The following is a 143,001-nucleotide window of genomic DNA, read 5'->3' as shown; positions in this document are numbered from 1 at the left end:
GCTATGTCAGTGGGACAGCTTCTCCCTCTGACACAGCTTCTGCCACTCGTGGGGGTGGGTTTTTTATGCCGACGGGAGAGCTCTGTCCCATCAGCATAGAGTGTCTTCATCACTCGCGCTGCAATGGCACAGCTGTACTGTAAGTGTAGACATGCCCTAAGTATCTACAGTAAAACAGGGGTTCTCAACCTTCTTCTTTCTGAGGCCCCCCCAACATGCTATAAAAACTCCACGGCCCACCTGTGCCACAGCAATTGGTTTTCTGCATATAAAAGCCAGGACTGGCGTTAGGGGGTAGCAAGCAGGGCAGTTGCCTGGGACCCATGCCACAGGAGCCCCCGTGAAGCTAACTTGTTCAGGCTTCAGCTTCAGCCCCAGGTGGCGGGGCCCAGGGTCCCAGGCTTCAGCCCCATGCAGTGGGACTTCAGCTTTCTGCCCTGGGGCCCAGCGAGTCTAATGCTGGCCCTGATTGGTGGACCCCCTGAAACCTGCTTGCGGCCCCTCAGGGAGCCCTGGACCACTGGTTGAGAACCACTGAACTAAAATGTAGCTCCCACCGATGTGACTCGCCTACTACATTGACTCAATAACTCCACCTCTGAGATGTAGTTAGTTCAACGCAGTATCAGTGTAGACGGTGTTGCTTACATCAATTGTTACTGTGAGTGAGGCAAATAGAAAGGAGCATAAACGCTGCCAAATTAAGTGCAAGAATGTAATAAGAAAAGCCAAAGAGGAGTTTGAAGAATAGCTAGCCAAAAACTCCAAAGGTAATAACAAAATGTTTTTTAAGTACATCAGAAGCAGGAAGCCTGCTAAACAACCAGTGGGGCCCCTTGATGATCGAGATACAAAAGGAGCGCTTAAAGACGATAAAGTCATTGCGGAGAAACTAAATGGATTCTTTGCTTCAGTCTTCACGGCTAAGGATGTTAGGGAGATTCCCAAACCTGAGCTGGCTTTTGTAGGTGACAAATCTGAGGAACTGTCACGGATTGAAGTGTCACGAGAGGAGGTTTTGGAATTAATTGATAAACTTAACATTAACAAGTCACCGGGACCAGATGGCATTCACCCAAGAGTTCTGAAAGAACTCAAATGTGAAGTTGCGGAACTGTTAACTAAGGTTTGTAACCTGTCCTTTAAATCGGCTTCTGTACCCAATGACTGGAAGTTAGCTAATGTAACATCAATATTTAAAAAGGGCTCTAGAGGTGATCCCGGCAATTACAGACCGGTAAGTCTAATGTCTGTACCGGGCAAATTAGTCGAAACAATAGTTAAGAATAAAATTGTCCGACACATAGAAAAACATAAACGGTTGAGCAATAGTCAACATGGTTTCTGTAAAGGGAAATCGTGTCTTACTAATCTATTAGAATTCTTTGAAGGGGTCAACAAACATGTGGACAAGGGGGATCCAGTGGACATAGTGTACTTAGATTTCCAGAAAGCCTTTGACAAGGTCCCTCACCAAAGGCTCTTATGTAAATTAAGCTGCCATGGGATAAAAGGGAAGGTCCTTTCATGGATTGAGAACTGGTTAAAAGAGAGGGAACAAAGGGTAGGAATAAATGGTAAATTCTCAGAATGGAGAGGGGTAACTAGTGGTGTTCCCCAAGGGTCAGTCCTCGGACTGATCCTATTCAACTTATTCATAAATGATCTGGAGAAAGGGGTAAACAGTGAGGTGGCAAAGTTTGCAGATGATACTAAACTGCTCAAGATAGTTAAGACCAAAGCAGTCTGTGAAGAACTTCAAAAAGATCTCACAAAACTAAGTGATTGGGCAACAAAATGGCAAATGAAATTTAATGTGGATAAATGTAAAGTAATGCACATTGGAAAAAATAACCCCAACTATACATACAATATGATGGGGGCTAATTTAGCTACAACAAGTCAGGAAAAAGATCTTGGAGTCATCGTGGATAGTTCTCTGAAAATGTCCACACAGTGTGCAGAGGCGGTCAAAAAAGCAAACAGGATGTTAGGAATCATTAAAAAGGGGATAGAGAATAAGACTGAGAATATATTATTGCCCTTATATAAATCGATGGTACGCTCTCATCTCGAATACTGCGTACAGATGTGGTCTCCTCATCTCAAAAAAGATATACTGGCACTAGAAAAGGTTCAGAAAAGGGCAACTAAAATGATTAAGGGTTTGGAACGGGTCCCATATGAGGAGAGATTAAAGAGGCTAGGACTCTTCAGCTTGGAAAAGAGGAGACTAAGGGGGGATATGATAGAGGTATATAAAATCATGAGTGATGTGCAGAAAGTGGATAAGGAAAAGTTATTTACTTGTTCCCATAATACAAGAACTAGGGGTCACCAAATGAAATTAATAGGCAGCAGGTTTAAAACAAATAAAAGGAAGTTCTTCTTCACGCAGCGGACAGTCAACTTGTGGAACTCCTTACCTGAGAAGGTTGTGAAGGCTAGGACTATAACAGAGTTTAAAAGAGAACTGGATAAATTCATGGTGGTTAAGTCCATTAATGGCTATTAGCCAGGACGGGTAAGGAATGGTGTCCCTAGCCTCTGTCTGTCAGAGGATGGAGATGGATGGCAGGAGAGAGATCACTTGATTATTGCCTGTTAGGTTCACTCTCTCTGGGGCACCTGGCATTGGCCACTGTTGGTAGACAGAATACTGGGCTAGATGGACCTTTGGTCTGACCCGGTACGGCCTTTCTTATGTTATGTTATGTTCTTACTGCCTTTCAGAAACCATCCCACAATGCCCCACACTGGCAGTTAAATCAGTACAAGTGATCCTGGTGAAGATGCACACTGCTGGCACTGGGAGCATAGTGTGGACATGTAAAACAAATTTAATTACTGCAGTGGCTGTATATCAACATAATTTAGATCAACTTAATTTTGTAGTGTAGGCTTGTCTAAAGATAGGGTTAGTGGGTTACAGATTCTTGTAATAAGCCATAAATCCAGTGTCTCTGTTCAGTCCATGATTTTTAGTGTCTAGCAGAGTTATGAATTTAAGCTCCCTGGCTTGTCTTTTGAAAGTGTTGTGCAGGACTCCTTTGAGGATGAGGACTGAGGTCAGATATAGAATGATCACTTTGTGAAAAGTGTTCACCCACAGGTAATAGGGTGTTTTTGTCTTATCATTTTTCTGTGTGAGTTCATTCAAGAGCTGAGTGATTGTCTGGTTTCACCCTCTAAATTCTTATTGGGGTATTTAGTGCACTGTATGAGGTACACCAAAGGTTGTGACAGGTCTGTGTAGGATTTATGGATCTTGACAGGTGTGTTGTGAGGGGTGTTGATCATTGTAGCAGTGGAGATATGCCTGCAGTTTTTGCATGTGTTATTCTGGCAGCGTCTGGTGCCTCTTTTGAGTTGGTGTGTCATGGCCTGTGGGGAGCTTGTTCGGTATGGTTCGAAAGCTTGTCTCTCTCACCAACAGCAGTTGGTCCAATAAAATATATTACCTCACCCACCTGGTCTCTCTAACAACCTGGAACCCCCACAGCTACAACTACACTATAAAAACAACAAGGAGTATGGTGGCACCTTAAAGACTAACAGATTTATTTGGGCATAAGCTTTCGTGGGTAAAAAATGCATCTGAAGAAGTGAGGTTTTTTACCCACGAAAGCTTATGCCCAAATAAATCTGTTAGTCTTTAAGGTGCCACCGGACTCCTTGTTGTTTTTGTGGATACACACTAACACGACTACCTCCTGATACTTAACTACACTGTATACATTGTCATTTCACAGAGTTCAGATAACCTGCTGTTGAAATAGGATATGGGTAGGATTTTGAAACTGCCTGGTAAATCCAGGGCCGGCTCTAACTTTTTTGCTGCCCCAAGCAGCAAAAAAAACCGCTGCCCTGCCGAGCCCCCCCCGCCGAGCGCCGCCGGAACCCCCCCCCCCGAGAACCGCGCCCCGCCCCCCCCACCGAGCGCCGCCGGAACCCCCCCCGAGCACCGCGCCCCACGCCGCCCCCCCCGCCAAGCGACGCGCCGCCGGAGCCCGTCCCACCCCCGCCAAGTGCCGCCGGAACCCCTCCGTGAGCGCCGCGCCCCGCGCCGCCCCCCGCCGAACGCCACGCCGCCGGAACCCCCCCCAAGCACCGCGCCCCACGCTGCCCCCCCCCCGCCGAGTGCCGCCGGAACCCCTCCCTGAGCGCCGCGCCCCGCACCGCCCCCCCGCCAAGCGCCGCACCGCTGGAGCGCCCCCCGCCACAGAATGCGACGCCGCGCCGCCCCCCGCCACCCCAAGATTGGCTGCCCCTTACCAGGTGCCGCCCCAAGCATGTGCTTGGTTGCCTGGTGCCTGGAGCCGGCCCTGGGTAAATCAATGGTCCAAGTGCTCCCAACAAATCTCAGCCCTTTAGCAAATCACACTACACAATCCCTTGATAACTGACTCCAAAGTTTAATTACTCTCACTATTAAAAAACTGCTTTGTTTTCACTTTGAAGTTGTCTGTTTTAAACTTTCCAGCCATTGGACCTAGTTATGCCTTTGTCTACTCGACACATAGATTTTTAAGGCCAGAAGGGACCATTCTGATCTAGTCTGACCTTCTGCATAGCACAGGGCAGAGAGTTTCACCCTGAGATTCGTGCATCTATCCCATAAGTGCTACCTGAGCTAGAGCGTGAGTTTTACAAAGACTACTTGTGACTAGGATCCCTGGGGGGCCACGCTGAGATTATGGCAAACTGCAAAGAATGGGGCAGACAGTCCCCAAAACTGGTGGTTATTCTAATACTTAGATTCACCAAGCCAGCAACAAAACAGCTTCTACACCTTCCTGGTTACCCAGAAGCCAAAACCACAGTTCCCTTAAAGCAATCCAGCCTTGGGCTCCCACCCAGACAGCACAGTCAAATATGATGAGGATTACTGAAAATCTTGTTCATCGTACAAAAAGTTCTACCAATCCCAAAGGATCAGACACATTACCCGCCAAGTTAATGAATATCTCAGATCTTACCCAAATATAGGCTTACAGCCAATTCTTATTAACTAAACTAAAATGTATTAAAAAAGAAAAGAGACAGAGTACTGGTGCCCTGGCTGGGATGATTTAGTTGGGGTTGGTCCTGCTTTGGGCAGGACTGGATGACCTCCTGAGGTCTCTTCCAACCCTAATCTTCTATGATTCTATGATCATATGTTAGCAACAAGAAGAAGGTCAGGGAAAGTGTGGGATCCTTACTGAATGCGGGAGGCAACCTAGTGACAGACAACATGGAAAAAGCTGAAGTACTCAATGCTTTTTTTGCCTTGGTCTTCACAGACAAGGTCAGCTCCCAGACTGCTGCACTGGGCAGCACAGTATGGGGAGGAGGTGAGCAGCCTTCAGTGGTGAAAGAACAGGTTAAGGACTATTTAAAACAGTGGTTCTCAAAGCCAGTCCGCCGCTTGTTCAGGGAAAGCCCCTGGCGGACCAGGCCAGTTTGTTTACCCTCCGTGTCCACAGGTTCAGCCAATCGCGGCTCCCACTGGCCGCTGTTCGCTGCTCCAGGCCAATGGGGACTGCGGGAAGTGGAGCGGGGCGAGGGGTGTGCTGGCAGTGGCTTCCCACAGCCCCCATTGGCCTGGAGCGGCGAACTGTGGCCAGTAAGAGCTGCGATCGGTCGAACCTGCGGACATGGCAGGTAAACAAACCAGCCCAGCCCGCCAGGGGCTTTCCCGGAACAAGCGGCGGACCAGCTTTGAGAACCACTGATTTAGAAAAGCTGGACATACACAAGTCCCTGGGGCCAGAAGCAATGCATCTGAGGGTGCTGAGGTAGTTCGCTGATCTGATTGCAGAGCCATTATCTTTGAAAACTCGTGGTGATCCGGGGAGGTCCTGGACGATTGGAAAAAGACAAATATAGTGCCCACCTTTTAAAAAGGGAAGAAGGAGAATCCGGGGAACTACAGACCAGTCAGCCTCACCTCAGTCCCTGGAAAAATCATGAAGCAGGTCCTCAAGCAATCCATTCTGAAGGACTTGGAGGAGAGAAAGGTGATCAGGAACAGTCAACATGGATTCACCAAGGGCAAGTCATGCCTGACCAACCTGATTGCCTTCTATGATGAGATAACTGGCTCTTTGGATATGGGGTGTGACGGGTTGGATCACAGAAACCCCCTTGGGAGCTGCCATCCGATGTGCAAAGACTACCCCTGCTTCTGTTTTCCCTGCCAGCTCAGGACTCCAGCACCCTGTCTTGCTGAGCCAGACACTCCCGTCTGGCTCCAGACACAGATCCAGGGTCTGAATCACTTGTCCCAAAGCTGCAAGTTTACCTGAAAACAGCTCGCAGTAGAGTGCTTGTCTTTAACACTCAGATGCCCATCTCCCAGTGGGGTCTAAACCCAGATAAATCCGTTTTACCCTGCATAAAGCTTATGCAGGGCAAACTCATAAATTGTTCGCCCTCTATAACACTGATAGAGAGATATGCACAGTTGTTTGCTCCCCCACGTATCAATACATACTCTGAGTAAAATACTAAATAAAAAGTGATTTTATTAAATACAGACAGTAGGATTTAAGTGGTTCAAAGTAGTAACAGACAGAACAAAGTAAGTCACCAAGCAAAATAAAACAAAATGCGCAGATCTATGCCTAATCAAACTGAATACAGATAATTTCCTCACCAGTTCCAGAATGCTCCCTTTTACAGGCTAATCTCCTTTTAGCCTGGGTCCAGCAATCACTCACACCCCCTGTAGTTACTGTCCTTTGTTTCAGTCTCCTTCAAGTATCCTGGGGGGGGGGTGGAGAGGCTCCTTCTTTAGCCAGCTGAAGACAAAATGGAGGGGTCTCCCCTGGGTTTAAATAGACTCTCTCTTGTGGGTGGAGACCCCCCTCCTCCCTCCTCTGCAAAGTCCAGCTCCAAGATGGAGTTTTGGAGTCACCTGGGCAAGTCACATGCCCCTGCATGACTCAGTCTTTGCAGGCCGACGCCATTGTCCACATGGCATCTTGCATGTCTCCAGGAAGACTTCTCATGTGGATTGGAGCATTCCAAGATGCATTGTTCCCCAAGTGTCTCTTGATCAGGTACTTAACCTGGCGCATTCCTTCCTAAAGAAGCTGACCAAATGCCTCACAAAGCTTACTTAGAAATCAGGCAAGCATACAGCCCATATTCTTAACCTCGAGTAGAAAATGATATAGATATGTACAAATTGGATGAATAGATATAGTAGACCATAACCTTTACGGGGATATGTTACATGGCACAGGCAGCACAAAACATATTCCAGCTATGTCATCCATACATTTATAAGCACCCCCTCCCCATAAAGCCTTATGGGGTACACTGTCACAATGGGGAAAGCAGTGGATGTGATATAACTTGACTTTAGCAAAGCTTTTGATATGGTCTCCCACAGTATTCTTGCCAGCAAGTTAAAGAAGTATGGATTGGATGAATGGACTTTAAGGTGGATAGAAATCTGGCTAGATCATTGGACGCAATGGGTAGTGGTCAACGGCTCGATGTCTAGTTGGCAGCCAGTATCAAGAGGAATGCCCCAGGGATCGGTCCTAAGAAGAACATAAGAATGGCCCTACTGGGTCAGACCAAAGGTCAATTTAGTCCAGTATCCTGGCTTCTGACAGTGGCCAGTGCCAGGTGCCCCAGAGGAAATAAACAGAACAGGTAATCATCAAGTGATTCATACCCTGTCGCTCAGTCCCAGCTTCTGGCAAAGGGAGGCTAGAAACACCATCCCTGCCCATCCTAGCTAATAGCCATTAATGGACCTATCCTCCATGAATTTATCTAGTTCTTTTTTGAACCCTGTTATGGTCTTGGCCTTCACAACATCCTCTGACAAGGAGTTCCACAGGTTGACTGTGCATTGTGTGAAGAAATACTTACCTTTGTTTTAAACCTGCTGCCTATTAATTTCATTTGGTGACCCCTAGTTCTTGTGTTATGAGAAGTAGTAAACAACACTTCCTTATCCACTTTCTCTACACCAGCCATGATTTTATAGACCTCAATCATATCTCCCCTTAGCCGTCTCTTTTCCAAGCTGAAAAGTCCCAGTCTTATTGATCTCTCCTCATACGGAAGCCGTTCCATACCCCTAATCACTTTTCTGAACCTTTTCCAATTACAATATATCTCTTTTGAGGCGGGCCGACCACATCTGCACACAATATTCAAGATGTGGGCGTACCATGGATTTATATAGAGGCAACATGATATTTTCTGTCCTATTATCTATCCCTTTTTTAATTATTCCCAACATTCTGTTCGCTTTTTTGACTGCCATTGCACATTGAGTGGATGTTTTCAGAGAACTATCCACAATGACTCCAAGATCTCTTTCTTGAGTGGTAACAGCTAATTTAGACCCCATCATTTTATATGTATAGTTGGGATTATACTTTCCAATGTGCATTACTTTGCATTTATCAACATTAAACTTCATCTGCCATTTTGTTGCCCAGCCACCAAGTTTTGAGAGATCCTTTTGTAGCTCTTCGCTGTCTGCCTGGGTTTTAATTATCTTTAGTCATTTTGTATCATCTTCAGATTTTGCCACCTCACTGTTTACCCCTTTTTCCAGATCATTTATGAACATGTTGAATAGAACTGACCCCAGAACAGACCCCTGGGGGACACCACTATTTACCTCTCTCCATTCTGAAAACTGACCATTTATACCTACCCTTTGTTTCCTATCTTTTAACCCATTAACAATCCATGAAAGCACCTTCCCTCTTATCCCATGGTAGTTTACGTTGCATAAGAGCCTTTGGTGAGGGACCTTGTGAAAGGCTTTCTGAAAATCTAAGTAGACTATATCCACTGGATCCCCTTGGTCCACATGCTTGTTGACCACTCAAATAATTCTAGTAGATTATCATAGAATCCTAGAATATCAGGGTTGGAAAGGACCTCAGGAGGTCATCTAGTCCAACCCCTTGCTCAAAGCAGGACCAATCCCCAACTAAATTATCCCAGCCAGGGATTACTCAAGCCTAATCTTAAACACCTCTAAGGAAGAAGATCCCACCACCTCCCTAAGTAACCCATTCCAGTGCTTAACCACCCTCCTAGTGAAAAGGTTTTGCCTAATATCCAAATTAAACCTCCCCCACTGCAATTTAAGACCATTCCTCCTTGTTCTGTCATCTAGTACCACTGAGAACAGTCTAGATCCATCCTCTTTGGAATCCCCTTTCAGGTAGTTTAAAGTAGCTATCAAATCCCCCCAATTCTTCTCTTCTGCAGACTAAACAATCCCAGTTCCCTCAGCCTCTCATCATAAGTCATGTGCTCCAGCACCCAGATAATTTTTGTTGCCCTCCACTGGACACTTTCCAATTTTTCAACATCCTTCTTGTACTGCGGGGCCCAAAACTGGACACAGTACTCTAGATGAGGCCTCACCAATGTCGAATAGAGGGGAATGTTCACATCCCTCAATCAGCTGGCAATGCCCCTAATTATACAGCCCAAAATGCCGTTAGCCTTCTCAGTAACAAGGGCACACTGTTGACTCATATCCAGCTTCTCATCCACTACGTCCTTTTCTGCAGAACTGCTGCCTAGCCATTCGGTCCCTAGTCTGTAGCCGTGCATGGGATTCTTCCGTCCTAAGTGCAGGACTCTGCACTTGTCCTTGTTGAACCTCATCAGATTTCTTTTGGACCAATCCTCTAATTTGTCTAGGTCCCTCTGTATCCTATCTCTATTCTCCAGCGTATCTACCACTCCTCCCAGTTTAGTGTCATCTGCAAACTTGCTGAGGGTGCAGTCCACGCCATCTTCCAGATCATTAATGAAGATATTGAACAAAACCAGCCCCAGGACCGACCCTTGGGGCACTCCACTTGATACCGGCTGTCAACTAGACATGGAGCCATTGACCACTACTCATTGAGCCCAACGATTTAGCCAGCTTTCTATCCACCTTATAGTGCATTACTCCAGCCCATACTTCTTTAACTTGCTGGCAATAATACTACGGACACTGTAGGAAAAGCTTTGCTAAAGTCAAGGAATAATATGTCCACGGCTTTCCCCTCATCCACAGAGCCAGTTATCCCATCATAGAAGGCAATTAGGTTAGTCAGGCATCACTTGCCATTGGTGAATCCATGCTGACAGTTCCTGATCACTTTCCTCTCCTCTAAGTGCTTCAGAATTGATTCCTTGAGGACCTTTTCCATGATTTTTTCCAGAGACTGAGGGACCTTCTTCCCTTTTTTAAAGATGGGCACTACATTAGCCTTTTTCTAGTCATCAACGACCTCCCTCGATGGCCATGGGTTTTCAAAGATAATGGCCAATGGCTCTGCAATCACATCTGCCAACTCCTTTAGCACGCTCGGATGCAGCGCATCTGGCCCCATGGACTTGTGCTCGTCCAGCTTTTCTAAATAGTCCTGAACCAATTCTTTCTCCAGAGAGGGTTGGGCACCTCCCCCACATGCTGCGCTGCCCAATGCAGCAGTCTGGGAGCTGACCTTGTTCGTGAAGACTGAGGCAAAAAAAGCATTGAGTACATTCGCTTTTTCCACATCCTCTGTCACTAGGTTGCCTCCCTCATTCAGTAAGGGGATCACACTTTCCTTGACTTTCTTCTTGTTGCTAACATACCTGAAAAAACCCTTCTTGTTATTCTTAACATCTCTTTCTAGCTGCAACTCCAAGTGTGATTTGGCCTTCCTGATTTCACTCCTGAATGCCTGAGCAATATTTTTATACTCCTCCCTAGTCATTTGTCCAAGCTTCCACTTCTTGTAAGCTTTTTTTTTGTGTTTAATATCAGCAAGGATGTTAACCAAGTTGGTCGCCTGCCATATTTATGATTCTTTCTATACATCGGGATGGTTTGTTCCTGCAACCTCAATAAGGATTCTTTAAAATACAGCCAGCTCTCCTAGACTCCTTTCCCCTTCATGTTATTCTCCCAGGGGATCCTGCCCATCAGTTCCCTGAGGGAGTAAAAGTCTACTTTTCTGAAGTCCAGTGTCCGTACTCTGCTGCTCTCCTTTCTTCCTTGTGTCAGGATCCTGAACTCGACCATCTCATGGTCACTGCCTCCCAGGTTCCCATCCACTTTTGCTTCCCCTACTAATTCTTCCCTGTTTGTGAGCAGCATGTCAAGAAGAGCTCTGCCCCTAGTTGGTTCCTCCAGCACTTGCACCAGGAAATTGTCCCCTACCCTTTCCAAAAATTTCCTGGATTCTCTGTGCACCGCTGTATTGCTCTCCCAGCAGATATTGGGGTGATTGAAGTCCCCCATGAGAACCAGGGCATGTGATCTAGTAACTTCTGTTAGTTGCCAGAAGAAAGACTCGTCCACCTCATCCCCCTGGTCTATAGCAGATTCCCGCTACGACATCACTCTTGTTGCTCACACTTCTAAACGTAATCCAGAGACTCTCAGGTTTTTCTGCAGTTTCATACTGGAGCTCTGAGCGGTCATACTGCTCTCTTACATACAGTGCAACTCCACCACCTTTTCTGCCCTGCCTGTCCTTCCTGAACAGTTTATATCCATCCATGACAGTACTCCAGTCATGTGAATTATCCCACCAAGTCTCTGTTATTCCAATCACATCATAATTCCTTGACTGTGCCAGGACTTCCAGTTCTCCCTGCTTGTTTCTCAGGCTTCTTGCATTTGTGTATAGACACTTAAGCTAACTCACTGATTGTCCTGCTTTCTCAGTATGAGGCAGGACTCCTCCCCTCTTGCACTCTCCTGCTCGTGCTTCCTCCCGGTATCCCACTTCTCCACTTACCTCAGGGCTTTGGTCTCCTGCCCCCGGTGAACCTAGTTTAAAGCCCTCCTCACTAGGTTAGCCAGCCTGCTTGTGAAGATGCTCTTCCCTCTCTTCGTTAGGTGGAGCCCGTCTCTGCCTAGCACTCCTTCCTATTGGAACACCATCCCATGGTCAAAGAATCCAAAGCCTTCTCTCCGACACCACCTGCGTAGCTATTCATTGACTTCCACGAGTCAATGGTCTCTACCCGGGCCTTTTCCTTCCACAGAGAGGATGGACGAGAACACCACTTGTATCTCAGTTTCCTTTATCCTTCTACCCAGATTCACGTAGTCTGCAGTGATCTGCTCAAGAATGCAGTATCATTGGTACCTACGTGGAGAAGCAGGAAGGGGTAGCGATCCGAAGACTTGATGAGTCTCGGCAGTCTCTCCGTCACATCGTGAATCCTAGCTCCTAGCAAGCAGCACACTTCTCGGTTTTCCCAGTTGGGACGGCAGATAGATGACTTAGCCCCCTGAGGAGGGCGTCCCCAACCACCTCCTTATCTTGGGAGCGGTGGTCATGGAACCCCCATCCCTAGGAAAGTGCATCTCATGCCTTCCAATCAGTGGAGTCTCCTTCTGCTCCCTTCCCTCAGATGTATCATCTAGTCCACTGTCCCCGTTAGTACCTGTGGAGAGAACATGAAAATGGTTGCGTTCCTATAGCTGCATTGCTGGTACATGGATGCTCCTCCTTCTTCTTCTGGAGGTGACATGCTGCCAAATTTCTTCACTGTCCTTCTGTCCCCACTGCGCAGCCTGCTCTGATTCTTCAGAATGTTGTGCCCGTAGAAGCATATCTGACGTCTGTCCAGGAAATCTTCATTTTCTCTTATGCAATGCAGGGTTGATACTTGTTTCTCCAGACCTTGAACCTTCTCTTTCAATATGGAGACCAGCTTGCACTTTGTACAGACAAAGTCGCTTCTGTCCTGTGGAAGAAAGACAAACATGGCACATCCTGTGCAGGTCACAACAGCTGATCGCTCACCATTCATGGCACCTTCCTTCTAAGAGCTTCCTCAGTTGTTGCAGTAACTACTCAGAGAAGCCTGCAAGATGAAAGCCTCAGTGAGCTCTCCCCAGGCGAATTCCCAGTCAAACTCCCTCTGTTAGCCTCTCCACTGTTCGCAGATGATTGCCTTTTTATAGCAGTCAAGCCCACTCAAGGCCCACATGAAACAAAGCACTCCCAATTCACACTTTTCAAACAATCAAGCACAGGGGATCAAACTGACAAACAGTCCCCGAAACAGACACTCAGATACCAACACAGCCCCCCAATGCAGCATTTAGCATACCTCCTCTCGGACAGATCCCAGTGAGGTTGGTGAGGCATGATTTCCCTTTACAAAAACCATGTTGACTATTCCTCAACAAATTATGTTCATCTATGTGTCTGACAATATTGTTCTTTATTATAGTTTCAACCAGTTTGCCTGTAATTGCCGGGATCACCTCTGGAGCCCTTTTTAAAAATTGGTGTCACATTAGCTATCCTCCAGTCATCTGGTACAGAAGCTGATTTAAATGATAGGTTACAGACTACAGTTAGTAGTTCTGCAATTTCACATTTGAGTTCCTTCAGAACTCTTGGGTGAATACCATCTGGTCCTGGTGACTTATTGCCGTTTAATTTATCAATTTGTTCCAAAACCTCCTCTAATAATACCTCAGTCTGGGTCAGTTCCTCAGATCTGTCACCTAAAAAGAATGGCTCAGGTTTGGGAATCTCCCTCACATCCTCAGCCGTGAAGACCGATGCAAAGAATTTATTTTCTCCGCAATGGCCTTATCGTCCTTGAGTGCTCCTTTAGCACCTCGATCATCCAAGTGGCCCTACTGGTTGTTTAGCAGGCTTCCTGCTTCTGATGTACTTGAAAAAAAATTTGCTGTTACTTTTAGAGTCTTTGGATAACTGTTCCTCAAATTCTTTTTTGGCCTTCCTAATTGTATTTTTACACTTCATTTGCCAGTGTTTATGCTCCTCTCTATTTTTCTCACTAGGATTTAACTTCCCCTTTTTAAAGGATGCCTTTTTGCCTCTCACTGCTTCTTTTACTTTGTTGTTTAGCCACGATGGCATTTTTTGGTTCTCTTACTATGTTTTTTAATTTGGGGTATACATTTCAGTTGAGCCTCTATTATGGTGTCTTTAAAAAGTTTCCACGCAGCTTGCAGAGATTTCACTTTTGGCACTGTACCCTTTAATTTCTGTTTAACTAACCTCATTTTTCGGTAGTTCCCCTTTCTGAAATTAAATGCTACAGTGTTGGGCCACTGTGATGTTTTTCCTGCCACAGGGATATTAAATTTAATTATATTATGGTCCCTTATTACCAAGCGGTCCAGCTATATTCACCTCTTGTACCAGATCCTGTGCTCCACTTAGGACTAAATCAAGAATTGCCTCTCCTCTGGTGGATTCTAGGACCAGCTGCTCCAAGAAGCAGTCATTTAAGGTGTCAAGAAACTTTATCTCTGCATCCCATCCTGAGGTGACATATACCTAGTCAATATGGGGATAATTGAAATATCCCATTATTATTATTGAGTTTTTTATTTTAATAGCCTCTCTAATCTCCCTGAGCATTTCACAGTCACCATAGAATCATAGAATATCAGGGTTGGAAGGGACCTCAAGAGCTCATCTAGTCCAACCCCCTGCTCAAAGCAGGACCAATTCCCAACTAAATCATCCCAGCCGGGCTTTGTCAAGCCGGGCCTTAAAAACCTCCAAGGAAGGATACTCCACCACCTCCCTAGGTACCCCATTCCAGTGCTTCACCACCCTCCTAGTGAAATATTTTTTCCTAATATCCAACCTAGACCTCCCCCACGGCAACTTGAACCATTGCTCCATGTTCTGTCATCTGTCACCACTGAGAACAGCCTAGCTCCATCCTCTTTGGAACCTTCAGGTAGTTGAAGGCTACTATAAAATCCGCCCCACCCCACTCTTCTCTTCTGCAGACTAAATAAGCCCAGTTCCCTTTGCCTTTCCTCATAAATCATGTGCCCCAGCCCCCTAATAATTTTTGTTGCCCTCTGCTGGACTCTCTCCAATTTGTCCACATCCTTTCTGAAGTGGAGGCCCCAAAACTGGACGTAATACTCCAGATGTGGCCTCACCAGTGCCGAATAGAGGGGAATAATCACTTCCCTCGATCTGCTGGCAATGCTCCTACAAATGCAGCCAAATATGCCGTTATCCTTCTTGGCAATGAGGGCACACGGCTGACTCATATCCAGCTTCTCATCCACTGTAATCCCTAGGTCTTTTTCTGTACCATCACCATCCTGGTCAGGTGGTCAGTAATATATCCCTACCACTATATTCTTATTATTAGAGCATGGAATTTCTATCCATAGAGATTCTATGGTACAGGTTGATTCATTTACGATTTTTACTTCATTTGATTCTACGCTTTCTTTCACATATAATGCCACTCCCCCACCAGCACGACCTGTTCTGTCCTTCCGATATATTTTGTACCCTGGTATTACTGTATCCCATTGATTATCCTCATACCTGGGGACAGTTTTGTTCAATATCTTCATTAATGATTTGGATGATGGGATAGATTGCACCCTCAGCAAGTTTGTGGATGACACTAAGCTGGGAGGAGTGGTAGATATACTGGAGGGTAGGGATAGGGTCCAGAGTGACCTAGACAAATTGGAGGATTGGGCCAAAAGAAATCTGATGAGGTTCAACAAGGACAAGTGCAGTATCCTGCACTTAGGACGGAAGAATTCCATGCACTGGGGACCAACTGGCTAAGTGGCAGTTCTGCAGAAAAGGACTTGGGGATTACAGTGGATGAGAAGCTGGATATGAGTCAGCCGTGTGCCCTCATTGCCAAGAATGATAACGGCATATTTGGCTGCATTTGTAGGAGCATTGCCAGCAGATCGAGGGAAGTGATTATTCCCCTCTATTCGGCACTGGTGAGGCCACATCTGGAGTATTACGTCCAGTTTTGGGGCCTCCACTTCAGAAAGGATGTGGACAAATTTATTAGGGGGCTGGGGCACATGATTTATGAGGAAAGGCAAAGGGAACTGGGCTTATTTAGTCTGCAGAAGAGAAGAGTGGGGTGGGGTGGATTTTATAGTAGCCTTCAACTACCTGAAGGGGGGTTCCAAAGAGGATGGAGCTAGGCTGTTCTCAGTGGTGACAGATGACAGAACATGGAGCAATGGTTCAAGTTGCCGTGGGGGAGGTCTAGGTTGGATATTAGGAAAAAATATTTCACTAGGAGGGTGGTGAAGCACTGGAATGGGGTACCTAGGGAGGTGGTGGAATCTCCTTCCTTAGAGGTTTTGAAGGTCCGTCTTGACAAAGCACTGGCTGGCATGATTTAGTTGGGGTTGGTCCTGCTTTGAGGAGGGGGTTGGACTAGATGACCTCCGGAGATCTCTTCCAACCCTGATCTTCTATGATCATATACAGGGTTTGTAGTTTGGTTCAGTGGCTCTAGGCACCTCTACTATACAAATTGTCCTAGCACCCCTGCTCTCTGGGTATGTCTACATGGCATTTTGGGGCAAGCAGTATCAAGCCTCCCAGCCCAGTTGACTTTTGTGAACAGGGGCTGCTAACAGGGAGTTTCGCAAGGGAGTTCTCCAGGTGAAGGAGGAGCAATACAGCACCCTTTTGGGGTAAGTGACTGTCTGTAGTGTGTGTTTGTTTGTGTTTGAGGGTTACTTGCTGTGTGCTGAGCTTGTGTTTGTCAGTCTGTTTGTTTGTTTTGGTTGTTTGAAGGACCTTGTGCTGTGGCTGGCAGTTGGAAGCTGTGAGCTTCAAAGGAAGGTTTGAAAGCTAGAAGCCTCTGGTAAGTGGCTGAGCCTTAATCAGTGGGCGGGGCATTCATACAGGCCAGGGCTTTATAAAGCAGCGCACAAGCGACCAGGGGCTGCTAACAGGGAGTTTCGCAAGGGAGTTCTCCAGGTGAAGGAGGAGCAATACAGCACCCTTTTGGGGTAAGTGACTGTCTGTAGTGTGTAGGGGCTGCTAACAGGGAGTTTCGCAAGAGAGTTTGGAAGGGAGCGAGGGTCCCTTGCCAGTTCTATCTGTTTTCTCTTTATTCCCCTTTGAACCTATAACCAACTACATTCAAAACTTCTTGCTTAAACAACCCTTTCAGCAGACAGGCGGCTGCAGACGGGAGTTTGACAGAGGGAGGCTTACGATGGTTAGGAAGACCCGCAACACCTGTGCCAGCACTGCTTCTGTCTCCTCCACCTGTGCCTGTAGCCAGACAGAGTGCCTGAGCATGGATGCTTCTACCCAGATCCTGGTGTGGTTTTGCAGAGACTGTAACTTGCAATTTCCACTTACTGATATCCAGGCTGGGGGGACCATCCAATGTGAGAGGTGCCTGCTGGTGGAATCTCTCAGGCAGCAGGTGGGAGAGCTACAGGAGGAGGTGGCTAGGTTGAGGAGCATCCGAATCCACGAGCAATTCCTCGACAGTGTCCATGTGGAGACAGCTGAGGTAGCTGTCCCAGTACACAGGACTGCTGATACACCACTGGTGGAGGAGGAGATGGCTCAGGGTGGACACTGGCAGCTGGTTACTTCTGGCAGCAGGCAGTGCTCCACCCCTGCTCCAAACCCTCCTGCCGTGGTAATAGGTAACCGTTATGCTCTTCTTGATACAGGAAAGAAGGAATCACTCCCTACAGTAAAGGAGGAGAAGCCTCGTACCCCTAAGGCTGGGAGGTCTGCTGCCACCACTGCGAATAGGAAACGTAGGGTAGTGGTGGTCGGAGACTCTCTGCTGAGGGGGACGGAGGCGCCCATCTGTCGCCCTCACATTTCATCTCGGGAGGTATGCTGCCTGCCGGGAGCCCGTATCCGAGACGTTACGGAGGCATTGTCGAGGATTATCCACCCCTCTGACTACTACCCCATGCTACTCATCCATGTGGGCACAAATGATACTGCGTGGTGTGACACTGAGCGAATCAAGAGTGACTACAGGGCTCTGGGAGTACGGGTGAAGGAGTTTGGAGCACAGGTGGTATTCTCTTCAATTCTTCCTGTCAAAGGTAGGGGCCCGGGCAGAGACAGATGCATCATGGAGGTGAATGCCTGGCTGCGAAGATGGTGTCGCCAGGAGGGCTTTGGCTTCCTAGACCACGGGATGCTATTCGAGGAAGGACTGCTAGGCAGAGATGGCGTTCACCTTTCGAGGAGAGGAAAGACCCTATTTGGACACAGACTGGCTAACCTAGTGAGGAGGGCTTTAAACTAGGTTCGACGGGGACAGGTGAGCAAAGCCCACAGGTAAGCGGGGAACATGGAGACCGGGGAGATGGGTCGGAAACGAAAGGGAGTGTGGGCTATATTGTCAGAGAGAAAGGAGGGTCAGGACAAAACTGGGAGGAAAGATCAAACCAGTATCTTAGATGCCTATATACAAATGCGAGAAGTATGGGGAATAAGCAGGAAGAACTGGAAGTGCTAATAAATAAATACAACTATGACATTGTTGGCATCACTGAAACTTGGTGGGATAATACACATGATTGGAATGTTGGTGTGGATGGGTACAGCTTGCTCAGGAAGGATAGACAGGGGAAAAAGGGAGGAGGTGTTGCCTTATATATTAAAAATGTATACACTTGGACTGAGGTAGAGATGGACATAGGAGACGGAAGTGTTGAGAGTCTCTGGGTTAGGCTAAAAGGGGTAAAAAACAAGGGAGATGTCATGCTAGGAGTCTACTACAGGCCACCTAACCAGGTGGAAGAGGTGGATGAGGCTTTTTTTAAGCAACTAACAAAATCATCCAAAGCCCAAGATTTGGTGGTGATGGGGGACTTCAACTATCCGGATATATGTTGGGAAAATAACACAGCGGGGCACAGACTATCCAACAAATTCTTGGACTGCATTGGAGACAACTTTTTATTTCAGAAGGTTGAAAAAGCTACTAGGGGGGAAGCTGTTCTAGACTTGATTTTAACAAATAGGGAGGAACTCGTTGAGAATTTGAAAGTAGAAAGCAGCCTGGGTGAAAGTGATCATGAAATCATAGAATTTGCAATTCTAAGGAAGGGTAGAAGGGAGAACAGCAAAATAGAGAAAATGGATTTCAGGAAGGCAGATTTTGGTAAGCTCAGAGAGCTGATAGGTAAGGTCCCATGGGAATCAAGACTGAGGGGAAAAACAACTGAGGAGAGTTGGCAGTTTTTCAAAGGGACACTATTAAGGGCCCAAAAGCAAGCTATTCCGCTGGTTAGGAAAGATAGAAAATGTGGCAAAAGACCACCTTGGCTTAACCACGAGATCTTGCATGATCTAAAAAATAAAAAGGAGTCATATAAAAAATGGAAACTAGGACAGATTACAAAGGATGAATATAGGCAAACAACACAGGAATGCAGGGGCAAGATTAGAAAGGCAAAGGCACAAAATGAGCTCAAACTAGCTACGGGAATAAAGGGAAACAAGAAGACTTTTTATCAATACATTAGAAGCAAGAGGAAGACCAAAGACAGGGTAGGCCCACTGCTTAGTGAAGAAGGAGAAACAGTAACAGGAAACTTGGAAATGGCAGAGATGCTTAATGACTTCTTTGTTTCGGTCTTCACCGAGAAGTCTGAAGGAATGCCTAACATAGTGAATGCTAATGGGAAGGGAGTAGGTTTAGCAGATAAAATAAAAAAAGAACAAGTTAAAAATCACTTAGAAAAGTTAGATGCCTGCAAGTCACCAGGGCCTGATGAAATGCATCCTAGAATACTCAAGGAGATAATAGAGGAGGTATCTGAGCCTCTAGCTATTATCTTTGGAAAATCATGGGAGACGGGAGAGATTCCAGAAGACTGGAAAAGGGCAAATATAGTGCCCATCTATAAAAAGGGAAATAAAAACAACCCAGGAAACTACAGACCAGTTAGTTTAACTTCTGTGCCAGGGAAGATAATGGAGCAAGTAATTAAGGAAATCATCTGCAAACACTTGGAAGGTGGTAAGGTGATAGGGAACAGCCAGCATGGATTTGTGAAGAACAAATCAGGTCAAACCAATCTGATAGCTTTCTTTGATAGGATAACGAGCCTTGTGGATAAGGGTGAAGCTGTGGATGTGGTATACCTAGACTTTAGTAAGGCATTTGATACAGTCTCGCATGATACTCTTATCGATAAACTAGGCAAATACAATTTAGATGGGGCTACTATAAGGTGGGTGCATAACTGGCTGGATAACCGTACTCAGAGAGTTGTTATTAATGGTTCCCAATCCTGCTGGAAAGGCATAACGAGTGGGGTACCGCAGGGGTCTGTTTTGGGACCGGCGCTGTTCAATATCTTCATCAACGACTTAGATATTGGCATAGAAAGTACGCTTATTAAGTTTGCGGATGATACCAAACTGGGAGGGATTGCAACTGCTTTGGAGGACAGGGTCATAATTCAAAATGATCTGGACAAATTGGAGAAATGGGCTGAGGTAAACAGGGATGAAGTTTAACAAAGACAAATGCAAAGTGCTCCACCTAGGAAGGAACAATCAATTTCACACATACAGAATGGGAAGAGACTGTCTAGGAAGGAGTACGGCAGAAAGGGATCTAGGGGTTATAGTGGACCACAAGCTAAATATGAGTCAACAGTGTGATGCTGTTGCAAAAAAGGCAAACATGATTCTGGGGATGTATTAACAGGTGTGTTGTGAGCAAGACACGAGAAGTCATTCTTCCGCTCTACTCAGCTCTAGTTAGGCCTCAGCTGGAGTATTGTGTCCAGTTCTGGGCACCGCATTTTAAAAAAGATGGAGAAATTGGAGCGGGTCCAGAGAAGAGCAACAAGAATGATTAAAGGTCTTGAGAACATGACCTATGAAGGAAGGCTGAAAGAATTGGGTTTGTTTAGTTTGGGAAAGAGAAGACTGAGAGGGGACATGATAGCAGTTTTCAGGTATTTAAAAGGGTGTCATAAGGAGGAGGGAGAAAACTTGTTCACCTTAGCCTCTAAGGATAGAACCAGAAGCAATGGGTTTAAACTGCAGCAAGGGAGGTCTAGTTTGGACATTAGGAAAAAGTTCCTAACTGTCAGGGTGGTTAAACATTGGAATAAATTGCCTAGGGAGGTTGTGGAATCTCCATCTCTGGAGATATTTAAGAGTAGGTTAGATAAATGTCTATCAGGGATGGTCTAGACAGTATTTGGTCCTGCCATGCGGGCAGGGGACTGGACTCGATGACCTCTCGAGGTCCCTTCCAGTCCTAGAATCTATGAATCTATGACAGACTTGAGCTAGTGGTGCTTGCGGTAGTGCTTTAAAAATAGCTGTGTAGACTGTGTTTTGAATTTGTGGCTTAGTCTCTGAAGCCTAGGGAGAGCGGTGGGCTTTCTAGTCCACTCTGTCCCCACCCATGACTCCAAACATGTTGGGAAATGGTGTCAGAGGTCTCTAGTAGCCATTAGCCATAGGGTAGGACCCTTAAAGGCTTAGTCCAGAGTTCCAGGAGCTGGCAAACTCCAAGTGGGGTTACAATAAGTTTCCACAGAGATGCAGTGGCAAAGACAGCATAAGCAATCCTTGGATGTATAAGCAAAGGCATATCAAGTAGACATAAGTAGGTATTATTACCACTATATAAATATATGACATCAGGGAGACAATTACTGGATTCTGTGCGCATTTCTGGTGTCCACAGTTCAAAAAGGATGTTGGAAAATTGAAAAGTGATCAGAAGAGAGATTCAGAAATGATTCACAGTCTGGAAAACCTGCCTGACATGAGATACTAAAGAAGTTCAATCTTTTTAGTTTAACAAAGGGAAAGTTCAGAGGTAACTTGATCACAGTCTACAAGTAGCTACGTGGGAAAAATATTTGATAATAGAAGGTTCTTTAATCTAACAGAAAAAGACATAACAAGATCCAGTGCCTGGAGGTTGAAGGTAGATGAATACAGACTGTAAATATGGTGTAAATTAACCAGTGGAACACCTTGCCTAGAGATGTGAATTCTCACTCAAAGTCTCTAAATGAAGATTGATGTCTTTTACTCCTGGAGGAGCTCTGCACAAAAAAATTAAAAATTATGTGCACAATATTTTAAAATTCTGCATATTTTATTTGTCAAAATAGCACAATATAATCAACCCTGTTTCGAGTATTTTGGTAATTTATTTCAAAATACCGATCAGCAAGTATTTCTATAACAATACAGACAAAAAAAATTAAGAAAATGTTTTTTCACAAATAGATTCCTTAGTAGGCATATTAATACAGAACTTTGAGTAATAATTAATTTAAAATACAATACAGAACTGTATTTCCTGCACCCTCAGAAGCAGTGCAAAGGCTTGGGGGAATCAGGGGTAATAGAGGAGCTGAGGGAGAGGGAAGTAAATTGCTGAGAAGAAACCTGGGAGTGAACCTGTTGTTGGGTGTGGGTGGGAGAAGTATGGAATGGGGTGCATGGAGGTTTGAGGGGGAGGGATTGTTAGGGAGTTGGGGAGCCTCCCCCACCCAGACCCTGGCTGGCCCCTAGCCTCTCCCTTTCAGTCAGGCACATGTGTCCCTGCACCCCCCACCCCTCATTCTGCAAGGCATATTTGCGCATGTCCCTATGTGGCTCTGGGAATGAACCAGGGAGAGACTAAGGGTTGGGGAGAGTTCGGAGTGTTGGCAGGTGGGGAATGGGTTCATTTGTTGATGTTCTAGTGCTTATTTGCTAAGTTGAACCCTTTCCTTCCCCAGATCCCATTTTTCTGTTCCAATGAACTCCCGCTTTGTTCTATTGTTATTTTGGGGTGTGGCATTTCTTTGCTGGGGTTTGTGTTGATGCACTTTATTGTTTCCTGTGTACTAGGTCTTATGCTCCTTGCCAGCAGTGGTAGCATTACTCATTTTCCCAAGGGACAATGCCCCTTGTGTCTCAGGCACAGTGAGGTGTCACTTTAGGTGGAGGCACCAGGCATCACAAGAAAGAACCTGGGACCCAGCCCACGTGACATGAGGGGAGAAGCCACTGTAAGTAGCAAGCACCAGGGAGGAGGCTTGTGCACACCCTGGGGGAGGGACTACATTATGTTCCACTAGTTACCCATCACGATCCCTAACTAGTTTTCAGTTGCCGCTTTCCAAAATACAATCCCCTATTCTATAAGAGTGATCTACATTCTTTGTTCCTAGATGTATGTGTCACAGATCTAGTTGGGTGTCCCCATGCTGGCCTCTCACTGGACTCCTGTAAGGGGAATCCAAGCCTCTGGATTCCTGGATGGATTTTTCAAGCCTCCAGAACCTGAATAGAGTCCAGTACCTGCCCCTGTCTTACGGTCTCTAGAATTCTGTTGGGGTGCAGACCTACACAGTTCCTTCTGAGAACTGGAACCAACTGGCCAGCTACCTAACCCCCTCTGGGCACAGCACTGACCCTTCCAACTCTCCCATACTTAAACCCACCCTCTTTCAGAATTCCTCCGCCCAGGTGTGAAGTTTCTGGTTTATGAGTTTAACTCTCTGAGGGGACATTGTAACAATTGTGAAGCATGCAGCCTACAGAGACACTTTGCCCAGAATATAACACAATTGCTCTTTTACTTAATTGTATAAAGTACAAGAGAGTATAGAGCTCAGACAAAACAAAACACTATACTCTACAGGCATTTCCCTGCCTTAGTTTCCGCAACACTCCAAGGCGTTCTGTGGGCTGGGGTGAAAGTACTTCAGAGACCTTCTGTTTCAGTGCATGGCTTGTGGGCTGGAGCAAGGGGCCTTCTTCCCCCTAGATCAGCTTGCTTGCCTCCTTTGCCTTGCCCAGTCTGACCCTTTCCTTCTTTCTGCCCCCTCTGTCCCTGTGTTACTTGCTATTTGTCTTTTGCCCTCCTCTTCCCCCCTCCCCTTCACAGGGATAAGATAAAATTGGTATTCCAAGGCTACAGTTACTCTTTATCATTCTGTTGTGACCAAAGTACCCTCATTAAAAGATAAGTACCTTCCTACTAGTTTAAAGCCCTACTGAGGAGAGCTTTAAACTAGGTTCACCGGGGGAAGGAGACCAAAGCCCTGAGGTAAGTGGGGAAGTGGGATACCGGGAGGAAGCAGGAGCAGGAGAGCGCAAGAGAGGAAGACTCCTACCTCATACTGAGAAAGCAGGACAATCAGCGAGTTATCTAAGTGTCTATACACAAATGCAAGAAGCCTGGGAAACAAGCAGGAAGAACTAGAAGTCCTGCCACAGTCAAGGAACTATTTTGTGATTGGAATAACAGAGACTTGGTAGAATAACTCACATGACTGGAGTACTGTCATGGATGGATATAAATTATTCAGGAAGGACAGGCAGGACAGAAAGGGTGGTGGAATTGCATTGTATGTAAGAGAGCAGTATGACAGCTCAGAGCTCTAGTATGAAACTGAGAAAAACCTGAGAGTCTCTGGATTAAGTTTAGAAGTGTGAGCAACAAGGGTGATGTCGTAGTGGGAGTCTGCTATAGACCACCAGACCAGGGGGATGAGGTGTACAAGGCTTTCTTCAGACAACTAACAGAAATTACTAGATCACAGGCCCAGGTTCTCATGGGAGACTTCAATCACCCCGATATCTGCTGGGAGAGCAATACAGCGGCGCACAGAGAATCCAGGAAATTTTTGGAAAGTGTAGGGGACAATTTCCTGGTGCAAGTGCTGGAGGAACCAACTAGGGGCAGAGCTCTTCTTGACATGCTGCTCACAAACAGGGAAGAATTAGTAGGGGAAGCAAAAGTGGATGGGAACCTGGGAGGCAGTGACCATGAGATGGTCGAGTTCAGGATCCTGACACAAGGAAGAAAGGAAAGCAGCAGAGTACGGACCCTGAACTTCAGAAAAGTAGACTTTTACTCCCTCAGGGAACTGATGGGCAGGATCCCCTGGGAGAATAACATGAAGGGGAAAGGAGTCTAGGAGAGCTGGCTGTATTTTAAAGAATCCTTATTGAGGTTGCAGGAACAAACCATCCCGATGTGTAGAAAGCATAGTAAATATGGCAGGCAACCAGCTTGGCTTAACAGTGAAATCCTTGTTGATCTTAAACACAAAAAAGAAGCTTACAAGAAGTGGAAGATTGGACAAATGACCAGGGCGGAGTATAAAAATATTGCTCAGGCATGCAGGAGTGAAATCAGGAAGGCAAAATCACACTTGGAGTTGCAGCTAGAAAGAGATGTTCAGAGTAACAAGAAGGGTTTTTTCAGGTATGTTAGCAACAAGAAGAAAGTCAAGGAAAGTGTGGGCCCCTTACTGAATGAGGGAGGAAACCTAGTGTCCGAGGATGTGGAAAAAGCTAATGTACTCAATGCTTTTTTTTTGCCTCTGTCTTCACGAACAAAGTCAGCTCCCAGACTACTGCACTGGGCAGCACAGTATGGGGAGGAGGTGACCAACCGTCTCTGGAGAACGAGGTGGTTCAGGACTATTTAGAAAAGTTGGACGAGCAAAAGTCCATGGGGCCGGATGCACCGCATCCGAGGGTGCTAAACGAGTTAGCAGATGTAATTGCAGAGCCATTGGCCTTTATCTTTGAAAACTCATGGCGATCGGGGGAGGTCCCAGATGACTGGAAAAAGGCTAATGTAGTGCCAATCTTTAAAAAAGGGAAGAAGGAGGATTTGGGGAACTACAGGCCAGTCAGCCTCACCTCAGTCTCTGGAAAAATCATGGAGCAGGTCCTCAAGGAATCAATTCTGAACCACTTAGAGGAGAGGAACAGTCAGCATGGATTCACCAAGGGCAAATCATGCCTGACTAACCTTAATTGCCTTCTATGATGAGATAACTGGCTGTGTGCATGAGGGGAAAGCAGTGGATGTCTTATTCCTTGACTTTAGCAAAGCTTTTGATATGGTCTCCCACAGTATTCTTGCCAGCAAGTTAAAAAAAGTATGGGAAAGCTGGCTAGATCATCGGGCTCAATGGGTAGTGATCAATGGCTCCATGTCTACTTGGCTGCCAGTATCAAGCGGAGTGCTCCAAGGGTTGGTCCTGGGGCTGGTTTTGTTCAATATCTTCATTAATGATTTGGAGGATGGCGTGGATTGCACCCTCAGCAAGTTTGCAGATGACACTAAACTGGGAGGAGTGGTAGATACACCGGAGGGTAGAGATAGGATACAGAGGGACCTAGACAAATTAGAGGATTGGTCCAAAAGAAATCTGATGAGGTTCAACAGGGACAAGTGCAGAGTCCTGCACTTAGGACGGAAGAATCCCATGCACTGCTACAGACTAGGGACCGAATGGCTAGGCAGCAGTTCTGCAGAAAAGGACCTAGTGGACAAGAAGCTGGATATGAGTCAACAGTGTGCCCTTGTTGCCAAAAAGACTAACAGCATTTTGGGCTGTATAAGTAGAAGCATTACCATCAGATTGAGGGACGTGATCATTCCCCTCTATTCGGCATTGGTGAGGCCTCATCTGGAGTACTGTGTCCAGTTTTGGGCCCCGCAGTACAAGAAGGATGTGGAAAAATTGGAAAGAGTACAGAAGAGGGCAACAAAAATTATTAGGGGGCTGGAGCACATGACTTATGAGGAAAGGCTGAGGGAACTGGGATTGTTTAGTCTGCAGAAGAGAAGAATGAGGGGGGTATTGGATAGCGGCCTTCAACTATCTGAAAAGGCGTTCCAAAGAGGATGGATCTAGACTGTTCTCAGTGGTACTAGATGACCGAACAAGGAGTAATGGTCTCAAGTTGCAGTGCGGGAGGTTTAGGTTGGATATTAGGAAAACCTTTTTCACTATGAGGATGATGAAGCACTGGAATGGGTTACCTAGGGAGGTGATGGGATCTCCTTCCTCAGAGGTTTTTAAGGCTCAGCCCTGGCTGGGATGATTTAGTTGGGGATTGGTCCTGCTGTGAGCAGGGGGTTGGACTAGATGACCTCCTGAGGTCCCTTCCAACCCTGATATTCTATGATTCTATCATCCTCAGTATGAGAAAGACCAAGCCAAGCTTTTCTGGCTGGTAAGGCATGGTGGATACACAGAGACCTGAAGAAGAACTCTGTGTAAGTTTGAAAACTTGTCTCTCTCACCATACAGAGATGCATTAAAAGATATTTCCTCACCCACCTTGTCTCTCTGCACATACAGAGATGCATTCATGATACAGCAATTTTAATTTATCAGGGTGTGATGCAAAGATCAAATTTCTAGACATCATAAATGACTGCTTCTTGGAGCAGTTAGTTTTGGAACCCACAAGGGGAGAGGCAATTCTTGATTTAGTCCTAAGAGAAGCACAGGATCTGGTGCAAAAGGTTAATATAGCTGAACCACTACATAATAGCAACCATATTATAATTAAATTTAGCATCCTTGTAGGGGGAAAAATACTTCAAAAAAAACAACAACACCACAGTAATATTTATCTTTTAAAAGGGGAACTATACAAGAATGAGGGTGCTAATTAGATGGAAATTAAAAAGAACAGTAACAAGGGTAAACTGCCTGCAAGCAGCATGGAGACTACTTTAAAACACCATAATAGAGACTCAGACTAAACGTTTACTCCAAATCAAAAAAGACAGTAGGAGGATCAAAAGAATGCCACCATGGCTAAACAGCAGAGTAATGGAGGCCATTAGAGGTCAAAAGGCATCCTTTAAAATTTGGCCATCAGATCCTAAGGAGGAAAATAGGAAAGAGCACAAATTCTGGCAAGTAAAATATAAAAGTACAATAAGGTAAGCCAAGAAATAATTTGAGAAGCAACTTGGTAAAGATGCAAAAACTAACAGTAAATAATAATAATAAGTACATCAGAAGGGAGAAGCCTGCCAAGCGGATGAATCTAGATGAGAAAGGTGTTAAAGGATCTAAATTAATTCTTTTCATTGGTCTTCAATGCAGAGGATGTGGGGGAGATACCCTCATCAGAGCAGTTCTTTTTGGGTGACAAATCTGAAGTACTGTCCCAAACTGAGATGTCAGTAGAGGAGGTTTTGGAACAAAATGATAAACTAAATAGTACTAAGTCACCAAGATCAGATGGTATTAACCCAAGAGTTCTGAAGGAACTCACATGAAATGGCAGCACTACTAACTAGTATATAACCTATCACTGAAATCAGCTTCTGTACCAGATGACTCTAGGGTAGCTATCGTAAAGCCATTTTTTTTAAAAGGGCTGCAGAGGACAGGGCTTGTGGGAGGATTCCCCTCAAGTTGATGGTTCCAGTATGGGTCCAATGGAAGGACGTACTGGGACTTGTAGGCTTGGGGTTAGCCAAACAGTGATGCAATCTGCCCTAGTGGGCAAGATGATGAACCCAGAGGGAATGATTTGCTTGGAGTGTGTACAGGGAGGTGTGAAGCCGTACCCCAGTAGATGACTAGAACTGACAGTGCAGACCTAGACTGATTCAATTATCATAGCGCTACTTGATAAATTAGCATACCCCGTGATAACTGACTGAGACTGGTCTTCCTTTTGGCAAATTAGTAACAACAAGACCAATGCTGCAGCTGAGCCCCGTGACAAGCCCTGGCCCATGGACACCATAGACCTTGCAGGCCTAGGGGACTGTGAAGATCCAAAGGAGATGTCGTCCCAGGAATCACCTTGAGGACCTACTGCAAGGGGGAAACTTCACCCAAGAACAGCGAGAGGAAGCAATGCTTAGTCACACCTATGAACAAGTGGCATCTGTGAATGCAGAGGCAATGGACTCCTAGCACCTGAGACATCCCAAAAATTCTTTAAGGTAGCCACAACAGTATCATATTTCTCATCCGGAACAGGAAAAGTGTTGAATATATGCTGCTGTTCTGCTACAAGGCAGTGAATAAGCACAGCATGGTGTGGAAAATTCTCTATCATTAATTGTAAGGCCATAGCTCTCAAACACTGTAATCCAAGCATTAAAACAATTGGAGGCTGACCTGGGCTTTGAAGAAAGGGTGCAGGTGGATTCAAGGCAAAGAGGGCCATTTCTGCTGTCAGTTTGTGGGGCAGTGGACACCAGGAGTGAAAGAATGAAATCCAACAAGGTTTTTATTAAGACAACAATTGTGTAACTCCAGAAGCATTTGTAGTACCAGCACCCATGATGTGCACCCACTTACACTTCCTACTTCTAAACTTAAAGCATGCTAGCATGCAATCCTGGATCTAGCGACATCACGATGATGTGAGCAGGTCAGGCTGGAGAGATGGAGTTAGCTGGGCTGAGGGGATCTCACAAAGGGATAAGTAGCACCCATGTGTGCAGACCTTCGACTGTGGTTATGCTTTGCTCTAAATGCTTTGTATCTTTGAGGAATGAATAAATTATTTGTTTTGAAGAAGCTATTTTGGAGTCAATTTAGTCAACTGCTGTCACAGGCACCCAATAGGGGCCCTGGCAGAGTCTAAACCCAGTGGGACCTGCTGAATTAGTCACTGTTGGCAGCCAGGGGCTGGAACCCAGATCTTGGTCTGATAAGTGGTGCATTGTGGAGAAGTGAAGTCCAGAGGCCTGACACCTGAGGGGCTGTACCCCCAAGAGATGAGACAGCGGTGCAGCTCCCCGTGACTGTGAAACATACACTAAGAACTGGCCAGCTGATAGATCTCAAAAGATGTTTATAAATGGGGAAATGTTTCCAGTGGGAACCTACAGGAATTTGGTCTTGGCCTAAAGCTATCAGAAGGTTTTTAGCAATGAGCTGGAAGAAAACAAAACAAACAATTTTTGTAAACATTGCAGAGACCCCAAAAGTTTGTGAAGTGGGAAATAATAATGACAGGTAAGTTATATAGAACAATCGGGTAAGCTGAACTTATTTGAACAAACAGTGTTTCAATACAGCCAAATGAAAGGCCATATATCTCTGATCAAAGAATATCTGTTACACATCCAGGATGGCGGACTGTATCATAGAAGGCAGTGAACCAAATGCAGGTGAAGCTCCCAGTGCGGTGCTATGACTAAGAAACTCAAGGCTAATTCTGAGATGGATAAGCAGGGAAATATCAAGTAGAAGCAGAGAGGTGGTATTACCTCTGAATACAGCATTAGTGAGACCATTACTGGATGCTGCATGCCAGTCGGCAGTGCATACTTCAAAAAAGATGTTAAAAAATGGGAAAGGGTTCAGAAAAAAAGCTACATGGCTGATTTGAGGCCTGGAAAACCTGCCTTACAAAGTTCAGTGCATTTAATTTACCAAAGACATTTAGAGGTGACTTAATCATGGTCTGCAAATACCTACATAGGGAAGAGCTTTCTGATAGTAATCAGGCTCTTAGGGAAGCTGAAGCTAGATAAATTCAGCCTGGAAGTAAGGCAGATGTGTAACAGTGAGGGTAATTACCCATCGGAACAACTTTAATAGGGATGTGGTGGATTCTCCATCACTTGGAGTCTTTACATCGAGAATGGACTTTTCTTTCTAAAAGACAAACTCTAGCCCAGGCAGAAATAATGGGCTTGGTACAAGAATTGATGAGTGATCAGAAAGGTTCAGAAAAGGGCAACAAAAATGATCAGGGGTATGGAACAGCTGCCATATGAGGAGAGCTGAACTTTTCAGCTTGGAAAACAGACGACTGGTGGGGGATATGATAGAGATCTATAAAATCATGACTGGTGTGGAGGAAGTAAATAAGAAAGTGTTCTTTACTCCTTTTCATAACACAAGAACTAGGGGTCACCAGATGAAATTAATAGGCAGCATGTTTAAAACAAACAAAGGTAAGTATTTCTTCACACAACGCACATTCAACCTGTGGAACTCCTTGCCAGAGGATGTTGTGAAGGCCAAGACTATAACAGGGTTCAAAAAAGAACTAGATAAATTCATGGAGGATAGGTCCATCAATGGCTATTAGCCAGGATGGGTAGGGATGGTGTCCCTAGCTTTGGATTGCCAGAGGCTGGGAATGGGCGATGGGATGGATCACTTGATTATTACCTGTTCTGTTCATTCCTTCTAGGGCACCTGCCATTGGCCACTGTCAGAAGACAGGATACTGGGCTAGATGGACCTTTGGTCTTACCCAATATGGCCACTCTTATGCTATGTACTGCTATACCAGAACTCAGCCTGGATGATCGGAATGGTTCCTTCGTGCCTTAAAATTTATGTCTCTATATGCAAAAAAGTTACTCTTGTGACTTTAGTGCTCTAGCATTCCTGCCCTCACACCCACCTCTCCTCTGGATACATTTCACATCCTCTGCTAAGGCTAATTGTATACATGAGTGCTCAAGACCCTGGAAGCAATTTTAGAAGTAAACACCATATGACAAAGTTCCTCCTCTATCTTGGTGGGTCCTGCGCTTATTGGCGGATTTTCTTGCCTCAGAGATTCACCATGTGGGTTGGGGAACAGCCCAGAGACCTTCCCCTCTGGAAGAACCCACAGTCCAGGTCAATTGGGAAGTTTGGGGGGAACCTGGGCCCGCCCTCTACTCCGGGTTCCAGCCCAGGGCCCTGTGGACTGCAGCTGTCTATAGTGCCTCCTGTAACAGCTGCATGACAGCTACAACTCCCTGGGCTACTTCCCCATGGCCTCCTCCAAACACCTTCCTTATTCTTCCTTCCTTCCTTATTCTCACCACAGGACCTTCCTCCTGGTGTCTGATAACACTTGTACTCAGTCCTCCAGCAGCTCACCCTCAGCTCCTTGCATGTCTTGCTCCCAGCTCCTCACACTCCCACCACAAACTGAAGTGAGCTCCTTCTAAAACCCAGGTGCCCTGATTAGCCTGCCTTAATTGATTCTAGCAGCTGCTTCTTAATTGGCTCCAGGTGTTCTAATTAGCCTGCCTGTCTTAACTGGTTCTAGCAGGTTCCTGATTACTCTAGTGCAGCCCCTGCCCTGGTCACTCAGGGAATAGAAAACTACTCATCCAGTGACCAGTATATTTGCCCTCTGCCAGACTCCTGTAGCCTGAAGTGTTTGCACACTCAGATCCACGTCTTCCGCCTCCAGGCCCTGCAGAGGCTCCTTTATGGTGCAGGTAGTCCAGCGCGGAGCGTAATGGCGCACACCTTCCTGCGCCGCTTCCGAGGGCTCCGATATGACCGGCAGCTCTTTTGTCTCCATCCAAGAGGTCTTCCGCGAGACCTCTCCAGGCTGCCAGTCTTCTACCAGGACCTCCTCCAGACCTGGAAACTGTTCTCAGTGACCAGGTCTGTGGCGGCCACCGTGGGGGCAGATCTCCTCGCGGAGCCCCTGCTACACAACCCCCAGCTCCATGTGCAGGTGGCGGAGTCCCCCATGGTGCGCCAGAGGTTGATCCTGGCAGAAGTCACCAAAGTCGGAGACCTCCTGGACTACGACCAGGGAGACTGGCTGGATCCCCTGACGCTCGCTCAGCGCATGGGGCTCTCCAGACCTCGTATTCCCCGGCGCGTGCTTCAGGAGGTGAGGGCCGCTTTGCCGCCCGCTGCTCGGGACTATCTCGACCGGGTCCTGCGAGAGGGCACGCCCCGCCCACCCTCCACTCCGAGCCCTCCAGACCTTTTCATCGGGCCCCTGCCCCGTAGACCCAATCAGGCCCCCCTCCCCCGTCCCTTCGCCATGAGCCGGCTGCACGATTTGCAGCCGGTTCTGTTCCGGACCGCGCCAAGGAAACATCTATACACGCTCGTGCTCCATGTTCTTCATGTCCTCACCCTCGCGTCCCGCCCCGATACGAAGTGGCGGGACCTCCTGCCACCTCTGGAGGGTGAGGAGCCCCGGTGGGCCAGCCTTTATTCTACTCTGATCCCGAAGCCCACCGGGGACATCAGTTGGAGGCTCCTTCACGGAGCCGTGAGCACAGGCGTGTACTTGGCGCGGTTTACCCCTATCCCAGACACCTGCCCCTTTTGCGGCGTGAGGGAAACCCTGGCACATGTTTACCTAGAGTGCGCCAGGCTGCAGCCCCTATTCCGGCTCCTCAAGGATATTTTGTTATGATTTTGGTTGCACTTTTCCCCTCACCTTTTTATTTATGCACTCCCTATCCGTCGCCCCACAAAGTCACGGGACCTCCTGGTCAACCTCCTCCTGGCCCTAGCAAAACTGGCCATCTATAAAACCAGGGAGAGGAGGTTGGCTGATGGAGTCTCCTGTGACGGTGGGGCCTATTTCCGGTCCTCCGTTCGTTCACGTATCCGGGCAGAGTTCCTCTGGGCGGCGTCCACTGGCCCCCTTGACACCTTCGAGGAGCAGTGGGCGCTGTCCAGGGTTCTCTGCTCGGTGTCCCTGTCAGGTTCCCTTCTTTTGACCCTTTGACCTCACTCCTGTCCCTGTTCTTTTATTAGTTGTCCCCTGTAATTTTTTGGTCTCCAGGCCCTGTGGATCCCCCCTTAGGCTGGGGGGGATCCTTTAGCAGTGGGCGGGCTTCGCCCAATAGGACCAGACTCCTGTACCCCACTGGTCTGGGTCTGTCACAACCAGGAAATGAGGAGAAACCAAGATCAGCTGGAAATAACCCTGTGGCAAAATTCCCACTGCTCAGTCACTTAGAGTGAAAAGAGAATGTCCAATATTTCACCACAACTAAAGAGTTCGTAACAAATGTTATTTCAATGATGAAGCATCCCTTTGCAGGCCCAATTCCCTTTGCTGACATGGCCACCATTGTTTTATCTCTGCAAATGTGTTTTGATCTCACATTGTACCAGTTCCCTGTCTGAATGCTGGTAGAAAAACCCCACTGTCCGTGTGTGTGTGCTGCCCTTTAATTAAAATGTCAGTAGCTCTAATACAATGGAACGAGGTAACATGCATTGCCTTATGCTTTTGCTAATAGATCATTATTGCTAATAGATAACCGGGCAGCACCCACATAAACACATCAATGGTGAAAAACGCAGATGGCCTAAAACTAATGCTAACTGCACTCCCTTGCTCCAATTAGTTCCCACCACAACAGAACTGAAGCAGAGATGAACCACAGAACTCAGTATGTACAAATATGTGGGTGGAGAGCTGGAACACAGCATAAATTCAATGTTGTGTGCAGTGTAATTGTAGCCATGTTGGTCCCAGGATATCAGAGAGACAAGGTGGGTGAGGCAATAACTTTTATTTTGGACCAACTTCAGCTGGTGAGAGAGACAAGCTTTTGAGCTGCACAGAGCACTGTAGAAGAGCTGAAGAAGAGCTCTGTGTAAGCTCAAAAGCTTGTCTCACTCACCAACAGAAGTTGGTCCAATAAAAGCTATTACCTAACCCACGTTGTCTCTCAAAAATCCCATGTCCTTACACCTCTTCAGACTCAGAGCCAGACTCTTCGGGCTCAGGTCACAGATGGAATGAGTTTGTGGGTCTCTGAACCTACTGCTTTTAAATCTTATAAAACTGCCCCAGACTGTGGGCTGATACAGCACTACCAATGGACTGAAGGGTTAAATAGTGGAGGGAGAAGCTTGTTCTTACTAAGCTGCCTTGGGAGAACTGTGTGCAGGCCCAAGAGATGCAGCACTTGCCTGCAGTGCATGTTATTCTAGTCCCTGATGGGAACCAGAAAAAAACATCCAATTCACAGTCAATTACTCATAATTCTATTAAATAAAACAGTGTAATCCATCCTACAAATCCAGGGACATGGACTCATAGAGAATGATGCCAGAGCTGGGTTTTGAACACATAGTAGCTTTCTGTCTATAGTTATTCCCAGGCAAAGAGGTAAAGGTTGTAAATAGCTATGCTCTAATTGAGGCAGTGTTGTTTATTTACATCTTTTTCTATTCTTAACTTCACTTCTAAGCACACTGAAAAATTTTGCAACTGAGCCCTGCTCTGAGGGGCATCACTCATTTTAGTCCCAAAGTTACCTACACGCCAGACAAACTTGGTGTCCCCTCACTTCTGTTGTTAAAAATTTACATAAAGAATCATGAAACTGAGGCTATAGAAAGAGTCATTTAAACTAATGAATGAACTCCACAGCATGCTACAGTCTCTGCATTAATCACTGGATGCCTTTTGTTTCAAGCCTTTGTCCCATATTTGGGCACTGGCAGGCTGAGTGTATGGATGAAACTCCCTGCAGTAAGGTCCATTGCAAACAACACAGCCACAGCGGCAGACTGATCATCCCCCACCAGGCTGTGTTAATAAAGTGCCTGCGGCATTGTCACCCAGACAGGGCTCTAATAGACATGCAAAATAAATGGTTGGGTCTTTACTGAATTATGAACTGGAATTACTGAGCTTGTGTTTAACAACATGCATAAAAGAGGAAGGTCACCATCAGTCAACTTCCCAAAGGCTGCCTGGTATCTCAAATGCCTACAGTCTGTCTCCAACTCATCACCAGACCACCAAGGAAATGTTGTCACCACTCTTGGACACTTGAAATGGCCACAGCTGGGTGCCCAAATATCGAACACCAGAGTCAGGCCAGCCTGCAACATAACATCCACTCCTGTTAATGCAACTCCTTCCCGCATACACACACCTCCTTCATAGAATATCAGGTTTGGAAGGGACCTCAGGAGGTCATCTAGTCCAACCCCCTGCTCAAAGCAGGTCCAATCCCCAACTAAATCATTTTGGGCTGTATAAGTAGGGGCATTGCCAGCAGATCGAGGGATGTGATCATTCTCGTCTATTTGACATTGGTGAGGCCTCATTTGGAGTTCTGTGTCCAGTTTTGGGCCCCACACTACAAGGAGGATGTGGAAAAATTGGAAAGAGTCCTGCGGAGGGCAACAAAAATGATTAGGGGGCTGGAGCACATGACTTATGAGGAGAGGCTGAGGGAACTGGAATTGTTTAGTCTACAGAAGAGAAGAATGAGGGGGGATTTGATAGCTGCTTTCAACTACCTGAAAGGGGGTTCCAAACAGGGCCGGCTCTAGGTTTTTTGCCGCCCCAAGCAAAAAACATTTTGGCTGCCCCCCACCCCAGCCCTGGGCTCCCCCCCCGCTCCTTGCTGCCGCAGCCCTGGGCTCTGCCCCCTAACCTGCACCCTCCTGCTGTCCCAGCCCTGGGTCACTGGTAACTCGTGCCCAGGGCGGGTGATTCAGCAGAAATTTTGGATGTGCACAGAACACAGACAGGATTGGTTCCCATATGGTTACAGAACTGCAGTAAAGTGGAACAATTTTCAGCTTGTGTGATTGGAGGATGTCTGGATGCATATTATGAGACTGTCCTACAGAAATGAGGAAAAGTTGAGGCGCCTTTATTATTCTTTTGTTCCACTCTTTGTTTCTATAGGGAATTTGCCAATGCAATATCACTGTCTTCCTTTTAAACAAATAAAACTAAAAAAAAAAAAAAAAAGCAATGGCTGTTGAAAATTCCAGTCCTAAAAATCACTGGGAAGCATTTCTTCCTCAATGTTATCCTACTTTTTCTTCAGCAAGTTACAGTGGATCAGTATATTTGATTTGGCAGAAATGAAGTAACAGCTGCCCAAATGGAGCTTGAGCACTCCTGAATTTTGAGGGTGTTCACATCTGGAAGGCAGGTGCTAGATTCCCTTTCTGAATATTAGCTATATCTGGAAAGGAAAAGTCAATTTCTGCTTCCATGGCTCAGAAATAGACATCCTCCTACGTGCCTGGTACTGTATCTAAAGCTGCCCAGGTTGTCTAGCAGAGCCTCCCCTCCCTTACTTTTCATTTTAAAGTCTAGTGGGATCCACGTACCTCCCTTGCTAGGCTTCAGATAGAGAGGTGCACTGTCCCTTTAGTCCACCCAATTCCTTCTTTGGGGGCTGCAAGGTGAGGTCACACCAGTATCCCTAATCCAGTCTGGGGAAGTCTTCTGAAGGGGGTATCTGGGGCAAAGCCTTCTACTCCTTGGGCTGGGCAGACTTGTCCCCCACTGACAGTGCCACCCCGTTCTAGCAGCCAGCTCTCCATTCACAGCAAGCTGCAGCATGGCTCAGCTACCTCCCTCCCTCCCCCTCCCTTTCCTGTTGATAGCTGCCAAGGGATTGCTGGGAAATGTAGTTCTTTCCCTGCTCCAGGGCTGGCTCTATAGGCAGGGAGCTAGGCAAGGAACTACAGCTCCCAGGGTCCCATGGGTTCTCCGCTTCTGCAGCGTTGCTAGAGGGGAGGAAGTGAGTTTAAAAAAAAAAAAGGATGGCCAAAATGCTGCCCCCTGCAAATATGCTGCCCCAAGCACCTGCTTGTTTTGCTGGTGCCTAGAGCCAGCCCTGGTTCCAAAGAGGATGGATCTAGACTGTTCTCAGTGGTAGCAGATGACAAAACAAGGAGGAATGGTCTCAAGTTGCAGTGGGGGAGGTTTAGTTTGGATATTAGGAAAAACTTTTTCACTAGGAGGGTGGTGAAGCACTGGAATGGGTTACCTAGGGAGGTCGTGGAATCTTCTTCCTTAGAGGTTTTTAAGGTCAGGCTTGAGAAAGCCCTGGCTGCGATGATTTAGTTGGGGATTGGTCCTGCTTTGAGCAGGGGGTTGGACTAGATGACCTCCTGAGGTCCCTTACAAACCCTGATATTCTATGATTCTATGACTCATATCCAGCTTCTTGTCCACTGTAACCCCTAGGTCCTTTTCTGCAGAACTGTTGCCTAGCCATTCGGTCCCTAGTCTGTAGCAGTGCATGGGATCCTTCCATCCTAAGTGCAGGACTCTGCACTTGTCCATGTTGAACCTCATCAGATTTCTTTTGGCCCAATCCTCTAATTTGTTTAGGTCCCTCTGTATCCTATCCCTACCCTCCAGCGTATCTACCACTCCTCCCAGTTTAGTGTCATCTGCAAACTTGCTGAGGGTGAACATCCTCCAGATCAATGAAGATATTGAACAAAACTGGCCCCAGGGCCGACCTTTGGGGCACTCCGCTTGATACCGGCTGCCAACTAGACATGGAGCCATTGATCACTACCCGTTGAGCCCTATGATCTAGCCAGCTTTCTATCCACCTTATAGACCATTCATCCAGCCCATACTTCTTTAACTTGCTGGCAAGAATACTGTGGGAGACTGTATCAAAAGCTTTGCTAAAGTCAAGGAATAACACGTCCACTGCTTTCTCCTCATCCACAGAACCAGTTATCTCATCATAGAAGGCAATTAGGTTAGTCAGGCATGACTTGTCCTTGGTGAATCCATGCTGACTGTTCCTGATTACTTTCCTCTCCTCTATGCACTTCAGAATTGATTCCTTGAGGACCTGCTCCATGATTTTTCCAGAGACAGAGGTGAGGCTGACTGGCCTGTAGTTCCCTGGATCCTCCTTCTTCCCTTTTTTAAAGATGGGCACTACATTAGCCTTTTTCCGGTCATCCAGGACCTCCCCTGATCGCCGTGAGTTTTCAAAGATAATGGCCAATGGCTCTGCAATCACATCCGCCAACTCCTTTAGCACCCTCGGATGCAGCACATCCGGCCCCATGGGCTTGTGCTCGTCCAGCTTTTCTAAATAGTCCTGAACCACTTCTTTCTCCAGAGAGGGCTGGTCACCTCCTCCCCATGCTGTGCTGCCCAGTGCAGTAGTCTGGGAGCTGACCTTGTTTGTGAAGACAGAGGCAAAAAAAGCATTGAATACATTAGCTTTTTCCACATCCTCTGTCACTAGGTTTCCTCCCTCATTCAGTAAGGGGCCCACACTTTCCTCTTGTTGCTAACATACCTGAAGAAACCCTTCTTGTTACTCTTACCATGTCTTGTTAGCTGCAACTCTAAGTGTCATTTGGCCTTCCTGATTTCACTCCTGCATGCCGGAGCAATATTTTTATACTCCTCCCTGGTCATTTGTCCAATCTTCCACTTCTTGTAAGCTTCTTTTTTGTGTTTAAGATCAACAAGGATTTCACTGTTAAGCCAAGCTGGTTGCCTGCCATATTTACTATTCTTTCTACACATCGGGATGGTTTGTTCCTGCAACCTCAATAAGGATTCTTTAAAATACAGCCAGCCCTCCTGGACTCCTTTCCCCCTCATGTTATTCTTCTTGCAAGGATCTCACCTCTCTAAGGGTATGTCTACACTACGGGATTAATCCAAATTTAGATAATTCGGATTTGAGAAACAGGTTGTATAAAGTCGAAATGAGTGCGGCCACACTAGCACATTAATTCGGTGGTGTGCGTCCAAGTACCGGGGCTAGCGTCGATTTCTGCACCGTTGCACTGTGGGTAGCAATTCCATAGCTATCCCATAGTTCCCGCAGTCTCCCGCGCCCATTGGGATTGTGGGTTAAGATCCCAGTGCCTGATGGGACAAAAAACATCGTCGCAGGTGGTTCTGGGTACAGCCTCACTTCCTCCCTCCCTCCCTCCCTGCATGAAAGCAACGGACGGCAGACAACCATTTTCACGCCTTTTTTCCTGGGTGGGTGAACACTGCAGACTCCATACCACGGCAAGCATGGAGCCCGCTGAGGTCAAGACAGCACTCATGAATATTGTAAACACCTCGCGCGTTCTCGTGGAGTTTATGCTCAGCCAGGACCAGAAAAACGAGGAGAGGAGGCAGCGGCGGCGGCAGCGCAGCGACAAGCATGATGAGGACATGGACACGGACACGGACACAGAATTCTGTGAAACCACGGGCCCCGGTGCTTTGGAGATCATGTTGTTAATGGGGCAGATTCTATCCATGGAACGCCGATTCTGGGCAAGGGAAACAAGCACAGACTGGTGGGACCGCATAGTGTTGCAGGTCTGGGACGATTCCCAGTGGCTGCGGAACTTTCGCATGCGTAAGGGCACTTTCATGGAACTTTGTGACTTGCTGTCCCCTGCCCTGAAACGCCAGAATACCAAGATGAGAGCAGCCCTCACAGTTGAGAAGCGCGTGGCGATAGCCCTGTGGAAGCTTGCAACGCCAGACAGCTACCGGTCAGTCGGGAATCAATTTGGAGTGGGCAAATCTACTGTGGGGGCTGCTGTGATGCAAGTAGCCAAAGCAATCACTCAGGTGCTGCTACGAAAGTTTGTGACTCTGGGAAATGTGCAGGCTATAGTGGATGGTTTTGCTGCAATGGGATTCCCTAACTGTGGTGGGGCAATAGACGGAACCCATATCCCTATCTTGGCACCGGAGCACCAAGCCACCGAGTACATAAACCGCAAGGGGTACTTTTCCATGGTGCTGCAAGCACTTGTGGATCACAAGGGACGTTTCACCAACATCAACGCGGGCTGGGCGGGAAGGGTTCATGACGCTCGCGTCTTCAGGAACACTACTCTGTTTAAAGGGCTGCAGCAAGGGACTTACTTTCCGGACCAGAAAATAACCGTTGGGGATGTTGAAATGCCCATAGTTATTCTTGGGGACCCAGCCTACCCCTTAATGCCATGGCTCATGAAGCCATACACAGGCAGCCTGGACAGGAGTCAGGAGCTGTTTAACTACAGGCTAAGCAAGTGCAGAATGGTGGTAGAATGTGCATTTGGCCGTTTAAAAGGCCGCTGGAGATCATTATTGACTCGCTCTGACCTCAGCCAAAGAAATCTCCCCATTGTTATTTCTGCTTGCTGTGTGCTCCACAATCTCTGTGAAAGTAAGGGGGAGACCTTTATGGCGGGGTGGGAGGCTGAGGCAAATCGCCTGGCTGCTGATTACGCGCAGCCAGACACCAGGGCGATTAGAAGATCACACCAGGAAGCGGTGTGCATCAGAGAAGCTTTAAAAACCAGTTTCATGACTGGCCAGGCTACAGTGTGAAATATCTGTTTGTTTCTCCTTCATGAAAACCCGCCCCCTTTATTGACTGATTTTCTGTAAGGAACCCACCCTGCCCCTTCCCCCAGCTTTCTTTCAAACCAAATAAAGTCACTATCATTTAAAAATCATTTATTCTTTATTAATAGATTAGAAAAAGAGGGAGGGAACCCGGGTGGTATTTGGGAGGAGGATTGCTGGGAAGGAAAAAGCCACAAAGAAAAGGTTAAAAAAATGACAGCCTTTTGCTTGGGCTGTCTACTGGGGTGGAATGGGAAGGTGTACGGAGCCTCCCCCCCCGCGTTCTTACACGTCTAGGTTAGGAGGATACGGAACATGGGGAGGGGGGAGGGTGGAACAGGGGCTGAAGCGGCAGTCTGTTTTCCAGCAGCCGTTCCTGAACCTCCACCAGACGCCGGAGCAGCCCCAGCGTTGCATCCTTCATCCTCTGGTCTTCCTGCCGCCATCTCTCATCTCGATCGTCTCTCCTCTCCTCACGTTGGTCCCTCCTGTCCTCACGTTCACTGACTTCTTTCCTATACTTTGAAACTGTTTCCTTCCACTCATTCAGATGAGCTCTGTCACTCCTGCTGGATTGCATAATTTCCGAAAACATCTCGTCTCGCGTCTTCTTCTTACGACGCCTTATCTGTGATAACCTTCGGGATGGAGGAGGGAGGCTTGAGGAATTTGCAGCTGCTGTAGGGAGGGGAAAAAAGAGAGAATTGTTTTAAAAGCTACATTTTGCAGAACAATGCTTATACTCTTTCATGGTGACCAACACTGTTCACATTACATAGCACATGTGATTTCTGTGCAAGGTCGCATTTTGCCTCTTAATGCTGAGTGCCTGTGGCTTTGCTGCTAGAGATCACAGGTCTGGGCAACAGAATTCGGCTTGCATGCGGCCATGGTAAGCTTCTGCGCCGTGCTTTCCCACATACCAAGCATAGCTTGTAGAGTGCTGCAGAAGCCTGGCCAATCTCAGCCAGTTGGGGGGGGGGCAGTGTGGTGGGGCTTGTCTGGGCCCCTTCAGGCACGTAGAGTGCTGCGGTTTTTCTGTTAACATTCAGCAGCACCAGAAAACAAACTAACCCCCCCCCCTCGCCATGAATTCTCTGGGATGATCACGGTACCCCTCCCCCCACCGCGTGGCTGGTATCAGGGAATATCCCTGCAGGCACCAAACTACCCCCCCCCCCGCCGCCGCCCCCCCCCCTCACCATGAATTCTCTGGGATGATCACGGTACCCTCCCCCCACCGCGTGGCTGGTATCAGGGAAGATCCCTGCAGGCACCAAACTACCCCCCCCGCCGCCGCCCCCCCCCCCCCCGCCATGAATTCTCTGGGATGATCACGGTACCCTCCCCCCACCGCGTGGCTGGTAACAGGGAAGATCCCTGCTAGCCAAACGCGAAAAACTCAGGGCCAATTTCCCATCTGCGCTTGGCTAACTGCAGGGAAGGATTTATTTTCCGCCACAGGCAAACAGCCCAGTAGGAACGGCCACCTCTGTCCCCTTAATTAAGTTCCCATATTTCAACCAGGTTACCAGGAGTGATATCACTCTCCTGAGGATTACACAACAAGATAAAGAACGGATGTTGCTTGAATGCCAGCAAACACCGGGACCATACGCTGCCAGGCTTTGTCAGGCAATGATACCAGATTACTTGCTGCAAGCATGGCGTGGTCAAGTGTCCTACCATGGAGGAGGGAATAAAGATGCACTGCCCAGAAACCTTCTGGCAAGGCTTTCGGAGTACCTCCAGGAGAGCTTCATTGAGATGTCCCTGGAGGATTTCCGCTCCATCCCCAGACACGTTAACAGACTTTTCCAGTAGCTACAGACTTTTCCAGTAGCTGAACTGACCGCGAATGCAAAGTCAGGCAAAGTAATCATTAAAAACCGTTTGCTTTTAAAACAAGTTTTATATTTTAAAAGGTAAACTCACCTGAGGTCCCTTCCATGGGGTCAGAGTCTTGGGTACTGGCTTGGGAGGCTTGGGAGGGTACTTCAGTCGGGGTGATAAAAAGATCCTGGCTGTTGGGGAGAAGGGAGTGCTGTGTGCTCTCTGCAAGCTCATCCTCCTCCTCCTCCTCCTCCTCTACCCCATCGGCAGAATCCTCAGGCGTCGAGACTATCCCCGACCCAGAATCCACGAACAAAGGTGGGGTAGTGGTGGCAGCCCCCCCTAGAATTGCATGCAGCTCGGCGTAGTAGCGGCATGTCCGCGGCTCTGACCCGGAGCGACCGTTTGCCTCCTTTGTTTTTTGATAGGCTTGTCTGAGCTCCTTGACCTTCACGCGGCACTGCTCAGAGTCCCTATTGTGGCCTCTCTCCATCATGCCCTTGGAAATTTTTTCAAAAGTTTTTGCATTTCGTCTTTTAGAACGAAGTTCTGCAAGCACTGAATCCTCTCCCCATACAGCGATCAGATCCAGTACCTCCCTCACAGTCCATGCTGGTGCTCTTTTTCGATTATCAGCCTGCATGGTTACCTGTGCTGATGAGGTATCTGTGGTCACCTGTGCTCTCCACGCTGGGCAAACAGGAAATGAAGTTCAAATGTTCGCGGGGCTTTTCCTGTCTACCTGGCCAGTGCATCCGAGTTCAGATTGCTGTCCAGAGCGGTCACAATGATGCACTGTGGGATAGCTCCCGGAGGCCAATACCATCGAATTGCGGCCACACTAACCCTAATTCGAATTGCTAAAATCGATTTTGGCGCTACTCCGCTCGTTGGGGTGGAGTACAGAAATCGATTTAAAGGGCCCTTTACATCGAATTAAATAGCGTCGTTGTGTGGACGGTTACAGGGTTAATTCGAATTAAAGCTGATAAATCCGAATTAAAGTCGTAGTGTAGACCAGGCCTAAGAGGACCCCAGCCTAACCCTGCTATGTCAGCTCACTAAAATACTAGTACACTGAGCTCCCGGGCTCGGTGGGAGGCAGGGGAGAGGATTAGTTGTTTGGTGGGATTAGAGGGCAAGTACTGGGTGTGGAGAGGTACAGTGGGTCTGTGAGAGCTCAGCTGGATGGATGTTGGCCCTAAATTGCTGTTTTGTGTTATGTGACTCTACCTGAGTGGGGCCCGTTTTTTAAAAATGGCATGAAATAAACAAGAATAAAAAAAAGAGGTTACAACTGTCCTGGGGCAAAGAATGAGTCAGACCCCCCCCCCCAACACCACCCATTTGGGTCGGGCACTAAGTGCAGGATTCATTTGAGCTGCCTGCAGAACCATGCTCAGACGCTGCCCCCCAACTTCCTGGCAGACTGTGCCTGTCAGAAGCAGGTGTCATCTGAGTGGTGTGTGCACAGAGGGTCAGTTATTGTATTGACTGTACATGGAACGATAATGAAATGTGCCTAATTCCTGTACTCTGCTGCCACCATGTGGCTATTATATAGAATACAGAGGCCTCATGTCATTTCTTATCCTCTGAGGCCATCGTGTGGCAATTTCATTTTAATCTTTTAAAGCAGGTGCATTCTTCTCTTTCCTCCTGTTCTGTTATAGCAATAAGCCACTCCAGGTGATACACGAGTCAGCTATTGGTGGAGGGCACCAGTGCATTGGATTTAATGGGAAATCCAGAGACATCCACAGGCTCCACACACTCCCACCCTAGCCTGTCCCCCTACAGGGCATGGAGTCTGATCCTTGTGGGCCATCCTTAGAGGGGCTTCCACAGTGGCCCCAGGAAATGTACCAATTCTGTGGAACAACCGCCCTCATTGTCCCCAAGGAGAATTTCCAGTGTCTTTAATCCCATACACTCCTGTAAGTGTTTGGGATCTGCTCATCAATAATTTTTTAATATCTTTACTACTTGGACAGTTGTTCATATTTGCATTTTGAACATGCTGAAGGAATGATTTAAAACGTTCACAAGCCATTCATTTTACTCACACATGGCATTTATGAATCCATATAAACTTTTCAAACTAGGAAGGCATTTTCAAAAGGATGAGAAGAGATAAATAACCCTTTTCATTCACTTTCTCTGCACCATTCATGATTTTATGGATCTCTATCATATCCCCCCTTAATCATCTCTTTTCCAAGCTGAAAAGTCCCAGTCTTTTTAATCTCTCCTCCTGTGGAAGTTTTTCCACCCCGCCAATCATTTTTTGTCCTTCTCTGTACTTTTTCTAAATCCAATATAACTTTTTGAGATAGGGCGACCAGAACTGCACACAGTATTCAAGGTGTGGGCATACCGTGGATATATATAGTGGCATTATGATATTTTCTGTCTTATCTATCCTTTCCTAATGGTTCTTAACATTCTGTTTGCTTTTTTTACTTACACTCCACATTGAGCAGATGTTTTCAGAGAACTATCCACGATGACTCCAAGATCGTCTTCTTGAGTGATAACAGCTAATTTAGACCCCATCATTTTGTAGGTACAATTGAGATTATGTTTTCCAATGTGCATTACTTTGCACTTATCAACATTGAATTTCATCTGGCCAACATCATTTGTTGGCCAGTCATCCAATTTAGTGAGATAGATACCTTTGTAACTCTGCACATTTGGCTTTGGACTTCACTATCTTAAGTAATTTTGTATCGTTTTCAAATTTTGCCACCTTACTGTTCCAAATCATCCAAATCATGCATGATGAATATGTTGAACATCACAGGTCCCAGTATAGATCCTTGGGGGACCCTCTCTCCATTCTGAAAACTGACCATTTATTCCTACCCTTTGCTTCCTATTTTTAACCAGCTACTTATCCATGAGAGGACCTTCCCTCTTACCCCATAACTACTTAGTCTGCTGAAGAGCCATTGATGAGGCACCTTGACAAAGATGTCAAACTCTCCTGCAGTGGTTCAAGTGCGTGGGTACCAACCGTAGGGCAGACTGTTGGGAAACAGGGCACAAACCAATAATTGGTTGTGAGTTCTATACTGAGATTTCACCAATTATCAATTGTAAACTTCTCAGGCACTATATTGGCCCAAATGTGGAGTCACAGATTGTCCCCTTGGGTACTCCGATCTATCTTGCCCCACTGATCAGCTCCTCCCCCTCCCTCCCAGTGCCTCCTGCCCACCGAGGATCAGCTGTTCAGTGGCATGCTGGGGGAGAGGGGGTGGAGCAGGAGGACAGGAAGAGGTGGGGTCGGGATGAGGCGGGGGGGGGTTGGTGACGCCTCAAGAGGACATCCCCAGATGCCAGGGAGTGAAAGGGGTGGAACCAGCCCCTTCCACCTGCTGGGATGCTGCTCTGTAGCGTGGCGGGCTCGTGGCTGCCTGAGAGAGCCCGGCTGGGGAGATAGCGTCTGCTCTCCGACTGGGCTCGTGTTCTGGGGACAGGGGCGCGTGAGCAGGAGCCCCCCTCCCACCGGCACATTTCCAGCTCACTCAGTCATGGCCCCTGGCAGCTGAGCCTGGGCAAGGAGTGGAAGCTGCCTCCCCAGCCAGGCTCTCTCAGGCTGCCAGACTGCAGAGCAGTGACCGGGAGGGGCCAACATTAGAAGTGGCTCCCTCCCACTCCCCACCCAGGCTCCCTCCTGCCAGGGAGAGTGGCAAAATGTGCTGGGGGGGGCAGTTTCAGTGGGAGGACAGAGCGCCCCCTCCCTGCAGGAAAAGTACAGCAGGGAGAGGCAGGGGCCCTGGGCTGGACACGGAGATGGGTGAGGGGGGAGACACACATGATCAGTCACGTGACCTCCCCTTTAGATCATGCCCCTGCAGTATGGGGAGGAACCAATGGTCTATGATGGGGCACACTCGGGGGAGGGGGCAGAATGGGGTGGGAAGAGGCGGAGTGGAGCGGGGGTGGGAAGAGGTGGGGTGGGGGTAGGGCCTTGGGGAAAGGTGTGGAGTGAGGGTGGGGCCTGGGATGGAGCAGGGGGTGGAGCACCCCAGGGAAAATCAGAAAGTTGGCACCTGAGCTTCTATAATAAGTAAGCTCTATATGTCCTTTAGAGCTAACCCAGGTTAAGCACTAGGGATCTTTTGGTTATGTTTAGTAATCCTTGCCCCTCAGAGTACAAGCAGCATGAAGATAGTTTGGGCTTGCTAGGGCTTTTTATTCCTTACCCCCTTCTGCTTCCAGTTGCAAACTCAGCGGATGGGAGGAATTCACTTGACTGTCTTCTCTTAATGGGGAGAGAACAATCAGCAAAGTCTTTTGTACTCTTTGATGTTCCACAACGGTTCCTCTGGTGTTGACAGGCCTTCCTTGTGGGGCAGGACATAACATCTTCTGTTGGAGGCCAGCATTTCACACTAATTAATGTCTCTTTCCTGTCTGGAGATTACAGAGATTTACAATGCAATTACTCAAATATTAATTTACAATGTGGGTTACAGATGTTGCAAGTGAGATTAATGCATGTAGCAATTTAAACACATTTTTATAACTCTAATACTTATTTTAACAATGCTAACACACAAGTGAACCAGAAGGATTTCAGATATGTGTTTGTCAGTATTCAAACAAGGCATGGGGACTAAGTGTGCCAGTGTCACAAAAGGCTTTCGGAAGATCAAAGTACACTATATTGACTGGATCACTCTTTTCCACATGCTTGTCAACAAGAATTCTAATAAATTGGTGAGGCATGATTTCCCTATACAAAAATCATGTTGACTCTTTCCCAATAAATTGTGTTCATATATGTGTGTAATAATTCTTTGTTTGTGTGTCATAATTATTGTTCTCTACCACAGTTTCAACCAATTTGCCTGGTACTGAAGTTAGGTTTACCAGCCTGTAATTGCCAGTCTTTTATAAAAATCAGCTTTACATTAGCTATGCTCCAGTTATGTGGAACGGAGGCTGATTTAAGTGACAGGTTACATACCACAGTTAGTAGTTCTGCAATTTCATATTTGAGTTCCTTCAGAACTCTTGGGTGAATACCATCTTGTCCTGGTGACTGATTACTGTTTCATTTATCAATTTGCTCCATTGACACTTCCATCTGGGACAGTTCCCTAGACTTGTCACCTAAAAAGAATACCTCAGGTGTGGGAATCTCCCTCACATACTTTGCCATAAAGATCGATGTAAACAATAAATTTAGCTTCTCTTTAACAACCTAGTCTTCCTTGAGTTCTCCTCTAGCAACTTGATTGTCCAGTGGCCCCACTGGCTGTTTGAGAGGCTTCCTGCTTCTGACACATTTAAAAAAATTGTTGGCTGTTAGTTTTTGTGTCTTTTGCTAGTCACTCTTCAAAGTCTTTTTGGACTGCCTAATTATACTTTTACACTGGACTTAGAACCATAGGGTTAGAAGGGAGCACAAGGATCATCTATTTTAACCTCCTGCCAAGATGCAGGACTTGCCAGAATGTATGCTCCTTTGGATTTTCCTCAGTAAGATTTGACTTCCAATTTTTAAAGGATGCCCTTTTACCTCTCACCTCCTCTTTTACTCTGTTATTTAGCCATGGTGGCAATTTTTGGTCCTCTTGCTGTTTTGTTTTGTTTTTAATTTGGAGTATACATTTAGTTTGAGCCTCTATTATGGTGGTGTTAAATAGTTTCCATGCAGCTTGCAGGCATTTCACTCATGTGACTGTTCCTTTTAATTTCAATTTAACTAGCTTCCTCATTTTTGTGTAGTTGCCCTTTTTGAAGTTAAATGTTCTGTGGTAATTTTCTTTGGTATTTCCCCTACCCCTAAAAATATGTTAAATTTAATTATGTTATGGTGGAATTACTGACCAGTTCAGATATATTCACCACTTGGACCGGATCCTGTGCTTCACTTAGTACTAAATCAAGAATTGCCTCTCCCCTTGTGAGTTCCAGGACTAGCTGCTTCAAGAAACAGTCACTAATGGTGTCTATAAATTCTCTCTCTGCCTCCTGTCCTGAGGTGACATGTACCCAGTCAGTATGACAGGTTTCAGAGTAGCAGGCGTGTTAGTCTGTATCCGCAAAAAGAACAGGAGTACTTGTGGCACCTTAGAGACTAACACATTTATTAGAGCATAAGCTTTCATGGGCTACTGCCCACTTCTTCGGATGCATATAGAGTGGAACATATATTGAGGAGATATATATACACACATAGAGAGAGCATGAACAGGTGGGAGTTATCTTACCAACTTTGAGAGGCCAATTAAGTTAGAGAAAAAAAAATTTTGAAATGATAATCAAGCTAGCCCAGTACAGACAGTTTGATAAGAAGTGTGAGAATACTTACAAGGGGAGATAGATTCAATGTTTGTAATGGCTCAGCCACTCCCAGTCCTTATTCAATCCTGAATTGATTGTATCTAGTTTGCATATCAATTCCAGCTCAGCAGTCTCTCCTCGGAGTCTGTTTTTGAAGTTTTTCTGTTATAAGATAGCCACCCACAGGTCTGTCATTGAATGGCCAGACAGGTTAAAGTGTTCTCCCACTGGTGTTTGAGTATTATGATTCCTGATGTCAGATTTGTGTCCATTAATTCTTTTGCGTAGAGACTGTCCGGTTTGGCCAATGTACATGGCAGAGGGGCATTGCTGGCACATGATGGCATATATCACATTGGTAGATGTGCAGGTGAATGAGCCCCTGATGGTATGGCTGATGTGATTAGGTCCTATGATGATGTCACTTGAATAGACATGCGGACAGAGTTGGCATCGGGCTTTGTTACAAGGATAGGTTCCTGGGTCAGTGTTTTTGTTCAGTGATGTGTGGTTGCTGGTAAGTATTTGCTTTAGTTTGGGGGGTTGTCTGTAAGCGAGGACAGGTCTGTCTCCCAAGATCTGTGAGAGTAAAGGATCATCTTTCAGGATAGGTTGTAGATCTCTGATGGTGCGCTGGAGAGGTTTTAGTTGGGGGCTGAAGGTGACAGCTAGTGGTGTTCTGTTATTTTCTTTGTTGGGCCTGTCTTGTAGGAGGTGACTTCTGGGTACTCGTCTGGCTCTGTCAATCTGTTTTTTCACTTCAGCAGGTGGGTATTGTAGTTTTAAGAATGCTTGATAGAGATCTTGTAGGTGCTTGTCTCTATCTGAGGGATTGGAGCAAATGCGGTTATATCTTAGAGCTTGGCTGTAGACAATGGATCGTGTGGTGTGTCCTGGATGGAAGCTGGAGGCATGTAGGTAAGTGTAGCGGTCAGTAGGTTTCCGGTATAGGGTGGTATTTATGTGACCATCGCTTATTAGCACAGTAGTGTCCAGGAAATGGACCGCTTGTGTGGATTGATCGAGGCTGAGGTTGATGGTGGGATGGAAATTATTGAAATCATGGTGGAATTCCTCAAGGGCTTCTTTTCCATGGGTCCAGATGATGAAGATGTCATCAATGTAGCGCAAGTAGAGTAGGAATGTTAGGGGACGAGAGCTAAGGAAGCGTTGTTCTAAGTCAGCCATTAAAATGTTGGCATACTGTGGGGCCATGCGGGTACCCATAGCAGTGCCGCTGACTTGAAAGTATATATGGTGCCCAAATGTGAAATAGTTGTGGGTGAGGACAAAGTCACAAAGTTCAGCCACCAGGTTAGCTGTGACATTATCGGGGATACTGTTCCTGATAGCTTGTAGTCCATCTTTGTGTGGAATATTGGTGTAGAGGGCTTCTACGTCCATAGTGGCCAGGATGGTGTTTTCTGGAAGATCACAGATGGATTGTAGTTTCCTCAGGAAGTCAGTGGTGTCTCGAAGATAGCTGGGAGTGCTGGTAGCGTAGGGTCTGAGGAGAGAGTCCACATAACCAGACAAGCCTGATGTTAGGGTGCCAATCATCAGAGATCTACAACCTATCCTGAAAGATGATCCTTTACTCTCACAGATCTTGGGAGACAGACCTGTCCTCGCTTACAGACAACCCCACAACCTAAAGCAAATACTCACCAGCAACCACACATCACTGAACAAAAACACTGACCCAGGAACCTATCCTTGTAACAAAGCCTGATGCCAACTCTGTCCACATATCTATTTGTTGTGGTCAAAGACACCCACGCAATGATTTTAGTTCAAAGACTCAAGCCTGAGGCCAGTTTATTGACATACATACCAGTGTACTGGGGTGCAGTCCGAAGACTGACACCCCGAGGGCCGCTCGCAGTCGGGTTTTTATTTCATTAAACCGCAAGCAAAGTACAAACAATACATCATGAGTTAAGAAACTGGGGTTGGGGTCAGCCCCCCCCCCCCCAAACCACAAGTTAAGAAATTAGGGTTGGGGTCAGTCCCCCCTTCCACTCCCCCCCCCGGTACCTTCCTCATTAATTTCCGAGAAGTGGGTGTTTATTTGGGTAGAGGGGCGCTTGGTGGTTTTCCCCAGGGGTGGTACTTGGCACCAGTTTGGGTACATTTCTCAAGACATGTTATTTTCCGGGGTCTTTCGGTTAAAGATTGGGCGGGGGGTGTTTCTAGGGGACGCCTACAGAGCGTCTATGATTGGTCATTTTGCAGATAGCTGGAATCACGGAGTGGGTCACAGATCACCCAAAGGAGAAGCTGCATGAGTCAAGAAATTGCATTTAGCTAAAGTTACCTATTGCTTCACACAAGTGGTTATTATATTTCATTAGTCATGAACATATTTCATTAGTGCTGCTGCAGGGGCTTTTTTTCTATTCTTTCCCTCCTTCCCCCCCCCCCCCTCCTTTGGTCATGATCCTTGACCGAGTTTGGCAGGGAATTATGCAGTCTAGTCTAGTTCAGGCCCTGGCCTGGGCCCTGGCCTGTACTGCTTTGTGTAAGGGTAGTTAGCATAACAGATCTCTGTTGGAGGGTTTATTTTGGGGCCTTTAGATTCACAGCTCTGGCTATTAAAAAGAAGGCCCCCCTGCTCTATTTTCCCACAATTTCCCTCCTCTGATGCCCTATAGGCATCACTACTATCATTAAACAAAGGGGCCATAGGACAGTATTTGGATTTAGAAATGACACTAAGGTGGTCGATTTCCGGATCTGAGGGACAATATAGTGTGGGGTGGGGAACATCTGTGAAAATAAAAAGGGCTTCCGGTGGTGGTCGGGGCTGAACCAGGAGCCGGGGCAAATGGCAAAATTTACATAGACAACAAGCAACAGGCAACATTAATCCGCAACAAATTGCTAGAACAATCCAAAATAGAATGTGAAGGTCAGAAGAGGTTAGCCAACTGGGTGCAACTTGGGCGATTTCCTTAGAGGCAAAGCACGCAATGTCGTGGAAGGAGCATAAGGTATGTACTTGATAAGCAGTTTGGAAGACTTTGGCCTTTTTGTTGTATTCTATTTCTATTACATGCATTTGGTCTTGCAGGTGAGATAAGTTGGAGAGCAGAGGGAGTAGAGAAGTGAGGTTTAGGAAGCGGTTAGGGATAGGGGAAGTCCAATCAAATGTAAAAGGAACACTTGGATGGAGGGTTACATAAACCTGAGGATTAGCAGGCCATACAATAAAGCGGCTTCCTTGTGCAGTGGTTAAGTTAAGGTGAGAGGGGATAGGGATGTGGGGGTCTGATGGCAGGGCACATCCATGGTTCCTACTAAATAGTAATTTTCCCTCTGGATCTTTACCTATCGCTTCTCCTTCCCAACATGCCAAATTAAAAACGTTAATCACTTTTCCAGGATACAATTTGCGGAGGCAAAATAGCTGTGGGGGTTCCAAGGGCCATAATGACCACAAGGTTCCGATACCCACCCAGATATGTTGAGCAGCAAAATCATAGGGAGTGGTGATGAAACGGCTAGGTTCATGGGGTGGTTTAACTTCCCATACCTGCCGGTGTATAACCCAGTCCCATAGACAATTCACCCAGGGTTCTGGCACAAGTAAGTGCACTGGAGCCTAGGTGCCATTTACCAGTCCCGAAGCATGGAAGGTACATGCGACAGAGTCACAGCTCCATTTTGACAATGTTCACGTATTTCTCCACTTCCATAGCTTGGATGGCACTCCTACCGTGGTGGTAAGGGTTTCAGGCCACCGCTGATTTAAAACATCGGTTTGCATTTTTGCCAAAAGGTTGTTAAAGAAATCTTGCATTTGGCTGCACGCTAAATCCCACCTAGTGTCCTTTCCCTGTTAAAACGAGGGTGTTTATTAACCTTGTTAAGAGGATTTGGGTTGTTGTTCCCAACCCTGATAAGATATGGAGAGTTTTTATATCTGATTGGGTGTTAGTGAGTCCTGCCTCAGTAATAAGGCCTGATGCCCTTTCTAAATTTCCCAGGCGTTCTTTATGGTCTTGGGCTTTGTCTATGTTCCAAATAGCAGCTGCTCCAGTAAGACCATGTAAGACTCCTTTCACCAAGCCCCTTTTTCCCCGATGGAAACTTTCCCACTGCACAAGCTGGGCCAGCCGAATGGCTGCTCCCTGGGAGCAATTAGGGTACGGAGTAGTTATTTGGAAAGCGGAAAGGGGAAAGGAGAAAATAATAGTTTCTACAGTAGCATTTAGCACAATCCACCATTGGAAGCGATAATCCCGTCGGTAGGGTGTGCTATACCACATTTGCTGGTCTGAAACTTGAATTTCTCTGACGCTACGGCCAGACAGATTTGTATGGGAATTGGAGAAGATATGAGGGGGAGTAGCTGGGGAGTGGGGACTATAATGATGGGCAACCATGTTGAGCCAGGATACACCGCAATACGACACAGGCCAAACCGGAGGTCACTGATTGGCTAAAGTTTAGACTTTTTCCCTTCCCACCCCAAGTTCGTCAAGGAGGAGAGGCTGAGGAATATTAAAAGTCTTATCCCCAGGCAGCTCTGGCTCCATTTTCTTTTGTCAAACTACCTGAAGATAAAACTTCCAACACTCTGTCGCAGGTAGTTTTGGCTAGCCTCCACAAGCTATTCTTCAAGTTTTCGTAGTCTTAGTTCACTTTTAGCTGTCCAGCAATGAGGCTGCAAGGGAGGGGTTACTAGCACAATCACCTTGCTTGGTTGGAGGCTTTATTATGGCCTCAGGTGGAGAAGTTGTTTTCTTAGCAAGGTCCGAAGGCTTAATGGATTTGTCAGAGGACAAGAGTCCCTTAGCATGGGGCCAGGGCAGTTCTTTGCTGATGGACCCTAATGTAGATCCAGCCCTCTGGCCCCAGCGAGTGACAGGACTACTGTATATAAAAAAAAAAACTAACACATTTTGTTAGTGCCTGACTATGGTGTAATTTATTAAATGACTGAACATTTGAGCTAGGGCCAGCAGGGCACTGTCGGTAGCTGCATTGGGTGCTCTGGTAAAAATTTTTATGAGGGCTGAATTTGGTCTTTTGTTTGGCAGTGGCCTTCAAAGGGCATTTGGCCATACTGGATCTGTGAAGCTGCACACATACTGGATCTGTGAAGCTGCACATAGCTCTTTTATAATTAGTTCAGATATGCCAGATTGTGATACAAAATTCTTAAGCAAAAGCTTTACAACAGCCCCCGCATGACACATTCTACCAATGCAAAGCTGTTGCAAAACCTCTGCCCAAGATCCTGCATTTGCCCTTTTTACAAGAAAGTACATTCTAAAACTAATACATACTTACAATTATAACATTTAAACATTTGAATAGAGTTAATCCAAATATTTAGAAAGAGTTCCCAAAGAGGGAAAAGTGCTGCCTGCTCAATTATTACGTCGCTGGCAGTAGTGCTGGGCCACAGAGGAAAAGTTTTACTTAACTGTAGCAATTAACAGTGCATAGTCATCCGGTGATGCACGCGAGCAAATAGGGTCAGAGCACCTGAGGCGCAACCGTCCAGGGAGCGCCAAAGGTGATCAGGGTATAAGGTGTACCCAGCAACACTTCAAGAACAATTTGTGGCTTTTAGTTGATATTAGCTTTCACTTGCTATTTGTTACCAAAACAGATTTAAAATTTTCCATTCTCCTGGCTTTGACTACCCTGCTGCAGCCACAACTTTATCATAGAATCATAGAATATCAGAGTTGGAAGGGACCTCAAGAGGTCATCTAGTCCAACCCCCTGCTCAAAGCAGGACCAATTCCCAGCTAAATCATCCCAGCCAGGGCTTTGTCAAGCCGGGCCTTAAAAACCTCCAAGGAAGGAGACTCCATCACCTCCCTAGGTAACGCATTCCAGTGTTTCACCACCCTCCTAGTGAAATAGTTTTTCCTGATATCCAACCTGGACCTCCCCCACTGCAACTTGAGACCATTGCTCCTTGTTCTGTCGTCTGCCACCACTGAGAACAGCCGAGCTCCATCCTCTTTGGAACCCCCCTTCAGGTAGTTGAAGGCTGCTATCAAATCCCCCCTCATTCTTCTCTTCTGGAGACTAAACAATCCCAGTTCCCTCAGCCTCTCCTCATAAGTCATGTGCTCCAGACCCCTAATCATTTTTGTTGCCCTCCGCTGGACTCTTTCCAATTTTTCCACATCCTTCTTGTAGTGTGGGGCCCAAAACTGGACACAGTATTCCAGATGAGGCCTCACCAATGTCGAATAAAGGGGAACGATCACGTCCCTCGATCTGCTGGCAATGCCCCTACTTATACAGCCCAAAATGCCGTTAGCCTTCTTGGCAACAAGAGCACACTGTTGACTCATATCCAGCTTCTCGTCCACTGTGACCCCTAGGTCCTTTTCTGCAGAACTGCTACCTAGCCATTCGGTCCCTAGTCTGTAGCAGTGCATGGGATTCTTCCGTCCTAAGTGCAGGACTCTGCACTTGTCCTTTTTGAACCTCATCAGGTTTAGTCTTTATTTAAAACAATTTATATCTTATAAAGCATTAAGTTACCTTAAAGATTAAATGCTAAATACCAAAACTAAACAACACTAGTTTACTTTGTTTGGCAAAAGTATTTTTCTTGGTTCTATAACCCAAAAACAACATTGATTTATCTTAAACTTATAAAACAAAAAATTATACACACCAGGAGTGTTTCTTAACAAATTTAACTAACCTTTTCATAGTCAAATTATTTCACCTATAAAACCTTTTGCCTGGATTATTTACAGACACTGCCAAAGGAATGGCTGCAAAGAAACCAAGAATTTCTTTTTAAACATTTATTCATAGTTTTACTGCTTATGCCATTATTCAAGCAATTACTATTATAAAAGAAAGAAAGTAAGAAGCCAACTCTGCAACTACTTAATTTCCACCAGCAATTACAGAGTTAACCCCTCACCCTCCCTCTCCTAACTTCCTTAAACTGTGGTTGCCTGCCCGTTTGGGCCCAATCCTTCTTTTCATGGGCACAGGCATTGTTTTACTATCAATTCAGCAAGGAGGGTGGGCTTTTTGCTAACCCTCCTTGTAGGAGAGGATTAATTATTTAACAAAGCAATTACTATTATACATAAAGAGTAGTTAAACAAAACAACAACACTAAAACACTTGCTATCAAGTGTCTGTAAGGTTGTCTGTAAGCGAGGACAGGTCTGTCTCCCAAGATCTGTGAGAGTAAAGGATCATCTTTCAGGATAGGTTGTAGATCTCTGATGATGCGCTGGAGAGGTTTTAGTGGGGGCTGAAGGTGACAGCTAGTGGTGTTCTGTTATTTTCTTTGTTGGGCCTGTCTTGTAGGAGGTGACTTCTGGGTACTCGTCTGGCTCTGTCAATCTGTTTTTTCACTTCAGCAGGTGGGTATTGTAGTTTTAAGAATGCTTGATAGAGATCTTGTAGGTGCTTGTCTCTATCTGAGGGATTGGAGCAAATGCGGTTATATCTTAGAGCTTGGCTGTAGACAATGGATCGTGTGGTGTGTCCTGGATGGAAGCTGGAGGCATGTAGGTAAGTGTAGCGGTCAGTAGGTTTCCGGTATAGGGTGGTATTTATGTGACCATCGCTTATTAGCACAGTAGTGTCCAGGAAATGGACCGCTTGTGTGGATTGATCGAGGCTGAGGTTGATGGTGGGATGGAAACTATTGAAATCATGGTGGAATTCCTCAAGGGCTTCTTTTCCATGAGTCCAGATGATGAAGATGTCATCAATGTAGCGCAAGTAGAGTAGGGGCGTTAGGGGATGAGAGCTAAGGAAGCGTTGTTCTAAGTCAGACATAAAAATGTTGGCATACTGTGGGGCCATGCGGGTACCCATAGCAGTGCCGCTGACTTGAAGGTATATATTGTCCCCAAATGTGAAATAGTTGTGGGTGAGGACAAAGTCACAAAGTTCAGCCACCAGGTTAGCTGTGACATTATCGGGGATACTGTTCCTGATAGCTTGTAGTCCATCTTTGTTTGGAATATTGGTGTAGAGGGCTTCTACGTCCATAGTGGCCAGGATGGTGTTTTCTGGAAGATCACAGATGGATTGTAGTTTCCTCAGGAAGTCAGTGGTGTCTCGAAGATAGCTGGGAGTGCTGGTAGCGTAGGGTCTGAGGAGAGAGTCCACATAACCAGACAAGCCTGATGTTAGGGTGCCAATCATCAGAGATCTACAACCTATCCTGAAAGATGATCCTTTACTCTCACAGATCTTGGGAGACAGACCTGTCCTCGCTTACAGACAACCCCCCAACCTAAAGCAAATACTCACCAGCAACCACACATCACTGAACAAAACCACTGACCCAGGAACCTATCCTTGTAACAAAGCCCGATGCCAACTCTGTCCACATATCTATTCAAGTGACATCATCATAGGACCTAATCACATCAGCCATACCATCAGGGGCTCATTCACCTGCACATCTACCAATGTGATATATGCCATCATGTGCCAGCAATGCCCCTCTGCCATGTACATTGGCCAAACCGGACAGTCTCTACGCAAAAGAATTAATGGACACAAATCTGACATCAGGAATCATAATACTCAAAAACCAGTGGGAGAACACTTTAACCTGTCTGGCCATTCAATGACAGACCTGCGGGTGGCTATCTTACAACAGAAAAACTTCAAAAACAGACTCCGAGGAGAGACTGCTGAGCTGGAATTGATATGCAAACTAGATACAATCAACTCAGGATTGAATATGGACTGGGAATGGCTGAGCCATTACAAACATTGAATCTATCTCCCCTTGTAAGTTTTCTCACACTTCTTATCAAACTGTCTGTACTGGGCTAGCTTGATTATCACTTCAAAAAAAAATTTTCTCTTACTTAATTGGCCTCTCAGAGTTGGTAAGACAACTCCCACCTGTTCATGCTCTCTGTATAAATAAATATAAATTAAATAAATTAATGGAAATATCCTATCTCCTAGAACTGGAAGGGACCTTGAAAGATCAAGTCCAGCCCCCTGCCTTCACTAGCAGGACCAAGTACTGATTTTGCCCCAGATCCCTAAGTGGCCCCCTCAAGGATTGAACTCACAACCCTGGGTTTAGCAGGCCAATGCTCAAACCACTGAGCTATCCCTCCCCCAAAGATATATATACACACATACACATGTATGTGTGTATATATATCTCCTCAATATATGTTCCACTCTATATGCATCCGAAGAAGTGGGCAGTAGCCCACGAAAGCTTATGCTCTAATAAATTTGTTAGTCTCTAAGGTGCCACAAGTACTTCTGTTCTTTTTCCAGTCAGTAAGGAGATAGTTGAAATCCCCCATTATTATTGGGTTTTCTGTTTTTGTAGCCTCTCTAATCCCCCTGAGCATTTCTCAGTCACAGTCACAATCCTGATCATGTGATCAGTAGTATATTCCTACTGCTGTACTCTTATTCAAGCATGGATTTTCTATCCATAGGGATTCTATGGTAGTGCTTCATTCATTTAAGATTTTTACTATACAACTCTATGCTTTCTTTCAGTGTCACTCCCCCAGCAGCGTGACCTATTCTATCATTTGTACCCTGGTATTACCATGTCCCATTGATTATCATCATTCCACCAAGTTGGTGTGATGCCTGTTATAGCAATATCCTCATTTAATACCAGGCACTCAAGTTCACCCATCTTATTATTTAGTCTTCTTGCATTTATACTCAAATACTTATAAAATTTGTCAATATTTAATTGTCTGGTGTAATTGAATGCAACTCTTTTTCGTTTGACTGTTTCTCTTCAGTTCCTTTATTAACTTCTATCCTCTCCTCTTTACTAGCATATACAGAATCCTCTTTAATAAATCCTCCCTTAAAGGATGTGTCTATCCGAACCATGTGCTCCCTCACACCTGTCAGCTTTCCCTCAGCCCTTAGTTTAAAAGTCCTCTACGACCTCTGTAATTTTATATGTTAGGGGGCTTATTACTTCACCCTCTCACTTCCCTGGTCCTTCTCGCGTGAACAGAGAGCAACAATACCCATAGTCCGAAGGCACAAACAATTCGATGTTTATTGGGGTGAACTTCCAGCAAGCATGATTCCAGTTTCCTTCCTCAGTTTCCCCCTTCCCAGCTCTGACACCACAGAGCCATCCCTGTTCCCATTAGCAAAACATGATTCCAATTTTCCCACCCCCATTCCCTGTTCCCATTCCCCCCCTTACTTCCTGATTGACTGCAGACTATATAGTAAAACTTGAGTTCTGCTGAGCTATACCTTAACCAATCATTTTACTGAAATTTAACTAACCAATCCTAACATACTGTAACATGGTTATTTAACCAATTATATTCCACCACCTTAATTAGTTTACACCCAACAAAATTAATTATACAGCAGACAGAAACAATTACAGAACCAGACAGAGACCATGCAAATAAACATACAAAACAATACAGAAGCGAGGATTTCACATCCCAGCTATTGATAAGTGAGTTCTTGCCAGACAGAATGCTATCAAACTAAGTTTCCTTTTACATCTTCTAGGCTCTTTCCTTTCTCTGGAGTTAATAGGAATACCAGGACAGAATTGTATTCCTAACAGCCCAATAGCACCTTGTTTCCATGAGACTAGTTTGGAATGTGAGGATGTGACCGTTCACTTCTCAGCTTATGGCTGCCTTTGCTGCTTAGCCAAAGGCCTTACTTAGCCTAAGAACAGAGCCTCAGACTGTCCCTTACACATACAGAGAGTGATTTTGATTCTTTCTTTTATACCTCTATAACTAGCTAAGTGATAAGAATACACCTAAATTCTTAAAGTATAGGCCTTTGCAGACAGGCCTGAATATCTATATCCTAACATTATATGCCAGCAATCTGCTTCTATTTTGGTTTAGGTGGAGCCCATCCTTCCACTATGGACCCCTCCTTTCCCAAAAGATTCCCCAGTTCCTAATAAAGGTAAATCCCTCCTCTCCATATCATCATCTTATCCATCCTTTGAGATCCCAGCAGTTCTGCCTGTCTAACTGGCCCTGCATGTGGAACTGGAAGCATTTCAGATAATGCTACCATGGAGATCCTGGACTTTAATTTCTTATCTAGCAGCACCAATTTGGCTTCCAGGACCTCTCTCCTACCTCTCCCTATGTTATTGGGCCTACATGTATCACAACAACCAGCTGTTCCCAAGAACTGCACATACATCTGTCTAGATGTCTCGACAGGTCTGCAACCTTTGCGCCTGGCAGGCAATTCACCATGCTGTTCTCCTGGTCATCACAAATCCAGCAATCTATATTTCTAATAATAGAATCCCTCATTACTATTGCCTTTCTCTGCCTAATATGTGGGGTCCTCTTCCCTGGAAGAGTATCCTCAGTGAAAGAGGCTACCATGACCTCTTCTGGAAGGAGGATTCCAACTAAGGGACCTACTCCAGCTTGATGTTCTCCTTCCCCAAGACTTTCATCCCATTAACACCACAGGTACTGTCAGACTGGTGGGGAGGGAACCACTCTACTGTGTCCCTGAAAGTCTTCTCCATGTACCTCTCTATGTCCCTTAGCTCCCCCAGTTCAGCTACTCTGGTCTCAAGAGCCTGTACTTGGTCTGTGAGAGCCATGAGTTTCTTGCCACAAACACACACATACACCCTTGCCCACAAGGCAGGTAATCATACATGCTGCATTCAGTACAATAAATTGGACAGCCCTCACTCTGCTGCTGGACTTCTACCAGCATTCTTTTTACACCTGTGGGGGATTTCGTTTGTTTGTTTGTTTGTTTGTTTGTGAGGGCTAAGTTTAGAGTATATTTGTCAGGTGTATCTGCCTCTTACACTCCCTCCCAAATCTCCCCTGTTTGCTAGCCCCTCTGGTTGCTTAGGAGCTGGCTTTTAACCCTGTTCTCCCTGAATTAGCTCTGCTTCCTTGTCAAGGAACCTAAAGGGATGAGGAATTAAAGGACAGCAGACTAGACCCTCATTAACAAGCTCTCAACCTAGCCTGGCTCAGCCCCGAGCCCCCCAAAAAGACCACACTATAATCAGCAATCAAGGAGGCACATGGACCTGGGGATTACAGTGGATGAGAAGCTGGATATGAGTCAGCAGTGGGCCCTTGTTGCCAAGAAGGCCAATGGCATATTGGGCTATATTAGTAGGAGCATTGCCAGCAGATCGAGGGAAGTGATTATTCCCCTCTATTCGGCACTGGTGAGGCCACACCTCAAGTATTCTGTTTTGGTCCCCCCACTACAGAAGAGATGTGGACAAATTGGAGACAGTCGGAGGGCAACGAATTGGATTAGGGGGATGGGGCACATGACTTACGAGAAGAGGCTGAGGGAACTGGGGTTATTTAGTCTGCAGAAGAGGAGACTGAGGCAGGATTTGATAGCAGCCTTCAACTACCTGAAGGGGGAGTTCCAAAGAGGATGGAGCTCGGCTGTTCTCAGTGGTGGCAAATGACAGAACAAGGAGCAGTGATCTCAAGTTGCAGTGGGGGAGGTCTAGGTTGGATATTAGGAAACACTATTTCACTAGGAGGGTGGTGAAGCACTGGAATGGGCTACCTAGGGAGGTAGTGAAATCTCCATCTTTAGAGGTTTTTAAGGTCCGGCTTGACAAAGGCCTGGCTGGGATGATTTAGTTGGTGTTGGTCCTGCTTTGAGCAGGAGGTTGGACTAGATGACCTCCTGAGGTCTCTTCCAACCCTAATATTCTATGATTCTATGGCAAGCAAGCACTCACCCAACAATAACAAACTAACAGACAACAAACACACCCCAACGGTCATGTAGTTGCTCCTCCTTCACCTGGAGAACTCCCTCACGAAACTCCCCTGTTTGCTGGTCCAATCTGCTAGCTCCTCCTCTGGCCTGTGCCAGCTCTAACTTCACTTTGCAGGTGAACAATAGGTGCACTCCAATCCCCAAGTCCCTTTGGATCATTCTCCTGTGATATCCAGCCCCTGACACTGGGTACCCACTGAAATTCCAGATCCTCTGCAGTCAGAGGTGCAGTGTACCACAGTTTACCAATTTTACCTTAAATCACTACTCCTGTAAACCACACAGTATTTGTGAGCATGTATAATAAAACAAAAGAGGTTTATTTAAGAAAGAATAAAGATTTAACTAGAAGCAAGAGAGAGTGGTGGAAACAAATTATTACAATACAAATCAAAATAATAAAACACAGATCTGGGTATACACTAATCAATAGTTCCCTTTCCTATTTAGTAAAGTAGATTTTTCTCTCCAATCTGTTGCGGAACTGCCTGGTTTCTCAAGAACCAGGGTACAAACATTCATGAAAGGCCCCCCGCTCTACAAGAGGTTTCCTCAGTGACTGGATACACAATGCATCTCCCTACTTTGTGTTATACTAAAAATAGCCATTTGTTTCTTTCACCGACACGGTGAAACCCTGTCTTGTTGTAAAGTTTCTTTTTTACCTTTAAGTGTTCTTGGCTGTGCTCTGTTGCCTCTGATAGTTTCACATGCAAAGTCTTAGTATTGTTCAAGGCTAAACAATTGAGCCTTACATTGCATCACCAGTGGGGGCAACTCCCCTTGCTCAAATGGGCCAACACAGACACACATTATCTCCTGGTGACTAATTTCTACTCCAAGTCCATAAAACATGCTTTCAATATCAGTACATAGATATTAGACATTACCCATAGATACATTTCACAATGATTGTGAAGGTTGACAAGTTACAAGCTTTTGTAGATACCTTACGCGTTGCTGGAAAGAGCATCTCTGACTCTCCAACTCCCAGATCTTCTTCTGAGGTGTCTGGCCCCGCATGTACCAAATGTTGCTTGCCACGTAGGTCAGTTCCAAAAGCCCCATAGCTACAGCGTTCCATGGGCAGCCTTCTCCCACTCGTCAGCTAGAACAGATGCCCAACCAACCCAGGGCAAGTAATAACAAAGGCATGTTTATTAAGGCACTCACTCACAGTGTGGGGGGGAGACAGCCAGACTGGCTCAGGGCTACCCAGAAGGAGCTCCATGTATCTCAGAGCCAGAGAGAGGGATGCAGGAAGGTCACATAGAGGTCAGGAACCCCAAACAAGATACACAAATAGATTGTCACTAGTCCTACTCTCTGACCCAGGCTATCATGCCTCCAAATCCCTCCTGTAAGCGTGCTTCTGCCAGGAGGCCTATGAGTCTTAATCCTTCCCTTAGAGACATGTTCATAAAATAAAATCTAAAAAACAGAACATGTAGAGTTCTAAGCTACAGAACTTGCCACTGACCTGCTCCCTGGCTTCTAGTTACATCCCAGACTCTCTCTTTAGTCTGTATGTTGTATGGCCGGATTGCAATCACTTTTGGGCAAGGACCTTGTTCATTTATTTGTCTGGAAAGAGCCTAGCACACTTTTGGCACTTGATACAGAACATAATAATATTCACAAAAACAACTGTCTAGTCTCACTGATTCCTTCAATTGTGCTCATGATATAGGGCCCATCTGTGTATTTATCTTTCTTAGTTCCCAGGAAAACCCAAAAGAGTGAGAATAGAACCTGGAACGATAGTTGGTGATGTTGAAAGCACAATATAATTGCCATACTAATCTGACTAATGATCTATCTCAGGGGTCGGCAACCTTTCAGAAGTGGTGTGCCGAGTCTTCATTTATTCACTCTATGGGCCAGTAATACATTTTAACATTTTAGAAGGTCTCTTTCTATAAGTCTATAATGTATAACTAAACTATTGTTGTATGTAAAGTAAATAAGGTTTTTAAAATGTTTAAGAAGCTTCTTTTAAAATTAAATTAAAATGCAGACCCCCCCCCCCCGGACCGGTGGCCAGGACAGGGGCAGTGTGAGTGCCACTGAAAATCAGCTCGCGTGCCGCCTTTGGCACACGTGCCATAGGTTGCCTACCCCTGATCTATCTAGTGATGTGGTTCATGTCATTTCTTCCAAAGTCCAGACAGTTAGTGACTGGCTTCTGTTCTGAAGCATGAAAGGTGTTGTTGTTGGAGTTGTTGTTATCATCCTATCTTGTGTAACTTGGGATATTTTATTATCCATGTCAATGACTGTTTCTTGGACCCTGGATGTCTTTGGCATGATGACAGCATGTGGCAGCGGCGAGTTCCAATTATTCATGGGGTAAAACAGTTTTAATTGTGTTGCCTTTCATTTTCCCTGTATGTTGGAAAGGCTGAACAGAAATGCCTAGTCAGTGTTCTGGGTGCTGCTTGCAGAGTGGCAGCGGTGAGGACGGTGGAGGGCAGCTACACCATGTTATCTGGGAGAGCCATTGGGCTCCTTTGTGCAGCAGGCTCACGCTGCCCCTTTAAGGCTCCGCTTTGTTTGTGTTTTGCGGTGTGGCGATTAAAGAACCCCCAGCCACTTCCCCATCCCCATCCCCATGGTAACCCGATGCCATGGGGACAGACTGCCCTGCTGCTGGGCCTCCCAGCAACGCCGCACGCAGCCTCCAGCGGAAAAAGTACAGGAAGGAGGAAGGGACAAAGGAAACCGCAGACACGAGGAGTCAAAAAAGTGTCCCCGAGGGAGAGGCGCCCAGGCCAGGGATGAAAAGAGCCAGCCCAGCCCAGAGGAAGCAGCAGGTAGGAAGCCAGGCTCAGAGACAGGAGCTAGGGCCGAGGGGGGAATTGCACAGACTTGGGTGGAAGTTGAATGAAAGTGCTGCAGAGGAGCAGGATGGTGCTGGGGAAAGGGCAGGAGAGAGAAATGCCTGTGTACAAAGTGCCTATGCAGGGCTGGGAGGGAAGGGCTGGAGCTTGGAAGGGCAGAGGGAAATGCCCTGGGAAACTGAGAAAGAACAAACTTTTTGCACTGGCCAGAGCCCTAGTACAGGGGACTCTGAACCTGTCCCATCTCAGGAGCTCAGCAGAGCAAGGCCTGCTCAGAGCCAGGAAAAGCCTGGGCGCAGCACCTGGTAGTGTTGGGGACTCAGTGAGTGCCCCTGTTGTGTCTGACCCAGCAATGAGTCCAGGGTCCAGAGCGGAGTGATGGTGGCGCTTGTGTTGCTGAGCAGGCTGTCTTCAGAGTGTGACATAAAACTGACACAGTTGTGAAAATACCAGGGCACTTTTCACCAGTTTATGTTAGAACATGTCATACCAGGACAGCTGCGCTGAACTCCTTGGAAACCCAGGGAAAGCCTCACTTCTCAGATCAGGCCTGGCTTTGCTAACATCGAAGGGATTGCCGCTTTTTTGCACACACGGACTCCGGCTCTTAAATCCTCTGGTGTAGCATAACTGTTATTATGTGCTGTGTGCTGAATACTGAGCACTGTACAGAACCAGTAGGCATTGGCTTTGCCCTCCAAAGGCTTACAATCAAAGTTATTGCTGTTGTAGAATGTCAATTACAGTCTACTCTAGTGGCAGAGGTCAGTCAGTGAAGCTTATATATCCAAGGTATAGATGATTATTATGATTTAGTTATGGATAATGCTGAGACTGTCGAATCTGATTTATCTGCCAGTCTAATCAGTCTGGCTCTTGGTCTGGGCATTTGTAATGAGCACATCACCATGTGGGCTGAATGCTGTCAGTTCAGCTACCACAGTGATGAGTGCAGGATAAATGCCAGTAAGGTAGAGAGGCTGACCTGTATGGTATGTCTACATGAGCTGGGAAATATCATTTCCAGCTTGATTAGACATATACATGCTAGTTCTGAGTGAGCCAGTACTAAAAATAGAAGTGTATCCTTGGTGGTGCGAGTGATAGGAAAAGCTAGTTACCTGAGTACCTACCTAGGGTTTCATATGGGATCAGACTCAGACAGCTACACTTCTACTGTTAGCATGCTAGTTCTATTAGAGCTAGTGTGGGTCCGTCTTCTTGAGCTGGAAATTATACCTCCAGCTCCAATGTAGACATACCCATAGAAACAGCCTTTGAACCAACTGTATTCACCTACCCTTACAATGCAAGAGTGTGTCCTACCTGTGCTGTGTATTATGATTATTATTATCCATTTGTGGAAGCGATTGTGGGAAAGCTAATGGCAAGAGATGGCTCTTATTTTATGATCTGAAGATCCATGTACTTCCCAGTATCCTGTGATTTACATAACTATGGCCTTGATGCCTGAATGGCCCAATACCCTCCCTGCACTTAATGGTTTTCACCCTTGGTACCATCCACTCTACAGTCCTGAGTACTCTAGAAGCTGTACAGTAACAGAGAGAGGCAAACTCTAATATAGTGGAGTCCAGACCAATTTAAGGCCTTGAAGAGCCAGGTGAATGGTAGGGGCAGTTATAGACTAGTGGACTGTTATATTAATTTTGATGGGAAACTTGGGCCCAGGGAGTCCAATGTGTTAACATCACTTTGTCATTGTACAACACCAAGCAGTTTAACAAGGGGTTTTGAGTGCCCGCTTAATCCCATGGCAAACATGCCATTCTTTGGTTTTAAGCCTTTTATTAACAATACAAAGAAGAAGAAAACAGTTAAAGCCTTTGAAAAGTAAAGTATTAAGTAAGAGTTTCATTTTAACAATATCCTTTGTTCCCTTTCCCTTTAGCTGTTTTAAAGCAGTTTTTAAAGCAGAAAGTGCCTGTGTGAAAGTCTCTTGGATGGCATTAAAGATATAAGAACTGTTCGGGGCGGGGGAGAGGAGAAGAAATTAGTTGAGATTTTGTTGCTAAAGCCTAATCCTGCTTCCTCGAATACAAAAAGAGATGAGAAGGCCAGCAAAGAGAGAAAGTGCAGCTTCTGTCTCTGGTGCTGACTCTTACTTGAAACCTCCCTGCTGGAGAAACACAGGCCCAGCATATAGTCTGATCAGCCACTCTGAGACCTGGAAAACTTAACGGCCTGTTCAAGGCATCGCTTTTAGTTTCCTCCCTGGTCAGAAATTCACAGCAGTGCTGCAAAATTGAGATGTTTATTAAACAGAAGGCAAAGAGAGACATGTAGGAAAGAGAAGAAATAAGGTGGGGGAGGGAAAAAGTCACATGAGAGGGTGGGTGGGGTGACAGCTGGAGCCAAATCTCACATTCCAGGTGGCGTTTGGGAGTTAGCTAGAGCTGCTGCAGCTGGCAGCGTCAGCTGTGTCCCTTTCTCTGGCTCAGTTTGCTCAGGACATCTTTCAGGAGCAGATGATGAAGGCCCAGTGAAGTCATGGTGGATCCCAGGGTCGCAGGGAATGATGGAGATGACAACCACAGAGTTAAAGCTTGCTCCTTCCAGTTCACCGTCTCCCAGGCAGCCAGCCAATTTCCCCCCAAAGGCTTTATTTTTAAGGATGCCAAAAGGCAGACAGGCAGGACAGCCCATCTCCTCATTTTACTCACCAGTTAGACCTAATTTCCAACACTCCAGTTTTGGTCCATTGATTTCCAGTCCCACACTTCCTTTGTTTACCAGAAAACTGAACACAGCTCCTAGTTATATTACTAGACCTTTTAGTTTGGATTAATTCCTTCTGTTTCCTCTTTGCACCTTTTCCCATCAACATTTATTGTTATAGGTGTGTTGAACATTTTATAAACTTGTATCCACTTTCTCACAGTTGAGCTCACATTGGGGTAGGCCTGCATCACGGATTCACAGGATCGGTGCTACACCCCCAACTTGGAACAGTCTCTTAGAGGAAACCCACTGATGTTCCAGACCCCCAAGGGGTCTCACTCTTCCTTCAGGGTAGGCCACACAGCCTCACCACCTCCTGAGAGTGAAACTGGAGGGTTTCTACCTCACACTGTGAGCTCTGCTCAGTGAGTCCAGCTGAGCCGGACTCTAGGGAGAGACTTGTCCACTCTTTGAGGATTGATGCACCTCACCAAGTACTTCCAGTGACACTCAAGCAGCGTTTTCAAAACAGTTAGGTTTATTAGTCAACTGGAACACAGCATCGAAAGTCATTAGGTTAGCACAGAGAAATGAAGGTCCCTTGTGATCATTCCAGAGAGATCCACCAGCCAGACTGTGGTGAACTCCATTTTCAGGCTCTCTTTTTTGCTATCTGACTTCCTTCCTTATTCAGTCCCTAGGTGAGAGAGCCCCAAGTTTCTTACTCAGTTCCTGTGGAGAGAGTTTGCTAGCCTCCTCCAGAAGCCAATTCTTATTCCTGGTCCAGTCCTTTGTTCTCCAGGCAGGGCCATGCTGAGTTCACAACTCCCTTGTCAGAACATCCTGCTGTGGAGTATCAAATCATGAGTCACTGAAGCTTGCCTTGTCTCTTTGGCCCCCTTATTGATCAAGGTCAGTTTCAACCAGTTTCTTAACAACTGGTTCATTCCACCTAGACAGCAATGTGACACACGCGTCTATGTCTCTTAGTCTGCCATGAGAGCAAACTTAATCCTTTTATCCCCGACTGGGTAGCAATACAACACATAGGGGAACCTGAGGTAAACATGGATTCATAAAAAATATTACAAAAATTCCCATTTTTGCTAAGCCGGTCAGGCCCCAGTTATCACCACAGGGCTGAGCACCTGTTAGTATTGTGGGGGAGGTGGATGCTGAGGTTAGGTATTGTTGGAAACAGTTTTTCACTAACATATCTGGTCACTTTGCTAAAGTATCAGTAAGTTGTGGCTATGGGTAACAAAGTTGGTATGAAATAATGGCTTTTTGAACACTAAAATGGTTATTGCTTGCTTAGGGTGGCTGGGGGTTGCATTCCGTGATTACAGTCTTACATCACTGTGAGAAAGTGGGAATGTTCTTAATGTTATCTCTGCATACTGTGTGCACCTCAGTTTCCCCTACGTATTACTCAAGTATCTAGGTAGTGGGATAAGGGTGTGTTCTCATTGCACAGACCCCTAGAGGGCAGGTGTGACTGCTGACTGGCTGCCTGGACACAGAGAATGGCCGACACTCTATCCCGGCAATTGATGGCCAGTCTTTTGCAAGGAGCCAGCCAAAGGTGTTGGAGAACAAAGAGACCAGTGTAGAGGAGTGGACTCACCCCTGCAGCGCCTCCTGCTAGTTACTTCCGGGAATTAGCTCTTCCAGCATCCGGAGCACTCCTTGCAGGCTGGTGATCCGCCTTACCTGTGGCCCCGTGGCCCTCCCAGGACCCCGGTGCCCTTGTACCTGGGGTGCTGCCCCCTGGCAGTAACCCCTCAGTCTTAGGGTCTCCCCTCCCTGGGGAACCCCCACCCACTACCCCCACTTTGCCTCAGTCTTGGCTACTGCCCAGTCTCCATCTAGCCCCCGTTCACTGGGGCAGACTGCAGTATCAGCCACTCATCACAGGCAAAGGGGTTGGACCTGCTGCCTCTGCCTACCCGTGGGCTGCCCCCTGCAACCCAGTACCTAATAGGCCTTACCAGGCCTGTAGTCTGGGGCTTTCCTAGGCCAGAGCTCCCAGCTCCTCTGGCCCTTCCCCAGCCCTGCTCCCAATCTAGGTGTCTGGTAAAGCTCCCTGCAGCCAGGCCCTTCTCTCTCTGAACACAGAGAGAGACTGTCTGCTTGAGCTCCTGGCTCAAGCCTTTATAGGGCTAGCTGGGCCCTGATTGGAGGGTGGCCCCAGCTGAGCCTGCTTCCTCCCAATCAGCCCAGGAATCTTGCCCTTCCACAGCCCTCCTCCAGGGCTGTTTTAAGCCCTTCAGGGCAGGAGCGGGGTAACCAGCCCGCTACAACCAGGTGACCTGTTTGCCTGTGAAAGAGACAAAGCACAGAGGTGGGGCTGCTGGAAGCTCATAAGTCTCCTGGTTTGGGACTTGGGGGGAGAGCCCAGGGCTCTGGGCTCTGGATCCCCCCAAGGTGCGAACTAGCTGAGCCGTGAACAGCGGAGAGGCTAACAGAGAGTATTTGACTGGGAGTTTGCCTGGGGAGAGCCCTCTGAGGCTTTCATCTTGCAGGCTTCTCTGAGTAGTTACTGCAAAAGCTGAGGAAGCTCTTAGAAGGAAGGTGCTATGGATGGTGAGCGATCAGCTGTTGTGACCTGCACAGGATGTGCCGTGTTTGTCTTTCTTCCACAGGACAGAAGCGACTTTGTCTGTACAAAGTGCAAGCTGGTCTCCATATTGGAAGAGAAGGTTCATAGTCTGGAGAAACAAGTATCAACCCTGCATTGCATAAGAGAAAATTATTTCCTTGACAGACGTCTGGATATGCTTCTACGGGCACAACATTCTGAAGAATCAGAGCAGGCTGCACAGCGGGGACAGAAGGATGGTGAAGAAACTTGGCAGCATGTCACCTCCAGAAGAAGAAAGAGAAGCGTCCATGTACCAGCAATGCAGATACAGGTGAGCAACTGTTTTCATCTTCTCTCCACAGGTATTAATGCGGAGAGTGGACTAGATGACCCATCTGAGGGAAGGGAGTAGAAGCAGTGGCGTAGCCAGGTGGAGGGAGCAGGGGGAGCAATAAAAAAAATAGGCGCCATCTGCTGAGGCGCTTTTACTCACCTGGCGGCGCTCCAGGTTTTCGGCTGCGGGCCCTTCACTTGCTCCGGGTGTCTTCGGCAGCATTGAAGGTCCCGCCACTGAAGACCCGGAGCGAGTGACGGTCCCGCCGCTGAAGTGCCGCCAAAGACCAGGAGCGAGTGAAAGACCCGCTGCCGAAGACCCGGAGCGCCACAGCGGGTAGTGCCTTTTTTTTTTATCGCTCCCCCAGGTAAGTAAAAAGGCACCAAGAAATTGACAAGGTGCCACTTGTGTTCAGTGGGGAAGAAGCTACTGAGTAGAAGGAGACTCCACCGATTGGAAGGCATGAGATGCACTGTCCTAGGGATAGGGGTTCCACGACCACCACTCCCAAGAGAAGGAGGCGGGTGGTGGTGGTCAGGGACTCCCTCCTCAGGGGGACTGAGTCATCTATCTGCCGTCCCGACCGGGAAAACCGAGAGGTGTGCTGCTTGCCAGGAGCTAGGATTCACAATGTGACGGAGAGACTGCCAAGACTCATTAAGCCCTCGGATTGCTACCCCTTCCTGCTTCTCCACGTGGGCACCAATGATACTGCCAAAAGAATGACCTTGAGCGGATCACTGCAGACTACATGGCTCTGGGAAGAAGGATAAAGGAGTCTGAGGCGCAAGTGGTGTTCTCGTCCATCCTCCCTGTGGAAGGAAAAGGCCTGGGTAGAGGCTGTCGAATCGTGGAAGTCAACAAATGGCTACACAGGTGGTGTCGGAGAGAAGGCTTTGGATTCTTTGACCATGGGATGGTGTTCCAAAAAGAAGGAGTGCTAGGCAGAGATGGGCTTCACCTAACGAAGCGAGGGAAGAGCATCTTTGCAAGCAGGCTCCATGTCTAGTTGGCAGCTGGTATCAAGCAGAGTGCCCCAAGGGTCGGTCCTGGGGCCAGTTTTGTTCAATATCTTCATTAATGATCTGGAGGATGGCATGGATTGCATCCTCAGCAAGTTTGTTGATGACACTAAACTGAGAGGAGTGGTAGATACGCTGGAGGGTAGGGATAGGATACAGAGGGACCTAGACAAATTAGAGGATTGGGCCAAAAGAAATCTGATGAGGTTCAACGAGGAAAAGTGCAGAGTCCTGCACTTAGAACAGAAGAATCCCATGCACTGCTACAGATTAGGGACCGAATGGCTAGGCAACAGTTCTGCAGAAAAGGACCTAGGGGTTATGGTGGACGAGAAGCTGGATATGAGTCAACAGTGTGCCCTTGTTACTGAGAAGGCTAACGGCATTTTGGGCTGTATAAGTAGGGGCATTGCCAGCAGTGGGGGAGGTTTAGGTTGGATATTAGGGAAAACTTTTTCACTAGAAGGTGAAAAATGCACTGGAACGGGTTACCTAAGAAGGTGGTGGAATCTCCTTCCTTAGAGGTTTTTAAGGTCAGGCTTGACAAATCCCTGGCTGGGATGATTTAGTTGGGGATTGATCCTGCTTTGAGCAGGAGGTTGGTCTAGATGACCTCCTGAGGTCCCTTCCAACCCTGATATTCTATGATTCTAAGGTGGACTTTGCTGTAACTTCCTGCTTTCTGTGTTAACAAGATCTGTACTATGCTGTGTTTCCGTCAACTAATAAACCCTTCCGTTTTACAATGCTGGCTGAGAGTCACTCTGGACTGCAGAGTGGGGGTGGAGGGCCCTTTGGGTGTTAAGGCTTCCCCAGGTGTCCCATCTAGGTGGACTCCCTTCAGGGAATTCACAGTGTGGAACGGGGTGCTGAATGCTCCAAGGTCAGACTCAGGAAGTGCTGAAGCCGAGGAGGCTTTGCCCCGGTAAGAGTGTGCCCTGATGGGAGACACACTGCACTAGAGTCCTGACTGACTTCATTCAGAGATGTTCCAGAGTCCCAAGACTGACTTCATGACAGTGGGGCTTATGCAAATGAAGTAATGAGCAGGGCTTCCTTGCCATGGAACTCCCTTCTCACCACAAAATACAGAGGTTTCTAGCCCTCCTAATTAACAAAGGAAACTTTTGAAATGTGACCTAAATGTAACCAATGCGGTGCAGTCTGCCTGGGTCTGGGTCTGAAGGAATATCCATGAGGAGTGCAAATAGTCCCACTCATCTCAATGGGATTTTAACTCTAAAACCTAACGATGCTAATTTAAATGTCAGCATTATTAGCTGTGTCACTGCTGGTCCTGTTGTCAGGAACTTTCAACTAATGTGTTATTCCCACTGTCTCAAACTCCTCCAATGCCTCCCCAGTGCTGAAAACTCCAGCTGTTCCCATTCAGCTGCCAAATCTCTAACTACCACCCTTCCCCTCCCCCCGCCGGCAACATCCATGATGCAGTTATGCACTGAGTGCACAAAATTGAACAGCATATGCAAAACTGAAAATGGGGATGAGCAATGTAAAATATATGGAATTGAGTCTGACAGGAGCTACTGTGCTTAGTGTATTTTTCACTGTCATGTTGAATGAACCAGCTCTTTTTGAGAGCACAGGCAATGAAAGCTGGTAGAAGGAAGTCAGATGCCTGAGGACCACTGAAGTCAGTGGGAGCTGGGCACCAAACTCCCTTCACCCCCTTTAAAAGCTCCAGCCTAAAAATAATGTTTTGCATTACAAACATTTTGTACTGATTTTTTTGAACAGCTCTAGTACCACAGTTGGAAGAGGCCCCTCTACTTTGACATCCGTATTGCAGAGATGCATTCTCAGCAGTGTACTGGTATTGTAATGCTTCCTTGCTAAGTTTCCTCCGTAGATCTCAAAGCTCCTCACAAGGGAAGGTATGTCATTATCCCCAGTGTAAAGGATGTGACTTGCCTGTGATCACACAGCAGATCGGTGGCTGAGCCAGGAGTAGAAACCCATTCGCCCAGACCAGCATCCTAGACCAGGCTTCCTCCCAACTACCTCTGCAGGTAGGTTCTCGAGTGGTGGGTCACTGATCATTCCGAACAGTCATTGTAAACTGTTCACCTTATGTTTGATCTGCATGGCTCTGGGCTCTGTCTTTGCTTTAACTGTTTGTAAAATGTAGAAATGGGAAAGATGCACCACAACTAGTGACTTCTGCCTTCCCCACTCTAGCCGGCTAGTGCAGGGTTGTTTCTTTTGGTATGTTTTCTAGTTTTTTATCCAGTCTAGTTTATGCTGTGTTAAGTTTATGCTGTCCACTTTCCTTCGAGACTATTCCACAGTCTAATAAATCTCAGCATTAGGAATTTTTTCCAGATAGCCAGCCTAAATTTTCCTCAGTAATCCCAGTTTGCTCCCTCGTCTCACCCTATACAGTTCCTCCACTTCCCCAGTTTTTAAACTCATCAAATACATAGAGATCACAGATCAGGTCAACACGTCAGGAAATTAGGGCCAGATTTACAAAGGTGCAGATAGGCGCCTAGGGCATTACAAACTCCCCTAGTGAGTTATGCACATCGCTCCCTCTGACCCTACTGGCTTTTGTGAATCACACTAGGCACCTAATTGCCTTTTTAGGCATCTAAATCCAGCATTTAGGCACCACTGGCATTGTCAAAACCACCGTTCAGGTGCCACCAAAATTTGTAGGCACCTAAGTGCCCTGTGGGCATGTGCAAAGCTGCCTAAGCACTGATGCTGCCTTCCAGCTAATGAGCAGCTCAGAGCCCTAGCATGGACCTAAGCCCCAGCAGCCACAAAGCAGGATTTTCAAATGAAGGGAAAATGCCTGTCTCACCAAGGAGACCCATCCTTTAGGTTTACTCTGAGCATGCCTAACACCTGATATCTGCCAGACCCCACAGCAGGAGGGCATTCCTGTTGGTGCCACTGCCTATAGAACAGTCCAGGGAGGCTGCCATAACATAATCCCCCTCCAGCCCCAGTGCAGCTCAGCATCTAGGACACAAAGGTGGCTAAAGACTACTCATCTCGCCCCCAGGATGTGAGTTCTGTTGTGCTGGGCTGCTAAGAGATACAGCACAGACCCTCACCCTAAGTTCTTCTAATGGTTCATCATAAACTCCAGCATCATAAAATCATGCTCCAGCTCTGAATTCTGTCTGCTCTGCCAAGGCCCTTCTGGTATGAAGTTCCCTGACCTGCACATGGCATTCCAGGTTTGGTCTCCCTAAAGTTTATGAAAATAGACTTCTTATCTCCCTATCCCATGGTGCAGTGCACTTTATGCAGCCAACAATTAACATAAGAATACAGGAATGGATCAACCAATTGTGTTGACAGTCTTTGACACTATGTCACATTGCAAGCTCATACCAACTTTATTGTCCACAAGCCTCCACTCCACCCAGCCTCTCTCACTACTGCGTCTTGGCAAGTGTCTCCCTCCTTTTACATATGTGTGTGCTGCATTTTTGCCCAAGATTTATTACATGCGGTTTTCTAGGGTCAGTCTCACTTTGTTATTTTCTTCTCATAGCTCTAGCCTTTCTAGATCCATTTGTATTATTTCTCAGTCCTAGACAACATGTGAACATTTCACAGTTCACTATAATCAGTTTAGCAAAGACTTCAGCACAAAGAGTTTCCAAGTGTGTTGGTTTGCGGCAGTCTATTCTCACCCTGCTCTCTTACCTACACACAAAACCCCTTACCATCTGCTATGCTCCATGGATGTGCAATTGCTTTCCAGTTAAGACACACACCTGCAATGGGGTGGAGGTAACAGAACTCTTATGCTGGTCAGAATTCCATCACTACGGGTAGAGACCTGCAGCTCAAGTTGCTGTCATGCCATCTTATAGAGCCTCCAAAAGTACTTCCAAAGGCTCCCAGCAAAAAGAGGCAAGCTAAGATCTGATAAACAGAGGCAAGGTGGGAAATTTCTAATGATAAAATTAGCAGAAAAGATTAAACAATAAAGAAATTTAAAACAATGCTGCATAAAAGCTCTAAAAACAGATAGAAACCAAAACTGGGCAAAGGAGGAAAATAGGACAGATGAAATGGAAAAAGATTCTTGTTTCCATACTTCCCCCACCCCTTTGTGCTGCTCTCCAGGGCAACAGCCTATCTGCTTACATGGCTGTAAAGCCACAAGCAAACTCTTTTTAATTTAAAAACAGCATCAGGGACATCTTTAAACTTTAATCTTTCAGACTTGAAATAAGGCGTAAATTACCCTCTATCAAAAATTGCCCATTAGAACAATTTACCAAGGGTTGTGGTGGATTCTCCATCCCTGGCAATTTTTAAAATTAAGATTGGATGTTTTTGAAAAAACCTGCTCTAAGAATTACTTTGGGGAAGTTCTGTGGCCTGTGCTATACAGGGGCTCAGACTATGGTCCTATGATCACTATGGTCCCTTCTGGCATTGGAATCTATGAATCTATTAACATAAAGCCGCAGTAAAGGGGAAAGCCAATCATTTTATTTAGTCACTTCCCTTTATCTTGTGTTCTGTGAATTCTATAGGACTGAAGTTAATTTGTTAGGACTGGAGAAGCTAAGGACCGTCCAGTCTCTTCCCCCTGCTCCCCCCAGGATGCATACCAATGGAGCATCTACGCACCTGTCTGGAATGGTAGAATTGCGGGATGGAGTCTAGTTCCCTATTGCTTAGGTGTCATGTTTGTCACATTCATGACTTTTAGTGTTGTTGACAAAAAGTCATGGCCTTTGTCTACCAAACCAGCCAGCTACAGAACAAGTCCCTTCCCAGAATTTGTGAAACTGGACTCGCTAAGTTGAGTGGGGTGGACAATGGGACAGTGACCTAGGTTTTTTTAATAATTTTTAACTAAAGTTAAATGATTCAGACTTGTACAGGGCCCGTATAATAGTGGCCTGAACTGAATTTTAGATTCCCATGTATTACATGAATGTATCTTCCTGTACCAGTTCAGAGGGTGTCTGCAGTGTTGAATAAAGATGTTTCTAGATAACTGCAGCCCTATAAAAACCAAGTAATTTAGGAATGTGTAACAGGCTTTATTGGAAGCCACTGGATTATTACATTTCTATGTCTCTTCTATATGAATGTAGGTGTTTAATGATCCTCTTATGCTTTTTAAATGATTACTGACCATTCTGTAACACTTTTCTAATGGGAAATACACTTAATAACAATTATTAAAATCCTGAGTGCCAAGACACCTTTAAAATAAAAATAAAAAGTTGACTCTCTTATTTGTTTACTGTAACAAAGCCACAGCTTTCCCCATAACAGCCACAAAGCCACAATTTTCCGCATAACAGCCAACCAGCCTTTCACCAGTTAGTGATGGGGATATGGAGAGAAACAGGGAGTGGGAGGGAAAGCTCAATCATTTAGCTCTTTGCCTGATCTTGTTCAGAGGATGCTGAGATGAGCCTGTCAGGGATGCAGTGGTTAATCCTATTCCAGGATTTAGTTCTGTCTTTGTTAGTGTTGGAGATGCTGAGATGACCCTGTCAGGGATGCAGAGGACAATCCTAGATCCGGGTTTTTGTAGTATCTCTCTTAGAGCTGGGGATGAGATATGGATCATATCCAGAATTACTCTCTTCCCCCACTCCCCATGGAAGGAGGGGGATGCTGAGAATAGCCTATTTTCCTGAGCAGTGAGATGGATCGTAGCTCCAGGTTTTCCCTCTGCCCCTGTAGCTGCACAGAAATAGCAGGATGCTGAGATTAACCCTGCAGTGATGCAGAAGGTATGTGCTTTTTCAGCTCTGGTACTGATGCTGTGCCTGTAGTGAGGTCTCTGTGGCGCAATGGACGAGCGCGCTGGACTTCTAATCCAGAGGTTCCGGGTTCGAGTCCCGGCAGAGATGATCTCCAGGCAGGTTCCTTTTATTTTGCACTCATTCAGGTAAGGATGTAAGTTAATAATATTTATTTCACCCTAGAGAGTTTTAGAAGGAAAAGAATGACTTTGCCTGATAACCTCTATACTGCTCTCCCTCTCAGCCCTCTCCTCTCTCATGTCTGTGCACAGGCCTCTTTGATTCATATTTTTTTCCTCACAGTATTTCCCATTGTTAGTTTTTTCCCTTTTGTTATCTCTCGCATGCTTTGATATTTTAGCCCCACCTGTTCTTTAAATACTGTAGCAATGTCTCGATGCACAGATTGCTGCCTTTTGTTATCAGAAGATATTTTCACAAGAATACTGTGCTTTTTAGGAAGAAGTTTTTTAGATCCCTTTGTTTTAATTGTTATTTCCCTAGATAAATCTGGTCTCTGCTCATTTCATGTGCATGGCTGTATTTTAAAAGATAGCTCTCTCTGCCTGATAATGAATTATAGCTCCTGACTACTGGCTTCCTACCCCGTTCTCACATTCTGTGTATCTTGATTTTTTTCTGCATGTGAGGTTTCTGTGCTTGTTGGATTCCCTTTCCATGTTCTCATCATGCTTAACAATTTATAGAACAGAAAACTGCAATTACTATGACAGATTTCAGAGCTGCCAAGTTTTGTGATGCTCCATGTGTGACATTTTATGCAACTTAATTAATCAACTGAATTGCATATTAGTGACTTCCCTTATGACCATGTTCAGTTACTGGCCCACTCAGCCTGGGGGCAGGATGTGGAACTGCACAAAACTGCATCTGGGGTAGGTGTGTGGGGCTGGGTGCTGGAAGCTGTTGACTGTTTGTGGCATGAGTGCTGGCATGCTGGAAGCGGTGAGTGTTGGACCTGCTAGAGAAAGGGGTATTTGTTGGTTGCCTGTGGCTGCTGGAAGGCCTGGTGGTTGTTTGCTGGTTGCTGAGGGGCTGCTGGGGTGACTGGTGCCGAAGTGTGAGTGGTTCAAGCTGGCTGGAAGTGGTGGGGTGCTGCTTGGACAGTTGGGTGTCTACAGTTAGGGCAGATGGGAGAGTGGAGTTGTCTGGCTGGGTGCTGAGGGGTGTCTGACTGGTCTCTGGGGTGGTGATGGGAGCAGTGTGGGCGTGGCCGGGTGGGTACTAGGATGGTGCTGGTGAGGAGGGGGCGGAGAGGTGTGGCTGACTGGGGTATGACACTTGCATGCTGTATTACAGCAGTGCTTTCGGGTTCCAACCAAGATTTGGGATTGTAAGCTGGCAGGCCATCCCTCTGAGTCGGGGGGGCACACCTCCTCACAATTTGGGTCTTCTACAGTGGGGGAATTAGTGATTCACAAGGGAGCCATCCTTCAAGCGAGGCGGGCTGTACACAGTCGGGGCTCTGGCTGGTGACCTGGGCAGGATGCAAAGGTCCATTCACCCAGCCCTTAGACAGGGCAGGGCAGCCAACAGCTAGGGCTCTGGCCAGCAATCAGGCAGAGCTGTCGTAACAGCCCAGTACAGAGGCTCAGGCGCCACACTCTCTGGGGCTTAGGTTTGGGGTGAGTGCCACACGCAGCTATGGAGCTCAGGTAAGGGTTTGAGCGTCACACCCAGTCTCTGGTGCTCAGGTTTGGTGTGAGCGCCAACCGTAGTCTATGGGGCTCAGGTAACGGTTGAGCGCCACACGCAGTCTATAGGGCACAGGTAAGGGTTTGAGCGCCACACGCAGTCTATAGGGCACAGGTAAGGGTTTGAGCGCCACACACAGGCTATGGGGCTTTGGTAAGGGTTGAGCGGCACACACAGTCTATGGGGCTCAGGTAAGGGTTTGAGTGCCACACGCAGTCCCTGGGGCTCAGGTAAGGGTTTGAGGGCCAAACACAGTCTATGGGGCTCAGGTAACGGTTGAGCGCCACACGCAGTCTATGGGGCTCAGGTAAGAGTTTGAGCGCCACACGCAGTCTATGGGGCTCAGTTTTGGGGTGAGCGCCACACGCAGTCTCTAGAGCTCAGGTAAGGGTTGGAGCACGACTCGCAGTCTCTGGGACTCAGCTTTTGGGTGAGCCCCACACGCAGCTATGGGGCTCAGGTTTGGGGTGAGCGCCACACGAAGTCTATGGGGCACAGGTAAGGGTATGAGCGCCACACGCAAGCTATGGGGCTCAGCTAAGGGTATGAGTGCCACACGCAGTCTATGGGGCTCAGGGAAGGGTTTGAGCGTCACACGCAGTCTCTGGTGCTCAGGTTTGGTGTGAGCGCCATACGCAGTCTATGGGGTTCTGGTAAGGGTTGAGCACCACAAGCAGGCTATCAGGCTTTGATAAGGGTTGAGCGCCACACACAGTCAATGGGGCACAGGTAAGGGTTTGAACGTCACACGCAGTCTCTGCAGCTCAGGTTTGGGGTGAGCGCCACAAGCAGTCTATGGGGCACAGGTAAGGGTTTGAGTGCCACACGCACTATATGGGGCTCAGGTAAGGGTTGAATGCCACACGCAGTCTCTGGCGCTCAGGTAAGGCTTTGAGCATCACACGTAGTGTCTGGGGCTCAGTTTTGGGGTGAGTGCCAGACGCAGTCTATGGGGCTCACATAAGAGTTTGAGTGCCACACGCAGTCTCTGGGACTCAGCTTTCGGGTGAGCCCCACACCCAGCTATGGGGCTCAGGTTTGGGGTGAGCACCACACGAAGTCTACGGGGCACAGGTAAGGGTATGAGCGCCACACGCAAGCTATGGAGCTCAGCTAAGGGTTTGAGTGCCACACACAGTCTATAGGGCTCAGGTAAGGGTTTGAGCGTCACACGCAGTCTCTGGGGCTCAGGTTTGGGGTGAGCGCCACACGCAGTCTATGGGGCTCAAGTAAGAGTTTGAGCCCCACATGCAGTCTCTGGGGCTGACGTAAGGGTTTGAGTGCCACACTCTGTCTCTGGGGCTCAGGTAAGGGACGGAGCGCCACACGCAGTCTCTGGGGCTCAGCTTTGGGGTGAGCGCCACACGCAGATATTGGCCTCAGGTAAGGGTTTGAGCATCACACGCAGTCTCTGGTGCTCAGGTTTGGTGTCAGCGCCACACGCAGTCTATGGGGCTCTGGTAAGGGTTGAGCGCCACAAGCAGGCTATCGGGCTTTGGTAAGGGTTGAGCGCCACACACAGTCTATGGGGCACAGGTAAGGGTTTGAGCGTCACACGCAGTCTATGGGGCTCAGGTTTGGGGTGAACGCCACATGCAGTCTCTGGGGCACAGGTTTGGGGTGAGCGCCACACGCAGTCTATGGGGCACAGGTAAGGGTACGAGCGCTACACACAGGCTATGGGGCTCAGCTATGGGTTTGAGTGCCACACGCAGTTTATGGGGTTCAGGTAAGGGTTTGAGCGCCACACGCAGTCTATGGGGCACAGGTAAGGGTTTGAGCGCCACATGCAGGCTATGGGGCTCTGGTAAGGGTTCAGCGGCACACACAGTCTATGGGGATCAGGTAAGGGTTTGAGTGCCAAACACAGTCTATGGGGCTCAGAGTGCCACACGCACTATATTGGGCTCAGGTAAGGGTTGACTGCCACACGCAGTCTATGGGGCTCAGGTAAGGGTTTGAGCGCCACACGCAGTCTATGGGGCTCAGGGAAGGCTTGGAGCGCCACATGCAGTCTATGGGGCTCAGGTTTTGGGTGAACACCACATGCAGCATATGGGGATCTGGTAAGTGTTGAGTGTCACACATAGTCTATGGGGCTCAGGTAAGGGTTTGAGTGCCACAAGCAGACTCTGGGGCTCTAGTAAGGGTTTGAGCGCAACATGCAGTCTCTGGGGCTCAGGTAAGGGTTTGAGCGTCACACGCAGTCTCTGGGGCTCAGGTAAGGGTTTGAGCGCCTAACGCAGGCTATGGGGCTCTGGTAAAGGTTGAGCGCCACATGCAATCTACGGCGCTCTGGTAAGGGTTTGAGCGTCATACGCAGTCTCTGGGGCTTAGGTTTGGGGTGAGCGCCACACACAGGCTATGGGGCTCAGGTAATGGTTTGAGTGCCACATGCAGTCTCTGGGGCTCATATTAGGGTTTAAATGCCACACGCAGTCTCTGGGGCCCAGGTAAGGGTTGGAGCGCCACACGCAGTTTCTGCGGCTCAGCTTTCAGGTGAGCGCCCCACGCAGCTTTAGGGCTCAGATAAGGGTTTGAGCGTCACACGCAGTCTATGGGGCTCTTGTAAGGGTTGAGCGCCACAAGCAGGCTATGGGATTTAGTAAGGGTTGAGCGCCACAAAAAGTCTCTGGGGCACAGGTAAGGGTTTGAGCGCCTAACGCAGGCTATGGGGCTCTGGTAAAGGTTGAGCGCCACATGCAGTCTATGGCGCTCTGGTAAGGGTTGAGCGCCAAAGCAGGCTATCGGGCTTTGGTAAGGGTTGAGCGCCACACACAGTCTATGGGGCACAGGTAAGGGTTTGAGCGTCACACGCAGTCTATTGAGCTCAAGTTTGGGGTGAGTGCCACACGCAGTCTATGGGGCACAGGTAAGCGTTTGAGCGCCACAAGCAGTCTCTGGGGCACAGGTTTGGGGTGAGCGCCACACGCAGTCTATGGGGCACAGGTAAGGGTTTGAGCGCCACACACAGGCTCTGGGGCTCTGGTAAGGGTTGAGCGGCACACACAGTCTATGGGGCTCACGTAAGGGTTTGAGCGCCAAACACAGTCTATAGGTCTCTGGAAAGGGTTGAGTGCCACACGCAGTCTATGGGGCTCAGGTAAGGGTTTGAGCGCCACACGCAGTCTATGGGCCTCAGCTAAGGGTTGAGCGCCACACGCAGTCTCTGCGGCACAGGTAAGGGTTTCAGTGCCACACACAGAGTCTGGGCCTCAGGTAAGGGTTTGTGCGCCACACAGTCTATGGGGCTCAGGTAAGGGTTTGAGTGCCACACACAGTCTATGGGCCTCAGGTAAGGGTTTGTGTGCCACACGCACTGTATGGGGCTCAGGTAAGGGTTGAGTGCCACACGCAGTCTATTGGGCTCAGGTAAAGGTTTGAGCTTCACACGCAGTCTATGGGGCACAGGTAAGGGTTTGAGCCCCTAACGCAGGCTATGGGGCTCTGGTAAAGGTTGAGCGCCACATGCAGTCTATGGCGCTCTGGTAAGGGTTGAGCGCCAAAGCAGGCTATCGGGCTTTGGTAAGGGTTAAGTACCACACACAGTCTATGGGGCACAGGTAAGGGTTTGAGCGTCACACGCAGTCTATTGGGCTCAGGTTTGGGGTGAACGCCACACACAGTCTGTGGGGCACAGGTAAGGGTTTGAGCGTCACACGCAGTCTATTGGGCTCAGGTTTGGGGTGAGCGCCACACACAGGCTCTGGGGCTCTGGTAAGGGTTGAGTGGCACACACAGTCTATGGGGCTCACGTAAGGGTTTGAGCGCCAAACACAGTCTATAGGTCTCTGGAAAGGGTTGAGTGCTACACGCAGTCTATGGGCCTCAGCCAAGGGTTGAGCGCCACACGTACTCTCTGCGGCACAGGTAAGGGTTTGAGTGCCACACACAGAGTCTGGGCCTCAGGTAAGGGTTTGTGCGCCACACACAGTCTATGGGGCTCAGGTAAGGGTTTGAGTGCCACACACAGTCTATGGGCCTCAGGTAAGGGTTTGTGTGCCACATGCACTATATGGGGCTCAGGTAAGGGTTGAGTGCCACACGCAGTCTATCAGGCTCAGGTAAAGGTTTGAGCTTCACACGCAGTCTATGGGGCACAGGTAAGGGTTTGAGCACCTAACGCAGGCTATGGGACTCTGGTAAAGGTTGAGCGCCAAAGCAGGCTATCGGGCTTTGGTAAGGGTTGAGCGCCACACACAGTCTATGGGGCACAGGTAAGGGTTTGAGCATCACACGCAGTCTCTTGGGCTCAGGTTTGGGGTGAGCGCCACACGCAGTCTATGGGGCACAGGTAAGGGTTTGAGCGCCACACACAGGCTCTGGGGCTCTGGTAAGGGTTGAGCGGCAGACACAGTCTATGGGGCTCACGTAATGGTTTGAGCGCCAAACACAGTCTATCGGTCTCTGGAAAGGGTTGAGTGCCACACCCAGTCTATGGGGCTCAGGTATGGGTTTGAGCGCCACACGCAGTCTATGGGCCTCAGCTAAGGGTTGAGCGCCACACGCAGTCTCTGCGGCACAGGTAAGGGTTTGAGTGCCACACACAGAGTCTGGGCCTCAGGTAAGGGTTTGTGCGCCACACACAGTCTATGGGGCTCAGGTAAGGGTTTGAGTGCCACACACAGTCTACGGGGCTAAGGTTAGGGTTGGAGCGCAAAAAGCTGTCTATGTGGCTCAACTTTGGGGTGAGCACCACATGCAGTCTATGGGGCTCTGGTAAGAGTTTCAGTGCCACACACAATCTCTGGGGCTCATGTAAGTGTTCGAGAGTCACACTCAGTCTATGGGGCTCAGGTTAGTGTTGAGTGCCACCCACAGTCTATGCGGCTCAGGTAAGGGTTGGAGCGCCACATGCAGTCTCTGGGGCTCAGGTAAAGGTTTGAGCGTCACACGCAGTCTATACAGATCAGGTAAGGGTTTGAGTGTGAAATGCAGTCTATGGGGCTCTGGAAAGGGTTGAGCGCCACCCGCAGGCTATGGGTCACTGGTAAGGGTTTGAGCGCCACACGCAGGCTACGCGGCTCAGGTAAGGGTTGGAGCGCCACACACAGTCTATGGGGCTCAGGTAAGGGTTTGAGTGCCACATGCAGTCTATGGGGCTCAGGTTTGGGGTGAGCACCACACACAGTCTATGGGACTGAGGTAAGGATTTGAGTGCCACATGATGTTTCTGGGGCTCACGTAAGGGTTGGAGCACCACACGCAGTCACCGGGGCTCTGGTAAAGGTTGAGCGCCACATGCAGTCTATGGCGCTCTGGTAAGGGTTGAGCGCCAAAGCAGGCTATCGGGCTTTGGGAAGGGTTGAGCCCCACAAACAGTCTATGGGGCACAGGTAAGGGTTTGAGCGTCACACGCAGTCTCTGGGGCTCAGGTTTGGGATGAGCGCCACACAGTCTGAGGGGCTCAGGTTTGCGGTGAGCGCCACATACAATCTATGGGACACAGGTAAGGTTTGAGCGCAACACACAGTCTACGTAGCTCAGGTAAGGCTTTGAGCCCCACATGCAGTCTACGGGGCGCAGGTAAGTGTTTGAGCGTCACACGCAGTCTCTGGGGCACCAGTAAGGGTTGGAGCACCACACGCAGTCTATTGGGCTCAGCTTTGGGGTGATCGCCACACGCAGTCTATGGGGCTCAGTTATGGAGTAAGCGCCACATGCAGTCTATGGAGCTCTGATAAGACACACAGTCTATGCGGCTCAGGAAGTGTTTGAGTGCCACACGCAGTCTCTGGGGCTCAGGTAAGGGTTGAGTGCCACACACACTCTACGGGGCTCAGGTAACGGTTTGAGCACCACACGCAGTCTCTGGGGCTCAGGTAAGGGTTGAGTGCCACACACACTCTATGGGGCTCAGGTAACGGTTTGAGCACCACACGCAGTCTATGGGGCTCTGGTAAGAGTTTGAGTGCAACACACAATCTCTGAGGCTCAGGTAAGGTTCTGAGAAGCACACGCAGCCTCTAGGGCTCAGTTAAAGGTTTGAGTGCCACATGCAGTCTCTGGGACTCAGGTAAGGGTTTGAGCGCCACACACAGTCTATGGGGCTCTTGTAAGGGTTTGAGCACCACACGCAATCTATGGGGCTCAGTTAAGGGTTTGAGAAGCACACGCAGGCTATGGGGCTGAGGTAAGGGTTTGAGTGTCACACACAGGCTATGGGGCTCAGGTAAGGGTTTGAGCACCACACGCAATCTATGGGGCTCACGGAAGGGTTAGAGCACCACATGCAGTCTATGGGCCTCAGGTTTGGGGTGAGCGCCACACGCAATCTATGGGGCTCTGGTAAGAGTTTCAGTGCCACACACAATCTCTGGGGCTCAGGTAAGTGTTTGAGAGTCACACTCGGTCTATGGGGCTCAGGTTATTGTTGAGTGCCACCCACAGTCTATGCAGCTCAGGTAAGGGTTGGAGCACCACATGCAGTCTCTGGGGCTCAGGTAAGGGTTGGAGCGCCACACACAGTCTATGCGGCTCAGGTAAGGGGGTAAGGGTTGGAGCGCCACATGCAGTCACTGGGGCTCAGGTAAGGGTTTGAGTGCGAAACGCAGTCTATGGGGCTCAGGTTTGGGGTGAGTGCCACACGCAGTCTATTGGGCACAGGTAAGGGTTTGAGCGCCTAACGCAGGCTATGGGGCTCTGGTAAAGGTTGAGCGCCACATGCAGTCTACGGCGCTCTGGTAAGGGTTTGAGCGTCATAGGCAGTCTCTCGGACTTAGGTTTGGGGTGAGCGCCACACACAGGCTATGGGGCTCAGGTAATGGTTTGAGTGCCATATGCAGTCTCTGGGGCTCATGTTAGGGTTTAAATGCCATACGCAGTCTCTGGGGCCCAGGTAAGGGTTGGAGCGCCACACGCAGTCTCTGCAGCTCAGCTTTCGGGTGAGCGCCCCACGCAGCTTTAGGGCTCAGATAAGGGTTTGAGCGTCACACGCAGTCTCTGGGGCTCAAGTTTGGGGTGAGCGCCACACGCAGTCTATGGGGCACAGGTAAGGGTTTGAGTGCCACACGCAGTCTATGGGGCTCAGGTTTGGGATGAGCGCCACACGCAGTCTATGGGGCACAGGTAAGGGTTTGAGCGCCACATGCAGTCTCTGGGGCTCAAGTTTGGGGTGAGCGCCACATGCAGTCTATGGGGCACAGGTAAGGGTTTGAGTGCCACACGCAGTCTATGGGGCACAGGTAAGGGTTTGAGTGCCACACACAGGCTATGGGGCTCAGGTTTGGGGTGAGCGCCACACGCAGTCTATGGGGCACAGGTAAGGGTTTGAGCACCACACACAGGCTCTGGGGCTCTGGTAAGGGTTGAGCGGCACACATAGTCTATGGGGTTCACGTAAGGGTTTGAGCGCCAAACACAGTCTATAGGTCTCTGGAAAGGGTTGAGTGCCACACGCAGTCTATGGGGCTCAGGTAAGGGTTTGAGTGCCACACACAGTCTGGGCCTGAGGTAAGGGTTTGTGCGCCACACCCAGTCTATGGGGCTCAGGTAAGGGTTTGAGTGCCACACACAGTCTATGGGCCTCAGGTAAGGGTTTCAGCGCCACACACAGTCTACGGGGCTAAGGTTAGGGTTGGAGCGCAAAAAGCTGTCTATGTGGCTCAGGTTAGGGGTGAGCACCACATGCAATCTATGGGGCTCTGGTCAGGGTTGAGTGCCACACACACTCTAGGGGGCTCAGGTAACGGTTTGAGCACCACACGCAGTCTATGGGGCTCTGGTAAGAGTTTGAGTGTGACACACAATCTCTGAGGCTCAGGTAAGGGTCTGAGAAGCACACGCAGTCTCTAGGGCTCAGTTAAAGGTTTGAGTGCCACATGCAGTCTCTGGGACTCAGGTAAGGGTTTGAGCGCCACACACAGTCTATGGGGCTCTTATAAAGGGTTTGAGCACCACACGCAATCTATGGGGCTCACGGAAGGGTTGGAGTGCCACATGCAGTCTATGGGTCTCAGGTTTGGGGTGAGCGCCACACGCAGTCTATGGGGCTCTGGTAAGAGTTTCAGTGCCACACACAATCTCTGGGGCTCAGGTAAGTGTTCGAAAGTCACACTCAGTCTATGGGGCTCAGGTTAGTATTGAGTGCCACCCACAGTCTATGCGGCTCAGGTAAGGGTTGGAGCGCCACATGCAGTCTCTGGGGCTCAGGTAAGGGTTTGAGTGCCACACGCAGGCTACGCGGCTCAGGTAAGGGTTGGAGCGCCACATGCAGTCTCTGGGGCTCAGGTAAGTGTTTGAGCATCACATGCAGTCTATACGGATCAGGTAAGGGTTTGAGTGCCACACACAGTCTATGGGGCTCAGGTAAGGGTTTGAGTGCCACATGCAGTCTATGGGGCTCAGGTTTGGGGTGAGCACCACACGCAGTCTATGGGACTGAGGTAAGGGTTTGAGTGCCACATGAGGTTTCTGGGGCTCACGTAAGGGTTGGAGCACCACACGCAGTAACTGGGGCTCTGGTAAGGGTGGAGCACCACAAGCAGGCTATCGGGCTTTGGGAAGGGTTGAGCCCCACACACAGTCTATGGGGCACAAGTAAGGGTTTGAGCGTCACACGCAGTCCCTTGGGCTCAGGTTTGGGATGAGCGCCACACAGTCTGAGGGGCTCAGGTTTGCGGTGAGCGCCACATACAGTCTATGGGACACAGGTAAGGTTTGAGCGCCACACACAGTCTACGGAGCTCAGGTAAGGCTTTGAGCCCCACACGCAGTCTATGGGGCTCAGGTAACGGTTTGAGCGCCACACGCAGTCTATGGGACTCAGGTAAGGGTTTGGGTGCCACACACACTCTATGGGGCTCAGGTAAGTGTTTGAGCGTCACACGCAGTCTATTGGGCTCAGCTTTGGGGTGATCGCCACATGCAGTCTATGGGGCTCAGGTATGGAGTAAGCGCCACACGCAGTCTATGGAGCTCTGATAAGAGTTGAGCGCCACACACAGGCCATGGGGCTCTGGTAAGGGTTGAGCGCCACACACAGTGTATGGGGCAAAGGTATGGAGTAAGCGCCACACACAGGCCATGGGGCTCTGGTAAGGGTTGAGCGCCACACGCAGTCTATGGGGCACAGGTAAGGGTTTGGCTGCCACACACACTCTATGGGGCTCAGGTAAGGGTTTGAGCGTCACATGCAGTCTCTGGGGCTCAGGTAAGGGTTGGAGCGCCAGACGCAGTCTATTCGGGTCAGCTTTGGGGTGAGCGCCACGCGCAGTCTATGGGGCTCAGTTATGGGGTAAGCGCCACACGTAGTCTAAGCGGCTTTGATAAAAGTTGAGCCCCACACGCAGGCCGTTGGGCTCTGGTAAGGGTTGAGCGCCACACACAGTCTACGGAGCTCAGGTAAGGCTTTGAGCCCCACACGCAGTCTATGGGGCTCAGGTAACGGTTTGAGCGCCACACGCAGTCTACGGGACTCAGGTAAGGGTTTGAGTGCCACACACAGTCTATGGGGCTCTGGTAAGGGTTGAGCGCCACACACAGTGTATGGGGCAAAGGTAAGTGTTTGAGCATCACACGCAGTCTCTGGGGCTCAAGCTTGGGTTGACCGCCATACGCAGTCTATGGGGCACAGGTAAGGGTATGAGCGCCACACGCAGGCAATTGGGCTCAGATAAGGGTTTGAGTGCCACACGCAGTCTATGGGGCTCAGGTAAGGGTTTGAGCGGCACATGCAGTCTCTGGAGCTCAGGTTTGGGGTGAGCGCCACACGCAGTCTATGGGGCTCAGGTAAGGGTTTGAGCGCCAAACACAGTCTACGGGGCTCAGATAAGGGTTGGAGTGCCAAACACAGTCTATGGGGCTCAGGTTTGGGGTGAGCGCCACTCGCAGTCTATGGGGCTCAGGTAAGGGTTTGATCGTCACACGCAGTTTATGGGGCTCAGGTAAGAGTTTGAGCGTCATATGCAGTCTCTGGGGCTCTGGTTTTGTGGTAAGTGCCACACGCAGTCTCTGGGCCTCAGGTTTGGGGTAAGCGCCACACGCAGTCTATGGGACACAGGTAAGGGTTTGGCTGCCACACACACTCTATGGGGCTCAGGTAAGGGTTTGAGCGTCACACGTAGTCTACGGGGCACAGGTAAGTGTTCGAGCGTCACACGCAGTCTCTGGGGCTCAGGTTTGGGTTGACTGCCACACGCAGTCTATGAGGCTCAGGTAAGGATTTGAGTGCCACACACAGTCTATGGGCCTCAGCTAAGGGTTGAGCGCCACACGCAGTCTATGCGGCACAGGTAAGGGTTTCAGCGCCACACACAGTCTATGGGCCTCAGGTAAGGGTTTCAGGGCCACATACAGTCTACGGGGCTAAGGTTAGGGTTGGAGCGCAAAAAGCTGTCTATGTGGCTCAGGTTTGGGGTGAGCGCCACACACAGGCCATGGGGCTCTGGTAAGGGTTGAGCGCCACACACAGTGTATGGGGCAAAGGTAAGTGTTTGGGCATCACACGCAGTCTCTGGGGCTCAGGCTTGGGGTGACTGCCACACGCAGTCTATGGGGCTCTGGTAAGAGTTTGAGTCTGACACACAATCTCTGGGGCTCAGGTAAGGGTCTGAGAAGCACACGCAGTCTCTAGGGCTCAGGTAAGGGTTTGAGTGCCACATGCAGTCTCTGGGACTAAGGTAAGGGTTTGAGGGCCACACACAGTCTATGGGGCTCAGGTAAGGGTTTGAGCGCCACACGCAATCTATGGGGCTCACGGAAGGGTTGGAGCGCAACACGCAGTCTATGGGGCTCAGGTTTGGGGTGAGCGCCACACGCAGTCTGTGGGGCTCTGGTAAGAGTTTCAGTGCCACATGCAGTCTATGCGGATCAGGTAAGGGTTTGAGTGCGAAATGCAGTCTATGGGGCTCTGAAAAGGGTTGAGCACCACACGCAGGCTATGGGGCTCAGGTAAGGGTTTGAGTGCCACACACAGTCTATGGGCCTCAGGTAAGGGTTTGAGTGCCACACACAGTCTATGAGGCTCAGGTAAGGGTTTGAGCGCCACACACAGTCTACTGGGCTAAGGTTAGGGTTGGAGCGCAAAAAGCTGTCTATGTGGCTCAGGTTTGGGGTGAGCGCCACATGCAATCTATGGGACTCTGGTAAGAGTTTGAGTGCGACACACAATCTCTGGGGCTCAGGTAAGGGTCTGAGAAGCACACGCAGTCTCTAGGGCTCAGGTAAGGGTTTGAGTGCCACACACAGTCTATGGGGCTCTGGTAAGGGTTGAGCGCCACACACAGTGTATGGGGCAAAGGTAAGTGTTTGAGCATCACACGCAGTCTCTGGGACTCAAGCTTGGGTTGACCGCCACACGCAGTCTATGGGGCACAGGTAAGTGTATGAGCGCCACACGCAGGCAATTGGGCTCAGGTAAGGGTTTGAGTGCCACACGCAGTCTATGGGGCTCAGGTAAGGGTTTAAGCGGCACACGCAGTCTCTGGAGCTCAGGTTTGGGGTGAGCGCCACACGCAGTCTATAGGGCTCAGGTAAGCGATTGAGCGCCAAACACAGTCTACGGGGCTCAGATAAGGGTTGGAGTGCCAAACACAGTCTATGGGGCTCAGGTTTGGGGTGAGCGCCACACGCAGTCTATGGGGCTCTGGTAAGTGTTGAGTGCCACACGCAGTCTTTGGGGCTCAGGTAAGGGTTTGATCGTCACACGCAGTTTATGGGGCTCAGGTAAGAGTTTGAGCGTCACACGTAGTCTACGGGGCACAGGTAAGGGTTTGAGAGTCACAAGCAGTCTCTGGGGCTCAGGTAAGGGTTGGAGCTCCACACGCAGTCTATTCGGGTCAGCTTTGGGGTGAGCGCCACGCGCATTCTATGTGGCTCAGGTATGGGGTAAGCGCCACACGCAGTCTATGCGGCTTTGATAAGAGTTGAGCCCCACACGCAGGCCGTGGGGCTCTGGTAAGGGTTGAGTGCCACACACAGTGTATGGAGCACAGGTAAGTGTTCGAGCGTCACAAGCAGTCTCTGGGGCTCAGGTTTGTGTTGACCGCCACACGCAGTCTATGAGGCTCAGGTAAGGATTTGAGTGCCACACACAGTCTATGGGCCTCAGCTAAGGGTTGAGCGCCACACGCAGTCTATGCGGCACAGGTAAGGGTTTGAGTGCCACACACAGTCTCTCGGCCTCAGGTAAGGGTTTGAGTGCCACACACAGTCTATGGGGCTCTGGTAAGGGTTGAGCGCCACACATAGTCTATGGGGCTCAGGTAAGGGTTTGAGTGCCACATAAAGTCTACGGGGCTAAGGTTAGGGTTGGAGCACAAAAAGCTGTCTATGTGGCTCAGGTTTGGGGTGAGCGCCACACACAGGCCATGGGGCTCTGGTAAGGGTTGAGCGCCACACACAGTGTATGGGGCAAAGGTAAGTGTTTGAGCATCACACGCAGTCTCTGGGGCTCAGGCTTGGGGTGACTGCCACACGCAGTCTATGGGGCTCTGGTAAGAGTTTGAGTCTGACACACAATCTCTGGGGCTCAGGTAAGGGTCTGAGAAGCACACGCAGTCTCTAGGGCTCAGGTAAAGGTTTGAGTGCCACATGCAGTCTCTGGGACTAAGGTAAGGGTTTGAGGGCCACACACAGTCTATGGGGCTCTTGTAAGGGTTGAGCGCCACATGCAGTCTATGGGGCTCTGGTAAGGGTTTGAGTATCACACACAGGCTATGGGGCTCAGGTAAGGGTTTGAGCGCCACACGCAATCTATGGGGCTCACGGAAGGGTTGGAGCGCAACGCGCAGTCTATGGGGCTCAGGTTTGGGGTGAGCACCACACGCAGTCTATGGGGCTCTGGTAAGAGTTTCAGTGCCACATGCAGTCTATGCGGATCAGGTAAGGGTTTGAGTGCGAAATGCAGTCTATGGGGCTCTGAAAAGGGTTGAGCACCACACGCAGGCTATGGGGCTCAGGTAAGGGTTTGAGTGCCACACACAGTCTATGGGCCTCAGGTAAGGGTTTGAGTGCCACACACAGTCTATGAGGCTCAGGTAAGGGTTTGAGCGCCACACACAGTCTACTGGGCTAAGGTTAGGGTTGGAGCGCAAAAAGCTGTCTATGTGGCTCAGGTTTGGGGTGAGCGCCACATGCAATCTATGGGACTCTGGTAAGAGTTTGAGTGCGACACACAATCTCTGGGGCTCAGGTAAGGGTCTGAGAAGCACACGCAGTCTCTAGGGCTCAGGTAAGGGTTTGAGTGCCACACACAGTCTATGGGGCTCTGGTAAGGGTTGAGCGCCACACACAGGCAATTGGGCTCAGGTAAGGGTTTGAGTGCCACACGCAGTCTATGGGGCTCAGGTAAGGGTTTGAGCGGCACACGCAGTCTCTGGAGCTCAGGTTTGGGTTGAGCGCCACACCCAGTCTATGCGGCACAGGTAAGGGTTTGAGTGCCACACGCAGTCTCTCGGCCTCAGGTAGGGGTTTGAGTGCCACACGCAGGCTATGGGGTTCAGGTAAGGGTTTCACTGCCACACACAATCTCTGCGGCTCAGGTAAGGGTTGGAGCGCCACATGCAGTCTATGCGGGTCAGGTAAGGGTTGGAGTGCCAGATGCAGTCTCTGGGGCTCAGGTTTGTTGTGAGCGCCACACGCAGTCTATGGGGCTCAGGTAAGGGTTGGAGCCCCACACGCAGTCTACGGCGCTCTGGTAAGGGTTGAGTGCCAAACGCGCTCTATGGGGCTCAGGTAAGGGTTGAGCGCCACACGCAGTCTATGGGGCTCAGGTTAGTGTTGAGTACCACACACAGTCTATGTGGCTCAGGTAAGGGTTGGAGCGCCACATGCAGTCTCTGGGGCTCAGGTAAGGGTCTGAGCGTCACACGCAGTCTATGCGGATCAGGTAATGGTTTGAGTGCGAAACGCAGTCTATGGGGCTCTGGAACGGGTTTAGCTCCACACGCAGGCTATGGAGCTCAAGTAAGGATTTGAGTGCCACATGCAGTCTCTGGGCCTCAGGTAAGGGTTGGAGCGCCACACACAGTCTATGGGGCTCTGGAAAGGGTTGAGCGCCACACGCAGGCTATGGGACACAGGTAAGGGTATGAGCGCCACACGCAGGCTATGGGACACAGGTAAGGGTATGAGCGCCACACGCAGGCTATGGGGCTCAGGTAAGGATTTGAGTGCCACACACAGTCTATGGGGCTCAGGGAAGGGTTCGAGCGCCACATGCAGTCTCTGGCCCTCAGGTAAGGGTTTGGGCACCACACACAGTCTATGGGGCTCAGGTAAGGGTTTGAGCGTCACACGCAGTCTCTGGGGCTCAGGTTTGGGGTGAGCTTCACACGCAGTCTATGCGCCACTTGTTAAGGGTTTGAGTGCCACACGCAGTCTCTGGTCCTCAGGTAGGGGTTTGAGTGCCACACAGAGTTTATGCAGCTCAGGTTTGCTGTGAGTGCCACACGCAGTCTATGGGGCTCACTTAAGGGTTGAGTGCCACACACAGTCTCTGGGGCTCAGGTAAGGGTTGGAGCGCCAAACGCAGTCTATGGGGCTCAGGTTTGGTGTGAGCGCCACACGCAGTCTATGGGGCTCTGCTAAGGGTTTAATGCCAAACGCACTCGATAGGGCTCAGGTAAGGGTTGAGCGCCACACGCAGGCTACGCGGCTTAGGTAAGGGTTGGAGCGCCACACTCATTCTATGGGGCTCAGGTTAGTGTTGAGTGCCACACGCAGGCTATGGGGCACAGGTAAGGGTATGAGCGCCACACGCAGTCTATGGGGCTCAGGTCTGGGGTGAGCGCCACACACAGTCTCTGGGGCTCAGGTTTGGTGTGAGCGCCACACTTAGTTTATGGGGCTCTGGTAAGGGTTGGAGTGCCACATGCAGTCTCTGGGGCTCAGGTAAGGGTTTGAGCGTCACACGCACTCTATGCGGATCAGGTAAGGGTTTGAGCGCCACACTCAGGCTATGGGGCACAGGTAAGGGTTTGAGCGCCACACGCAGGCTATGGGGCACAAGTAAGGGTTTGAGCGCCACACGCAGGCTATGGGGCACAGGTAAGGGTTTGAGCGCCACACGCAGGCTATGGGGCACAAGTAAGGGTTTGAGCGCCACACGCAGGCTATGGGGCACAGGTAAGGGTATGAGCGCCACACGCAGTCTATGGGGCTCAGGTCTGGGGTGAGCGCCACACACAGTCTCTGGGGCTCAGGTTTGGTGTGAGCGCCACACTTAGTCTATGGGGCTCTGGTAAGGGTTGAGTGCCACACACAGTGTATGAGGCTCAGGTAAGGGTTTGAGCACCACACGCAGTCTATGCAGCTCAGGTAAACCTTTGAGTACCAAACGTAGTCTATGAGGCTCCTGTAAGGATTTGAGTGCCCCACACAGTTTCTGGGGCTCAGGTTAGGATTTGAGCGTCCAGGGCCGGCTCTAGGTTTTTTGCCACCCCAAGCAAAAAAATGTTGGCTGCCCCGCACCCCAGTCCTTGTCTTCCCCCCCCCCCCTCGCTCCTTGCAGCTCAGGTAAGGGTTGGAGCGCCACACACAGTCTCATGGGCTCATGTTTGCAGTGAGCGCCACACGCAGTCTATGGGGCTCTGGTAACGGTTGAGTCCCACACACAGTCTCTGGGGCTCAGGTAAGGGTTTGAGTGTCACACACAGTCTATGGGGCTCACGTAAGGGTTGAGTGCCACACACAGTCTCTGGGGCTCAGGTAAGGGTTGGAGCGCCAAACGCAGTTTATGGGGCTCAGGTTTCGTGTGAGCGCAACACGCAGTCTATGGGGTTCTGGTAAGGGTTAAGTGATATACGCAGTCTATGAGGCTCAGGTAAGGGTTGAGTGCCACACACAGTCTATGGGGCTCAGGTTTGGGGTAAGCGCCACACACAGTCTCTGGGGCTCAGGGTTGGGCTGAGCGCCACATGCAGTCTATGGGACACAGGTCAGGGTTTGAGTGCCACACATACTCTATGGGGCTCAGGTAAGGGTTTGAGCATCACACGCAGTCTACAGGGTGCAGGTAAGGGTTTGAGCGTCACACGCAGTCTCTGGGCTCAGGTAAGCATTTGAGCATCACACGCAGTCTCTGGAGCTCAGGTTTGGGGTAAGTGCCACATGCAGTCTATGGGGCTCTGGTAATAGTTCAGCGCCACACGCAGGCTATGAGGCTCTGGTAAGGGTTGAGAGTCACACACAGTATATGGGGCACAGGTAAGGGTTTGACCGCCACACTCAGTCTCTGGGCCTCAGGTAAGGATTTGAGCGCCACACACAGTCTATGGGGCTCTGGTAAGGGTTGAGTGCCACACGCAGTCTATGGGGCACGGGTAAGGGTTTGAGCGCCACACACAGGCTATGGGGCTCAGGTAAGGGTTTGAGTGCCACACGCAGTCTCTCGGGCTCAGTTTTGGGGTGAGCGCAACACGCAGTCTCTGGGGATCAGGTTTTGGTTGAGCGCCACATGCAGTCTATGGGGCTCAGGTCTGGGGTGACCGCCACTCACAGTCTATGGGGCTCACATAAGGGTTGAGCGCCACACGCAGTCTATGGGGCTCAGGTAAGGGTTGAGCGCCACACACAGTCTCTGGGCCTCAGGTAAGAGTTTGTACGCCACACACTGTCCATGGCGCTCTGGTAAGGGTTGAGCGCCACACACAGTCTATGGGGCTCAGGTAAGGGTTGAGTGCCACTCGCAGTCTATGGGGCTCAGGTAAGGGTTGGAGCGCCAAACGCAGTCTATGGGGCTCAGGTTTGGGGTGAGCGCCATACACAGTCTTTGGGGCTCAGGTAAGGGTTTGAGCGCCACACGCAGTCTATGCGGCTCAGGTAAGGGTTTGAGTGCCAAACGCAGTCTATGGGGCTCAGGTAAAGGTTGAGCACCACACGCAGCCTATGAGGCTCATGTAAGGATTTGAATGCCACACACAGTCTATGGGGCTCACGTAAGGGTTGAGTGCCACACACAGTCTACGGGGCTAAGGTAAGGGTTGGAGCGGAAAACGCAGTGTATGCAGATCAGGTAAGGGTTTGAGCGCCACACGCAGTGTATGCGGATCAGGTAAGGGTTTGAGCGCCACACGCAGTGTATGCGGATCAGGTAAGGGTTTGAGTGCCAAATGCAATCTATGGGGCTCAGGAAAGGGTTTGAGCATCACACACAGTCTATGGGACTCAAGTAAGTGTTGAGTGCCACACACAGTCTCTGGGGCTCAGGCAAGGGTTTCAGCGTCACATTCAGTCTCTGGGGCTCAGGTTTAGGGTGAGCGGCACACGCAGTCTATGGGGCACAAGTAAGGGTTTGAACGCCTCACGCAGGCTATGGGGCTCAGGTAAGGGTTGAAGCGCCACAGGCAGTCTATGGGTCTTAGGTTTGGGGTGAGCGCCACACGCAGTCTATGGGGCTCTAGTAAGGGTTGAGTCCCACACACAGTCTCTGGGGCTCAGTTAAGGGTTGAGTGCCACAGGCAGTCTATGTGGCTCAGGTTTGGCGTGAGCGCCACACGCAATCTCTGGGCCTCAGGTAAGGGTTTGAGCTTCATATGCAGTCTCTGGGGCTCAGTTTTGGGGTGAGCACCACACGCAGTCTCTGGGGCTCAGGTAAGGGTTGGAGCACCACACGCAGTCTATGGGGCTCAGGTCTGGGGTGAACGTCACTCGCATTCTGTTGGGCTCAGGCAAGGGATTGAGCTGAGGAGCACAGGCGGCCTACGGAGTGGGAGTACTGCCATCCCAGGGGTGGGATGGCAGGGGGTATGTGAGCCTCCCCAAATCCACCGCATCTCAAACCAGAGCCCTGTGTGACGAACTGGGACTGTTCTTACTGTGGTCTTGGATTGCTGACAGGGGAGTGTGGCTAGGATAGTCTGCGTTGGGGGATGGGAGACTGACCGATGGAGACTCATAGACTCATAGACTTTAAGGTCAGAAGGGACCATTATGATCATCTGGTCTGACCCCCTGCATGCTGCAGGCCATAAAACCGTCCCTACCCCTTCCCTGGACTCTGCTGTTGAAGTCCCCAATCCTGTTTTTAGTGACTGCAATCGGCAGAGACCCTCCTGCTAGAGATCCCTGCCCCATGCTGCGGAGGAAGGCGAAAAACCTCCAGAGGCTCAGCCAATCTGCCCTGGAGGAAAATTCCTTCCCGACCCCAAATGTGGCGATCAGTAAGACCCCGAGCATATAGGCAAGAGTCTCCAGCCCGACCCCGTTAGCCATTATACTATTTACCCACCATTGCTTGGCTTTCCTTGACTACTATGTTTTACCATTAAACCATTCCCTCCATAAACTTATCTAACTTTATCTTAAAACCAGACAGGTCCGTCGCCCCCACCGTTTCCCTCGGTAGGCCGTTCCAATATTTCACCCCTCTGACGGTCAGAAACCTTCGTCTAATTTCAAGTCTGAACTTCCCCACGGCCAGTTTGTATCCATTCGTTCTGGTATCCACGTTAGTACTAAGATGGAATAATTCTTCTCCCTCCCTTGTATTAATCCCTCTAATATATTTAAAGATAGCAATCATATCCCCTCTCAGCCTTCGCTTTGTCAGACTAAACAACCCAAGCTCCTCTAGTCTCCTTTCATACGACAGCTTTTCCATTCCTCTGATCATCCTAGTGGCCCTTCTCTGCACCCGTTCCAGTTTGAGTTCATCTTTTTTAAACATGGGAGACCAGAACTGCACACAGTACTCCAAATGAGGTCTCACCAGCGCCTTGTACAACGGAAGCAGGACCTCCTTATCCCTACTAGATATACCTCGCCTAATGCATCCCAAGACAGCATTGGCTTTTTTCACCGCCACGTCACATTGTCGACTCATAGTCATCCTGCGGTCTACAAGAACCCCTAGGTCCTTCTCCTCTTCCGTTACTTCTAACCAGTGCGTCCCCATCTTGTAACTGAAATTGTTATTAGTCATCCCCAAATGCATCACCTTACACTTTTCACTATTAAATTTCATCTTATTTCTGATACTCCAATTCACAAGCTCATTCAAGTCTCCCTGCAGGATATCCCTGTCCTCCTCCGAATTTACAACGCCTCCCACCTTCGTATCATCCGCAAATTTTATCAGCCCACTCCTGCAATCGGTTCCGAGGTCAGTTATAAATAGATTAAATAAAATGGGTCCCAAAACCGAACCTTGAGGCACTCCACTAGTAACCTCCCTCCAACCCGACAGTTCACCCTTTAATACAACCCGCTGCATTCTCCCCAGTAACCAATTCCTTATCCACTTCTGGATTTTCATATCGATCCCCATGTTTTTCAGTTTAACCAATAATTCCTCATGGGGTACAGTATCAAACGCTTTACTGAAATCCAGGTATATTAGGTCCACCGCATTTCCCTTATCTAATAAATCCGTTACTTTCTCAAAGAAGGAGATCAGATTCGTTTGGCACGATCTGCCCTTCGTAAAACCATGTTGTAATTTATCGCAATTGCCACTACCCTCCAGGTCCTCAACTAGTTTCTCTTTCAGAATTTTCTCTAACACCTTGCACACTACAGATGTTAGACTAACAGGCCTGTAGTTACCCGGATCACTTTTTTTCCCTTTCTTGAAAATAGGAACCACATTAGCTATTCTCCAGTCTAACGGGACCACCCCCGAGTTTACAGATTCATTAAATATTATCGCTAACGGGCCTGCTATTTCCCGCGCCAATTCCTTCAATATTCTCGGAGAGTACCTGAGCATGTAATAGGATAACCCAGGAAGGGGGTAGAGACCAGATGACACCTTTGCCCGGGAAACTGAACAAAGGGCTGTGGGAGGGGTTGCTGAAGTGAGAGTTTTTTCAGGGTCTGGCTGGTGATATGGCTGGGAGGCAGACGGGGCTCTGACCTCCCAAGGGGGCTGGGGTGCCCGGGGACCCCAAGATGGACCTAACTGAGGGGGATCCTGTTGTCTGTGCCTGCAAGACCTGTCTTGGACTGTGTTCCTGTCGTCTAAATAAACCTTCTGCTATACTGGCTGGCTGAGAGTCATGGTGAATCGCAGGGAGCCGGGCGTACAGGGCCCTGAGTCCCCCACACTCCACGACACCCTGTCAGTGGCGGAGCAGTCCGCCACTGGGTAATCGGGGATCTGCCCGCAACAGACTGACCTAGTTTCATGCTCTCTCCCCTCCAGACTACTGCCTGGTTCCCCTGACCTGCTTCCTTCTCTCCCCCTCGGGCATATCTCTGTCCAGAGGTCGGCCTCAGTCTCCTCTGGGGACACTGCCAAGGGTTGCGTTAGCAGCTCCTCCGCATTGAGAGCATTGGGGCTCCCTGGAAGCTCAGTTTCCCCGGGATACACTGCCAGGGGTAGCAGTAGCAGTTCCTCCACATCAAGAACGTCAGGGCTCCCTGGAAGCTCAGTCTCCCCAGGGCAACAACAGTTCTCTTTGGTGCTCCACTCCAGAAGCAGGGAAGAAGCATCTGTCTCCTCCGGCAGCTCCCCCATAACTGAGCTGCTGGGAAGGTCTTTTATACTTCCCCTTCCTATCCCGCCCCTCTGCTTCTGGCGTGCGGGGTGTGGCCCTCCTGGCTCTGCCCTCCAGGTGGCTTCCAGTGCTCCCTCCGCGTCCACCTCTGAGGGCGGGCCTTGCTCCACCCCCACCCCCTATTAGGCCCAACTCCCGATCTCTGGAGCTGCCTCACAGTCTAGAGTCCATCGTACCTGCAGGGGCTGGTCCTTCGTGAGCAGCCAAGACAGTGGGGCGGCGATAGTCACAAAGTCCGGGATGAAGTGTCAGTAATAGCCCACGTGTCCTAGAAATTGCCGGACCTGCTTCTTAGTAGTGGGAGCTGGTTGGTCATGGATGGCTTCAACTTTCCCAACAAGGGGGCCCCAGTGTGTAACCTAAATACATTGTTTCCTGCCACCCAATTTGGCATTTTTTTATGTTTGCAGTGAGACCAGCCTCCCGGAGAGTTCTCAAGACGGCCGCCACCTGGTTTAGGTGGTCTTCCCGGTGATGGCTGTAGATTACTATGTCATCCAGGTAAGTGGCCATGTAATCAAGGTGAGACAGGAGGAGACGATCCATCAACCTCTGAAATGTTGCAGGGGCACCATGGAGTCCGAAGGGCATTCTGGTAAAATGATACAGCCCGCTGGGGGTGGCGAAGGCAGTAGTTTCGTTTGATTCCTGTGTCAGCGGGATCTGCCAATATCCCTTGGTTATATCACCCAGGGTGGTGATATATTGGGCCTTTCCCAGTTGGTCAAGTAATTCGTCCACCCGGGGCATCAGGTAGGTGTCAAAGTGAAATATTGCATTGACCATCCTGAAGTCAATGCAAAGGCGACGGGTCCCTTCTGGGTTGGAGACAAGGACAATTGGGCTCCTTCACTCGAGGATTTCTCATTTACCCCGAGTTCTAACATGGATGGGACCGCCTGTTCCACGGCCTCTCGCATATGGTGGGGGAGTGGTTGGGTGGTTCCTCGTACAACCTCTCCAGGACCGGTGGTGATGGAGTGGTAGATCTGGATGGTCTGTCCGCGCATGGGGGTGCACATTCAAGGGAAGGCCTCAATGAGATGTCTGGGTTGCTTCAACTGCTCGGCCGAGAGGGTGCCCCCCAGCAAGGGGTTCTCGTGTTCAGTTCCAATGGGCGTTTGCCATCCCAGTTCTGGTTCAGGGGGGTTGGGAGTGACTGACAATTTGTCCCGCTCATGCCAGGGCTTTAGCAGGTTCACATGATAAATCTGGGGCTTTTTCTTCCAGTCTGGCTGACAAACCTCGTAATTGACAGGGCCTGTCTGGTGGGTGACCTCGTATGGCCCCTGCCAGTGGGCCAACAGCTTCGACTCAGCCGAAGGGAGCAGGACAAGGACTCGGTCCCCTGGCTCGAAGATCCACTCTTGCAAATACCCTTGTGCTTGGGCCTTCTGGGCAGCTTGGAGGTTCTCCTGGGCAAGGGTCCCAGCCTGGGCCAGGCGCTCTTGGAGATTAAACACATACTGACGCAACCCTTCAGCGCAGGACAGGGTCTGTCCCTATGTCTCCTGCATGAGATCCATCAGGCCTTGAGGCTGGTGGCCGTATAGGAGCTCGAAAGGCAAAAATTTGGTGGATGCCTGTGGCACCTCCTGAATAGCAAGCAGCAGTTGGGGGATGAGCTGATCCCAATGGCGGAGCTCCTCAGGGGGGAACTTCCGGAGCATATTCTTTAGTATCCAGTTAAACTGTTCCAACAACCCATCTGTCTGCGGGTGGTAGATGGAAGTCAGGAGCTTTTTGATCCCCAGAAGAGCACACACCTATGATGGAGTAGGGGGTTTCTTGTTTTTTTCTTGTTTTTTTCAGTGGTTTGCATGCAGAGGGGGTGGAACGCAGTTTCCCTGGATGTTCCTGATTTAACGAGGTGATGGGAGAGGGAGTTTGTTGTTACAAAGGATCAGTGACGGAACTTGGGACCCCAGACAATGGCCTGGAGAATGGATACCCCAGCAACTGGTGACCGGGAGGCCCAGCTCAGGAGTCACAGCCGGTTCTGGCCAGTGGGAGGACAATGGGCTGCGAAGAGAGGACCCTGGTGACCTGACCAGCCGGTTCCAGCCAGAGGGGGAGAGCGATCGGCTGAGAGGAGAGGAGGCCCAGGCAACCCTGTTTACCTGAATAGAAGACAATGGACAGAAGCGGGGCTTGGGGGAGGTGATATCAGATGCCCAGCTGGAAAGCAGAGGGGCTCAGGACTGGAGAGGGGGAGCAGGCAGAGCCCATCTGGATGCAGGAGAGACTTAGATGTACTGTGCTGAGGGAGGCCAGGCCTGAAGGCCCTGAGAGTTTCCTGTGCTGTGTTCAGACGCTCAATAAACCCTCTGTCCGGTCTAGAGAACAGGGCTGCATTATTCCCTCTGGGAGTGGAGGCCCCAGGGGTCCAGAGCAAGTGGACTCCCTGAGGGGGCCCACAGCAAGAGACAGGCATGCCAAGGCTCAGAGAGGTGCAGTTCCAGGAGGCGACTCAGCTTAACCCCCGAGAGAGAGTGGACCCCCGAGAGGGACTGTATGGGGCCAAGAGTGGGCATGACCTGTGAGTCCATGACAACAGCTCCTGGAGGAGCCGGGAGGTGAAGTTCGTCCCCTGATCGGAGATTAATTCCTGGGGCAGGCCCACTCAGGCAAAGATTTTGATAAGCTCTGCTGCTACGGTATGGGCTGTGGCACTCCTCAGGGGGATGGCCTCAGGAAACCGGGTGGCATAGTCAAGGACTACCAGGATATACCGGAATCCGGTGGCGCTCTTAACCAAGTCCACGGCTACCCTTTCAAAAGGGGTTCCCACCAGCAGGAGAGTGACCAGGGTGCTCTGGATACTCCAGAAGGTGCAGCTAGCTGACATTCCAGGCAGGAGGCACAGTGGTCCTTAGTGTCAGTGTACACCTGGCCAAAAGAAATGGGACAGAACCCAGGCCAGCGTCTTCTCCAGTCTGAGGTGGCCGGCCGCCGGCACATTGTGCGCCAGCCTTAACATGTCTCATCTATGGCATCGAGGGACCAGTAGCTGGGACCGGGGCTTGTGGATCCTGGGGTCCAGCTCAACTCGGTACAGGCGATCCCAGGTGAGCTCAAACCAAGGCCACTCGTTGGCCCTCTGCACATCTACCATGACTCCATCCACGCAGGACAGCTACTCATAGGCATGCTTCACTGTAGGGTCATCCCTTTGATCCTGGCAAAAGTCTGTCGTCACGTCTAGCTGGACATCTGCCCCCTTGGGAGGGATTGGCGTGCCATTGTCCCTGGCAGTCTGATCCTCTGGTGGACCAGGTTGGTCGCCGAGGCCCGGTTCCCCTGACTCCACCTCCAGTCTGCTGTCTCACCAGCTGGCCCCAATCCACGATGACCTCTGCTGGGGTTGGGTTAGGAACAGATGCTGTCCCCCTTAGGTTCAGGTGGGCGGGTAGTACCCGTGTTCTCCACCACGTGTAAGCTGGCGAGACCATCCCTCCACGTCTGCATCTGGGGGGCAGGGCACGCCTCCTCACAATTTGGGTCTCCTACAATGGGGGAATTAGCAATTCACAAGGGGGCCATCCTTGAAGTGGGGCGGGCTGTACACAGTCCAGGCTCTGGCTGGTGACCCGGACAGGCTGCAACGGTCTATTCACCCAGCCCTTAGCACCATTTTAGCACCAGACATTCCATAAAAAGAGGATTATTTTTTCTTGCTATGTCTCTGGTGGTCTGTGTCCTGTCTTTCCTTTCCCCTTGGTTTTCCAGTTTCCTATGTCCCTGCTCCTCCATTCTCCTCTCTCCTATATTGTCTCCATATTTGTCTCAATCTCCACCCATTCTTCCTGTTGTATTCATTTGGATGGAATAAATGGGCCCAGAGAGTCAAAGTAATTAATGTGATCCCATCATTATACAACACTAGACAGTTAAACAAGACTCAGGTTTTAAGTAGAGAAATCTCAGCCTGCTTAGACCCAATCATCTGGGACCTCCCCCGATCTCCACGAGTTTTCAAAGATAATGGCCAGTGGCTATGCAATCACATCAACCAACTCCCTCAGCACCCTTGGATGCATTAGATCTGGACCCGTGGACTTGTGCATGTCCAGATTTTCTAAATAGTCCTTAACCTGTTCTTTCACCACTGAGGGCTGTTCACCTCCTCCCCATACTGTGTTGCCCAGGACAGCAGTGTGGGAGCTGATCTTGTCTGTGAAGACCCAGGCAAAAAAAGCATTGAGTACTTCAGCTTTTTCCACATCATCTGTCATCTGTCACTAGCATCTGTAACATCCCTTTATTTCTTTTCCCTCTAGCTTTAGAGAGATTTTGGAAGCAAAAAGAAACCCCTGTCTGACTATCTCTTAGATGGTATTACAGATAGTAATAGCTATCCTTTTGGGGAGGAGAGAGAAATTAGTTGAGATGGGCTGGAGCTGCTGCTGCTGCTGTTAAAGTCCAATCCCATTTCCTAGATGACAAATCAAGACAAACGGACACAAGAGGGGAGAGAAAAGTCCAGCAAATATAGAAAATGCAGCTTCTGTCTCTGGTGCTAACTCTCACGTGCTGCCTTACTGCTGGAGAAACACACGCCCAGCACATGATCTGTGTCAAGCTGTCCTATAGTGGCTGAAGAGGGTGAGTACCAACCTCAGCGCAGACTGTTAAGAATCAGGGCACAAACTCAAAATTAGTTAAGTATCAGGGGGTAGCCGTGTTAGTCTGTATCTACAAAAACAACAAGGAGTCTGGTGGCACCTTAAAGACTAACAGATTTATTTGGGCATAAGCTTTCGTGAGTAAAAACCTCACTTCTTCGGATGCATCTTTCTTAATCTGATTGAGTATGACATGGGTGAAGACTTTATACACTTGGTATACGGGACCATCTGTCCCAAAGGCAAGCTTGCCTGTGTGGAGCAGAGTACCCAAGGGACCTGTTATAGTGCTTGAGGAGTTCACACTTGATACTTGGTTGATGAAATATAAGTATAGAACTCACAACTAATTTTGAAAACAACAAGGAGTCTGGTGGCACCTTAAAGACTAACAGATTTATTTGGGCATAAGCTTTCGTGAGTAAAAACCGAAGAAGATGCATCCGAAGAAGTGAGGTTTTTACTCACGAAAGCTTATGCCCAAATAAATCTGTTAGTCTTTAAGGTGCCACCAGACTCCTTGTTGTTTTCAAAATTAGTTGTGAGTTCTATACTTATATTTCATCAACCAAGTATCAAGTGTGAACTCCTCAAGCACTATAACAGGTCCCTTGGGTACTCTGCTCCACACAGGCAAGCTTGCCTTTGGGACAGATGGTCCCGTATACCAAGTGTATAAAGTCTTCACCCATGTCATACTCAATCAGATTAAGAAAGATCTTGAAATGCAGAAAAGCAGAGAACAAGCTGGTTTCTGCTCAGGGTATTAAACAATTGATCACATCCACTCAGCTTGGCAACTCATCGAAAAATGCAAGGAATATAAAGTACCATTATGTATTGCATTTGTTGACTACAAAAAGGCATTCGACTTGGTCGAGATTAACCCTGTATTCAGTGCGCTCAATGAAATCGGAATCAATCCAAGGTACATTGACCTGCTGGAAGAAATTAACCACAATTGCTTGACAGAGATAACATTATTCAATGTCCCCTAAATTATTACTATACACAGAGGAGTCAGTCAAGGCAACACAATCTCACCGAAGCTGTTTGCAGCAGTACTGCAGTCGCTGTTCAAAAAATTGAACTGGGAAGAAGGAATCAAAATTGATGGAGAACAGTTAATGCATCTTCTCTTTGCTGACGACTGTGTAATACTGGCAAAGGATATAGCACAACTGGAGAACAAATTGCAGCAACTGCAAACACTTTTGCATGATATTGGGTTGGAAGTGAATACGTCCAAGTCAAAGTGGATGTGGAATGAGCATTGTGCAGAAGGAATCATCACTGTAAATGGGAAAGAAATCTCATCAAATATATTTACCTGGGTCAGCAGCTGAGCAGAAACAACTTATTCAAAGGGGAGTGCGGTAGGAGGGGAAAGGTTAGGTGGGCAAGTTTCAACAAAATAAAGACGTCTCTAACAGATGATGAACTGCCCATGAAGAAAAGGAAAGATTTATTAACTAAGAAAAAGAAATGAGTTATTTACAAGGTTAAAGTAGGTAAACATACACACACACACACACACACACAAGTTACAGTTTTAGGTTCCAAAAGTCACTAAGCCACAGGATTTGGGGACTTCAACAGCAGAGTCAAGGGAAGGGGTAGGGACGGCTTTGTGGCCTGCAACATGCAGGGGGTCAGACCAGATGATCATAATGGTCCCTTCTGACCTTAAAGTCTATGAGTCTATGAGTAGAAGCTTCTGTAATGGGCAAGCTCTGTATGTCCTTTAGGACTAACCAAGGCCAAGCATGAGGGAACTTTTGCTTATGCTTAATAATCCTTGCTCCTCAAAGTCAAAGCAGCATAAAGATAGTTTCTTCTTGTCAGAGGTTTTTATTCCCTTCCCCCAGAGTTCAAGTTGAGGGGATGAGTTCACGTGTACATCTCCTCTTTTGAGGTGGGGTGGGAGAAAAGTAAAGTCTTTTGTCCTCTGACATTCCACAATGATTCATCTGGTGTTGATGGGCCTTCTGTTGTTGGGCAGGAGATAACACCTCCTGTGGCAAACTAGTATTTCACACTTGGTAATGCGTCTCTCCTGACTGTTGGTTTACAGTTTCAGAGCAAACACTGTTACAGTTACAGAGTAAACATTTAAATATTACCTTATACCATAGGATACAGATATTATATGTGAGGTTACTGCATGCAGCAGCAACTTACTATTTTAACAATACTAGCACCCAGGTGAGCTTGACTGGTTTGCAGCTTTGCTTTTGTTAGTGTTCACTTGAAGCCTTGGGGCCTTGGCATGAGCTGGCACTTGTTCTGCCAGTGTCACAGTCTGATCAGCCACTCTGACACCTGGCAAACTTGTACCAGCATCTGGCTGATTCAGACATTGCTCTTTTAGCTGCCCTCTCTGACCATGGACTCACAGAAGTGTTGTAAAAGAGAGACAGGCTTGGTTGGTTAAGCCAGACTCTTGTTTGACTGAAGGCAAGAGATAAAAAAGAGAACTAAGGTGGTGAAGGAAAATGACACATGAAGGAGAATGTGACAGCAAGAATCAAAGTCTCGCCTCCCAGGTGTTATTCAGAATCTAGCTGGAGCCCGTGGAGGTGATGGTGTCACCTGAGTTCCTCTCTCTGGCCCAGTCTGGTCAAGGCACCTCTCAGGATCAGGACAGTCCTGTGTCCCAGCCTAGCCTGATTCTCCCCCCTCACAAAGTCTTTTTTTTAGGACCCCAAAAGGGCAGTGATGGGTGGAATAATCCATCCGATTACTTTGTCCACCAATTTGACCTAATTTGCAACACAATAATTTTGATCCATTGATTTCTGGGTCCACACTTCCCTTGTTTACCAAACATGATCTCAACACAATCCATGAGTTCTATCAATAGACTTTTGTCTGGGCTAACCCAGCCTTTCTGTCTCCCCTTCCTATCTTTTTCCACCAACATTTATTGTTATAGGTAGTGGGAACATTTTATAAACATGTATGCACTTTACCACAGTTAAACTCACAATTGGGATAAGCCTGTGTGACAGTATATATACCTGAGTTCACACCCTACATGCTATTGTAATAATTCTTGTACAGGGCTGTAACCGTGCCTCAGTGGGTCACAACTGAGGCAGGAGCATAGCTGGGGGGGAGCAGGGGGAATGGCCACTCCCCCACTGAGCATATTCACCAATGGTGGCACCTTGCCACCGCCGACTCTGGGTGCTCTGGGGCTGGAGGGAGCGCCCACGGGGAAAGCCCAGCCCAGCTCCCTGGTCCCCGCCCCGAGCCCCTGCCCAGCTCACCTCCAGTCCGCCTCCACTCCGCCTCCTCCTCCCCTGAGCGCCATGTTCTGCTTCTCCCCAGCCCTGGCTCCCAGCACTTGCACCGCGAAACTGATTCGTGGCAAGCCTGGGGGGGAGGGGAGAGAACGCGGCGCGCTGGGGAAGAGGCGGGGCAAGGGCGGGGATTTGGGGAGGGGTCCAATAGGGGCAGGGAGGGAGTGGAGTCAGGCGGGGCAGAGATTTGGGGAGGGGTCCAATGGGGCAGGGAGGGGGCGGAATCAGGCGGGGCAGAGATTTGGGGAGGAGTCCAATAGGAGCAGGGAGGGGGTGGAGTCAGGCGGGGCAGAGATTTGGGGAGGGGTCCAATAGGGGCAGGGAGGGGGCGGAATCAGGCGGGGCAGAGATTTGGGGAGGGGTCCAATAGGAGCAGGGAGGGGGTGGAGTCAGGCAGGGCAGAGATTTGGGGAGGGGTCCAATAGGGGCAGGGAGGGGGCGGAGTCGGGGCAGGGCAGGGTTGCTCTTCAGCTGCTGGCTCTTGACTCGCTCCAGGTCTTCCAGGCACGTTGGTGGCAGGCCCTGCAGAGTCGCCAAAGACCCAGTAGGGAACTGCCCAGTGAGTACAAGCCCCCTGCCCGCCCCATCCAACCCCCTGCCCCCCCTCAGAACCCGCAACCCATCACCCCCTCCCCCTGTCCCCTGACCCCTCCTGAGACCCCCCATGACCGCACCCTCTACCCTACCCCCCCCCATCCCCTAACTGCCCCCCCTAGAACCTCTGTCCCCTCCAACCGCTCCCTGTCTCTTATCCAACCCCTCCTCCCAGCCCTGGCCCGGCCCGGCCCCCTTACCATGCTGCTCAGGACAGTGTGTATGGATGCCTCACAGCCCACTGGAGCTTGCAGCCCCACCTCCTTACCATGCCGTTCAAAGAGGCAGGAGCTGCAGAGCTGCCCAGGAGCGGTCCAGAGCGCTGGCGGCACGGCACGCTGAGGCTCTGCAAGAGGGGGGAAGGCAGGGGAGCCTCCCCAGCCGGGAGCTCAGGCAGGCCGGATGTGGCCCGCGGGCCGGTGTAATGACAGAAAAACCTCTCTCTCCCAATTGCCCACCCCTTTAACAACCCGTTCTAAACCAGCTTCTAAATTTAACAACCGGTTCAGGCGAACCGGCTCCAGCTCACCACTGTATACAGGTGCCTCCAAATAATTTTTGAGCGGTGTCATTTTCTTCTGGACAAGCTTCTGACATCTCCTCCATGCACTTGAGTATCAAGTTTTCCTTGGTATTTGGAGTGGGGGCTGAAGGAGGGGGAACGATGACCCCTCGGGTTTGTTTCAGCAATATTAATGGGTGCGGGGGGCAGGCAGAGTTGTAGGAGAGAGATCTTTATTGGGCACGCTGAGGCTACAGAGTTTGTGCAAGGTGCCTGGCCCCTGCTTGCGTCCCTGAGCCCTTGGTGACACAGCAAACTAGGTCCTCCGGAAAAATGGCCCTCTTTGGCCCAGGTCAGGGGAGATGCTGCTGTCTTCGGTCTGGACTAGAACAGTTCAGAAGCATTCTGCCATTGCAGGATGTGTGTTATAGGAGCAGTCAGAGACCGTAACAAAGATCTGGACCCCCAGTATAGTCACGTGGAAAGAGACTGAGCCTGCAATCTGTGTGGGCAAGACAGGCCCAGGTTGGGAGGGGAAACAGAGGCACGGAGAGGGGAAGTGACTTGCCCAAGGCCACTTAATGGGTCAGTGGCAAAGCTCAGATCAGGGCCCAGCTGTCCTGATTCCCAAGTCCAGTGCCCCATCCACTAGACCCATGCCACATCCCACATATGTATGGGATTTGATCCCTTCTTGTTCCATTCATTCAGGTCACCTTTATGGAAGGGGGCCTATATGGTCTGAAAAAAACCTTCTGGTATTAGGAAGGTAGCTCCCGGAGGCTCCAGCTAGATGAGGGCCCATTGTGCTAGTAAAAGACAGTCCCCTCACTCCAAACAGACAGAGGATGGAGTATTATCCCCATTTTACAGACAGGGAACTGAGGCCCAGAGAGATTAAGTGACTCATCCAAGGTCCCCCCAGGGAGTCTGTGGCAGAGGCAGGAACTGAACCTACATCTCCCAAGACCCAGTCTGTTGCCTTATCTAGAAGCCCATCCCCTAAGCTGCAGATGCCCCCTAAAGAATGGGAAATGCTCTAAAGCTCATGTCTGCACACCACGCTTTCCGAGATGGCAGCTGAGTTTTCTAGCAGCAGCAGAATTGGCTGCTTTAAATGCTATATTTACAATACCCCCTGCCCCAGAGATTGTACCCTGGACCTGTAGCCCCACAAGTACCAACCCCCTTGAGCCAAGGGAACTATCTCATTGGCTGTGAGTAAGTGGAACCAGCCACTGGGGGCACCGCACTCCCACGGCCTACCCAATGGTTACACCCATAGATGAGTGAATCTGATTCTCCCCGCCCCTTCACTAAAAATACATCCAGGAGCAGCCCCCTCCCCCACGCCAGCACAGAAGATAGCCTGGTCCCCACTGAATCCCTCTCACATATCATGCAGTCCCCCTGCATAGCTGGGTTGGTGGGGTGCTCCCCAGCACCCCTTGCCACAGGTTCTTTTATGCACAATGTAGGCTCCAGCAATAAAACCCAGAGACCTAATCTGAGCTCTCAGGCATCTCTCTTGCCTCTCTGCACTAAGCCTTCAGCCACTTGGAATTGCTCACTGCCTTCCCGAATGGGTTTGTAGTTGATATTCTGCGCATGTCACTGGTAATACCTTTGTCTGATCTTTTGAAAATATTTTGCTGCAGTAAATGGAACTTGGGAGGGGGTTTTAAAAGTTTTTTATTATTATTATTATTTATTTGGACTGAATGGCGCACTGGAGAGAGGTGATGGATTGATGGCTCTTGTACCTAGAGTCACCTCTGTTCCTGTAGAACAGGAGAGCAGCAGGGCCAGCCAGCCAGCCCCCCCATGATTCCCCAATGATGGGCTTCTGTAGATAAATCTCTGATAATTTTCATATGACTTTACATTGTGCCTCTTCATATAACCTTGTAGTGGGTCTGCCCACGTGTGACCTCTGTTTTCATGAAACTTTGTATCAAAGCCTCATATAGAAACTTTGCATTGAACCTTGGTATAATGTTACAGCCCCTAAGGATAGAATAAGATAGAAGAAAAATGTCTCTTTGCTAAGAATAGACTAAGAATTTCCCCTCACCCCTTAATCAATTGCCCTGTTGAATGAATGAGGTGTGAATGAGGAAGGTGTGGAAGGCAAGTGCCTCCAGACAGCTGCAACAGTTGGAGAGGGGATGGAAGCCAGACCCAAGGACAATAAAACTTGTCAAGTGGGCTCACATACTTGTAAAACAATATCATTCTTGAGTTTTTATTTTAAGTACAAAATAAATATGTATAATGAATTTAAAAGTATGTAATCAGTAATTTGATATGTCGGGTGGCGCCTTTTTTTATGTGTTCGCTCCCCCTGATGTTAGAACCTGGCTATGCCACTGAACTGAGGATGCCAAATTCAGCACGAACTGCAGAGAAATAGGGCAGATACACCCCAAGACTGATGGCTAATCCCCCAGAGGATATACCAGACCAGCAACAAAAGTAAACTTCTGTTTCACCACAGTTGCTAACAAGAAAACATAAAGGCAGTTTCCTCAGGCATTCCAGTTCTTATCTTACCACCAAAAACACTGGATTCAGAGATGAGTGGTTCTTTACAACCAGTCTCATCAAATAATAGAGTCTTCTGATCCCAAAGGACCAGCCACACACCCAGGTCAATATATAACTTAGATCTTACCCAAAAATCACACTGATACCAATCCTGTAGTATCTAAAATCTAAAGGTTTATTCATAAAAAGAAAGAAAGAAAGGTGATCGTTAAAACTGGTTAAAGGAATCAAATACATACAGTAATTGCAAAGTTCTTGGTTCAGGCTTGTAGTAGTGATGAAATAAACTGCTGGTTTAAATCAAGTCTCTGGAGTACAGCTACAGCTTGTTTGGGTCATTCAGGCCAATGCTCAAACCACCGAGCTATCCCTCCCCCTCAAACCCAGGGTTGTGAGTTCAATCCTTGAGGGGGCCACTTAGGGATCTGGGGCAAAATCAGTACTTGGTCCTGCTAGTGAAGGCAGGGGGCTAGACTCGATGACCTTTAAAGGTCCCTTCTAGCTCTAGGAGATGGGATATCTCCATTAATTATTATTCAGTCCTTGTTTAGATCTTCAGTTTGTAGCAAAGTTCCTCCAGAGGTAAGAAGCAGGATTGAAGACAAAATAGAGGTGTTTCCAGGGCCTTTTATAGCTTTTGCAATGTGAAGGGCATCCCATTGTTCTTTTGTGGAAAATTACAGCAACAAGATTGAGTTTGGAGTCACATGGGCAAGTTACATGTTCATGCCCAATTTCCCTCAGTCATTGCAGGAAACCATTACCTACACTCCAGACAGAACATTTATTTCAGGCCCTGCCTCCGCCTTCCCCCATCCCCCGGCACCTCAGTGCGCCACGTCAGGAGTGGCCCTGGACAGCGCTGCAGCAGCGGGGCCTGAGCTCCTCCCACTGAGTCAGAGCCACGTGGTAAGGGGGTGGGGCTGCGCGCTCCATTCCCGCAGGAATCACGCCGCTGCAGCGCTGTCCAGGGGCCAGGGCAGCTCCTTGACGCAGCGTGCTGAGGCTCCGAGAGAGGGGAGAGGCGGCGGTAACCCAGGAGCAGCCCTGGACAGCGCTGCTGGGGGGAGCAGTCAGGGGATGGGGAACGCGGGGTTGGCTCGTGGGCATTCCAGGGGTCTGTCAGGACTGGGCAGGGGGTGGATAGGGGTTGGGGCAGTCAGGGGATGGGGGGATTGGTGGGGGGTGGGGTTCCGGGGTGGTGGTGGTGGGGGTGACGGGACAAGGAGCAGGATGGGTCGGGGATTCTGAGGGAGGCAGTCGGGGGGCAGGAAGTGGGTGGGAGTCAGATAGGGGGCAGGGCCAGGCTGTTTGGGGAGGCACAGTCTTCCCTACCCTAAAGCTCATTCAGCAGTTTGAGGCTTGCAGACAGCTATTTAACACAATGAGCCAAGCTGTTATCTTTTCCCTTAGGGCTACCATCCCTTTCACTTCTCAAATGCCAAATTATAGTCTACATTTAATTTCAGTGCCATAGGGAGATTCATGTCAGGGGAGGGTAGCTTCATTGAAAATTTGCTATTTTAGATTAACAGTGATAGAGACAAGAGAGCCATGGGGGAGGGATCACATGAGAAGAGCACTATCCTACACCATCTACTTCCTTCACAACCCTACAAAGGGAGACCCCCCACCCCACGCATTCCCCGAGGCTCCAGAGGGGTTATTTCTGTGGTTCTCAAACTTTTGTACTAGTGACCCCTTTCACATAGCAAACCTCTGAGTGTGACCCCCCCTTATAAATTAAAAACGCGTTTTAATATATTTAACACTATTATAAATGCTGGAGGCAACGCGGGGTTTGAGGTTGGAGGCTGACAGCTCGCGACCCCCAGTAATAACCTCGCAACCCCCTGAGGGGTCCTGACCCCCAGTTTGAGAACCCCTGGGTTAATTTAATTTTAGCACCGTGTGTCCATTCACATGCATGTGCTATTTTTGAGCATTTCAGTTTTCACAACATAGGCTCATCCCAGATTCTGGAAGAAGCTCAAATGCTCAGTTCGTGGAGTATGTCCATAAGCTATACTAAGACAAACCCATAGTAACCAGTTTGTGTGGGACCCCGTGGAGCCAGTCTCTAGGAAACAACCTCCATGAATTTATCTAAGTTCATTAATGGCTATTAGCCAGGATGGGTAGGGAATGGTGTCCCTAGCCTCTGTTTGTCAGAGGGTGGAGATGGACGGCAGGAGAGAGATCATTTGATCATTACCTGTTAGGTTCACTCCCTCTGGGGCACTTGGCATTGGCCACTGTCGGTAGACAGGATACTGGGCTGGATGGACCTTTGGTCTGACCCAGTACGACCATTCTTATGTTCTTATGTTCTAACCTAAATGAACCCAAAGTTATGGAGACAGATATGAGTCAAGGAAGCCAGCAGAGTATCAGAAACCTGGAAAAATCTCTGACTGGATGGGCTCAGGCGTTTGGTCACAAGCTGAGGTGGTTCAAAAGTTTTGGATTTTTTTTAAGCAGAATTTTTTTATTGTTTCTTTAAACAATCAAAGACAGCAAGCAGCAAATATTTGGCCACACACTTCTGAAACCCCAAACCATGTTCAGGTTTTGGCAGACTAATTTTGGCTTTTCAATTAAAAAAAACACAACAAATTTTGAAGGAAAGCAGACATTGTCCGTGATTTTTTCTGCTTTTTAAAAACCCCTAGTTTTCGATCCAAAAAAAGTTTTGACGGAAAATATTTGTCCAACCCTTTTAATGAGCTTTAGTGCCTTTTAGCACTAGCTGATGCTGAGAACCAATGATACCTTGTAAAGGTGACTTGAAAAGAAGTTTTCTCAAAACTGGGTTTGTACTGCGATCCAGAAGGTTTTTATATGTTTATTTTTCCCAGGGCCACCCGGGGGCGTGGGGGCAAGTGGGGCAATTTGTCCCGGGGCCGCAGGGGCCCCCACGAGAATATAGTATTCTATAGTATTGCAACTTTTTTTTATGGAAGGGGCCCCCAAAATTGCTTTACTCCAGGCCCCCTGAATCCTCTGGGCGGCCCTGGATGGGCGTCTCCCATGGTCCATTGTCAACCAAGTGTTTCTTGATGAGCCACTTAATTTGAATAGTCCCTCCAAGATGTGCTGGCTAGCTCCCTTGTGGGCGGTAACCCAAGAGCCAACATTTGAAATCCAGGTATAGAGCCAATACTTATAACTTCAAATACAAAAATGATACATGCATATAGATAGCATAATCATAACCAGAAAATCATAACCTTTTCATAGACACCTCACTTGACAACGTTTGTACAAGATTTGCTGCAAATATATAATAGTGGTTGCAACAATGCTTTATATGGTCATATTATAATCAGATAACGTCACAAAGGCATGTTTTGTAAGGGGTCATTTGAAAACTCATAATTTGCTGGTCAGTATTGTTCTGGTAAAATATGCATGGCAACATTGTATATGAAGTTATAAGACTCTCCCGGATGGTGTTATTAATACATGTTCCAAACCCTACAGCTTTGCCCAAACAGAAGTTGGCAAACAGGTCTGTCCTAGACAAAAGAATGTGTGCTTGCCTTAATTTGCATTTGAGCAGTAAACAGAGTCATCAAGCTTGAAGAGAAAACAAAGGAAGTTCAAACAGGTGAAAAAATCATCAGGGAACATCCTTTCACCTTGTTTCTTTGTCTCCTGGGTCTCAGTTGGAAATGTTTTTTGAGAGGGGGACTGAAACTACAAAAAAGGGGGGACAAACACCCCAAGGCACCCCTCTCTCTCTCCGTGCCCATGTCATTCACTACACTTGAAGAGACAAAGGAAGCAGTCATTGGACTCTGAGAGAAGGGTCCTGACATGGGAGTGTGTAATCGGCTGAAAGCATTTGATGAGAAACTTTGCTTGAATCTGATATTGTTTATGAAGTTAGGCATCAGTAAGAATTGTATCTTTATTTTTCTTGTAACCATTTCTGACTTTTATGCCTCATTATTTGTACTCACTTAAAATCTCTCTTGTTGTAGTTAATAAATGTATTTTACTGTTTTATTGAATCCAGAGTGTTTAAATTAAAGTGTCTGGATACCTGTCTGAGATAATAAACTGACATACTGTTCCCTTAAAGGAATAAGACTCAGTATATTTGCACTGTGCAGGAGAGGGCTGGGCCATGCAGAAGGTACATTTCTGGGGGGAAATCTGAGTCTGGGTTGTGTTGGGGTCACCCTGCAGTATAACCAAGCCTGGTGAGAGCCAGCGTGTAACCTGAATGTGGCTGGCAGGCTGCAGTTACACACAGACAATCAGGGTGTGGCTTGCATGCTGGAAGGCTGTGAGCAGCCCAGATGGAAGCTACTTCAGCAAAGCATTGTACGGCACCCAGGGTTGCAGGGCAGGGGTGACACAGCTGCTCATTGGTCTCAGTTGTACCCTGGTATGTCTTTCGGGCCCCAGTTACTTCAACATTCCCCACTCACTCCCATCCGGACCTGTAGTCGCTCTGAATTGACTGGGAGCCAAGGTGGGGGAGCTGACAGAGCCTTTTAGTTGCCGCTGGGATCTTTCTCTCCTACAGTGAAGGGTAAGCTGTGTGGAGGGGACACTTTCTCCTGTGGGAGTCTCCTCTCCCCTTGGAGCTAGTAAGGAGGGATGTCCTGTGGGAAGGGGGAGCTGGTGAGGGAACAGATCATCAACAGAAAGTGGCAGTTAGGGGACATTCTTCTGCTACGAGGTGCTGCTACTCAGCCTACAGAAGAAGAGCCCAGGCAGCTCCCCAGCAAGGCACCAGCACCCCTGCTGCTGGCACTCTAGTTGCCAGTCAGTGAGCAGGTAGGACAGACCGTTAGCAGGGAGGTGAGGGGAGAAGTTGTTTGTATAAAGTATTTTCCCCTTTGCTTTTAGCACAGAAACAGAAATTGTGCCCTCAGCTGAACACTTCATCATGACAAGGGAGCAGAGCCTGTCACAGGGGAACAACCGTCGCCTCTTTGAAGTCCCTCTGTCAAGCCTTCCACTGCCATGATGTGGGAAGGCACTTCCGTCTGGCGGGAGGAGGCAAGTGGTGAGCTGGGCCCTCTGCTCTTCTGCTAAACTCTGATCATTTTATTATCTTGGCCTCCCATCCTCCCTCCCTCTGTTTGTCTCCTTTGTCCACCCATTTGACATGCAGGCTGTGAATTCCTGAGGGCAGGGCTGTCTCTTGCTACTTGCCTGTATGGTGCCCAGCATAATGGGGCTTTGGCCTCCTAGGTGCTGCTGCCATTGTGAAAAGTATTTTATAAATAGGGCTTCTGTTCTTTCAAGTTTATGAATTTCATTGTTGGGGTTTATTTTTAGCAATGCTTGAGTTCGATGAAGATGTCCAAAAATCAGAGCTTTTTGGGACTTTCTCTTTGGGTATGTCTAGATTATGGGATTACTCCGATTTTACAGAATTCGATTTTTGGCAACAGATTGTATAAATTTGAGTGAATGCAGCCACACTAAGCACATTAATTCGGTGGTGTATGTCCATAATACCGAGGCTAGCGTCGACTTCCGGAGTGTTGCACTGTGGGTAGCTATCCCATAGCTATCCCATAGTTCCCGCTGTCTCCCCCGCCCATTGGAATTCTGGGTTGAGATCCCAATGCTTGATGGGGCAAAAAACATTGTTGCGGGTGGTTCTGGATACATGTCATCAGGCCCCCCTCTCCCTCCCTCCCTCCCTCCCTCCCTCCCTCCGTGAAAGCAACGGCAGACAACCGTTTCATGACTTTTTTTCCTGGGTTACCTGTGCAGACGCCATACTACAGCAAGCATGGAGCCTGCACAGCTGCCTAGGGTTACCATATTTAAAAAATAAAAAAAGAGGACACTCCATGGGGCCCTGGCCCCGCCCCTTTCCCGCCCCCGGCCCCGCCCCAACTCCGCCCCTTCCCCACCCCAACTTCGCCCATTCCCCGCCCCTTCCCCAAAGTCCCAGCCCTAACTCCCCCTCCTCCCTCCCAGCCATGCGAAAAGGGCTGCCCCAGCGCTACCGGCTTCATGGTTTGCCGGGCAGCCCCCAGACCCTGCGCCCCCGGCCAGCGCTTCCCCAGCGCAGCTGGAGCCCGGGAGGGGAAGCGCCCAGCTGGGGCGCAGGGTCTGGAGGCTGCCCGGCAAACCGTGAAGCCAGTAGTGCTCGGGCTTCGGACAGCCCCCTTGCCTCTGGACCCTGTGGGGCGCAGCAGGCAGCTCGGCTCTTAAACAGAGCCGAAGAGTCAGGGGAGGAGCAGAGCAGCTGGAGCCCAGGAGGGGAAGTGCCCAGTCGGTATTTTTCCCGGACATATTCAGCTTTTTGGCAATTCCCCCCAGACGGGGGTTTGATTACCAAAAAGCCGGACATGTCCGGGAAAAACCAGACGTATGGTAACCCTACAGCTGACCATCACCGTAATTCTCCTGGGTGCTGGCAGACATGGCACTGCATTGCTACACAGCAGCAGCAGTGCATTATGCAGATGGTGCATTAGGACTGAAAGCCATCGTCATCATACAGAGATGGGAGTGACTCAGCCAGGTCATTTCCCATTTTCTGCCGAGCACCCAGGAGATGATGAGGGCTAGCAATCATAATGCAGCATCTTCTGGCGAGCAGCCAGGAGATGACGATGGCTTGCAGTCATACTGCACCGTCTGCTGCCAGTCTAAGATGTAAAAGATAGATGGAGTGGATCAAAACAAGAAATAGACCAGATTTGTTTTGTATTCATTTGCTCCCCCCTCCCTCAGTGAAATCAACAGCCTGCTAAACCCAGGCTTTGGAGTTCAATTCTTGAGGGGCCTATTCTGTGTGACAGTTGTTTGTGTTTCTCTTTGATGCAAAGTCTCCGCCTTTGTGGATTTTAATTCCCTGTAAGCTATGTCGTCAGTCGCCCCTCCCTCCGTCAGAGCAAAGGCAGACAATCATTTCACACCTTTTTTCAGTGCAGACGCCATACCACGGCAAGCATGGAGCCCGCTCAGCTCAAGGCAGCAGTCATGAACATTATAAACACCTTACACATTATCGTGCAGTTTATGCTGAACCAGAACCTGCAAAACCAGGCAAGGATGAGGCGGCGATGGCAGCACGGCGACGAGAGCAATGAGGACATGGACACAGAATTCTCTCAAACCGCGGGCCCCGGCGCTTTGGAGATCATGGTGTTAATGGCGCAGGTTCATGCCGTGGAACGCCGATTCTGGGCCCGGGAAACAAGCACAGACTGGTGGGACCGCATAGCGTTGTGGGTGTGAGACGATTCCCAGTGGCTGTGAAACTTTCGCATGCGTAAGGGCACTTTCATGGAACTTTGTGACTTGCTTTCCCCTGCCCTGAATCGCCAGAATACCAAGATGAGAGCAGCCCTCACAGTTGAGAAGCGCGTGGCGATAGCCCTGTGGAAGCTTGCAATGCCAGACAGCTACCGGTCAGTCGGGAATCAATTTGGAGTTGGCAAATCTACTGTGAGGGCTGCTGTGATGCAAGTAGCCAAAGCAATCACTGAGCTGCTGCTACCAAAGGTAGTGACTCTGGGAAATGTGCAGGTCATAGTAGATGGCTTTGCTGCAATGGGATTCCCTAACTGTGGTGGGACGAAAGATGGAACCCATATCCCTATCTTGGCACCAGACCACCAGGGCAGCCAGTACATAAACTGCCAGGGGTACTTTTCAATGGTGCTGCAAGCATTGGTGGATCACAAGGGACGTTTCACCAACATCAACGTGGGATGGCCGGGAAGGGTTCATGATGCTCGCGTCTTCAGGAACACTAGTCTGTTTAAATGGCTGCAGCAAGGGATTTACTTCCCAGACCAGAAAATAACTGTTGGGGATGTTGACATGCCTATAGTTATCCTTGGGGACCCAGCCTACCCCTTAATGCCATGGCTCATGAAGCCATACACAGGCAGCCTGGACAGTAGTCAGGAGTTGTTCAACTATAGGCTGAGCAAGTGCAGAATGGTGGTAGAATATGCCTTTGGACATTTAAAGGCTCACTGGCACACTTTACTGACTCGCTCAGACCTCAGCCAAACCAATATTCCCATTGTTATTGCTGCTTGCTGTGTGCTCCACAATCTCTGTGAGAGTAAGGGGGAGATGTTTATGGTGGGGTGGGAGGTTGAGGCAAATCACCTGGCCACTGATTACACGCAGCCAGACACCAGGGCAATTAGAAGAGCACACCAGGAAGCGCTGTGCATCAGAGAAGCTTTGAAAACCAGTTTGTTTCTTCTTGATGAAATCCCGCCCCCTTGATTGACTCATTCCCTGTAAGCCACCCACCCTCCCCCCTTCGATAACAGCTTGCTTGCAAAGGAAATAAAGTCACTATCATTTTAAAACCATGTATTCTTTATTAATTGATTATAAAAATAGGGAGAGAACTGACAAGGTAGCCCGAGTGGGGTATGGGAGGAGGGGAGGAGGCAAGGAAAAGGCCACTTCAAAACTTGTTGAATGATAGCCTTCTGTTGCTTGGGGTGTCCACTGGGGTGGAGTGGCAGAGTGCACAGAGCCTCCCCCCCGCGTTCTTGGGCATCTGGGTGAGGAGACTATGGAACTTGGGGAGGGGGAAGAGCAGTTAAACAGGGGCTGCAGCGGCACTCTGTGATCCTGCTGCCATTCCTGAAGCTTCACCAGACGCCAGAGCATGTCCGTTTGATCCCGCAGTAGCCCCAGCGTTGCATCCTGCCTCCTCTGATCTTCTTGCCACCACCTCTCATCTTGAGCATCCCTCCTGTCCTCACGTTCGTCCCGCCTGTCCTCACGTTCATCCCTCCTGTGCTCATGTTCATTGGCCGCTTTCCTGTTCTGTGATACTGTGTCCTTCCACTCATTCAGATGAGCTCTTTCATTGAGGGTCGACTGCATGATCTCAGAGAACATTTCATCTCTCGTGCGTTTTTTTCGCCGCCTTATCTGAGATAGCCTTCGGGATAGAGGAGGGAGGCTTGAAAAAATTGCAGCTGCAGGAGGGGAAAAGGGGAGAGAAGTATTTAAAAAGATACATTTTACAGAACAATGGATATACTCTTTCACGATGAACTACACTATTCACATTACATAGCACGTGTGATTTCGGTACAAGGTTGCATTTTGCATCTTAATATTGAGTGTCTGCAGCTTTGGTGTTAGAGATCACAGACGCAGGGCCGGGCAACAGAATTTGGCTTGCATGCAGCCATGGTAAGCCATTGTCTTTTGGCTTCTTCAACCTTCATAAAAGCAGCGCCCTCCTTTCCCATACCAAGCAAAGCCCATTGAGTGCTGCGGTTTTCATGCAGGAGCAGAAACCAAACTAACCCCCCCACCCTCCAGTTCTCTGGGATGATCGCTTTACCCCTCTCCCCACCATGTGGCTGGTAGGGAAGATCCCTGCTAGCCAAACGTGAACAGCTCAGCCCCACCCCCACCAGTTGGCTAACTGCAGGGAAGGATTTCTTTTCAGCCACAGGCAAACAGCCCAGTAGAAACGGCCACCTCTGTCCCCTTAATTAAATTCCCGTATTTCAACCAGGTTACCATGAACGATATCAGTCTCCTGAGGATAACACAGCAAGATAAAGAACGGATGTTGCTTAAATGCCAGCAAACTCCAGGACCATACTCTGCCAGGCTTTGTCATGCAATGATACCGGATTACTTGCTACTAGCATGGCATGGTAAAGTATCCTACCATGGAGGACGGAATAAGGCTGCCCTCCCCAGAAACCTTCTGCAAAGGCTTTTGGAGTACCTCCAGGAGAGCTTCATGGAGATGTCCCTGGAGGATTTCCGCTCCATCCCCAGACACTTTAACAGACTTTTCCAGTAGCTGTACTGGCTGCGAAAGCATCCCAAGTCCTCAGGGCAAATTTAAAAACGCTTGCTTTTAAACCATGTTTTATATTTACAAAGGTACACGCATCAGAGGTCCCTTCTCCGGCTTCATGGTCCGGGATACCACCTTGGGAGGGTTGGAAGGCTACTTCAGTCAGGCTGAGAAAAAGATCCTGGCTGATGGGGAGAATGGTGTGCTGTGTGCTCTCCGCAAGCTCGTCCTCTTCCTCATCTTCCCTGTCCGCAAAATCCTCAGGCATGGCCGAGAGTACCCCCTCCTCAGAATCCACAGTCAGGGGTGGGGTAGTGGTGGCAGCCCCCCCTAGAATTGTATGCAGCTCAGCATAGAAGCGGCATGTCTGCAGCTCTGCCCCGGACTGTCCGTTTGCTTCTTTGGTTTTCTGGTACGCTTGTCTGAGCTCCTTAACTTTCACATGGCACTGTAGTGAGTCCCTATTGTGGCCTCTCTCCATCATGCCCTTGGAGATTTTTTCAAATGTTTTGGCATTTCGTCTTTTGGAACGTAGTTCTGCTAGCACGGAATCTTCTCCCCATACAGCGATCAGATCCAGTACCTCCCATACGGTCCATGCTGGAGCGCTATTTCGATTCTCGGACTGCATGGTTACCTGTGATGATGAGCTCTGCATGGTCACCTGTGCTGATCAGCTCTCCACGCTGGGCAAACAGGAAATGAAATTCAAAAGTTTGCGGGGCTTTTCCTGTCTACCTGGCCAGTGCATCTGAGTTCAGATTGCTGTCCAGAGCAGTCACAATGGTGCACTGTGGGATAGCTCCTGGAGGCCAATACCGTCGAACTGTGTCCACACTAACCCTAATTCAAACCGGCAATGTCGATTTCAGTGCTACTCCCCTTGTCGGGGAGGAGTACAGAAATCAATTTTAAGAGCCCTTTATGTTGAAGTAAATGGCTTCGTTGTGTGGACGGGTGCAGGGTTAATTCGATTTAACGCTGCTAAATTCAACCTAAACTCGTAGTGTAGACCAGGCCTTTGTATATACACATAGCACCATTTCAAGCAGCACTACATTGAAGCACACTGGGGAACCTGTAATGCACACCAGATACACAAACCAATTAATGGGCAACACAGTTAAAAGTACATTTAAGAAATCACACCCGGTAGTCCACATTACTACTCCTTGTAGACAAGCCCTTAAGTACAAGCCAGGGAGTAGGGACATGGCCTGTATAAACCAACTGCACAGGGAAAGGAATGAAGTCAGCATGAACTAAGTGAACATTTCTAGTGTTTTTTAGTGTTTAATGGATAAACATCAGTTTATTTACTTGTACCAGGGTTGTTTTATCAGTGGTTATTGGTTAAAACTAGGGCTGTCAAGCGATTAAAAAAATTAATCCCAATTAATCGCACAATTAAAAAAAATAATCTTGATTAATCACGCAATTAATTGTGCTGTCAAACAATGATAGAATACCATTTATTTAAATATTTTTGGGTGTTTTCTATATTTTCAAATATATTTATTTCAATTACAACACAGAATACAAAGTGTACAATGCTCACTTTATATTTATTTTTATTACAAATATTTGCACTGTAAAAAACAAAGGAAATTGTATTTTTCAATTCACCTAATACAAGTATTGTAGTGCAATCTCTTTATCATGAAAGTTGAATTTACAAATGTAGAATTATGTACAAAAAATAATTGCATTCAAAAATAAAACAATGTAAAACTTTAGAGCCTACATGTCCACTCAGTCCTACTTCAGCCAATCATTCACACAAACAAGTTTGGTTACAATTTACAGGAGATAATGCTGCCTGCTTCTTGTTTACAGGGTAACCTGAAAGTGAGAACAGGCGTTCACGTGGCACTGTTGTAGCTGGCGTTGCAAGATATTTACGTGCCAGATGCGCTAAAGATTCATATGTCCCTTCATGCTTCAACCACCATTCCAGGGGACACACGTCCATGCTGATGATGGGTTCTGCTCAATAACAATGCAAAGCAGAGCGGACTGACACATGTTCATTTTCATCATCTGAGTCAGATGCCACCTGCAGAAGGTTGATTTTATTTTTTGGTGGTTTGGGTTCTGTAGTTTCTGCATCTGAGTGTTGCTCTTTTAAAACTTCTGAAAGCATGCGCCAAACTTCTCAGATTTTGGAAGGCACTTCAGAGTCTTAAACCTTGAGTCAAGTGCTGTAGCTATTTTTAGAAATCTCACATTGGTACCTTCTTTGCGTTTTGTCAAATCTGCTGTGAAAATATTCTTAAAACGAACATGTGCTGGGTCATCATCTGAGACAGCTATAACTTGAAATATATGGCAGAATGTGGGTAAAACAGAACAGGAGACATACAATTCTCTCCCAAGGAGTTCAGTCACAAATTTAATTAACACTTTTTTTAACGAGAGTCATCAACATGGAAGCCTGGAATGGTGGCCAAAGCATGAAGGGGCATACGAATGTTTAGCATATCTGACACATAAATACCTTGCAACGCTGGCTACAAAAGTGCCGTGCAAATGCCTGTTCTCACTTTCAGGTGACAGTGTAAATAAAAAGCAGGCAACAGTATCTCCCGTAAATGTAAACAAACTTGTTTGTCTTAGTGATTGGCTGAACAAGCAGTAGGACTGAGTGGACTTGTAGGCTCTAAAGTTTTACATTGTTTTGTTTTTGAGTGCAGTTATGTATTTTTGTACGTAATTCTACATTTGTAAGTTACACTTTCATGATAAAGAGATTGCACTATCGTATTTGTATGAGGTGAACTGAAAAATACTTTCTTTTGTTTATCATTTTTACAGTGCAAATATCTGTAATAAAAAAATCATATAAAGTGAGCATTGTACATTTTGTATTCTGTGTTGTAATAGAAATCAATATATTTGAAAATGTAGAAAAACATCCAAAAATATTTAATACATTTCAATTGGTATTCTGTTGTTTAACAGTGCGATCAATTGCAATTAATTTTTTTAATAATGATTAATTTTTTTGAGTTAATCACTTAAGTCAACTGCGATTAATTCACAGCTCTAGTTAAAACCTAAAATCAAGAGTCCTATTTATGAAGTACACAAACTCCTCACAATCCATAACTAATAAACAGGTCTCTCCATAAAGCAGACTTAGCTGAGTCCCAGCTTACAGAGCCTGTCTCATGCTGTTGTGGGGACTGACCGGCTTTAAGGTTCTTCTGCTTAAGCTGAACTCCAGCACATTCACCATTAACAATAGTAATGTGTTGTAATCCATACAGCGTTTTCCAGCATTCAGTCGCTATAGATGCAGTGACTATCCCCAACCCTGTGTCTGTCTTGTCTGTTTAAATTGTAAGCTCTTCAGGGCAGGGGCCCGTCTTTTTAGTTCTGTGTTTGTACAGCACCCGGCGTAATGGAATTCTAGGCACTTCCTCAATAATAATAAAGACAGAATAGTAAAGATGGCAGAAATACGGCTTCTGTCAATGTTCTCCGGATACGATGTGGCTGGTCTATCATGGGTGCTCTGGGCTGGTAGGTCAGCCGTGACAGCTGTTGCTCTGGACCCAGACTCACTTCCCCAGTGTGGGCTGCCATCTGGCTGGGCTGGGCTGGTCTCAGGCTGGGCAGAGCTAGAGGAGCTGTCTCGTTCTGTCATGCTGGTGCCGTGCAGCGCAGCTGGTCTGAGGACTAGGTGACAAGAGAGGACAGGAAGAAGAGAAGTTTGGATGGAAAGGGACATGAGGGAGGGGAGACAGAGCAGGATCTTACCTGTATCAGGCTGGGGACCTCGCTGGTGCAGTGATGCTAGTTGGGCATCCACTGGTGTGCCAAGGTCTGATGATCCTTGAGGCTCATGAATGAGGAACAGAGTTTTAGTGAGAGGTAGGGGCCTGAAGCCCCTTCCCTCAGGAATCTTCCAGGTATCTGTTCCACAATTGATTTCCCCCACTTGAAAGTCTCTTTTTAATAACACCAAGGGGGAAAAGATGGGCAGAATAACCTATTTTCACATAAAGAACAGGAGTACTTGTGGCACCTTAGAGACTAACAAATTTATTAGAGCATAAGCTTTCGTGGACTACAGCCCACTTCTTCGGATGCATACAGAGTGGAATAAATATTGAGGAGATATATATACACACATACAGAGAGCATAAATAGGTGGGAGTTGTCTTACCAACTCTGAGAGGCCAATTAAGTAAGAGAAAAAAAAAACTTTTGAAGTGATAATCAAGGTAGCCCAGTACAGACAGTTTGATAAGAAGTGTGAGAATACTTACAAGGGGAGATAGATTCAATGTTTGTAATGGCTCAGCCATTCCCAGTCCTTATTCAATCCTTTGTTGATTGTGTCTAGTTTGCATATCAATTCCAGCTCAGCAGTCTCTCATTGGAGTCTGTTTTTGAAGTTTTTCTGTTGTAATATAGCCACCCGCAGCTCTGTCATTGAATGACCAGACAGGTTAAAGTGTTCTCCCACTGGTTTTTGAGTATTATGATTCCTGATGTCAGATTTGTGTCCATTAATTCTTTTGCGTAGAGACTGTCTGGTTTGGCCAATGTACATGGCAGAGGGGCATTGCTGGCACATGATGGCATATATCACATTGGTAGATGTGCAGGTGAACGAGCCCCTGATGGTATGGCTGATGTGATTAGGTCCTATGATGATGTCACTTGAATTGATATGTGGACAGAGTTGGCATCGGGCTTTGTTACAAGGATAGGTTCCTGGGTCAGTGGTTTTGTTCAGTGATGTGTGGTTGCTGGTGAGTATTTACTTTAGGTTGGGGGGTTGTCTGTAAGCGAGGACAGGTCTGTCTCCCAAGATCTGTGAGAGTAAAGGATCATCTTTCAGGATAGGTTGTAGATCTCTGATGATGCGCTGGAGAGGTTTTAGTTGGGGGCTGAAGGTGACAGCTAGTGGTGTTCTGTTATTTTCTTTGTTGGGCCTGTCTTGTAGGAGGTGACTTCTGGGTACTCGTCTGGCTCTGTCAATCTGTTTTTTCACTTCAGCAGGTGGGTATTGTAGTTTTAAGAATGCTTGATAGAGATCTTGTAGGTGCTTGTCTCTATCTGAGGGGTTGGAGCAAATGCGGTTTTATCTTAGAGCTTGGCTGTAGACAATGGATCGTGTGGCGTGTCCTGGATGGAAGCTGGAGGCATGTAGGTAAGTGTAGCGGTCAGTAGGTTTCCGGTATAGGGTGGTATTTATGTGACCATCGCTTATTAGCACAGTAGTGTCCAGGAAATGGACCACTTGTGTGGATTGATCTAGGCTGAGGTTGATGGTGGGATGGAAATTATTGAAATCATGGTGAAATTCCTCAAGGGCTTCTTTTCCATGGGTCCAGATGATGAAAATGTCATCAATGTAGCGCAAGTAGAGTAGGTGCGTTAGGGGACGAGAGCTAAGGAAGCGTTGTTCTAAGTCAGCCATAAAAATGTTGGCATATTGTGGGGCCATGCGGGTACCCATAGCAGTGCCGCTGACTTGAAGGTATATATTGTCCCCAAATGTGAAATAGTTGTGGGTGAGGACAAAATCACAAAGTTCAGCCACCAGGTTAGCTGTGACATTATCGGGGATACTGTTCCTGATAGCTTGTAGTCCATCTTTGTGTGGAATATTGGTGTAGAGGGCTTTAGCAAGAGCGGGGCCCGATTCCTGGGGGCGGGGCTTGCTGCAAGCCCCGCCCCCAGGAATCGAGCCGCGCCGCGGGGATGGGGGGGCCGCGCCGCGCCACGGGGGGACACGGGGGGACGGGGAGACCCGAGCCGCGCCGCGGGGGGGACAGAAGGGGGGGGGACATGGGGAGACCCGAGCCGCACCGCGCCGCGGGGGGGATGGGGGGGGGACACGGGGAGACCCGAGCCGCGCCGCGCCGTGGGGGGGACGGGGAGACCCGAGCCGCGCCGCGGGGGGACACGGGGGGACACAGGGAGACCCGAGCCGCGCCATGGGGGGACACGGGGAGACCCAAGCCGCGCCGCAGGGGGGGACCCGAGCCGCAGGGACCGGGCCGGGCCGGAGCCGGGCTGCGGGGGCCGGGCTGGAGCCAAGCCGGGCCAGAGCCGCTGGGGCCTGCGGGAACGGGCCGCGCCTCCCCAGAGCCCTTCTCCCGCCCCCACCACCCCAGCTTATCTTGTGCTGCCGGCCCGCCCCTGCTTCGTCTCAGACTTCCCGCGAATCTCTGATTCGCAGGAAGCAGGGGAGGGGGCGGAGCGTGCAGGGGAGGGGAGGAGGGGGAAGTGAGCTGGGGGCGGGGTGGACAGCTGCAGCGCGGGGCCCTCTTGGCGTGGGGCCCAATTCAGCCGAATCGGCTGAATTGGCCTAAAGCCGGCCCTGGTAGAGGGCTTCTACGTCCATAGTGGCCAGGATGGTGTTTTCTGGAAGATCACCGATGGATTGTAGTTTCCTCAGGAAGTCAGTGGTGTCTCGAAGATAGCTGGGAGTGCTGGTAGCGTAGGGTCTGAGGAGAGAGTCCACATAACCAGACAAGCCTGATGTTAGGGTGCCAATGCCTGAGATGATGGGGCGTCCAGGATTTCCAGGTTTATGGATCTTGGGTAGCAAATAGAATACCCCTGGTCGGGGTTCTAGGCATGTGTCTGTACAGATTTGTTCCTGTGCTTTGTCAGGGAGTTTTTTTAGCAGATGGTGTAGTTTCTTTAGGTAATCCTCAGTGGGATCAGAGGATAATGGCCTGTAGAATGTGGTGTTAGAGAGCTGTCTAGCAGCCTCTTTGTCATATTCCAGTTTATTCATGATGACGACAGCACCTCCTTTGTCAGCCTTTTTGATTATGATGTCAGGGTTGTTTCTGAGGCTGTAGATGGCGTTGTGTTCAGCATTGCTGAGGTTATGTGGCAAGTGATGTTGCTTTTCCACAATTTCAGCCTTTGCACGTTGACGGAAGCAATCTATGTAGAAATCCAGTCTGTTGTTTCGACCGTCCGGAGGAGTCCACGCAGAATCCTTTTTTTTGTAGTGCTGGTAGGGGGGATTCTGTGGGTTAGTATGCTGTTCAGAGGTATGTTGGAAATGTTCTTTGAGTCGGAGACGTCGAAAATAGGATTCTAGGTCACCACAGAACTGTATCATATTCATGGGTCTGGAGGGACAAAAGGAGAGGCCCCGAGATAGGACAGACTCTTCTGCTGGGCTAAGAGTATAGCTGGAAAGATTAATAATATTGCTGGGTGGGTTAAGGGAACTACTGTTGTGGCTGCTTGTGGCATGTAGCAGTTTATATAGTTTAGTGTCCTTTTTCCTTTGTAGAGAGGCAAAGTTTGGGCTGTAGTCCATGAAAGCTTATGCTCTAATAAATTTGTTAGTCTCTAAGGTGCCACAAGTACTCCTGTTCTTTTTGCGGATACAGACTAACACGGCTGCTACTCTGAAACCTATTTTCACATGATTTTGTGCACCACTTAGACATAGTTTTCAACAACATCAATTTGGTCCATTGTTTTCTGGCCCAATTCTCCTCTTGTTTACCAGACATGATCTCAAAACAGAGCTTGAGTTATATCAATAGACTTTTTTGTTTGGGTTAATCTAGTCCAGTGGCTCTCAACCTTTCCAGACTACTGTACTCCTTTCAGGAGTCTGATTTGTCTTGTGTGTCCCCAAGTTTCACCTCACTTAAAAACTACTTGCTTACAAAAATCAGACATAAAAATACAAAAGTGTCACAGTTGAAAAAATTGCTGACTTTCTCATTTTTACCAGATAATTATAAAATAAATCAATCGGAATATAAATATTTTACTTACATTTCAGTGTATAGTATATAGAGCAGTATAAACAAGTCATTGTCTGTATGAAATTTTAGTTTGTACTGACTTCGCTAGTGCTTTTTGCGTAGCCTGTTGTAAAACTAGGCAAATTTCTAGATGAGTTGATGTACGCCCTGAAAAACCCCTGTGTACCCCCAGGGGTATGCGTACTCCTGGTTGAGAACCACTGCTCTAGTCTTTCTGTTTCCATTTTTGTACTGCTCCCTTCAACATTTATTGCTAACAGGTGACTGGAAGATTTCATAAACTCGCACCTACATTCCAACAGTTGAGCTCAATCAGCATATGCCTGCTAGGTCCCAATTATTACAGCACACATTGCAGGATCAAGCCCCATAACGGTACTTATTTTTCAAGAAAGTTATAACCGAACACTTTGTTATCACCCCTTACCGTCCCAAGAATTAAATCTGCTTAATTCAGAAGTAATTAAGATACACATTCACGACCCGCATATAGCATTTAGAACACATTTATTGTGGAGGGTTTTGTGCATAGAGTAGAAAGGTGTACATGATGAGGATGAAAGTTCTGTTATTCTCTAAACAATTCATGTATATCTATCTTATGCAAAACAGAACCTCCATATATGTAGTCACAGTCCCTCTCGGCTTCCTTCTCAACTTTTGAATCTCAAATCTTTTCTTTATTAGCACACAATTATTATCAGAGAAATGACTGTACAATGGGTCTTTCTTCCTTCCCACATCTTTCACTTATGTTCTTCCTGGATGATAATAGCTCCATTGTTCCCTCTTGCTCCAGTCACAGGTACACCCTGGATCACCCCACCATCCTGAGAACTGTTCCCCGTAGCTGAGGTATGGTGCTAATACAACTGAGGAACTGCAAGCTGGTGCCTTGTCTGCTTTATTCATTAGCAGCTCAGTGGCCAGCTGGGCTCAGGTTTCAACTCCTTTGCCAATGATGTATGAGACAGAAAATGTACAACCAGATTATCAGACACCAGGCCAAGAATTAGAAAATGTTGCTTTTATTTACAAACCTAAAAGCTTTTATCTGATGGAGAGAAAAATTGAGCCATCAAGATGTCATTTAATAAAAGACATTTTTCTGATTATACTGGTCACTTCTCAGCATGTCCCAGGTAAGGTGCTGTTGAGTTCCCAGGCATCAGGTCCAAGCAGTTCCAGACAGACTATTGACCAGCAGATCAGCAGCTGGAGGAAGAACAGCTGGTTCAAACTAACTCTAGGCAAGTCACTAAGTTGACACTGGTTGAAGCTAGCCAGGTCACTGACCATCAAAGGCACCTATTCTTGAGCAAAGTCTTAGGATCTGTGAGAGGCTCACCACTTGCCCTGAATGAACAAAGTGACAGGGTCAAGAAATGTCTGGGTCCTCCCACTACCTAGAAGACTGCACCCCACCCAATCAGACCAGGATCTGGCCACAGTGATCCACACTTTTGTCACCTTCAGACAGGATTATTGTAATTGAATGTGCCTACCACCAAAGGAGAAAGCAAAGCAGAAGCTCTGTGTTGTGCAGAATGTAGCAGTGCCCCCTCCCCAATGGGTCAGGCCACTGTGAGCACATCACGCTTTTGCCAGTCTCTCCACTTAGATTCAAACCACATCTATTGCCAATTTAAGGCATTGGTGCTTAATTTCTAAACCATCAATGGGTCACAATGCTCTGGGTCTGGGACAATGCAACTTACCACTCCCTCAGCAAAGCATGTGAGAGCATATGATACAGTGTCTTGGTTGAGGGTTTTTGGCTTCCAAGTCTGCCAATTCTTAGACCTTGTGGCAAGAAAGAAACCGGCCCCACCTCCCTAACATACACACACAGCTACCCCGATCAGAGCTTCTGAGGAAGGGTGAAAAGTGGAATCCTCTAGAAAGTTGTGGAGAATGTGATGGATTTCTGCATTATTTTTATAAAAAATATGTGCCTCAGTTTACCCACTCACTTTATATTGTTATCACTGAGTCTGAAAGAGTTAAATTCTTTCCTGAAACATGATCACAGCTGGGAGTCAAGTAGGCAGGTCTGGCTTGGTATGAATGAACTATCAAACACTGTCACTATATGAATGTTTGCAGTGTTGCTCTAGGTGTGTTGGTTCCAGGATATTAGAGATACAAGGTGGATGAGGTAATATTTTTATTGGGCCAACTACTGTTGGTGAGAGAGACAAGCTTTCAAGCTTACACAGACCTGAGGAAGAGCTCTGTGTAAGCTCAAAGCCTTGTCTCTCTCACCACTAGAAGTTGCTCCAGTACAAGATATTAACTCACTTATCTTGTCTCTCTGTAACTTATGAACGGAAATACATTGGAAGACCAAGGTCAGGACATTAACTTTTAAGGACTGGCAGCCAAGGGGAGCAGCACACATGAAAGCAGTGTGACTGCAGCTTGGCAGAAAGACTGGAGGTGTCAGGACATGGTGTTCAGAACTCGGCTGGGCAGTGCGGTGGAGGAGAAATGGAATCCTGGATACACTGGACTACAGAGGCAAGATGTTCTGCCAGCCAGGACATGCATGTAAACTTGGCTTTTCCATTCTAATCTAAGAACACTAAAACACTGAATTCCAGTTGGCTCATTGTGACAGTGTACCCCATAAGGCTTTATGGGGAGGGGGTGCTTATAAATGTATGTATGACATATCTGGAATATGTTTTGTGCTGCCTGTGCCAGGTAACATATCTCCGTAAAGGTTATAGTCTACTATATCTATTCATCCTATTTGTACATATATATATCATTTTCTACTTGAGGTTAAGAATATGGGCTGTATGCTTGCTTGGTTTCTAAGTAAGCTTTGGGAGGCATTTGGTCAGCTTCTTTAGGAAGGAATTTGCCAGGTTAAGTACCTGATCGGGAAACACTTGGAGAACAATGCATCTTGGAATGCTCCAATCCACATAAGAAGTCTTCCTGGAGACATGCAAGATACCATGTGGACAATGGCGTCAGCCTGTAAAGACTGAGTCATGCAGGGGCATGTGACTTGCCCAGGTGACTCCAAAACTCCATCTTGGAGCTGGACTTTGCATAGGAGGGAGGAGGGGGGTCCCCACCCACAAGAGTCTATTTAAACCCATGGGAGATCCCTCCATTTTGTCTTCAGCTGGCTAAAGAAGGAGCCTCTCCACCCCCACCCCCCACCCCCGGATACTTGAAGGAGACTGAAACAAAGGACAGTAACTACAGGGGGTGTGAGTGATTGCTGGACCCAGGCTAAAAGGAGATTAGCCTGTAAAAGGGAGCACTCTGGAACTGGTGAGGAAATTATCTGTATTCAGTTTGATTAGACATAGATTTGCGCATTTTATTTTATTTTGCTTGGTGACTTACTTTGTTCTGTCTGTTACTACTTGGAACCACTTAAATCCTACTGTCTGTATTTAATAAAATCACTTTTTATTTAGTAATTTACTCAGAGTATGTATTAATACCTGAGGGAGCAAACAACTGTGCATATCTCTCTATCAGTGTTATAGAGGGCGAGCAGCGGCACAGGAGGCAGCAAACAGGGCTGCTAACAGGGGAGTTTGAGTGGGAGTTTGCAGGGGGAGGTGGAAGGGGAGGCAGGAGGGCGGGGCGTGTTGTGTGCTCTGTGTCCCCAGGTGCTGTGGGCAGAGACTGCAGCAGCCATGAGCCAAACAGCAGTGGACAGAATGCAGATGATTGCATGTGGAAGCTGCGGTATGTATATGGTCCTAGCAGGTGAGCCTGAACAGAGGTATGTTTGTATGAAGTGCCGCCTAATACAGTTACTAGAAGAAAAGATTAAGGGGTTGGAGATGCAGGTAGACACCCTGGTGGAGTTTAGAAGGGGGTTCGAGCAGCTGATGGAGGAAAGGCAAGGAGGAGCAGAAGGGGAATGCTCAGGGGTGCTGGTGGAAGCAGAGGCTGAGGGCTGTGAGGGGGGAATTCTAGGGGAAGAACAAGGGCAGTGGAAGCATGTGACCGTGAGAAGCAGGCCAAGGAAAAGGAGGGCTAGTGAAGGGGAAATAGAACTCAGGAACAGGTTTGGGTGTTTGGATAACGAGGAGGGGGGGCAGCAGGTGGTAACTGAAGGTGAGAGGGTGAGGAAGAAGAGAAGAGCAGCTAGTCCAATAGAGAGAGGGGAGGAGTTGATGGAGACAGCATCAAATCTGGGCCCTGGGAGGATACAGGATGGCACAAGGGGGAGTATGAGGGAAAATAGGAACGGACACAGGTTTCGACTAGAGGGAACAGAAGATAGATTGGTAGATCGCACTGTCGCCAGGCGACAGCAGGTTTATGTGATTGGGGACTCCTTACTGAGGAGGTTGGATAGGCCTGTGACCAGGGCGGACCCAGAGAACAGAAGGGTGTGCTGTCTACCGGGCGCAAAGATACGGGATGTGGACCTGCGGTTGAAAAGGATACTAAAAGGAGCAGGTAAGAACCCCTTGATAATCCTTCATGTAGGAACGAATGACACGGCTAGGTTCTCGTTAGAGAGAATCAAGGGAGATTATGCCAGGCTGGGGAAGACGCTCAAGGAAATCGAGGCTCAGATCATCTTTAGTGGGATTCTGCCTGTTCCTAGAGAAGGGCAGCAAAGGGCTGATAGGATTGTGAGAATAAATATCAGAGGGGTAGCCGTGTTAGTCTGAATCTGTAAAAAGCAACAGAGGGTCCTGTGGCACCTTTGAGACTAACAGAAGTATAGGGAGCATAAGCTTTCGTGGGTAAGAACCTCACTTCTTCAGATGCAAGAGAATAAATAGTTGGCTAAGGGAGTGGTGCTATAAGGAGGGCTTTGGGATGTATGGCCACTGGGAGGCTTTCAGGGACAGACAGCTGTTCTCAAGGGATGGACTTCACCTGAGTAGGGAAGGAAATAGACTTCTGGGAGGGACGCTGGCTCATCTCATCAAACGAGCTTTAAACTAGGAAGTTGGGGGAGATGGTTGGGAGATGTACAGTTAATCTCCACGCCAGATTCCAACATTGAAAAGGTGAGTGAAGAGATAAGAAGAGATATAGCTGGGGGGATGGAATTGGACATAAGAACGAGAGGGGGGATGAACAGTAAGGGGTCCGTAACAAATTGCATAACTAATGGGAGACAGGCTAAACGGCATACATTAGGATGTTTATACACCAATGCGAGAAGCCTAGGTAACAAAATGGAGGAATTGGAGCTCCTGGTCCGAGAAATGAAACCGGATATCGTAGGAATAACTGAAACGTGGTGGAACGGCAGTCATGACTGGAGTACAGGTATGGAAGGGTATGTGCTGTTTAGGAACGACCGGAACAAAGGTAAAGGTGAGGGGGTGGCATTGTATGTCAATAATGAGGTAAGCTGTAAACAAATAAGAACTGATGGAATGGATAAGACGGAGTCCGTCTGGGCAATACTCACACTGGGTAAAAGAACTACTAGAGCCTCCCCTGGGATAGTGCTTCGGGTGTGCTATAGACCACCGGGATCTACCCAGGATATGGATAAAGGACTATTTAATGTGTTTAGGGAAGTAAATACTAATAGGAACTGTGTAATTATGGGGGACTTTAACTTCCCAGATATAGATTGGGGAACAAATGCTAGTAGCAATAATAGGGCTCAGATGTTCCTAGATGTATTTGCTGATCAATTCCTTCATCAAGTAGTAGCTGAACCGACGAGGGGGGAGGCCATTTTGGATTTGGTTTTGGTGAGTAGTGAGGACCTCGTTGAGGAAATGGTTGTAGGGGACAACCTTGGCTCCAGTGATCACGAGCTAATTCGGTTTAAACTAAATGGAAGGATTAACAGAATTAAATCAAAGACTAGGGTTTACAATTTTAAAAAGGCTAATTTTAATAAATTAAGAGGACTGGTAAGGGAAGTGGATTGGGCAAACATATTAATGGATCTAAAGGCAGAAGATGCCTGGGATTATTTTAAGTTAAAGCTGCAGGAGCTGTCGGAGGCCTGTATCCCAAAAAAGGGAAAACGGTTAGTAAGCAAGAGATTTAGACCGAGCTGGATGAGCGACCGTCTCAAAGGGGCAATTAGGAAAAAACAGAAAGCGTACAAAGAGTGGAAGAGGAGAGGGATCAGTAAGGAAACTTACCTTATTGAGGTCAGAGCATGTAGAGATGGAGTGAGAAAGGCCAAAAGCCGTGTAGAGTTGGACCTTGCGAGGGGAATTAAAAGCAATAGTAAGAGGTTTTATAGCCATATAAATAGGAAGAAAGCAAAGAAAGAAGAAGTGGGACCGCTGAAGACTGTAGCTGGAGTAGAGATTAAGGATAATCTAGGCATGGCACAATATCTAAACGAATATTTTGCATCGGTGTTCAATGAGGCCAATGAAGGGATTAGGAATATTGGCAGCGTGACAGAGGGGGATACAGGAGGGGGGATTACCATATCCGAGGTAGAAACCAAACTTGAACACCTTAACGGGACTAAGTCGGGCGGACCGGATGATCTTCATCCAAGAATATTGAAGGAACTGGCGCGAGAAATAGCAGGCCCCTTAGCAATAATTTTTAATGAATCTTTAAACTCGGGGGTGGTACCGTTGGACTGGAGAATAGCTAATGTGGTTCCTATTTTCAAGAAAGGGAAAAAAAGTGACCCGGGTAACTACAGGCCTGTCAGTTTAACATCTGTAGTGTGTAAGGTCCTGGAGAAAATTCTGAAGGAGAAAGTATTAACTACTTTGAGGTCAAGTATTAACTACCTTGAGGTCAATGGCAATTGCGACAAATTACAACATGGTTTTACCAAGGGTAGATCGTGCCAAACCAATCTGATCTCCTTCTTTGAGAAAGTAACAGACTTATTAGATAAGGGAAATGCGGTGGACCTAATATACCTCGATTTCAGTAAAGCGTTTGATACGGTACCGCATGAGCAATTATTGGTTAAATTGGAAAAGATGGGGATCGATATGAAAATCCAGAGGTGGATAAGGAACTGGTTAATGGGGAGACTGCAGCGGGTGGTACTGAAAGGGGAACTGTCAGGTTGGAGGGAGGTCACCAGTGGAGTTCCTCAAGGTTCGGTTTGGGGACTGATTTTATTTAATCTATTTATTACTGACCTCGGAACCAATTGTAGGAGTGGGCTGATAAAGTTTGCGGATGACACAAAGTTGGGAGGTATTGCCAATTCGGAGGAGGATCGGGATATTCTGCAGGGAGACTTGAATGACCTTGTAAATTGGAGTAACAGAAATAGGATGAAATTTAATAGTGAAAAGTGTAAGGTGATGCACTTAGGGATGACTAACAACAATTTTAGTTACAAGCTGGGCACGCATCAGTTAGAAGTAACGGAGGAGGAGAAAGACCTTGGAATCCTGGTAGACCGCAGGATGACTATGAGTCGACAATGTGACGTGGCGGTGAAAAAAGCCAATGCGGTCTTGGGATGCATTAGGCGAGGTATATCTAGTAGGGATAAGGAGGTGCTGCTTCCGTTGTACAAGGCACTGGTGAGACCTCATTTGGAGTACTGTGTGCAGTTCTGGTCTCCGATGTTTAAAAAAGATGAACTCAAACTTGAACGGGTACAGAGAAGGGCCACTAGGATGATCAGAGGAATGGAAAACCTGACGTATGAAAGGAGACTCGAGGAGCTCGGGTTGTTTAGCCTAACCAAACGAAGGTTGAGGGGGGATATGATTGCTCTCTTTAAATATATTAGAGGAATAAATACCAGGGAGGGAGAGGAATTATTTCAGCTCAGTCCTAATGTGGACACGAGAACGAATGGATACAAACTGGCCATGGGGAAGTTTAGGCTTGAAATTAGACGAAGGTTTCTGGCCGTCAGAGGGGTGAAATATTGGAACAGCCTTCCGAGGGAAACGGTGGGGGCGAAGGACCTGTCTGGTTTTAAGATTAAGCTAGATAAGTTTATGGAGGGAATGGTTTAATGGGATAACATGATTTTAGTCAAACAAACAGTGTGCCATTGCTGGTAAATAGTATCAATGGCCAATGAGGGTCTGGCTGGAGAATCTTGCCTACATGCTCGGGGTTCTACTGATCGCCATATTTGGGGTCGGGAAGGAATTTTCCTCCAGGGAAGATTGGCAGAGGCCCTGGAGGTTTTTCGCCTTCCTCCGCAGCATGGGGCAGGGGTCACTAGCTGGAGGATTCTCTGCTACTTGAAGTCTCTAAACCAGGATTTGGGGACTTCAATAGCAGAGTCAAGGGAAAGGGTTGGGACGGCTTTGTGGCCTGCATCATGCGGGAGGTCAGACTAGATGATCATAATGGTCCCTTCTGACCTTAAAGTCTATGAGTCTATGAGTCTATAATTTATGAGTTTGCCCTGCATAAGCTTTATGCAGGGTAAAACGGATTTATCTGAGTTTAGACCCCATTGGGAATTGGGCATCTGAGTGCTAAAGACAAGCACACTACTGTGAGCTGTTTTCAGGTAAACCTGCAGCTTTGGGACAAGTGATTCAGACCCTGGGTCTGTGTTAGAGCCAGACAGGAGTGGCTGGCTCAGCAAGACAGGGTGCTGGAGTCCTGAGCTGGCAGGGAAAACAGAAGCAGGGGTAGTCTTTGCACATCGGGTGGCAGCTCCCAAGGGGGTTTCTGTGATCCAACCCGTCACACTCATAAATGCTGACTTGTTTTGAAACAGTCATCTTGTGCTGCTGCAAAACATCTGCTGGGTGCATCATTCCCAGAGGGGTAAAGTCTTTTAACAAGAGTTCAAGTTTTTTGGACTTGCTGAAAAAGCCATGGTGAGAAACAGTGGCTCTGAAGCTAATGACTCCATTTTGAAGTAATGGGCTCATCCTTCTAAAAAGTGGAGGCTGCTGAAAGGGGATGTGATGCTGTATAAAAAAGAAGGAGATCATCTGCTAATGTTGCCACCAGTGATGCATAATTGTGATAAACATTGTACAAAGCTCACTTTGTAAGGTATTATTGGAAATGTTATAATCTGCTAAGTATTAGCCTGTTTAAATGTGTGTATCACCACTGTGGACGACGTTACGAAATTTTACTGTATGCTTGTTACTAAACATGTAGTATTCCTGGGTAACAACCACAAGACAGATTTACATCAAGACTGGACAGCCATGTGCTGCTGGGCCATTGAGGAGAATTAACTCTTGCAGTGTGTCCCTCCCAAAAATGCCTATGGACAATGGAGGCCCAGTGACTCAGCAGGGCACGTAGAATATGTGATGCATAGCTCCATGTTTGAGCCAGTATTTTTCCATGCACATGGACTGGGGTATAAATTGAAGATGGTGACATCCCCTTGCCTCATCCTGCTCCACATCTCTGGTCTGTGATTTCTAACAAAAGGGAGCTTTGAACAATGGACTGAGAACACCAATATTTGGGTGAACCAGAGAGACTTATTGCAAGCTAGCAGATTTAACTTCACTGCCATTATCCTGATCTACAGACTCTGAAATCATTGTAATGCATAGGATTCATTTTAACAACTCTCTTCTCTTTTAGAATCATAGAAGATTACAGTTGGAAGAGATATCAGGAGGTTATCTAGTCCAACCCTCAGCTCAAAACAGGACCAACCCCAACTAAATCATCCCAGCCAGGGCTTTGTCAAGCTTGGCCTTAAAAACCTCTAAGGATGAAGATTCCGCCACCTCCCTAGGGAACCCATTCCAGTGCTTCACCACCCTCCTAGTGAAATAGTGTTTTCTAATATCCAACCTAGACCTCCTCCACTGCAACTTGAGATCATTGCTCCTTGTTCATCTGTCATCTGCCACCACTGAGAACAGCCGAGCTCCATCCTCTTTGGAATCCCACCCTTCAGGTAGTTAAAAGCTGCTGTCAAATTCCCCCCTCACTCTTCTCTTCTGCAGGCTAAATAAGCCCAGTTCCCTCAGCCTCTCCTCGTAAGTCACGTGCCCCAGCACCCTAATCATTTTTTATGTTAATAAACCTTTGGGTTTTAGATTACTAAAGGATTGGCTACCAGATCCTGAAGTACATATTCTCCTGGGGCGAGTGGCTGGTTCTTCGGATTTGGAAGAAGCTAATCTCTGATGAATTTTGGTTTTGATGGCCTTTCATCATTGTCACGGAGTGTGGGGGAGTCAGGACCCTGCACCCCTCTTCCTGGGATTCACCATGACTCTCAGCCAGCCAGTAAAACAGAAGGTTTATTAGATGACAGGAACACAGTCCCAAGCAGAGCATGTAGGTACAACCAGAACCCCTCAATCAAGTCCTTCTGGGGGGTTTAAGGAGCTTAGACCCAAGCTTGGGGTTCCCTGCGTTGCACTACCCAGCCCAAACTGAAACCAAACCAAAACTCTTCCAGCAGCTTTCTCCCCGCTCCCCTCTGCTCCTCCTCTCCTTAGTTCAGTCTCCCGGGCAGAAGGTGTCACTTCTCCCCCCCCCCCCTCCTGGCTCAGGTTACAGTTCAGGTAGTTTCCTTCAAGGAAAGTTCCCCATCCCCAGTGTAACTTCCCTGCAACATTCCCAGGTCAAATCTGCCCCGCTCCCTGCTCCACTCCCTGCTCCGTCACATCTCTCCCCCCTTCGAGACTGAACTGAGCGGGGTCACTCTGACCAGTGACCTGGGGAAGTTCAGGGCCCCCTCTCTGGGACAACGCGTCCGCTATCAGGTTGGCACTTGGACCACGTCCATGTCATAATCCTGAAGGAGCAGGCTCCACCTCAGGAGCTTGGCATTGCCTCCTTTCATCTGGTGCAGCCAGGTCAGGGGAGAGTGGTCGGTGTACACAATGCAGTGTCGCCCAAAGAGATATGGCTCTAGTTTCTTGAGGGCCCACACCATTGCCAGGCATTCCTTCTCGATGGCCGCATAGTTCTGCTCCCGGGGTAGCAACTTCTTGCTCAGGTACACGATGAGGTCTCTCCCCCTTTTCATCCTCCTGCATTAACACCGCCCTCAGTCCTGTGTCTGAGGCGTCTGTGAACACCATGAAGGGCTTGTCAAAGTCTGGGTTTGCCAGAACTGGGCCACTGACCAGAGCCTCCTTCAGTGCCCGGAGAGCCCCCGGCACTCCTCGGTCCAGACCACCTTGTCTGGCTTGCCCTTCTTGCACAGCTCAGTGATGGGGGCGGCTATGGAGCTAAAGTGGGGCATGAACCTTCGATAGTACCCCGCCATCCCAATAAAGGCTTGGACCTGCTTTTTGGTTTGTGGAGCGGGCCAGTCTCTGATCACCTCCACTTTGGCTGGTTCCGGCTTTAGGCAGCCGCTCCCCACCCGGTGGCCTAGGTAGGATACCTCAGCCATCCCCACCTTGCACTTCTCAGGTTTTACGGTCAGCCCAGCCTGCTGGAGTCGGTCCAGCACTTGTTTGATCTGGGACTTGTGGTCCTCCCAGGTCTGGCTAAAGACACAGATGTCGTCAATATACGCCACGGCAAAACTCTCCATCCCCCTCAGTAGCTGATCCACCAGGCGCTGGAAGGTGGCCGGCGCTCCCTTAAGGCCGAAAGGCAGGGTCTGGAACTCAGAGCCCCAGAGGGGTGATGAAGGCCGATTTCAGCCTGGCAACTGCATCCAGCGGCACTTGCCAATAGCCTTTTGTAAGATCCATGGTGGTAAGGTACCGAGCGCCTCCCAGCTTGTCTAGGAGCTCGTCAGGCCTGGGCATGGGGTAGGCATCGGCTACAGTGATGGCATTGAGATTCCGATAGTCCACACAGAACCGGATCAACCCATCCTTTTAAAGGATCAGCACCGCTGGCGAGGCCCAAGGGCTGGAAGACGACTGGACCACCCCCAAAGCCAGCATGTCCCCAATCTCTCTTTCCAGGTCCTGAGCAGTTTTCCCTGTGACTCGGAAGGGGGAGCAATTTATAGGCGGGTGCAATCCTGTCAGATTAGTGGACAGTCAGATTAGTGCGTCCAGGCTGGTTGGAAAACAGCTGTTGGTACAGATGCAACACCCCTCTGATCTCAGCTTGCTGGGCCGGGGTCAGCTGATCAGAGAGGGGAATTGCTTCCGGGGGGAAACCAGCTCTTGTCCCAGGGAATAGATCTACTAAAGGGTCATCTGCCTGCTCCTCCCAATGTCCACACACGGCCAACACCACATTCCCCCTGTCATAATATGGCTTCATCATATTCACATGGTACACCCGGTGGTGGTGTGCCCAGTTCGACAGCTCCACTACATAGTTTACCTCATTTAGATGCTTGACAACCTTGAAGGGCCTTTCCCAGGTGGCCTGGAGTTTGTTTTTCCTCACGGGGATGAGGACAATCACCTGATCCCCAGTTGTGAAGGCGCGGGCCTGTGCTGTGCAGTCATACCAGACCTTCTGCTTCCTCTGGGCTCTGGCCAGATTCTCCCTGGCCAGACCCATTAACTCGGCAAGTCTTTCCCGGAAGGTCAGGACATACGCCACCACCGACTCTCCATCAGGAGTGGCCTTCCCCTCCCATTCGTCTCTCATCAGATCTAGGGGCCCCCTTACCCACCTTCCATATAACAGTTCGAAAGGCGAAAACCCGGTAGACTCCTGGGGTACCTCCCTGTACGCAAACAGCAGGTGAGGTAAGTATTTGTCCCAGTCCTGCGGTTGCTGGTTCATAAATGTTTTTAGCATCATCTTTAGCGTTCCATTGAACCTCTCCACCAGCCCGTTGGATTGGGGGTGATATGCTGAGGCCCAGTTGTGCCGGACCCCACATTTCTCCCACAAGCACTGGAGTAGGGCTGACATGAAGTTGGACCCTTGGTCTGTTAAGACTTCCTTGGGAAACCCCACTCGGCTGAAAATGGTCAGCAGCGCATCTGCCACAGTGTCTGCTTCGATGGACGATAAGGGCACTGCCTCGGGGTGGCGGGTGGCGAAATCTACCACCACCAGAATGTATTTCTTCCCTGACTGGGTTATCTTGCTGAGAGGTCCCACTATGTCCATGGCCATCTTCTGGAAAGGCTCCTCTATGATGGGCAAAGGTTCTCAAAGCCTTCCTCACCCTCTGGCAGGGGTCACAGGATCGGCAGTACTGTCGGACATTGGTAAAGACCCCAGGCCAGTAAAAGTTCTCTAGCAGCCTCTGCCTGGTGCGCTGGATTCCCTGGTGCCCTGCGAGAGGGATGTCATGGGCCAGGTACAGTAGCTTGCGGCGATACTTCTGGGGTACCACCAGCTGCCTCCTGATCCCCCAGGACTCCACTTCCCCTGGGGGAGCCCACTCTCGGTATAGGAATCCCTTCTCCCACAGGAACCTCTACTTGCAATCTCTCCTCATGGTCTGTACCACACTGAGGTCAGCCAGGCCCCTTAGCTTCCACAGGGAGGGATCTTTCTGCAACTCGGTCTGGAACTCGGAGGCTGGAGAAGGGACGGGGACCTGCTCCCTCTCGTCGGCTGGGTTGGAAGCCACAGCCCCCCTGAGCCTTGTCCTTGGGTGTTCCCTCCCCACCAGGATAGGGTTCTGTGCCTCCGGTGTGACATCCTTCCCGAGGTCATGGCGTAGTGCCCCTCGCCGGCTCTGTCTACGAGTCACAACTAAGGCGTTCTGGGAGTTGCTTGGCCAGTCCTCTAGGTCCCCCCCATCAACACCTCAGTGGGAAATGGTGGTGCACTCCCACGTCCTTGGGGCCCTCCTTGGCTCCCCATTTCAGATGTACCCTCGCCACGGGCACCTTGAATGGGGTCCCACCCACCCCCATCAGGGTCAAGAAGGTGTTGGGCACCACCCAATCTGGGGCCACCACCTCGGGCCGGGCCAGTGTCACCTCTGCGCCCGTGTCCCAGTATCCATAAACTTTCCTCCCATCCACCTCCAGGGGAACAAGGCACTCGCTCCGCAGGGACAGCCCCGCGCCCACCCTGTAAATGGAGAACTTTGAGTCTGGAGCATCTGGCCCCGCAGAGAAGCTGGCCTGGGGCCTTTCTCTCTCTTGAGCAGTTGATAAGCTGCCAGCCCCCCTTGCCTGGGAAGCCTGTCCCTCGTCCGTCTGGGCCTCTACCAAGTTAACCCACTGTGGGTTCAGTCTGCTCAGTCTGTCCTTGAGCTTGGGGCACTGGGCCCGAATGTGGCCTCTTTGGCTGCAGTAATAGCAGCTCATGTCCCGTGGGTCCCCTCGAGCCAGTTGGTTGTCCCTGACACTGGGCATTCCCCTTGGGAGGGGATTCCCCATATTCCCCCTTTGGGAGGTCCTCGGGTGACTCTCTCTCTGCATCGCGGTAGGCCTGTTCCTTTGGGACTCCTCCCTGCCACCCCCTGACTGGCTCTTCACAAACTCATCGGCCAGCCGGCCTGCATGTCGCAGGTTCTCTGGTTTTTTGTCCCTCAACCACAGCCTCAGGTCGGATGGGCACCGCTCATACAGTTGCTCCAGTACCAGCAGTTTAACCAGGTCCTCCTTCGTCTGGGCCCCATCTGCCCACTTGCTGGCGTATCCCTCCATGCAGACAGCTAGTTGTAAATATGAGATCTCAGGGGTTTTATCCTGACTCCGGAACCTTTCCCGGTACATCTCAGGAGTCAGGCCAAACTCACGTAGCAGGGCCTTTTTGAATAGTTCATAGTCCCCTTTCTCCGCCTCTTCCAGCTTTGGGGTCCAGTAAGGGGGTGAGAACCCGGAGTCTGTCCGCAGGATCAACCTGGTGCAGCTCGCAGGCCATCTCAAAGGCATCCAGGAAGTCATCCATGTCCTCCCCTCCTTACATGGGGCCAGGATGCACTTATCAAAGCTCCGTGCAATCCTGGGCCCCCCGTCACTCACTGCAGCCGGGGGCTTCCTGCCCCTCAGTCTCGCCAGCTCCAGTTCATGCTGTCTCTCTTCATGCTGTCTCTGTTTCTCTTTCTCCTCCCGTTCATGCTGTCTCTGTTGTTCACGATCCTCCAGCTCTCTCAGTTTTAGCTCTTTCTCCCATTCCAGCCGCTTCCGCTCCATGGATGCTGAGCGTCGCCGGGAGAATCCCCTGCTGGCCGGCGAGCTTCGCTAGGAGGATCCCCTGCTGGCCAGGGGGGTCACAGCGCCCTCGGTATTTGCTGGGATCCTCCCCACCCTTCCCCTAGGCATAGGAAGGAGGGGTATCGGGAAGCCCTCAGCAGCCTGCTGACCACTCCCAGCTGGGACAGACACTGGTGCCTGCACTGCATCTGCCAGACTGCTTCCCTCAGAGACAGGGATCAGTTCATTTGAGCCATCTCCCTCCTCCAGCTGGGCAATGAGCTGTTCTTTGGTGAGCCTCCCACTGCGCAGCCCCCTCTGCTTGCATAGCTCCACCAGGTCGCTCTTAA

The 143,001-nt window shown here is 48.6% G+C and overlaps 3 protein-coding genes and 1 non-coding gene across 8 annotated transcripts; 3 read left to right on the top strand and 1 right to left on the bottom strand.

Annotated features, from left to right (window-relative positions):
* The first annotated feature begins 16,380 nt into the window (after positions 1-16,380).
* LOC135976814 (uncharacterized) lies at positions 16,381-29,105 on the top strand. 2 transcript variants are annotated; one of them, XR_010594116.1, is made up of 3 exons: positions 16,381-16,771; positions 17,453-18,080; positions 28,242-29,105. XR_010594116.1 is itself a non-coding variant. In XM_065574429.1 (2 exons), the coding sequence occupies exon 1, from the start codon at positions 16,981-16,983 to the stop codon at positions 18,046-18,048; it is 1,068 nt and encodes a 355-aa protein (XP_065430501.1). In that variant the 5' UTR covers positions 16,854-16,980; the 3' UTR covers positions 18,049-18,080; positions 28,242-29,102. The 2 variants fall into 2 exon arrangements, 1 of the variants encoding a protein (XP_065430501.1); XM_065574429.1 differs by lacking the exon at positions 16,381-16,771 and having other exon boundaries at positions 16,854-18,080; positions 28,242-29,102.
* Positions 29,106-40,487: 11,382 nt separating this feature from the next.
* Positions 40,488-43,272, bottom strand: LOC135976812 (myb/SANT-like DNA-binding domain-containing protein 2). The gene is made up of 2 exons (XM_065574426.1): positions 42,324-43,272; positions 40,488-41,066 (listed from the first exon to the last, which is right to left on the bottom strand). The coding sequence occupies exons 1-2, from the start codon at positions 42,862-42,864 to the stop codon at positions 40,687-40,689; spliced, it is 921 nt and encodes a 306-aa protein (XP_065430498.1). The 5' UTR covers positions 42,865-43,272; the 3' UTR covers positions 40,488-40,686.
* A 20,661-nt stretch (positions 43,273-63,933) lies between these two features.
* LOC122173994 (uncharacterized) lies at positions 63,934-124,317 on the top strand. 4 transcript variants are annotated; one of them, XM_065573587.1, is made up of 6 exons: positions 63,934-64,084; positions 69,439-72,763; positions 75,260-76,638; positions 99,057-99,147; positions 115,083-115,242; positions 117,129-124,317. In XM_065573587.1, exon 6 carries the CDS (start codon positions 117,471-117,473, stop codon positions 118,446-118,448), a length of 978 nt encoding a protein of 325 aa, XP_065429659.1. In that variant the 5' UTR covers positions 63,934-64,084; positions 69,439-72,763; positions 75,260-76,638; positions 99,057-99,147; positions 115,083-115,242; positions 117,129-117,470; the 3' UTR covers positions 118,449-124,317. The 4 variants fall into 4 exon arrangements, with proteins under 4 accessions (XP_065429659.1, XP_065429658.1, XP_065429657.1 ...); XM_065573586.1 differs by having other exon boundaries at positions 69,439-76,638; positions 117,134-124,317; XM_065573585.1 differs by having other exon boundaries at positions 69,439-76,638.
* TRNAR-UCU (transfer RNA arginine (anticodon UCU)) lies at positions 76,527-76,600 on the top strand. Its single transcript has one exon. It is a non-coding gene; the product is annotated as a tRNA-Arg (tRNA).
* Positions 124,318-143,001: the final 18,684 nt, after the last annotated feature.

Source organism: Chrysemys picta, chromosome 20 (genome assembly GCF_011386835.1).
Source record: "Chrysemys picta bellii isolate R12L10 chromosome 20, ASM1138683v2, whole genome shotgun sequence".
Taxonomy (NCBI): Eukaryota; Metazoa; Chordata; order Testudines; family Emydidae; genus Chrysemys; species Chrysemys picta.
Note: the sequence above shows the minus strand (reverse complement) of the source record. Positions and strands in the feature narration are given on the sequence as shown.

Bases quoted from the DNA above. Each gene is read 5' to 3' on its own strand.
- LOC135976814 (XM_065574429.1), top strand. From the start codon at position 16,981: ATGGTTAGGAAGACCCGCAACACCTGTGCCAGCACTGCTTCTGTCTCC.
- LOC135976812 (XM_065574426.1), bottom strand. From the start codon at position 42,864: ATGCAGGCTGATAATCGAAAAAGAGCACCAGCATGGACTGTGAGGGAG. The intron at 41,067-42,323 runs GTGAGTTTACCT...CCCTCCCTACAG, and splicing joins CCCCATGGAAGGGACCTCAG to CAGCTGCAAATTCCTCAAGC.
- LOC122173994 (XM_065573587.1), top strand. From the start codon at position 117,471: ATGCGTAAGGGCACTTTCATGGAACTTTGTGACTTGCTTTCCCCTGCC.